This window comes from Hyaena hyaena, unplaced genomic scaffold (genome assembly GCF_003009895.1).
Source record: "Hyaena hyaena isolate Hyena2069 unplaced genomic scaffold, ASM300989v1 scaffold_1287, whole genome shotgun sequence".
Taxonomy (NCBI): Eukaryota; Metazoa; Chordata; class Mammalia; order Carnivora; family Hyaenidae; genus Hyaena; species Hyaena hyaena.
In genome coordinates, this window is record NW_024081921.1 from 83,684 (window position 1) to 227,862 (window position 144,179).

Consider the following 144,179-nt stretch of genomic DNA (forward strand, 5'->3'; position numbering starts at 1 on the left):
ATAAATGAGAAAGCATTAAGCAACCTCTTTGACCTCAGCCGCAGCAATTTCTTTCTCGACGGGTCTCTGAAGGCAAAAGAAGTAAAAGCAAAAATGAACTATGGGGATCTCATAAAGATAAAAATCTTCTGCACTGCAAAGGAAATAATCAACAAAACTAAAAGGCAACTGATGTAATGGGAGAAGATATTTGCAAATGACATATATGATAAAGGGTTAGTATCCACAATCTATAAAAAAAAAAAAACTTACCAAACTCAACACCTGAAAAACAAAAAATCCAGTGAAGAAATGGGCAGAAGATATGAATAGATACTTTTCCAAATAAGACAACCAGATGGCTAACAGACACACAAAAAGATGCTCAACATCACTCATCATCAGGGAAATACAAATCAAAACCACATTGAGATACCACCTCACAGTGGTCAGAGTGTCTAAAATTAATAACTCAGGTAATAACAGATGCTGACAAGGATGCGGAGAAATGGGAACCCTCTTGCATTGTTCATGGGAATGCAAACTAGTGCAGCTGCTCTGGAAAACAGTGTGGAGGTTCCTCAAACAACTAAAAATACAACAACCCTATGACTCAGCAATAGCACTACTAGGAATTTATCCAAAGGATACAGGAATGATGATTCAGTCTACAGCCATACCACACTGCATACACCCGATCTCATCTGATCTCGGAAGCTAAGCAGGGTCAGGCCTGGTTTGTACTTGGATGGGAGGAGTGCTGATTCATAGGAGCACATGTACTCCAGTGTTTATAGCAGCACTTTCAACAATAGCCAAATTAAGGTAAAAGCTCAAATGTCCATCAACTGATGAATGGATAAAGAAGATGTGGTTTATATATACAATGGAATGCTACGTCACAATGAGAACGAATGAAATCCTGCCATTTGCAACAACGTGGATGGAACTGGAAGGTATAATGTAAATGATATAAGTCAGTCAGGGAAAGAGAAACATCCTATGTTTTCATTCATATGAGGAACTAGAGAAAGCTAACAGAAGACCATGGGGAAAGGGAAGGGGATAAAATAGTTTTAAACAGAGAGGGAGGCAGACCATAAGAGACTCTTAAATACAGAGAACAAACTGAGGACTGATGGGGGGGGGAGCATGGGAGAGGGGCAAATGGGTGATGGACTTTGAGGAGGGCACTTATTGGAATGAGCATTGGGTGTTGTATGTAAGTGATGAATCAGGGGAATCCACCCCCAAAACTAAGAGCACACTGTATACACTGTATGTTAGCTAACTTGACAATAAATAATCTATATTTTATAAATACATAAATAAAATTTAAATCTTCAATCCATTTGGGATTTATTCTGGTGTGCAGTGCAAGGAATGGACCCACTGCAACATTTTCCACATAGCAGCCCAGCCAACACAGCTCTATTTTTTTTAAATATCATCTTTTACCCACTGGTGTAACTTCTATTACATTTTCACATCCCATCAGATCTATTTCTGGGCCATGTAGTCTTTTCTATTGGTCAACTTTCCATTTATGTGATAATACCACACTGTTTTAATCATAGAGATTTAAAAATATATTTTAATATCTTGTAGCAGCTTTGTCCCTTGCCCCACCCAAAAGCTCCTATTTTTCAGTGATTTTTCTGATATTTCTCACATGTTTCTTTCTTCCCAATGAACTTTATAATTAGCATGCTTAACTCCAGAGAAAAACCTGATGGCATTTTATTGGGTTCATGTTAAAATTTTAAATTAACGTAGGGAGGATTAGTTTTTTATTTGAGGTTTTGTCTACCTAGCTAAAAAAATAGAATATCTTTCCCTTTGTTTCAATCTGCATTCGATTCTTTCAGGAGTGTTTGATAATTTTTGCCTTAGAGATTTCGGATATTTCATGTTAAGTTCATGCCATTGTCCTGTTAAAATGGTGTCTTTCTTACATCTTCTAAATTAGTTTGGTTTTATCATCAATTACTTTATTAAATTCTTAGTGCATATAGTAATTATGTAACTGATTCTTTGTGGTTTTTTCTATATATATAATCTTATCATCCACAAAAAGAAATAGGCAATTAGGCATAATTAATTATAAATAAGTAATTAGAGGCACAGGAATTGGAAGGGAATTCAGTACCTCTAATTGCTTTTTCTTGTCTAATTGCATTGGCAATTTACCCTGAGTAAGAATGCATTCATCCAACGATAATATTTGCTTCAGGTTTTTGTTGCTGTCTAAAAAACTACCCCAAAACTTAGTTGCTTAAGCATAACATATTATTATTATTATTTCTCACCATTCTGCAATCTGGTTGGGCTCAGCTGGAGCATTTTCCTGCTCCATGTGGTATGTGCTGGGACTGGAACATTCTGTGTGTTCTTCATTCACATGAGTGAAGCTGGGATGGTTACGGCAACTGGAGTCTGGCCAGACTTCTCTCTCTCACACACACACACGGACACGTGCACACATGCACACTCTTTGTCTCTCTGTCTCTCTCTCACACAGACACATACAGCATGCGCACACACTCTCTCTCTTTCTCTCTCCTTAAAACCTGGCTAGCTTGGGCTTCATTACAGCAACTGTTGTTAAGCTTCCTGGAATTCTTCTATTGTGACTGCCATCCAAGAGAGAGAAAGTAGAAGCTGAATATTTTTAAGGACTGATTTCTAATCTGGCAGTGTCACTTCCACTGCATTCTGTTGGTCAAGCAAGTCACAAAGTCAGCCCAGATTCAAGGACAGGGAAAGTAGATTCAACTTCTGGACATGTAAAGCAAAACGTACATGAAGGGGACAGAGGAATGCCTATGTCAGGATGGGCCATCAACTGCAAACCTATTCAAATTATGTTAAAGTGATCACATTCAATATGGAGATCTGCCTTAGGCTCTCTGAAACTGCAGAAAGACTGCCTCCACATTCCAAATGACTCAAATCCAGTTCAGTTCAAAAGCCTGTCATAAACACCACCTTATGTTTAACCTCCTTCCATGCTAGCCCCCTAGCATCCATCCTTACCCCAGCCTCCAGGTCTGCTGACTTTCTTCCCATCACTGTGCTGCTCCCTCAGGACACTGGAAGCCTGGAGTTCCACATGCCTTTCAGCTGCTTCCTATGACCTCTCCTGCAACTGGTCTGGGGAAAAAAAAACCTATCACGTCTTCTTGGAATCCCACACAGATTTATGATTAGTGGCAGGTACATTTGAGGGCTCATTCCCAGCTATAAGTGCTAATTCCCTGTTCTACGCTTCTACCCTCACCTCAGGAAAGCACTCATTTTGCCTTCATCTTAAAGTGAACTTAGTCTTCTTTTGTGTTTTATGTTCTCCTCTAGTCATGCGAAGAGACGGTCATGGAGTTCTGATGTGCTCAGATGCATCAGCCTTATCTTTGTTAGAATATGAAACTCTTGGGGCACTGGGTGGCTCAGTCAGTTGGGTGTCCAACTCTTGATTTCAGCTCAGGTCATGATCTCACCTTTCTTGAGATCAAGCCCCACGTCAGGCTCAGCACTGCCAGCACAGAGCTTGCTTGGGATTCTCTCTTTCCCTCTCTCTCTCTCTCTTCCCATCCCTGGCTCATGCTCTCACTCAAAATAAATAAATAAACTTAAGAAAAAATAATATGAGACTTTTAAGGGAAGCCAATATCAAGGCTTAACCAACGTGCTTTCTAAGCAAAGCTCTTTTGGACCAGTGTGGTCTCAGGATCCTTATTAAATGGTTTTAGTTGTTCTATCAAAGAAACAGTGAGGCCCTTAATTATATGTTATGTTTTGAAGCTTTCTATAGTAATGAATCGGTACCCAAAACCTTGGTGAATTTAGACTTTAAATTTATTTAATCTCTGTCAATAAATTATTGCCTTATGTAAATAGTGTGAGAGAGCTACTATTTTTTTCTTTTTCCAGAGTTAATAAGTTAGTCATAAGAAAGGCTTAAGTTTATGTCTTAAGGTTACACTTTCAGAGGTTAGTCTTACAAGATGAAAAAGAAAAAAAAAAAAAGTTGAGAAATTGAGTGCTAATATTCTTTACAGGAAATTCCTGTAAAGGAAACAGGCTTACTCATTCTTTGAAATAAACTTAACCACAAACCTTATCTAGTTGGGGAGGTGGGTCTGAGAAGAGTTTCAGATGTTTCATCTTCAGGACATTTCTTTCTACTGATACAGGTAGCTAATTTGATTTTTCTCTGTATGATCATAGATTTGTCAAAGACACTGGTCATTTGAAAACTAATAAAAGCTTTCTTTTTTTTCCTCCAGGTGTAACTTATTATTTCCAAACATGCGTGAGCTAAATGACTATTGTGTCTTCTCCAGGTATTTCTCTGACTAGAAAGAGATAATAGTAGAGTTCTTTGAAAATGGATATTCTTACATGATCTTCAGATACAAAAGCCAGCAGTTACTGACATAAGGACTTGAAGTTCCTTCCTCTTTTTTTTTTTTTTTTTTTTTTTATGTCTCAAGGACAGGAAACAAAGGTAAGAATTAGTACACTTTTTTTCACTAGATTTCCTAACCAGAAAATATAAGTTGAGAAAAGAAATCATTTTCAAAGTGAATTTCTAACACAATTCCTTTTCATGAGATTTTTAAATAACAGATTACCATCTATGAAAATTTACATCGCCCTATATATGGAGTCTTCACTTTGTAGAAACATGATGGTTATCAAATAAACCTATGTATCGTGATTTGAGCATTTTGTGGGACAGGTTAAGAGTAAAGGGACTCAAGATGTTTGCCAAATTCTAATCCTTATCTTGACTTGATCATAAGATCATAAGATCAAGTGACTAAGAATAGACATTACACACTGGATTTTCTCTAATTCTCAGCCAATCAGGTATAAAGCTAACATGGACCATGTGAAAATCATAATAGCATTAGTAGAATTAAACAGCTACTATTGCCTGAGGCCAGATTTCTATGTGCACCTGTGTCCTCAGCGTGTAGTCACTGCTGATTCTATGGGCAATTATAAAGTACTTTGTTTATCTTTGGCAGTAAGATTTTCCTTCCTAAAGCTCTGTTGACACTTGCCTTCTCTAGCATTTTCCTCTCTTTCACCTTATCCCATCAAAAACTTCGGCCAGCAAAAATTTTAGTTCATTGTCAACCAAAGATAGTTGAAGGTATAGCTTTGACCAATGGAGGAGAAGGAATCTTCAACCTGTGACAAAAGAATTGTGGCTCTCAAAAAAGCATGTATTAAAATGCTTTGGAGAATAGACGTGTCAGATGCTTGAAGATGCCCTTTTGGCCTCCTGTCTTCTTCTGTAAGGGGATAGCATGTGGTGATGGGAAAATCAGAGGCTTTGAGACCTCTGAATATGAATTCTTCTTCTAATACTTACCAGATATATGCTTGTCATTAACGATGGGGACTTCTATTTCAAGCAATGTGAGCTTTGGTGATCCATCAGTAAAATGTGAAGGACGGTCATCTTCCCATCTGTGACCAGAAAATAAATGAGAGCAGTGCACTATATTCAGTGACATCTGTCCATGGTTTTAACTCCCACCAACAGCGATTCTACAGAGGGTTTTAGATTAAGCTGCCCTTGCTCAATAAAGCATTTACTCTGGATCTTGTAAGATTCCTTATGATTCATGAAAATTTTTTGGTGAATGAGAGTCATCACATGGATGTTAAACAGTCTTAAAAGTAGACATTGACAAACAAGCCACATAGCATGTTAACCCACATAAATGGGGTTTCCAGAAGAGGCTTGTCTTTGTGTTGTTCAGTTGCCACCAGTGCTGACAACAGCTGTTTTAACTCCGCTCGGACCCACCTCCCTAAGCTCTATTATTTCTTGAGCGGGGCTTCCCAAGGATGCTTCCTGGACCATAGTGATGGCCCTGACACTTGTTTATAATGTAGATTCCAACGTCCTCCTGTAGAATCTGATTTCATATGATTTGGAGAATCCAGAAATCTGCATTTGTAATCAGTTGTTCCAGGTGACTTTTGAAATCAAGAAAATTTGAGAAACGATGACCCAGAGACAGAGCTGTAGCATGGGAAGAGCTTCAGGCAGCCTGAAGTCCTAGACCAGCAGGTGAGTGCATCACAGAGAGAGCTTCTGTTGGCTCAGGTTGGGATGGAAATTCCTGAGGTCTGGAGACTGATGGGTGTGGTAATCAACTTGCTCTAGGCTTTGGACATTCAAACATGGAATCACAGAAATATTTGAGCTGAGATGATATTAGCAATCATGTTCTCATGGTTCCCAAGCCAAGGAGCTTAAAATCAATATACATTTCCTAGCTTAGACCCCAGAAGTTCTGATTCCCTAGCTCTAAGGTGAAGGAACTACTGACACAGTCCAAATAATTCATTTTGCAGATAAGAAACTAAGTACAGAGAGAGGCTAGGTATTAACTGAAGTCACACAGCAAGTTAATGGTCAAACCTACATTGATATGCATTTGTTCTGACTCCTGAAGTATTCTGCATTTATCTGGATGACAGAACTGATCATGACTTATACATAAAGCTCTGTCCAAAGATTTGGAGATAAAATTTCTGAAACAGGATCCCTGTTCTTAAGGAGCTCCCAGTCTAGTGGGAGAAAACAGTATATGAAATAACAGTGATAGTATGGTGTTGATAATTTACAAACAAGGAGTTACTAAGGCACTGTTGTTGGCCAGACACTATTCCTGAAGAGAGCATGTAGGCTGGCGAAGGCAGACTCAGTTCCCACTGGCACATTGTTTCAATTCTAGTTGAGGAAGAACTTTTTCTTTAAGTTTATTAATTTTGGGAAGGAGAAAGAGAGAGTGCATGCATGAGCAGGAAAGAAGCAGAAAGAGAGGGAGAGACCGAAAATCCCTACACGGAGCTCAAATGCTGAACTGTGAGATCATGACCTGAGCCAAAATCAAGAATTAAACACTTAATCAACCAAGCCACCCAGGTGCCCTAGAAAGAAGGTTTTTTTTTTTTTTTTTTTAATTTTTAATGTTTTATTTATTTCTGAGAGAGGGAGAGAGACAGCGTGAACAAGGGAGGGTCAAAGAGAGGGGGAGACACAGAATGTGAAACAGGCTTCAGGTTCTGAGCTAGGTGTCAGCACAGAGCCCGATGCAGGGCTTGAACCCACGAACTGTGAGATCACGACCTGAGCTGAAGCTGGCCGCTTAGCCGACTGAGCCACCCAGGCACCCCAAGAAGTTTTTAAAACAACATATTGTGAGACAGTAACATGAACTAAGACAAATATAAAATGAGTAACAAGAGGTGGTGGCTGGCTAGCACAGTGGTGAGGAGGGAAGGATGGGCTTATTATGCCAATGGCCAGAGATGGTCTCTCTGGAGAAGAAATGCAATATAAGACATGAGAGAACCAAATCAAGTCCCATGGGGTTTTGTAAATGGTGGCTGGGATGACTTCTTTGTCTCATGTACAGTGGAGCTGGTGAAGTCTGTAGCACAGAAATGACATACCCAGATTTGCTTTTTAGGAAGATGGCTCTAGAAGTTGGAGATGGAGAGATTATTCTATGAGGCAAAGGAACGAAAGGTGAAGGGGAGACCACATCTTAAAATGCAGTTGCTGATCTTGCCTTTTTCCTTGACCACAGTCTTTATAAGAAGGGCCACCAGTTGTCACCAATGGGGATAAACAAGGCAGCGACTCTAGTCCTCATGCATGGATCTCTTCAAGGTGCTCCAGCATCTCATGAAGCCTCTTGCCCTCTGAGCACGCTCTCCTCTCAGCAGGTCAGTGACCAGGTGGAAACATCCTTTCCCCACATGGGCAAACTGGTCTGGATGGACTTTCCTAGCATGCATGGCCTCCAGTCTACGCCTGATCTCTCCATGGTTTTAGGGATTCTACCTCTTCCTAAATCCTCAGTCTGACTCTACTTAACCTGCTACCCTGCACACTCATTCCCCTCACAGCCAACTGCAGTATAAGCTCTGGCCTTGTCCCCCAAGTGCTCTAACACGCCCTCTGGCTTCTCTGCCCAGGCAGCCTGTGGACTGCACGGCTTGTTCTTGCCCCACACGTTTCTCCTGCTACTTCCTCTTCTTGTCCTGCTCTCTGTCAACTCACCCCTGGCCCCTGCACAAGCTGACCTGATCTACTGGAGCCAAACCCAGAGGACGCTTCTCAGTCTATTTCATGCCTACTCTGTTGCTCCTGACACTAACATCCCATCTTCCCTGCAGACACTCTCTGTGCTTCGTATCAGGATAGTCTCTGTGTTCTGTTTCTTCTCTTCCTTTTGGGTTTATCCTTTCTCACTTCATCTTTAGCCCTGACCCACCCTTTCCAGGATGGTGTTCTTTAGGGAAATCTGTCTGCCCTCTCCTGGCAGCTTACAGATGTTCCTGGCTTGAATGTTTCCCTATTCTGCTGACCCCCAGAAGCATTTTTTTTAAGTTTACTTATTTATTTTGAGGGGGGAGGAGGGACAGAAAGAGAATTCCAAGCAGGTTCCACACAGTCAGTGCAGAGCTGGATGTGGGGCTTGAACTCATGAACCATGAGATCTTGACCTGAGTCAAGGTAGGACGCTTAGCCACTTAGCCACCCAGGTGCCCCACAGACGCATTTCTGAGTCCCGCCCAGCTGTCTTTGCAATGCTCCAACTGGATCCCCAAAGGCACCTCAAGCTCACTATTTCTGTTAGAAGAACGCTAAGTATTAATAAAGATATTATAGATATTAAAGTTACTTTCTCCTCCTGCATCTGAAGATGTTGGAGATTTGGCGCGCGTGCGCGCGGTGTGTGTGTGTGTTGGAAACTGGTTAGAAATGAAGAATTTTATAAGATGAGGAAAGCCAAGCATTTATTTATGAGAAAAGGTGGGAATACCTGGAAAGAAAGGTCCTGGGAAAGTTGGGGAGTGGAGGCAGTGGTCGCAGATGGGCAGCAAGTCAGCAAAGGCGAGGGAGGGGGTTGCGAAGAGAGGAACTTGCTTGGCTGGTTAGATGTCAAAAGACAAAGAGATTGATTTTGTCAGCTTCCTGAAGAATATGGATATTGTGGGGAGACTTTTAAAGGGCCAAGTGACATTTATGTAACCTTTCTTTCCCTTCTCTTCCTTCCTCCTTCCCTCCCTCCCTCCCTCCTTCCTCCCTTCCTTCTTTCTCTCCTCTCCCTCTCTCTCTCCCTCCTTCCCTCTTTCTTTCTTTCTTTCTTTCTTTCTTTCTTTCTTTCTTTCTTTCTTTCTTTCTTTCTTTCCTTCTTTTCTTCCTTCCCTCTTTATTTTTCTTTTCTGTCATTATTGTATTTATTTCTGTAATGCATTCTTCTGTATTGCTTATTTGCAATTTTATGTTGACAAAGGCAGTCTTCTCTTCCTTTTTTAACTGTATGTTTATTTGAGAGAGAGAGAGAGAGAGAGAACATGAGTAGGGGAAGGGCAGAGAGAGAGAAGAAGATAGAGAATTTAAAGCAGGCTCTGCACTGTCAGCACAGAGCCCGACTCAGGACTCGAACCCACTCATGAACCGTGAGATCATGACCTGAGCTGAAGTTGGATGCTTAACTGACTGAGCCACATGGGCATCTTGATAAAGACTCTCTCCTTGACCAAACTTTAGTCGGGCTTCTCTGAGACCTCTTCTCCAGTAGGCCTCCACCCTGGCTCCAGTCATATGTTTGGTCTGCCCAGCCCAGTCTTAGCAAAGTGTCCTGCGAAATCATTCTCCTACACTTGATACCTGATCAAGGTCGTCTTCTCCCACCCTTGGTATCTAAGCCCTTGACTCTCCTTGAGCAAGAACTCTGTTAGATCAGTTTAGTAAGAATCTCTCTGCCCTTGATATCTCTTTAGTTAACTTTCCATCCCCTGATGCCCTCACCTTGCTCTTTGACTATAAATTCTCCCTTGTCCTTGCTGTGTTCTGAGTTGAGCTTGATTTCTCTCCCCTATTACAATAGTTTTGAATAAAAGTATTTTTTACTGTTTCAGTGTCAGAACAACTTTTTATTTAACATCGTTCTCACAAAAAACATGTTTAAATGATGTGAAATAAATGTCTCAATGTAATTTTAAAAATAAAGCAAAGAATTCAAAATTAAAAAAGAGTTTCTCATGTTAGGACAAAACCTTGAGGACGGGGACTTTTCTGTTTATTTTGTCCACTCCCGTCAACATTAAAGAGCCTAAGACAGTGTGGGAGTGTTTAAGGAGGGATTCTGACAGAATACCCGGGTAAGTTTTCTTATACCTACCACTTCAAAAGTAACACACAGAGTAGTGCAGAGTAATTTTTATATTAGTGATAATAGTTCAGGACTCTAAAAGGACAGACAAAATAGCCATATAACAAAAGTACTTTTATTTTTTGCTCGAAACAACATTAAACAAAATCAAATATTACACACGATTCTGGTCTGAATGTGTTCTTCCCCACATTCATACGGTGAAATTTTAACCTCTAAAGATGAGGCCACTAATGATAAGTATTAGGAGTCAGGGCCTTTGGAAGATGCTTTGGAAGTCATAAGGTGGCGCCTTCATAAATAGGATGAGTGTTTTATAAAAGAGACTCCAGAGAGATTGCTAGGACCTTTTACCATCTGAGGCCACAGTGAAAAGGCACTACGAACTAGGTAGAGGGCCTTCAGGAGAATACAGCCATGCTGGTGACTTGATCTTGGACTTCCCAGCCCCCAGAACTGTGAGCGATCAATTCCCATTGTTTATACGCCACCCACGATGTGGTATTCTGTGACAGTGGCCACTGGACTAAGACACCCACCCAGTATCCTTCTCTCTCATCTCTTATAACCCAATGGCCACCCTACAAACAAGGGAGACAAAAGTGCCATCAACACAGGGCAGGGCTCTCATTCTCTATCTTGAGATGACCTGCTCCTTCACCGTTTCTATCTGAGGATTATTTTGTTCCCCACCCCACCTTCACTTAATTTTTTTATGTTTAGTACTTTTTTTTACTTTTCAATTAATTTTTAAATATAATTTATTGTCAAGTTAGCTAAAACACAGTATATACAGTGTGTTCTTGGCTTTGAGAGTAGATTCCCGTGATTCATCACTTACATTCCAAGTGCTCTCCTCAAAGCTCATCACCTTTCCCCATCCCTTCAACCCCCGCCTTCAGCTTTTAAAGTTTCTTTTTAACTTTTATTTATTTTGAGACAGAGAGAGATAGAATGTGGATGGGGGAGGGGTAGAGAGAGAGGGAGACACAGAATCCGAAGCAGGCTCCAGGCTCTGAGCTGTCAGCACAGAGCCCGATGTGGGGCTTGAACTCACGAGCCGTGAGGTCTTGAACTGAGCCAAAGTTGGACACTTAACTGACTGAGTCACCCAGGTGCCCAAAGCAGTAGGGGAATGTTTTCCCCTACTTTCCCTTTAAAGAGCCCAAGACAGTAGGGGAATGTTTTAGGGCAAATTTTCAGGCAAAGTTCAGGAGAATGTTTCCTTATTCTAACAACCCCAGAGAGTAATACACAGAGTAAGACAGTAGTATTGCTATCCAGTGACAACTTTTCCCTTCCTATTTGGGGAGAAAAGAGTCTATTCTTTAACAGTTATTACAACTACTAATAAAAATAAATAAAATGGGCCTGTGGACATCCTTAAATTTTATACAGATGAGCTATAGTATAGGCTTTCTAACTGTGGGGAACCTGATATTTTCAATCAATTTGGGCCCCCTTTTCCAGAAAAGTTTCACTTAAATTTTTCCAAAGTACTCATGGAAATAAATATGCATGAAGGTGATAACAGAAGAAGGAGGAGGAGGAGAAGGAGGAGGAGAAAAGGAAGAGGAGGGGGAGAGAGAAGGAAGAAGAAGAGGGAAGGGAAAAGGCAAGGGAAGGGGAGGCGAAGAAGGAGATTTCCATGAAGAAATGGCACCAAAAGGACCCACGGTATGGTGCAGAGTTCCAAGTGGTTGCCATGAGTATGAGACGCTGCTCTCCCTCCTTTAGATGTACAAGAAATGACACATTCAACGAGACTGCCCCACACCATTGTGGGCAAGGGAAGGCTCACTTGGGTAGGACCTGCCCTTTCAAAGCTTCCTGTGTGACTTGCATTTTGATCACTGGTTCTGATTTCTCCATTTTTCATTTCTTGACTTACAGAAATGAAGAGGATCCTCAGGGAAGAGCTCTGAAACACAATGTACCACAGCTTGGCAACGGGACAAATTCATTCAAGTGATGACAGCACCCAGGGAGAATGATGCTTTATTTGGTCTGGATATTTCTCTGGCTTGTCACAGGAGAGAGAACTAAAGGACTGAATACTTCAGGTAGGGATTTCACTTTTCATGTTAACACTATGAGTCTTGTGGTCAAAGTATAAAGTGACAGATACTCTGATATATCAGCAGCTTGACCTGTTAATACAGAGCATTTCCTTCTTACTGTTAAGATGAGCGCAGGAGGTGAGAAATTACTGGGGTGAACAGCTTTCAGCTGATACCAAGCATCAGTGAGGAACCCAGTTATGGTAGGTGGGTATTCAGTGGGAGCAGCTGAAGAGGAATGAGGGGCAGCTCAGCCTTCTATAACAGGAAACTGCTATGGCTACCGGCCAGCTCAAGTCCACAAAGTGCGAGTTAGAACATGAACTTCTAAGTGGAGACAGTGAAGAAGACAGACACACAAGAGAGCTTAATCCGTTGTTAAATCCAGCACTGTTTGTAAATGTAAGTTAGAGTTTGATCTTTTATTCCTCCAGTTTTGTTGAGATATAAGTGATAGATAGCACTGCATATATTTAAGATATATAGCAAAATAACTTCATTTAAATATACTGTGAAATGATTACCACGGCAAATTTAGTTAATATCCATGATCTCATATAGCTACAAAAAAAGAAAAATAAAATTTCTTGTTCTCCTTCTCCTTTTCCTCCTCCTCCTCCTCCTCCTCCTCCTCCTCCTCCTTCTTTCTGAGAGAGAGAGAGAGAGAGAGCATGTGAGGGGGGGAGAGGGGGAAGAGAGAGAGAGAATACCAACCTGGATCCACACTCAGCATGGAGCTGACATGGGGCTCAATCCCACAACCCTGGAATTATGACCTGAGCTGAATTCAAGAGTCAGGCACTTAACTGACTGAGCCATCCAGGCACCCCTCAGAATCCATTTTCTTAACAACTTTCAGATATATCATACAGAAGTGTTAACTACAGTCACTGTGTTCTCCAATACGTTCCCACCACTCATGTGTCTTATAACTAGAAGTTTGTACCTTCTGGCTACCTCATCTAATTCCCCCACTCCTCACCCCAGCCTCAGTTAACCACAAATCTGATCTCTTTTTTTATGAGCTTGGTTTTGTTTTGTTTTTGTTTTTAGTCTCCGCGTATAAGTTACATCATATGGTATTTGTCTCTCTGTCTGACTTATTTCATTTAGCAGAATGCCCTCAAGGTCCATCCATGTTGTTACAAATGACAAGATTTCCTTCTTTTTTTTTGGCTGAATGGTATTCTATTGTGTACGTGTGTGTGCATGACTTCTGTATCCATTCATTTGATGAACATTTAGGTTTTTCCATATCTTGATGATCATGAATAATGCTGCTATGAACACAGGGGTGCAGAATATCTCCCAACAGAGCATTTTCATTTCCTTCAGCTATATTACCAGAAATGAAATTTATGAGTCATATTGTTGTTCTATTTTTTACGTTTTGAGGAACCCCCATACTGTTTTCCACAGTGGGTATAGCAATTTATAATCCCAACAGTGCATAAGGGTTCCATTTTCTCTGTCTCCTCGTGAGCATTTCTTATCTCTTGTCTTTTTGTTGATAAGCCATCCTACCAGATGTGAGACGATATTTCACTATGATAGTGATCGTTGTGTCAAGACCATTCCCCTGTTGATTAGTGACGTTGAACACCTTTTCATGTACCTGTTGGCCAATTGTATACGTTCTTGGGCAAATGCTTATTCAGATTCATTGCCCATTTTTAAGTGGCGTATTTGGATTTTTATTGTTTGTTTGCTCTTGTTGGTTTTGCTTTTGAGTTGTATGCATTCTTTGTGTGCTTTGGATGTTAATTAGATACTTCTTACTAGATATATTTTTCCTATTCCATAGGTTATCTTTTCATTTCATTGATCATGAACTAAAAGCAGAAGGTTTTAGTTTGATATAGTTCTACTTGTTTATTTTTTCTCCTCTTGCATGTGCTTTAGATGTCACATCCAAAAAAATCATTGCCAAGGAAGAATTTCATCTTCTAACACATCTCTTTGTTGCTTTGTTCCTTGTCGTTTTCAGACTGCATCACCAAAAAACTTCTTTGGGAATACTCTTCAGGGAGTGAGAAGTTTGTCTTATTTTGTGACTTAACAGAGTCACGGAAATCCCGTTCTTATCACAGAAGTCAACTCTCACCGGCCCAAGGCTCTGAAAACTTGCCCTGCAGTGGTAGTAAGGATCTATCTGACGTCCAGTGGTACCTACAACCTCAAGATGGAAATCCATTAGGGGAAATAACTAACAACTCTCGTCACATCATCCAGGACAAGGGTGTCCTACACTTTTTGACCACAGGAATGGATAATGCTGGGTCATATATCTGTAGACCCAGGATTAGGTATGTCCCAAATGCATTCTTATAAGAAAACATTCCCAAATCTCATAGTACCTGGATATAACATCTGTGTTTACACGACCTTGTTAACTCTCCTAGGAGCCCTCAGGGTGAGGCCTGCTGTGTCAAGATCATCTTAGAAGTTAAGCCTAAGACCAATGTATCATGTATACCAAAGAACTTTGTATCACATGAGCAACAACTTCTTATTGGTAGCACTGCCTATATTAATTGCCCCAGCTTCAACTGCCAAAGTGATGCCCAAAGTTCAGAGGTTACCTGGTACAAGGTAAGAATGACTCCTCCTAAACCAATGTGAGAATATGGCTTTTATGGTAACATCTCCATAGGTACTGCATAAAAATGTGAGTTTGAGAACCTGAGGTCTAGAGCTTTGCGAATATTGACTTTGTGCCTACAGAGAAGGCCGGAGCCTCTAAAGTGGTCATTCTCATAGGTAGCCACAGAGTCTGACCTTATAGTTCTGAGAACCCTCTTTTTGATCAGTGCCAGTAAAATCAGTGTATTACCCATGAGGTGAGACATAAACGTATGACCATCTGCTAATACAGAAGGCCAAGTAAGCTCATTTGTACTGTCTTTGGAAAGAAAGCAATGGGCATTCCTGGGGGGAAGGGAGACCCCAACGAGTGAATCCTGGAGGGTTTCTGAATGAAATAGGAGACTGGAATACTTTCCAAAGAAAGCATATCTGGGCAGGAGGCAGTTACAGCAAACACAGGTGGTCCAGGTAACAGATATCTTCTGCAGGTGATATGGGGGAGGGGGGCGAGGAGTGCAGTGTGAAAATGAAGAGGGAGGAGGGGAAGAAAGAGGCAAGGTTCCTAATCATCTTGAGTTATGAACCACATGTGAGTAAGCTTCATAACAAAAACACTTCACATTATCATTACGTCTTACAGTTTTTCCAAGCACTAACAAATATATACCTGCTGCATAAGTGTCTCCTTCAGTTTTGGTAGCTGACCCTTCAGTGGTGGAAACAAAGAACATACTTTTAATTTCCTCCTCTGCTTGCAATAATTGTTGGAAGTCCAAAACTTTACCTTAAAAAAAATCATGCAAAGCTTTAAATTCGACTTCAAAATTTATATGTTAATATAAAAATATCATGTAAAGTCGATATCAAGTTTAGTCTTGGAGGTTCTTCACTGAGATATTAAGTGACCAAGAAGTCAGAATTAAGGCAAATTATCTGTTATTTATTCAAAGAACATTTTCGGTATTTTGCTAATTTCTAAAAATACAATAAAAAATAGCCTACCCAGACCTTATCGTAAATAAACGATTATGACATTTAGTGAGAGGGCAAGGAAATCTTTACCTTCTCCAGCCAAGGAAATCTGTGATGTGGGCAAATTTATAACAGGGCAGTGGGAGAGGTCCTTCTGCAATGGCATTGAGATACAAGTGTCATCAGGGACACCACTGGGGCCTCTTGTCAGTTCGACTTGTGCCTTGAGTAACCTTTCCATCAGTGGTTTAAGACAATCTCACTCATATGCCACATTCACTCGCCACAATGATGACGAGGCCGCTGCATCGTCTCTGAGCTGGGCGTTTCATGGAATGTGCGCACCCAGACCTGCCACTTCTCTTTCCCGTTTCCTTTTGGCCTAGTTTTCTCAGAGTCACTAGTGCTGCCTGGCATTCTGTGAACCCAGTGACACAAAGAACTGGTGAGTATTTGAGATTGGCTGAACCGAAGATCAATGTGATTCCAAGTAGGAAAGAGGGAAAGATCATTTCGATTTGATCTTTGAACAGTATTCTCAAGGTCCCTGTATTGGCCCATTTTGTTGTTTGCGCTGTGGTATTTCAGGATGCTCAAAATCCTGCACAACTTCCTCACATCTGTTCAGTGCTGTAGCCTGCATGTTGCCTAAGCAATAGTGAAAACAGAGAAACGACTTTCTTCCTCATTTTGAACCGGGTATCAATGTGGGGTCTAGACTGCATTAGCCTTAGGACAGCTCCATTGTGCGGTTGATTCATTCTTAGTTGGCAGGTAGGTTTTTTTCGTTTTGTCTTGTTTCTTTCACAAGAACCGCGATCATGCCAATTCAATTTTGTGCCGAGTAGAATGTGTAACTCATCTTCGTGATTTCACATTTATTCCTGTTAAACCCTAATTTGTTGGGTTTAGCTCATCATTCTACATATCAAGAGGGTAGAATTCTGAGTTTGAAAGCCACCATAGGAGTCATCACTCCCAGATTTGCGTGACTTGTAGATGAGATGCAGGCATGATAGGTCTTAGCAGAAATACTGAACAGACTGGCCCTGAACAGCCATTCAACTCAGCTGTGGACTCAAGCATGATCATTTTAGTTATATACAGTCCCTCAATCCACAACTTGGGAGGTATTGCAGCTCAATTAACTAACAAAAGGCAACTAGATGTTGACTCATTCAGCCCTTGTGTATATATTTTACATAACAAAGGCATCGTCAAAGTATTTTCCAAATGAGTCACTACCGTGAAGACAGCATCTAGTATAGTCCTGTAATTCTTTGAACCTCTGACCTACTCATTTTAGCATGGAAGGAAATGACAAGACGACATGCAATGGCCTGAATGTTGGTAATGAGTGCATGCTGGCTGATATTAACCAACTTTTCCTTTTGAAGGGCTCATAAGGTATCCGTTCAAATCATCCTTTCAAGACTTTGGCTAAGAGATTAATATGTAGCTCATCAGTCTGTAGTTTTTCTAATGTACTCTTTTCCGATTAAGAGAGAAGCTCTAGTACAAAATTTATGTCTGAGTAGAATGCTGTTAGTTGATGACTGGGGCAGGAGCCTGTGAAGCTACAGGAATAGGCAGATGGGCAATGGAAAACAGAAACACGAAGGGAACATTCTGTGAATGGTGAGTGGCTCAACATGGTGGGAGCAGAGAGTTCCTGAGAGGTGTAGTTAGGGTTAGAGATGGAAACAAAGTCTATAGGTTGGTTATGTAGTATGGTTACTGGGGGTCCCTGTTAGTGTGATTGAACTTTATAAGTGTGAATCCTGACCCAGGGAACTAGCACTGGGAACAGAAATAAGGTGGTGGATGCTAGTGATATGTTTGGTATTAAATATAAGATTAACTATCTAGGCAGACCTAAAGGAGACGACTCATATTTTGGGCCTTTCTGGCTCAAATATATTCACAGCATTTAGGAAGTTGACAACATAGAAGTAAATTCAGTGAGGGGTGAGAAGAGGTCACATGCACAGATCTGGACATAATGAGTCATTAAAACAGACATGAAAACAACGTCAAGTCCATCAGGGAGAGTAGGGCTCAAGATGTCCATGCTGAGAGTCCTTCCAGACTAGGTAGTGAAAGCCCCCGTAGGAGCTCCACTATGTCACCCAATTCCAGGCAGCACCATATGCATTTTACTCCCTGGAGTGGCTGCACTACTCAGTAGTATTAGAGCTTGGTGATATTACAGGGTAAAATTCCAACAGTAGTCCTACCAGAATACATTTCCTTTGTTTTTCTGGCTTCACACATACCTTTAAAAGTCCTGTTTTCATGTGTCCATCTTTTCTGCACACTTCAGTTCTGTCTAGGACTGAGCAAAACAGCCTATTAGCATATCTCTTTTCTACTGGAATCCTTTGTGATCGTCTTATTAGAATGGGCTTCCCATCATTTTTGACACAAATGGCCTCTCCTTTATCTGTTTTCTTTGATGTTTGCTTTTAGTTCCAGCTTATTAAGTCTTTTTTTTTTTTAAGTTTAGTTATTTATTTTGAGAGAGAGAAAGAATACAAGTGGGGGAGGGGCAGAGAGAGAGGGAGACAGAGAGAATCCCAAGCAGGCTCCACACTGACACTACGGAGCCCAACGCAGGGCTCAAACTCACGTACTGTCAGATCATGACCTGAGACGGAATCAAGAGTTAGACGATTAACTGACTGAGCCACACCCCATTTATTAAGCCTTAATGATGCATATGAACCCATACTTTTTTTTTAATGAAAAAAAATCAGGTCGACTTTGTTTTGACCCACCCTCCCTATGGCTTACCTGGGGTCTCGGTCATGACTCTGCATCCTCTCCCCATTACTTTCTCATGTGATTCATGACACACCCCCACTCCAGTTTCTGCTCTTTGTATGTGTGTCATCCAGGGTTTTAGCTCTGAATTTTGTCCCATGTTCTGACCCTTCCTTTAAAAGGGTCCTTGACCCCTGAGGTCAGCTGATTGATATCTAACCTTGTCTGCCACGCTTCTTTGCTTTCTTTTACTTCCTGTAGCCTGCAGCTGCCCCTCTATGACCAGTTCTGTCTGCCCCCCAACTCCTCCCCACCATAGTCTTCCTGCCAATCTACTGGAAGTTCCTTCTTGGGCCATAGGAACCACACCAGAGACTTGAAGTGGGGAAACCCTGCTCCTATGGGTCAGCAGGTGAAGTGGAAGGGAAATTCCTCAATGAGAACTTGAAACTCAGAGTCAGAAAAATTCAGATGGATTCTCAGCCCTCTTACTTGCCAGCACTGTGACAAAGCCACACACAAATCCAGAGCCTGTTTCCTCAAAAAGCCCATGCAACCCAAGTCAGAGAGTCCTTTGAATGAGTCACATGAGATAATACATGAGAAAGAATTTTATAATCTGCATAGATACTAGGTACTTATTATTTTATTATTTTGTTGTGTATGTCTTTGCTTTGGACTGCTTTGGTAGGAGATACACTCCAGGTACTGTTTGTTGGAGATTGGAAGGCCATGGCTACACGAAGGTTAGGGGCTACAGAATTATTGACACAGTAATACTCAGCCATCCAACAAATATTTCTTGAGCCCCTGCTATGTCCTAGCCCCTACTGATATACAATGGTGATCACATGACTCTTATGCTTCAAAACATTTCAATTATACATACTTTATTCACTCATCATTTACAAAGAGCTTACTATTCCTGGCCTGCTTTTCACATACTGTAGACACAAAGACCAAATCCATCTATGTGCATCAGCCTCTTCACTTCGGCCCTATTTCCTGTATACATTCTCATTTCTAAGAAGGCACTTACCCTGAAGGAGTGATTCCTACATATTCCTCAAGGCTCTGATTAGCCTAGAGGAAGCATCCTTGCTTCCTGTGAGCTGAGGCAAGATCACCCAAGTGCATCACACTCTGGCTTATTGCTTGGGGCGCCTGCCTTCTTAGACTGAGCGTTCTCTGCAAGGAGAGATCAAGGAGAGATCTGTGTTTACTCCTGCCAGTGTGTGCAGGAGCAGTTATATGTCTTGGCACAAAGGCTGGTCCCCACAGCTATGGAGAAGGAGGTGACTATGCACATCATTATGATCAGAGGACTACGCACAATCATGGAAGTCTGGGAGTACGAAGGGACTGATTCCATTCAGGGAGTGTCTGGTCACTCTCTTCTCTCCATGAGAGTCATCTTTTGAGTTGGAGTTAAAGACTGAGCTGCAGCCTACCCAAGGGAAGAGAGTGGTGGGAGAGAAGAGATGTACAAATGTGTGGATGATGAAGGAATATGGTTATTCAGGGAATGGAGGGGCAGTAGCAGGAAATGAGACAAGGAAGAAATGGCAAGCTCAGCCAGGGGAGAACTTCAGACCTTAGAAGAGCATCCCTGAAGGATATGCTAAGTAAGGGAGAGAAATGTTCATAACTGCATTTTAGTTCTCACTTGACTTTGGGTCCGCCATTGTTCATTGTGTCTCACTCACCAGTCATTCTTTGTCATATTTCTGTACGCCTGTTTAGTTATTTACTTAATATTTTTAGTTTAAACTTCACCTTTAAAAAACTAAATTACACCTGTTTTTAGAGTGAAATTTACTTGTTTTTTTTTTTTTTTTTTTTGTTAGAGAGAGGGGGCACAAGTGAGAGAGGGGAAGAGAAAGAGAGAGAAGCGGGGCTTCCCCAAAGTAGGGCTCGTGCCCACCCAGAGCGTGGCTTGAGCTCACCCAATGTGGGGCTCGAACCCATGAACTGTGAGTTCATGAGCCAAAGTCAGGTGCTTAACCAACTGAGCTGCCCAGGTGCCCCAAGAGTGAAATTTATTTAAAGAGGAAACTTTATATTAGCCCCCCCCCCACACACACACAATGTCAATTTCCATAAGCATATATATGCATGTTTTCAAAAATTCATTGAGGTGTCAGTAATTTAGAGTACTATAAGTTTTCTAGAATATTCTCAAGGGCCTGAGTCATGTGCTGGGAAATACTAGGCTAACTCTTGGTGGATTAGTCAGATTTGGTGCCTTGATTTTAAACGATAAGGTAATTGTATTTGAAAATGCTTCTCATTAACAAATAAGACTCTTACAAATGCAGTTTTTGAACAGAAGCCCCTCATTGCTTGGGTGATGCCCTTATTTATGAAGTTTTCCTATAGGTTTGACTAATATCATTAACAATTCTTTGGTTAAAGAAAGTTATTCCTTTTTTGTCCCTTGGCTCAGAATGGAAAACTACTCTCTGAAGAAAGGGGCAACTCAATGCTAGTGGATGAAGTTTATGACTACCACCAGGGCATATACGTATGTGATTATATTGCTTCAGATAACACAAGTTCATGGACAGTCAGAGCTGTTGTTCAAGTGACAACCATTGGTAAGTGACATTTCCATTTCAAGATTTGGGATTTGAACCCCTTTTACCCAATTAAAGTTATCTTCCTTTGGGTTGATAATGGTTTCCTTTTTGGGAAAAAATAATCATATACTGGTAGTCATGTGAAGCCTTAAATGTGGGAAAACATTAATTTCCCCATAAGTCTAGATTCCATCCCCCAAGGAAGGCCTCATTCTGGATGATATTCATGTTGTCACAAGTTGGGTTTTCCACACATTGATCAATCCCTGCTAAGTTTTTGTAATAAGTTAAAAAATTATATTAAATATTTCACATTTCGTGAGTGACACCACGAACCTATCAGCTTTAATACATGTCAATGTTTTTCTTCACACTTAGAATCTTGATTTCTCTTTAAAGAAATGAAATATTGCAGAGACAGCTTGAGGCCTATGCTCTTATCCCTTTCTGCTCCTTCTCTTCCCAGCTGTAGTCCAATCTTGAACCCTATATTCTTTCCATTTATGTCTTTATGCTTTTATACAAAAGTATATATCCATTAATAAAATACAATATTTGGGGCACCTGGGTGGCTCTGTCAGTTAAGTGTCCTACTCTTGCTTTTGGTTTAGGTCATGATCTCGTGGTTTCATGGGTTCAAATCCTTCATTGGGCTCTGCTGGCAGCATGGAGGTTGCTTGGGATTATCTCTCTCTTTCCCTCTCTCCATGTCCTTTCCCTACTCATGCTGTCTCTGTCTTTCTCAAATAAATAAACTTAAAAAAATAAAGTAAATATTGTATAAAATGTGTCTTGTGTTAAAAACACGTGATACTATTCTAAGGTATCATTTTGCCAGTTATACTGGCAAAGAACAGATTCCCATTATTACCAAATAATGTTTGATGTTTACAGACTTTTTGATTGGTGTCAAGAGGGATCTCTCCCCACTCCCTTTTTTTAACGACCCAATTTATGTTTCCCTGAGTACTAATGAAGTTTAATATCTTGTTACATATATGGTGGTCTGTTGGCTTTATTCTTTTTGCTCTATTTTTGGCCCAGATTTTCCACTGAGTCATTCTTACTAGATTGATAAGTACCCAGATGAATAAATTATATGATGTAATTAATTTAAACATGGCTCTTGTCAAAACACAACAGGGCCATTCATCCATGCTTTGTATTAAAGAGCTACAGAATGGTTGACTCAGCTCTTAGTAAATATATTAATTATTTTTACTTCCTCTTCTTTTAGTGTAGGATACAAATTACATTAAGCACCCTGAGGCCAAGTTAAGCACTTCTGCCTACTTCCTGGATTTCAGCAATGGACATTTACATTAGACTGTTCCTTGGAGAAGTTAGAACACAAGGACCCCATTTGCACCATTAGCCCCTTTCAAGGGATGTGTGATTGCCCTTCCCTCGGACATGACAACTCAGCCCATCAAATTTTCAGGGGCGGAGTCTCCTTTTTTTCACTCCCCCAAGGGATGCCCTGCAACATCTGTGGTGTCTCTTTCAACCAAGGCTTCTCTGTCATCATTCTTGTCTTCCTCACTCACTCATTCACTTTTTCACGTATTCATTTTCACACAAATATTTGTGGAACATCTAATATGTATCAGGCATTTAGCTTGGTGCTAAGGCTGTAAGAATGAATACCTGGACACCTTCTCAGTGGTCACCCAGAACGGCCCACTTTGTGGGGCACACAGGCTGTCATCATACAGTGTGTTGGGTGGGGAGGAAGGCAGGTTTAATGTACATTGTTAAGAGATATCTCTGATTGTTCATTGCACAGACTTAGCAAAGGTGGTAAGGAATGGCTTTGTTTGTGCATTAACAGAACTTGATGATGGATTTGGTGTGTAAAGAGGGAAATCAGGGGTGTTTTTGTTTTCTGGCCTGGATAAGCTGGTAAATGGTGACGCCATTTCATGAAACAGAAAACACTGAAAAAGAAGAGGGTCTAAGGAAGAAAATCTGAAAGGACTTTCGGTTATCCAAATCACAGTGACAAGGAGGAATGTGGACAAACCAGTCTGGAGATGATAGGGCCAGAGGTGTAAATGTGAAGGTGGTCAACATGAAATTTAAAGCAAAAAGACTGAACGAGGTCATCTAGGGAGTGAGTATAGTGAGAAGAAGGCTTGGATCCGAGGCCTGAAACATTGCAACACTTGGAGAGGTTGGGGGAAGGCAAGGGATCCCCAAAGTGGGTGGAGCAAGGGTGTGAGAACAGAAGGAAACTGTCCCAGAGCACAGTGACTAAAGTATCTCCGGGCAGAGGGAGTGATTCTCTGCCTCAGAGATGAGGTCTGAGAACTCATCACTGGGTTTGGGAAGACAGAGATCATTATTTACATAAGTTGGTGAGTACCAGTAGAAGAGTGGGGATGAGAGTTGTAAAGGAAGTGAAATTGATGATGTAGAAGAGAGATCATTTCAAGATTCAAGACCTTTAGTAGGGAAGAGGTCTAGAGAATGAACAGCACCACCCAGGGAGAGTAGAGAGAACGACCACTAGCAGAGTACGAGGGAGAGAACTGATGTTCACACAAACACCCAGGGAAGTGAGCAGAGAGGCAGAAGGTAAATAGGAAAGTAGGGAAGAAGGGAAAGAAAAACAAGAGTATTCTGAGAGGCCATGCCCAACAGTGTCCAGTGCTGCTAAGAAATAAAGCAGAAGAGAAACTCAGTTGTGCCCAGTGGATTTAGGTGCAAGGACGTCATTGGGGACTTAAGCCAAATCAGATTCTGTTGAGTGATGGGGGCAGGAATTGAACTCCAAGGGAAGTGAGAGCATGGAGGATATGAGTACATATCGCTTCTTCAAGAATTTGGCCCAGAGAGAGAGAGAGAGATACAGAGAAAAGATGGAGTCATTAAGGGAAGGAGGTCCCTGAGAAGTGAGAGGACAATGCCCAGAGCAGAGGTGATGAATTTTCCTTGATCAGGAGATGAGGCATATTCAGGAGAAAGTCTGACCATAGAGCCCTATTTGACAGTTCATGACAGGAAATTGAGACATAAATGAGTAATGGAGGGTTGGGCTCACCTTTATTTTGAAATAAACCATGAACATAAGAATGGAAGAGGTGGACTCCAGTCTGGTGGACGTAGGCATTTTCTCAGGTACATTCTTCTTCCAGATTACTCAGCCAAATGGTGTCAAAAAGCAATGTTGTAGAAGACAGAAATGGGAGATCAGGTCTGCAGTCATTCAGCAGGGCCGGTGCAGAGGAAAATGCACCCAGGTGGATAAGATTTTTTCAGGGACTAATGTTTTGCTAGCACCTGCAACCTGACGTCACACTCATCTTTGGAGGGTTGCTTTTCACATAGAAACCTGAGCTCCTACTAACCTTATAGAATATGAACCAAAATTGAAGAGGCAGCACCAAAGCATTTAGATCAAAGTGCTACTTTGCACACATCTTGAGCAAGCAGACCTTCAGATTTCCCAATGCGAATAACAATGACTATTTTCATCTTTTAGTGAAAGACACTATTTTCAAGCCGGATATTCTGGATCCCATCAAGGACACACTGGAAGTAGAACTTGGTAAGGTGGGTTGTATTATCACTATTGAACGACATTGTGCTTCTGGGAGCAGGTCTACGTGTGATAAAAGGAAAAGAGTATGGGGATTTTTTTTTTAAGAGTATGGGGATTTTAAGTCAAACAGAAATGAGTGTGAATCTTGATGCAGCCACTGGCTAGTTTTATGACCTTATAGATTTATTTAATCGTGCTAAGCCTCAGGTTTTAAATCCGTAAATAGGCAAAAGAAAACTGGCTGGTTTCAGTGAGAAATGTAGGATGATGTATGTTACGTGGCCGGTGAGTTGGTCATGATCAATAGATTTTAGATTCCTCCTTACTCATCCCAGAAACAGGTGGTTACACATATTTAATCCATTGACTAAATCTGCAAATGTTACCAATTTACCAACTTGAATAGCATTAATCTTTATAAACATGGTGTTCAGTATGAGCTTTAAGATAATTATAGAAGAACACTACATCCCCTGCTCAAGTAATTTGCATTCCCAAGTGGTATCTTCTTTGGGTAGAGGGCCAAAGTGATTTTCCTCTGGTCCCCTTTTATTTGATCCACTTCAATGTCATCTACATTTCCCCACACAGCCAAATAAGATATTCTTTATTTAAAACCAAGTGCTGGTTGTTCCATAAAATAATTTTTTTTAATGCTAAAGGATTTATAGTTATACAAATAAACGTCAAAATAGATATTATGGTAAAAGAACGCTAGGTGGCGGTATCAGAGTATAGCATTAGCAATACAGGCAGCATCACAAGAATGTAAAGAAGGAGCAAAGAGAGCGAAATAAGTCAGGCAGAGAAGGACAAATACCATATGTTTGCACGTATAGGAGGATTAGGAGGAACTTGAGGGAGGACCAAGGGGGAGAAGAAGGGCGGAAATGGTGGGGGAAAGGGAGAGAGGCAAACCATGAGAGACTCTTGAATGCTGACAAAAACTGAGGACTGATGGATGTGGGGGGGNGGGCACGTGGGGGATGAGCAAAGAGGGTGATGGAAAAAATAATTTGACAATAAACTATTTGTAAAAAAAAAAAAAAAAAAAAAAAAAAGACAAATATAAAAAAAATAAAAAAAATAAAAAAAAAAAAGAAGGAGCAAAGAAAAAATCATTAATAAATTCAAAGATAGCCAAGTTACCTGTGGCTTCAATAATTTTAAGGTCCTACAGGGCAGAGGGACATTATTAAGGTGCAAAGATGATTTTTAATAGAGTCCTTAACCATTTCAGGGTGAAAATATTGAGTTTGAGCCAGTGTATCTGGATACCTTTTGTAGAAAAAAAATGGGTAGAAAGAGGGTAGTGTCATAACGTGCATGCTCATCATAGTCCATTGTTCAGGAAACTGCTGAATATCTAAATAATTTCTTCTTTAAACTACATTACAGTAACCTCACAGTCTTAATTTAATACGCAACTGTTGATTAGTAGTAAAATGTTCTTTATTGACACACTATGTACTCAATAGCAGCATTAGAAGACCAGGCTGGTCACTCAGGGGACTCCTCATTTTCCTGGTATCTATCCTCAAACCACATCAGGATTCTTAGTGCTGTGACCAAATAGTCACAAGTTTGAGATGTAAGTGTTGCTCATTGGAGAGAAACATACCTGGGCTTATTTGCTTCTGAATAGGAGACAGGTAGACGTTTGGTTAATATTTTTGGTTATATTCTGGCAGACGTTTGGTTATTAACCTGCAAGCATGACTGCAATAGTGAACGGTGTTCGGATGGAGTCTTCCTCCTGCACAGGACAAAGTGTCCTCAGGGACTTCCTTCCTATTTCTGTGTCTCTCTCATTTTCAGGAAAGCCTTTAACTCTGAACTGCACGGCACGGTTTGGCTACCAAAGAGATTTTAAACCTGTAATAAAATGGTACATTAAGGATTCTGATCGGGAGTGGGAAGTTCCAACACCTGAGCAGAAAAGGTAAGAAGGAAGTTAGCAGATCATATTCTTTGCAACTTACACTAAACACTTTTCTAAACACCTTTGGAAACCTCTAAAATACACACACCGAGGCGAACAAACGCGCTGTTGATGGTGTGGCCACTAGCGCCAACTAGTGGTGAATAGAAAAGGACTGAAATCTAAAGTGCAGGGTCCTTTTAAACACAGATCAGAAGCAGTTTCTCATAGGGCCATAAAATGAAATATTTAAACTGTTTTAAAGCTCATTTTTAAAAAATGCTCACTTATTTATCCTTAGGGAGGAAGGAGGTAGGGAAGAGAGAGGGAGAGAGAATTCCAAGTATGCTCCATGCTGTCAACACGAGCCCCAAGTGGTGCTCCATCCCACGAACCATCCCACCAACCGAGAGATCATGACCTGAGCAGAAATCAAAAGTTGGACACTTGACCAACTGAGCCACCCAGGTGCCCCTAGAGATGAGTTTATAGCAACAGTTTGATGTTTAAACATCAAACTGACAAGAAGACAGACGTACCAACCCAGGATGGCCAAACAGAAGTAGCCCGACCAACCAATGGGGAAGAATGCTGCCCTCGCCCCACTCCTTATGTTTCCCAGTGCTGTTCATTTAGAGTAATGGTGAGTTCAGGGATCCAAATATGCAGAGTTATGAACAGTCTGGAAAGTATGCAGAGGAAAACACACAACAACAAGGAGTCTGAACAAAAATATGAGAAGTGATGAATAGTTGAAGAAATCCAACCTGGAAATGAAGATTCAGAGGTGGGATATCTGTCTTGAAGTGCTTGGAAGCCATAGTTTTATGGAAACGAGGCTTCGTTTGTTGGCCCCCTGGGGGGCTCAGTTGGTTAAGCATCTGACTCTTGATTTCAGCTCAGGTCATGATCTCACAGTTCATGGTATCAAGCCCTGCATCTGGCTCCATGCTGCAAGCGAAGCCTATTGGGATTCTGTCTGTCTGTCTCTCTCTCTGCCCCTCCCCTACCTACTCTCTATCTCTCTTTCACAATAAATGAGTAAACATTTTAAAAAGAATGAGATGGGGGACCTGGGTGGCTCAGTTGCCTAAGCGTCCAACTTCAGCTCAGGTCATGATCTCACAGCTCACGCGTTTGAGCCCTGCGTTGGGCTCTGTGCTGACAGCTTGGAGCCTGGAGCCTGTTTCAGATTCTGTGTTTCCCTCTCTCTCTGCCCCTCCCCCACACGATTTTCTCTCTCTCTCTCTCTCTCAAAAATAAATAAATGAACAGTTAAAAAAAAAAAAGAGTGAGCACAGATACATGGTGAGCCCTCAGTGCAAGTGAGGCACGTTCAATATTATTCTTAAATTATTGTTATAGTCTGTTTTCAAGGAGAATGCTTAGAGGAATGGAGGTCAGATGAGGCTCAGAGTAAAATTAAATTGTGGTGTAAATGCATAAAACGATGCCTAGCAGAGTCAATAATCAAAAATGAACCCCCTCTGACCATCTTACAGTCTTCTGGCATCTCCTTCTCTTCTTTGATCTGATAGCTCTTTTGAAGGCCACACTGTTGGCAGCTAGTAAGAAATCCAAATACTGCAAAAGTGGTCAATTTATGCTGCTGAACGAGTGGGGTGTTTCCCCTTCTTTCCTAGAGTTAAATCCACCAAAAAAGATGACGTTATAGAGCGTGTTGTCCACTTGAAGGAAGTTACTCAGAGGGATCTTCACCGGATGTTTATTTGCTTTGCCCAGAACTCCATCGGAAACACTACCCAGTCCATCCAGCTGAAAGAAAAGAAAGGAGGTAAGCGTGGAAGGTGGCTGCAGAATGCACACAACTGCTTTTATCTAAGAGGAGAGGAATTTTCCTAGAGAAATGTGATGGTGGTGGTGATGAGGATATGATGAAGATAGCAATTAACATTTGTGAGATGCCAGACATTATGCACTTTTCCATTTCGCACTTTGACCAGGGACACATCACTAGTAATCACAGTCACATCACAGTGATCCAGAGCTGGTCCTCTTGACTAATATTCTCTGTAAGGGGACTGCGTCCGAAAAGCCTGTCATTCATTCATTCACCCATCTGTTATTTTACAAATACCTAAAGGGCTTGTCTTGTGTAACACGTATTATGCTAGGACCTAGCTCCATTTTAGGGTTTTCTTTTCCTGGCTTCGGAATCCAGAGACCATGATGGCAGGGTCCTGGGGAGCAGAGGGGAGAAGAGCCATCTTGCTCAGGGCTCAGAGCAGTATGTGTATATCACAGACCACAGCCACTGACAGCTGGAGGGGAAATTCCTGACAAAGAATAGCTTTGACATTCCTTTAAGAAGGTACTCCGTGATGGAGTGAATATCATTTATTCATCCAGTTAAGAACTGATTACAGAACAAGCAAGTTTTGAATGCTAGTGGGCCTTAGATAAGACAAAACGTGTACTTGGCATTGTGGATACCCTGTAACGGGACTCCGGTCAGGAGAGGTGTGTGGAAGTTCTCGCATGTTAGGTATCAGGGAGGGTATGAAACTGAGCCACACGTGGCTCCTGGCCTTAGGGAGTTTGGACTTTAGTAGGGAGGATAATGCATGAAAATAATTTATAATACGCAATGAGAGGGATGCAAATGGGTTGTGTGGAGGTTTATGGGGGAAGAATAACGAAAAGTGGCCAGGATTAGTTTTCCCGTCCACCCTGTTCAGGAACATGCCATTCCCGTGGGTCCTCTCCAGTTCATTGTAAGACAGTTCCCTCAAGATGTGATTTTAAATGTTTCCAGAGTCAAGAGGAATGTTCCCAAGAGCAATGATTTTGAGAAGGTACTAGAGCCTGAGAAGGCGCTGGGCGGGCCTACCGCATTGGCCCAAATGTGGTCTTGCAGAGACATTTGTTCATGGCTGCCATGTCTCCCCCAGTGGTGTTCATCTACGTCCTACTTGGCACCGTCATGAGCCTGGCAGGCGTGCTGACTGCAGGTGCTCTGCTCTACATGTACTGGATTGAAATAGTGCTGCTGTACCGAACCTACCAGAACAAGGATGAGACACTTGGGGGTAAGGGGACCCCAGCTTGCCCCTGACTTTGCTTAGACTTAGAGGGAACAGCTCAAGAAATGGACGTGCCCCTCAGGCTTTGAAACCTTCTTCCAGGTCTGGTGGCTTCACACCTGGGTGAACTGGGAGCGGGCGGGGAAGCCATTTCTTTTCATTCCAGCTGCCAGGAATCTTGCTGATCGGCGATGCTATTGCAGAGCATGTTGGGTTCGAAAATAGTCTCTCCGCTGGCCATATCTCCTAATGCAATACGCCAGATGAGCGAACATCTCCATGACTTAGTTTCCTCTTCTGGAAAAAGAGATTATAATCACAACCACAATGAAATCTACGAGGTCTCAGTGAGCGAGGAAACAGTAATCATTTGGAACAGCACCTAGCACAGAGCAAATACTCAGTACACGCCAGTCAGGTGTATTAGCTACTTTACCTGTCACTTCAGTCCTGCATCAGGCAGAGAGACATGAAGTCATGTTCCCAAAACTGAACTGTAAGATGGTGTTAGAACTCAGGATTCGGACTCAGGTGATTTGGCTCAGAGCGCTCATTAGCTATTACTTCAGTTAGCCTCATCTGTAAAATGGGGGCCTTGAAGATGGTGGCAATGCACAAAAAGTGTGAACCTCTGTAAAATGCAAATACCATTACAATTATTGGAGTTATCTGTGCATTTCCCCAGGAGACAGAAGAATAGTGCTTATTAATGATTGCTTCTTTAGAATAGAAGAGCTGCTTGCGTGTTTTTCTAGCCCTGGGGGTCTCTAAGATTAGTTTTTACTGGATGGTTCTCTCACTTGCCTTCCTTCTGCTGGGTTCTGGGGATAATTACTTACCTGCCTAGGATAATTAACTCCCATGCTGGTGCTCACCCCACACCGGGAATGCAGTGAAGAGCTACCAGATCTGGGAAAAGAAGTCAAGAGATGCATCAATCATACCTTCCTCTTGACTAGTTATTGAGACTTCACGCTAGAATTCTTTCAACCAAGAGTGTTTTCTGAGATTTATTTTTTAAACTAGCTTTTTAGCTTTTCCGAATTGAAGAAGGTATTTAACCAACAACTTAATCATTCCCTCAGATGATCTATACTTCCTTTACTGATATGCTATTTGTCTTAAGATTCTAGAGCTTGTACAAAAGAGCCAATCAACTGTGAAAGTTTTAAATCTGTCCTTTCTCTTTTTACTTTGCACAAGACTGTAACCTGATGAAGAGGCCGAACCCAGGTTTCAAGCATGGTGATTCAGTGCCCTCTGTAGCCAATCTAGTGTTTTTACAGCAAAATGGCCTTGTCCATTGAAGTTAGTGCTGAATATCCAAAATTTTAGAGAGATGTAGAACGTCAGAGCTGCAAAGGACCTAAGACAGTTCCAACACTCCTGTCTGCTAATTTTCTTACTAAAGAAATGTAAATATCTCCAGATGATAGAAAAATCCAAGTCTGTTGGAGTTTCACAGGGATGTGGAAGGACTCTGAGGTGACTATGGTGTGTCACACATTTAAACTGCACAGCACTTCCCTGGAGGCCATGCCCCACATGCCTCCTCCTTCCCACCTGGGCAATGAGATGCTGCGCAGCTGAACCTCCTGTGTCTCTTTCTTGTCTCTTGGACCTCCTCTACTCCCTCTTCTTTTTCTCTTGCTGGCACTTCCACCCACCAAGGCCTCTTCTTAGGTCCACGTTAAGCAAGCGTTCTGCCAACCGCATCAGTCACCAGTGCTATTGTTTGCTATTTTGTAACACTGCTCTCTACCAGCCATTGTGCAAAGTACTGGTACACGAAACCGAATGGGTATGTCCAGATCCCAAAGCCCATGAGCTAACTTTTGAGATTTCCTGCCTCTCTCAGAGTTCTGTAGCACATCCCAGTAATCAGTGTGCATTTGTACTAATCTATCCAACAGAGGCACAGGGGATTTTATAAATATCCTAAAACAAGTTCCATAAATATAGTTTCCCACCTGACAGGCAGCGGGGAATGGATATTTATCTTGTGCCCTGCTGGGAGCCGGACACCACACACTCTATACACATTATATCATGCGGACCTGAAGACAGTCCACCAGGGAGTTACTATAACCTCGTTTTACACGCGGGGATTCTAATGTAGGTACGTGTGCAGTCAGCTCTCTCATTCACATGACAGGTGCTGGGTCTTGGTGGTGCTTTGCTTGCTGGATATTATCATGCTCTGATGGAACAGACTCTTCTTTGATGTGTAACTCATGAGACAGCAGCACCGCAGTGTGAAAAATCTCAGAGGAACCCCTGAGTAATGTGATTTAATCACAGAAGCCGCAACTGTTTGATCTGACCTCAGTGAAAATGCAGGACCGCGTCATAAATCAGAATTCGAATCTGGTTGGGCCATCGATACCGCTCAGCGGTGTGATTCTGAGTTGGACGCAGCTGTTGCTTTTTGTTGTTGTTGTTGTTAAATCAATTCAGTAAGGAGCCCGACACTTAATTCTTGCCCATTTGCCATATTAGTCAAGCACATGTAGATATACCACGATAGTGAGAAAAACGTAAATGGCTGACGTTTTTTCTGACATTTCTCTTCCTCAGATAAAAAGGTATTCGATGCTTTCATATCCTACGCAAAATGGAGCTCTTGGGAGAGTGAGGCCACTTCATCTTTGCGTGAGGAATACTTGGCCCTGAATCTATTCCCTGAAGTTTTGGAAAACAAATATGGATACAACTTGTGTTTGCTTGAAAGAGATGTGGCCCCTGGAGGAGGTAGGTCTTATAAGCCAAGAGAAGATATAGAACAAAAAGAACAGTTGGATGCAAGCACTCTGTGGGCTTTCCTGGTATTCCTTCTGTTGGGGTAGGCTTCCTCTGGAATGTTTCATGAGCTTAGAATGTGCTGGGCCACAGCACAGAAAACACATGGGTTGTAGTGATGTGCTCCATCGTCCAAGAATAACCCATCTTCAGAAAAAAAAGTTACGGGACCTAGGGATGCCTTCCAGAACAAAGATATTGTCCCGGGCTCCTCTGTAGGAAGTCATCTCTGTCATCCTGAACAAGTGATCCCCCTGCTTTGTAGGACTCTGCTGACCACTCATGTCTACATGGGGTGAGGTGGGGCCCAGTCCTTACCACTCCCCAGATGTGCAGACCTCATTCCTTCCCCCCACTTCTTCTACCTCAGAGCCCCCCACCAGGGAGCCTGGGACACCCCATGCCCCTCTGCTACCCCAGCCTGACTGGTGCCAACAAGCTCTCCTAGAGGGATTAACAGTTTAAAGAGACAGAACACAAAGAGAGGGATGTAAAGTACAGTCACTGGATACTCGAGTGTATCTTCAACTGTCCATAGAGTTGAGATGGCAAAAGTGACATAGCAAACCAAGCTTCCTTTCCTCCTTCCCCAAGAGCTTTGCAGGGAACCCTCTGGGTAGATCTGGGAGATTGGGGGTTATTGAGGCCCCAAGTTCAGCAATACAATAGCAAATGATTAAATTCCTTGTTTCCAGCATATGCAGAAGACATCGTGAACATTATTAAGAAAAGTAGAAGAGGAATATTTATCTTGAGCCCCAACTATGTCAATGGACCCAGTGTCTTTGAACTACAAGCAGCAGTGAATCTTGCCTTGGATGATCAAACACTGAAACTCATCTTAATTAAGTTCTGTTCCTTCCAAGAGCCAGAGTCACTACCTCATCTCGTGAAAAAAGCTCTCCGGGTTTTGCCTACAGTCACTTGGAGAGGCTTAAAATCTGTCCCTCCCAACTCCAGGTTCTGGACTCAGATGCGCTACCACATGCCGGTGAAAAACTCCGAAGGATTCAGGTGGAATCATCTCAGAATTATGCCTGAAGTTTTTCACTGGAAATGACTCAGTAAAACAGAAGCCACTGGGAGGAGCTCCCAGCCTGCGGAATAGTAAAGCGGACCCTGAACCACCTCCCCTCAGTCCTCCGCGAGCCGAGACTTTGATGGACAGAACACAGAGCATGGATCGGGCTGATATAAGATGGACAGTGTTTTGTCGGCCGCAAGCCAGCCTGACAGGCACAGCAATGGCCCTAAAGCTGCAGTTAGAGCTTCTGACTTCCTCTGGACAGAGGGAGAATAAATTCTCCAGACACATGCACACATTCAGCACACAATGCTCTTAAGATTTGCCAAGCGGTCTGAGCAGAATTGGCAGATAACGGCCACTTTTGCATTGGGCTATTGGTTATCATGTCTCCTACGTATTGTACATTTATATTATATATATTTGCAAGTAAATAAATATTATTTTATTAGAAGTGACTGATTTAAACATTACCTAAAGCTCCTCTGTAAAAAAAAAAAATACCCCAATGTTTACTCCATGTTCACCCATTAACTCTGGAGCACAGAAAGCGAGGAGGAAAGGCAGAAATCAAGGGGAACAAGGGGCAGACAGGGCCACAGTCAGTCTCTTCTCTGTCCCTGCCGGAAGTGCCTCCTGTAAGCAGATGAAATAGAGGAAGGAGCCCCTTCCGGTGGGCAATGCAGCCCTGTGTCAGAAACAAGGCTTGGGGAGCCTTGTAGAGCTGGTTTCAGCATCTCCTCATCCCTTTGACCTTGGTACAGGGCAGAGGTCTACAACCTTACCCTGGGCCCCTGAAAGTAGGAATCAACCAGACCAAAGTGATCAGGCCAACAAGGAGACAAGGAATGGCCCCAGCACTTACTTACAAAGTAGAAAGACAGTGACAAGAGTTAGCAGCTAAGTTAAGAGTCTGGTAAGTAAATGTATAAACCGGTTAAAAGGCAGAAAATACGAGGCTTGAAGAGAGCTTTAGTCTGAGCCATTCACGTATCAAGGCTGGCACTTCTTGTGCGTGCTTCCTGACTGATCTTAGTTGAGTCCTAAGTAACAAGGCAACACTCTGAAACACCCAGGAGTAGTTCTTGATGGACAAGGTGGATTTTACTCTCACAGTTTGTTTTCCTTGTGAGGCTTCCAGCTATAGTTCAAACAGTGTTCTTGCCCTACAGGAATATGAAAACTTCATGCTCGGTCATCCTCGCCTGAGTGGAATGATTCACTGAGCATAAAGACTGGCAACTTCTGGCCTCATTCAGATGTAATGTGTCACAGTCGCTGGCATGAACGCGATCCAAGCTCAGAGTGGCTAAAAGTCATTGTCATCTGGCCACCACTTGGAGACTGTGTGAAACGGCCTTGAGCTCTTTTTCCGCAAAGGCTCCCACATCATAAAAACCACTGCGGCTTTGGCACCAAGCAACATCCTTGTTGGGAATTTCAGTGATAAAGTTAAAGATGAGTTAAAAGGTATAAATTATTCCTGGAGGAAGTTTCTGTGGGAAGGCTCATTGTAGGGTCTCATTGGGAAGAGTCCACACTGTCATTGTGCCTCTGTGCTATGGTGACGGCCAGGGTCCCTGGTTTCCCTGCCAGCCGCTCTCTGAGATCTAAGACTCAGAAACCTCTTCGGGCCAGTTTATCCGGGTTTATTTTATTCTAAAATAAATTTTGCTGTAAGTGATCTATCTGCTAGTCCAGAATTTTGTTGTAAGCTTAACAGAGACTCAAACTGAGCCTCAGGTGTGTACATACTCAAAATAAGAGAGAGGCGGAAGAGGGGAGGGAGAGAGAGAAAAGAACTTACATAGGCCTCACATCTACAGAATATACTCTTTCCAGGTTAGTAGATCCAGTGAAGATGCCAAGTTAGCATTTAGGACAAAAGTTTAGTTATATTTCTTACATGAAAATCCATCAAAACAAAGTGGGCCACACATACACATTTTCTATACCGAGGAGACTGATGGTAATTAAACAATTGGGCTCAGTGGAATACCATGCGAAAAGAGTATAATTTTCCCTCTACATTTTCTAGATAAGGTGACCACATGTTCTGGTGTCTGGTTTATATATGTGGTCCAACTACAATATCTCACTGTGAAAACATGTCCTCGTTTGAATGATGGTCACCTGACCTCTGATACACACTGGAGAGTCCTCCTTCCTAACCCTGGATGATTCCTCAGGCAGATCTCACAGCCGTCCTGGTCTCTCCTGGGTTTTATTTATTTATTTATTTATTTATTTATTTATTTATTTTTTAAATTTTTAGTGTTTTATTTATTTCTAGGAGAGAGAGAGAGAGAGAAAGAGACAGCGTGAGCAGGGGAGGGTCAGAGAGAGAGGGAGACACAGAATCTGAAGCAGGCTCCAGGCTCTGAGCTAAGCAGTCAGCACAGAGCCCGACGCGGGGCCTGAACCCACGAACCGCGAGATCATGACCTGAGCGAAAGTCGGACGCTTAACCGACTAAGCCACCCAGGCGCCCCTCTCCTGGGTTTTAATATCTGCATTTTCTATTTATCTTATTTCCAGATCACAGTTCCAGCTAGCTGGAGTTAGTGGATGCCACCCTCCCTCTCCCACTCATTGCAGCTATAAAACCTGAATAAAATGCTTGGGAAATCAGTTTGAGGATGTCCAAAGGCAAATCAAAGCAGAATGACAAGACAAGGAATCAAAGTGCCATGATTTTATTTTCCTCCAGTATCCCCTGGCTTGGACCCAGTGCAGTCTGAAACCTACAAGTGGACATTAGTAATGACAGAGAGTTCCAGAAGAAGCGCTCTTGCTCCACCTTGAAGGCTGAGAAGGGAGTTTCCTAATATTCTCATATTTTTTTCCTCTCTATCTTCTTAGTGGCACCAGCAGAGACAGAGGAAAGGCAGCCCTTGAGAGCCTACATCTCTGTGGAAGGGGAACTGTCCACTTTGATACCAAGAGAGTGTGGCAAATCCGTTTTGATTTTCAGTTTTTGGTTCTCTTACCATTTAGGTGTGGAGACGGAAGCAGTTGGGAAAGTGTAGTGCAGAGTAGGCTACATACACACCAACACTCTAGAACCAGAAAGTACCATGGGGATTGCAGACAGAAAGGAGGTCCAGAAAGCAAACCCATGAAGTTGTCTGCAAACTTCTGGGCTCATCCCTATGTGGCAAATGCATGCATCTGACCAAAAATAGAATACCATAAACTCTGAGAATTGAACTATAGGATAGACTCCTTCTTGAGCCCCAGCCTGACCATTGAAAGGTGTATATATGGAATAAGCATAAATAGAGCTGAAAGACAGTGAAATAGAACAGGCATTGAAACCACAAGACTGGTTAGAATTTGGGGCTTGAGTCCAACTGGGTCAATTGCTTGCTAAACAAAAATAGCATTCTACATAGGATTTCAACAGGATCCAAAGTTGCATGACATAATATTTAAAATGTTCAGGATACAATCCATCAAAAGCAAAAAATCACAGCTTCTGATCGGGTTTTCGATGTAAGTTGAGGGAATATATAACTTAACTACAACATATAGGGGAGAGGGTGAGGGAGCTTATATCGCGGTAAGGTATCTACATATCTCTTGAAGGGTAAAATATTGATTCTAAACTGAAAGTGAAAACAAAAGTATGTTATATTTTAATGCCTTGGCAACCACTAAAACAGACAAAGAAAAAACAAATTTAAATTAGAATAATGAAATTATTGGGGCACCTGGGTAGCTCAGTCAGTTAAGAAGTCTAACTTCAGCTCAGGTCATGATGTCACAGTTCATGAGTTCAAGCCCCACATCGGGCTCTGTGCTGGCAGCTCAGACCCCGGAGCCTGTTTCAGATTCTGTTTCTCCCTCTCTTTCTGCCCTTACCCCATTCGTACTCTGTCTCTCTCTCAAAAACAAATAAACATTAAACAATTTTAGAATAATGCAATTGTTTGAATAACCCAAATGCAGGAAGAAAAAGGAAAACAAAGGAACAAAAACTAAGGAAGCAAACAGAAATCAAGTAATAAAATGGTAGACATAAATCTAAACATATCAATAATTATATTAAATGTAAAATGTATAGACATAGCGATTAAAAGACCAAGGCTATTGAAACACATTTTTGGTTTTTTGTTTTTTTTTTAATGACTCACCTACATTGCCTCTACAATAAATACTTTTCAAATATAATGATATAGGTATGCTGAAAGTAAAAGTTAGATAAAAATGTACTGTACAATCATGAATTAAAGGAAAGCTAGAGAGCTTTGTCAACATCAGCTTAAGTAGACTTCAGTAGCTTCTTCAGCAAAGAAAATTACTAGGATTAAGACAATATCATGCGATGATGAAGAGAATATATCTACCAAAAAGATATAACAATCTTCAATGGGTATGCACCTAACAATGAAGCTTCAAACTCCACAGAGAAAAAACTGACAACTGAAAGATGAAATGGACAAATCCATTCTGGTACATGGAGACTTTAATATTCTCCTTTCAGGTATTCATAAAACTAGTAACCAGAACTTCAGTAAGGAGAGAGAAGAACTAAACAACACCATTTCATGGGTAATGTCTAGATCTATTTAACAATTATAGCAGACACCCAACAATAGCAGAATACGTATTACTTTGATGTACACATAGGACATTTTCCAAGAGAAACCGTATCCTAAGCTGTAAACATAAAGCAAACATTAACAAAAATAAAAGAAGTATACAAAGTGTATTCTGAATCATGGTTGTTTTTTTTTAATATTTTTATTTATTTCTAGGAGAGAGAGAGAGAGAGACAGCGCGAGCAGGGGAGGGCCGGAGAGAGAGGGAGACATAGACTCCGAAACAGGCTCCAGGCTCCGAGCTGGCAGTCAGCACAGAGCCCGACGCGGGGCTCGAACCCACGAACCGCGAGATCACGACCTAAGCGAAAGTCGGACGCTTAACCGACTAAGCCACCCAGGCGCCCCTCTATCATGGTTTTAAACTAGAAATTAAGAACAGAATGTGACAGGAAAATTTCAAAACACTTGGAAATTAAACGACCCATGTCTAAATAATCCCTGGCTAAAACAGGAAGTCTCAAGGGAAATTAAAGAATATTTTGAATTAAATGAAAATGCAACATATCAAATTTGCAGGATGAGGCTCAAGGTTTGCTTAGGAGAAAATTTAAAGTGGTTAAGTGCTAGGGCACCTGGGTGGCTCAGTCGGTTGAGCGTCAGACTTTCGGCTCAGGTCATGATCTCACGTTCTTGGGTTTGAGCCCTGCGTTGTGCTCTGTGCTGACAGCTCAGATCCTGGACCTTGGTTCAGATTCTCTCTCTTTCTGCCCCTCCCTCTGTCAAAAATAAATAAACATTTTAAAAAAATAAGTGTTAAGTGCTTACTTTAGAAAAGGAAAATACGTCAAACTGATAAGCTAAATTTCCACTTTAGCAAGAGAAAGGAAATAATAAAGATAAGGGTATAAATCGACTACATTCATTATATTGAATACAACAAAACAATAGAGAAAATTAACAACAACAGTAGAGAAATCTTTGAAAAGATCAATAAAGTTGATAAATCCCTAGCAACACTGACCAAGGAAAAAAGAGAGAAGACACAGAATACCAGTATCAGGAATGAAATAAATGGTAACTCTACAGATTTTGCACCTCCCAAGGAGGTGAGAAGGGAATATTATGGATAACTATATGGACAATAGACACGTATTTGCCAACCTAAATTAAGTGAACAAATCTTCAAAAAAACCCCACAAATTACCAAAATACATCCAAGATTATAAACTGAATTTCATATAACTATTAAATAAATTGAATTTGCAGTTTAAAATTTCCAAAAGCAAAATCTCCAGGACCAGATGTTTTCACTGCCTAATTCTGCCAAACATTTAAAAAGGAGAAGAAAAAAAAAAACCCACACCAATTTTACACAATTTCTTCCAGAAAACAGAGAATGAGGGAACATTTCCAAAGTCATTTTATGTGGCCAGAATTTTCCTAATACCAAAACCAAACAAGGTATTAGAAAACTACCAAACTACCAGAGTACTTTATGAACATGGACACAAAAGTATTCAAGAAAATACTAGCAAATTGAATCCAGCAATATATAACTATACCAATATGCCATAGCCAAATAAAGTTTATCCTAGGTGTACAAAACTGGTTTATTCAAAAATCTTTCAATATAACCCTCCATGTTAACAATCTGAAGAAGAAACTCCACATAATCATATCAACCAATTCCAAAAAAACATCTGACAAAATTTACCACCCATTCATCATAAAATCTCTCAACAAACTTTCTCACTATGATAAAGGACTCTACAAAAATAAAATAAAATAAAATAAAATAAAATAAAATAAAATAAAAACAAAAAACCAAAACTATAGTAAGATCATTATTGATGGTGACACACTGTTTGCTTTCTCCATAACATTGGAGGGGAAAGCAAGGATGTTTGCCATCACAATCTACTCAAGTTTGTACTGTAAGTCCTCACCAGTGCAAGAAAAAGAAATAAGATGTATGCAATTGGAAAGGAAGAGATAAAACTGTCCTTATTCCTGACACAGGAATTTTTGTGCAGGAAGAAATTTACAAAAAAAGAAAAATCCTAGGACTAATGGGTGACTTTAGCAAGATCTCAAGATATAAGATGAACATGGAGAAATCAAATATATTTCTTTTATTGTTATTATTTTTATTTTTTATTATTATTTTTGAGAGAGAGTGAGCTGGGGAGGGCAGAGAGAAGAAAGAGAATCTGAAGCAGGCTCCAGGCTCCAAGGTGTCAACACAGAGCCAGAGGCAGGGCTCAAACCCATGAACCATGAGATCATGACCTGAGCCAAAGTTGGACCTCAACCAACTGAGCCACTCAGGTGCCCCAAATCAAATATATGTCTGTCTTTAGCAACAAACCATTCAAACCCAAAAGTTAAAAAGCATTATTGTTACTACATTTCCCTTCAAAAAGAATTACTTAAGAGTTAAATCAACAGAACATGTGGATGTTCTGTACACTGAAAATTACAAAATACTTGTGAAAGAAATCAAAGAACAATTAAATAAATGGAGAGGCATAGCATGTGCATTGACATAAAAACTCAACATAGTCTCAAATCAGCCATTGTCCCCAAATTGATTTAGAAGTTAGATACAATTTCAATCAATATCCAAGCAAGATTTTTTTATAGATACAGGCAAACTGATTATAAAATTATATGGAAAGGCAAATCATCTGGAATAACAAAAGCAATTTGAAGAAGAAAAGTGGAAGAGTTACATTACTCAATTTTATGAATTAATATACAATTACAGTGATGAAGGCAGTGTGATATTGGCACAGTGATAGATAAATGAAACAGAGTCAAAAGTGTAAAAATACACCCACACAAATATGGTTTGTTGATTTTGTTTCATCTTTTGATAAGTTTCAAAGGTAATTCAATGATGAAAGACAGAGTTTTAAACAAATGGTGTTGGATAATTTGACATAGATATGCGATAAGATGAACTTCATACCTTATGCAAACATTAACTCAAAATAGACCATATATCTAAATGTAAAACCTAGGGGCGCCTGGGTGGCTCAGTCGGTTAAGCGTCCGACTTTCGCTTAGGTCATGATCTCGCGGTTCGTGGGTTCGAGCCCCGCATCGGGCTCTGTGCTGGCTGCCAGCTCAGAGCCTGGAGCCTGCTTCTGATTCTGTGTCTCCCTCTCTCTCTGACCCTCCCCTGCTCACACTGTCTCTCTCAGAAATAAATAAAACATTTAAAAAAATTTTTTAAATGTAAAACCTAAACCTATAAAATGTTTAGAAGAAAACAACCTGAGATTAGGCAAAGAGTTCTTAGATATGTCACCAAAAGATGATCTATAAGAAAAAGATTGATAAAATTAGACTTTGACAAAATTAAAAACTTTTATTTTTAGGAAAATGCTATTAAATGAATGAGAACACAAGCTTTGAACTGGCATAAAATATTTGAAAAATCACACATCCAACAAAGGACTTGGATCTAGAATATATAAAGCGCTCCCTAAATTCAATAATATAAAGCAAACCACTTAATTAAAAAGGAGCAAAAAACCTAGACAGTTTATTTAAAAAGATATACAAATGGCAAAAAAAACACATGAAAAAAAATCATATATTAAGAAAATGCAAATTAAAATGACAAACTAAAATGTCTCCCCTACCCCCAAAAAGAGAGGAGGAAAGGACAAGACAAAGACAGAAAAGAAATCTGACAATCCCAAATGCAGGTGGTGATATGGAACAACTGGAACTCCCATGCACTCCTGGTGGGAATGAAAAATGGTGAAGACACCCTGCAAAAAGCTTAACAATTCCTTATAAAGTGAAAATCCACTTAACTATACATCCCAGAAATCCCATTCCTAGATAATCTACCCCAGAAAATAAAAACTTATGTTCACACACACAAAAACCTGTATGTGGATGTTTATAGTAGTTCTATTCATCATCATTAATATCTGGAAAAAACTCAATGACCTTCAACTAGTGTATCAGTTTGCATCCAATCAGAAGACAGAAACTACACAGTAATTTTAAAAGGGAAATTTTAATATAAAGAATTATTTGGCTATATGAGAGTAATTAAAAAACGTGAATAGAACTCCAGACTATCTTAGGGCCAAAAGAAACTTGGAAGACAGACTTAGAATGGGGCCTTCCTCCAATCTGGGGTTCAGATGTTGTTAGAGAAGATGTGGTGTCGTCCATCCAATGGCAAAGTTCTCTCGGTTGCCAGAGCTGGTCTACAGTTGTCGGAAGGCAGCAAGGTGACCATTGGGACATGACAAACCATGGCTGGTGGACGGACCTGAGGCATGGATCAGGACATGGCTGGGGGAATGAGGTCTGGAATACACACTGTCCACATTGAGGGAGCTTCGGAGAACAAAGAAGAGCTGCCGCTGGTGTGGGGGTGCACAGGGGCATGTGGAGCATGCGGGTATGAAGAATCGGAGTGTAGTGTCGATGTCAGGAGACTTAGGCCAGGAGAGACTGCTTCCGCTGAGTGCATGGACTGGGTAGGGCCCCACGGATGTCTTACACACTCATGCTGCCGACTCACCACTGACCGCACAGCTCAAGCAAGAAAAACACAGCATTAGGCTCCTGGACCCACGAAGACCCTCTTTAGAGGTCCCTCCAGCCCCCTCTACTGGCAGAGCTCAACATGGCGCTCGCTGTAATGGATAAATACTCCCAAACGCTATCTAGCCCATTATGCAGAGCTGACACTGAATGGTGAATCTGGGGCTGACAGGTAATAAAGTGATAGCTGACACAGGCCAAATCAATAATATCTGTTATATACAAAAAAAATTAAATACTTCTCGGAAGTAAAAAAGAGTTCACTACTGAGATACAATAACTTGGATGGATCATAAAGCTTCACGCGGAGTTGAAAAACCTAATTCCAAAAGATTACATTTTTTTTTCATGGATCTGACATGTTCAAAGAGGCAAAACCGTGGCAGGGGAGAGATCTGTGGTTTCCAGGGGTTGGAAGTGAAAAAGGATGTGACAAAGGGACACATGAAGGGGGAGACCCTGCTTATCTTGGTGATTATGTCAACCTACACGTGTGTTAACACTCACATGGCTGTACTTTATAATATTTTGTCTTTATTTGATTGTATTCTATTATGTTAATTTTATTATACTTCATTTTAAAATAAAACGTTTAAAAGTCTAGTCTAACCTAATATCAAAACTTTAGTTTTGAATCCAGCTCAAACTTCTCCCTTTCCCCCAGTTTAGACCCAACCTGTGAGTCTGTAGGCGGGCGGTGGGACAGAAGAATGAAGTCTACTTTTCTCTCCTTTTTCTGTGTCCTCCTGTCAGCTTCTGCCTTTTTCCTCATTGGGTTTAGAGGGAGGAGGAAGTTGAGGAGGAGGAAAAATGTGAACTCAGATCGTGTTCTCTGAAATGCTCTCAGAGCGGTGGAATGCTCCTTCTTCTACCTGATGCCAAACTGCTGGCTCCTTCTGCGTGAGATATTCTGGTGAATTGTTTGGATAACCTCCCCTCCCCCGTGGCCCCACCAGGACCTCCAAGGCTTGTGGTGCACCTGCCACAGGTGATGCCTTCTTGGGATCCCCTTCATCTCCTGCCCTGTGCAGTGAAGCCCCAGATGGCCAATGCTTTCAGTGTGATTCACCTGATTCGGGAGGAATTGGCCACCCACTTTCCCCACCATCGTGGTTATTTCACCTGATCTCCCACTGCCAGTGATGTTCTTCTGGGGGTCAGGCAACCGGCTGATCTTTGAATCCCAAAGGAGAAATGTCACATTCTCCCAAGATTGTTTTCACCTCTTCTACATCCAAACCCCAAGGATGCTGCAGGAATGATAATTCCTCAGCTCTGCACACCTTCAGCTAGGGGTGGGGAGGAGTGAACCGCCAGATGTCAGTCTTCCACCTCTGATTTTCTCTTAGAGGTTCTCTCCCTGGCGATAGTGAAGAGGAAAACAAAGGCAAGAGAAATGGAGCTTAAATTAAATCTCCTTACAGTTTGTAGCCCTATGAAAGACACCTGAAACATGCAGAGTGTGACCTTGTTCAAAGAAGTCATGGCTGCCTTAGTGCCTTAATGTTTATGTTTTCTTACAGACTAAAAGTAACCTAATCATAACAGCAGATAGCCCCTCAAGGTCCTGAAAGCCTTGCTTCCAAATTCCTTAGAGACCTATGCTATCTCTAATCTCCACTAACTTAAACGTATATAATCAGTCACTCCTCCCAACCGCAGTGCAGCTCTTTCTGCCCATGGGTCCTGTCTCTGTGCTTCAATAAAATCACCTATTTGCACCAAAGAATTCTCAAGAATTCTTTCTTAGCCATTTGCTCAAGAACCCCATCAGTGAGGTTCCCCTTCTGTGGGTGGCTGGGGGTTATGATTCGGCAATTCAGCTGCCCTCAGCATGTCCCGTAGGGGACTTGCTGACACCTTTGTCTAACACTTCTGTGTGGGCCAGGAGGGCACCTGTTACTCACAGTCCTTAAATTTGTGAAGTCTGCCAAATTCAAAGTCCAGTGGAAAAGCCCCACTAACATCTCATTGTACCTCACCCCCGGTAAGTTTCTGTGCCCTGTTTAAAAACACCTATGGGGAACCTGGGTGGCTCAGTCGGTTGAGCATCCAACTCTTGATATCGGCTTAGGTGGTGATCTTGTGGTCTTAAAATTGATCCCTGAGTTGGGTTCTGTGCTGACAGAGTGGAGCCTGCTTGGGACTCTCTCTCTCTCTCTGCCCCTCCCCTCCTCATTCTCTCTCAAAGTAAATAAGTAAACATAAACAAACAGAAAACTGACAATACAAAAGCAAGTTTGTGACCACAGCACATTTAAATACCTCATACTGGCTATTCTGACCTTTCAGATCTGGCTCATTTCATGTCTGGAAGTTTTTCACAACCTCTCCCACTGTAAGTGGATTATTGAACAGGTTGAATTTACTAAGATATCTGCAGGAAATGGCTTTATTCTTCTCCCACCGCTGCCTGACCACACTCCCTCAAGTCTCCTTCACTTTCCCTGCTCACATCCCACAGGAAGGTATTTACAAATCACCATTCAGTTGTGGGTGGATGATCACTTACATAATTGCACCTTTTGTCTAATTAGAGCTACTGCAAGGGTGTAGTAGATGCTGTTACGTGTTCACCAAGATTGTTTTGTCTTTTTGAACATATGGGATGGTCACTTTTCAGAGCCTCCTTTGCAGTTGGATGAGGCCACACGACAGGTTTTTTTTTTTTTCAGAAGGTGAGTGGAAATGGTATGCGGTCTCTAGACTGAGGCAAATAAGTGCAGGTATCGTGTTTCCATATCCTCGCCCCTGCCATTGTGACCTTGGAGTTCACAGCCTCAAATAGCATTTCCTTGTGATAAAAAAAGGCTTCCCAGGGTGCCTTGGTGGCTTGGTTACTTAAGCACCTGACTCTTGATTTCGATGTTAAGTCATGATCTCACGGTTGTGAAATCGAGCCCCGAGTCAGGTTCTGTCAACGTGGAGCCTGCTTGGGATTCTCTCTCTCCCTCTCTCTCTGCCCCTTCACCCCCCCTCAAAATAAATAAATGAACTTACAAAAAAAGAAGGGCTTCCCAACCCACATTGGACTGCAATATGAGTGGGGACATAGGTTGCGGTGTTGAGCCCCTGAAGTTCCAAGATTATTTACTACCGCAGCAGAGCCTAAATTGTCCTGACTAACATAAGAGAAAGATACTTCTGTTTGCCTTCTTAATATCTCAGAGAACTAGCCCTAGGGTTTGCCATTTGTAACTGTCGTGGTCTTCAGCGTTAAAGAAAATAATATGGAACAGTTCTATTTTGGTGGGGAGGATCATCATGCCCCTCCACATCATTTCTCCTCTGTGACTTCTTCCTTTTCCTTTCTTGTTCTGGACAATGTGCCTGTGACAGGGTAGTTCAGTCAGTAATTCATTGAATCGAATTGAGCTCTGGGGTTCCACTTCGTGCACCGCTAATGAATAAATCCATTGCCCCCTCAGCCCCAGAGACATTTACAACTTATTCTGAGAGGAGCTCTTTTCCTCCTTTTAAAATGAACTAGATGGCTCTTCTCTTTTGCTGGGTAGGCAGAATGTAGACGTTTCTCAGAGGGACCCAAATACATCTGAATCACATCAATTAGCATATTTCTCAGTACAATAGAATCCGGTAGGACTGTGTGCATATAGATGCTCCATTGCAAGTGGGTTTAATTGGTGGGAAAAGATCACATCTCCAGTCTTTTTCTTTTGCAACACACACACACACACACACACACACACACACACACACAGTGTACATACACAGGAACACTGAACTCAATGGAATGAAGTTGGTTGCCCCAGGAGGAGCAGATGCAGCATAAAACGTGGCTGATTTCCCCAGCTTCTTAGCTTTCTATCGATCCCAAGGAGCCAGTCACTTCCTTCATCCAGTGAGATTCCTGGCAGAGTAGACAAAAGAGCACCGTGCTTGGTACCCTGCTAGCCTTAGTCCTCAGAGCTTACATCACTTATTCCACATGAAACTGCACTAACGGTTCATAACTTCTCTTAAAGGGAATTGTAACCCTTATGTGTCCTTAGCTCTCAAACCAAATTCAACATTGGTGAGGCCACATCCGTGAGTGGAGATGAGGTGGAGATAATGCCCCGACCCTTGAATTTACCTCGTATCTGCTCTCTTGTGTCCCAGATGTCATTGTCTCTCACAGAGAACATCCTGACTCTGAGTAAATTCTCTCTTCCCTGGGTGGTTCTGAAATGACTTCGTACTAAGAATCATGTGTACAAATTCATTTGCCTACAATAAAGACATGATCCCAAATGGATTAAAGACATGATCATAAAAATTGACACCATAAAACTGTGTTTCTTTCTAGAAGAAAACATAGGTGGTAAGCTCCTTGACATCAGTCTCAGCGATGATATTTTGGATTTGACACCATCAGGAAAGGCAACAAAAGCAAAAATAAATAGGCAGGATTATACCAAAATAAAAATCTTCCATACAGCAAAGGAAACCATGACCAAAATGAAAAAACAACCCACTGAATACGAGAAAATATTTGCAAAGCATCTATCTGACAAGGGTTAATATCCAAAATATAGAGAGAACTCATGCAACTCAATAGCAAAACAAAACAAGACAAAACAAAAACAAAAAAAAGCAAAAAGCACTTAAACAATGCAGAAGATCTTCTTGGGCAGAAGATCCAAACAGAAACTTTTCCAACGAAGACATGCAGATGACCAACAGGAACATGAAAATATGTTTTAAATCACTAATCACTGGGAAAATGCAAATCAAAACTACATTGAAATATTACCTCACACCTATTAGAATGGTTATTGTCAGAAAGACAAGAACTCACAAGTGTTGGTGGGAATGTGGAGAACAAAGAACTGCTGTGTGCTGGTGACGGGACTATAAATTGGTGCAACTGCTACAGAAAACAGTACAGAGATTCCTTTAAAAATTTAAAATAGGGGCACCTGGGTGGCTTAGTCAGTTAAGAGTCCAACTCCGACTCAGGTCATGATCTCACGTTTTGTGAGTTCAAGCCCCGCATGGGGCTCTGTGCTGACAGCTAGCTCGGAGCCTGGAGCCCGCTTTGGATTCTGTATCTCCCTCTCTCTCTGACCCTCCCCTGCTCACGCTGTCTCTATCTCTCTCTCAAAAAATTAATAAAAACATTAAAAAAATTAAAAATCAATTAAAAATAAAACTACCATAGGATCCAGCAATTCCATTTCTGGGTATTTATCTGAAATAAATGAAAATACTAACTAAAAAAGTATATATGCACCCTAATTGATTGCAACATTATTTGTAATAGCTAATACACGGAAGAAGCCTAAGTGCCCATCAACACACGGATGGATAAATGTAGTGTGTTCACACACACACAGACACACACACACACACATACACACACAGAGGAATGTTATTCAGCCATAAGAAAGACGTAAATCCTGTTATTTGTGACAATATAGATGAATGTTGAGGACATTATGCCAAGTGAAATAACTTAAACAGAGAAAGATAAATACCACGTAATCTCACTTATATATAAAATCTAAAATAAAAACATGAATTCATAGGCACAGAGAATAGATTGGGATTGCCAGGGCAAAGGGGCGTGGACTGAGCAAAAGAGTAAAGATGGTCAAAAGGTATAAACTTCCAGTTATAAGATAAATAAGTCCTAGGGTTGTGATGTAGGGCACAGCGACTACAGTTAATAACACTGTGTTATATATGTGAAACTTGCTAAAAGAGTAAATCTTAAAAGTTATCATCACAAGAAAAAAATTTCCAACTATATGTGTGGATGGATACTAACTAGACATTGTGGCGATCATTTTGCAATATATACAAATATCGATCATTACATTGCACACCTGAAACAATATGATGTTAAATTAATTGCACATTAATTATATCTCAGTAAAAAATAAAAGTTTTAAAAAGACATAACCCCATTTAAAATGCTTCAATCATCAAAAAGCTGTGAGAGCCTGTAAGAGCCTTTCTGTTAAAGCTGAGCCAAGAATTTCATAAATATCCCAGCAACAGGGTCTGTCTTATAGCTTTCAAGACGGAATCGTGTTTGGGAATCTCCCAGAGTTGATTATCCCGTTCAGCAGCCCCCTCTGTCTCTCTGAGCAGTAGTAGGTCGACTTTGGGGAGCAGAGAAAGAGCTCAGCTCTCTTGTCCTGAAAGCAGGGTCAAAGCTCTTGACTTCACTCCAGTATGGGAAGCAGGCTTTCAATTTAGGGGTATGAAACGCCAGAACTCCAGCCAAGGCCATCCAGCTTAATTGCTAGCTAGGGGTTTGGAAAGAAAATCATGTTTCTGGACAGCACTGATCCGTTGCCTATCACTGCCTTCTTCTTCTTTAAAAAACAAAACAAAATACAAAGTTTAGCCATAAGAAAGTAACAGGAGCTCAGGGGCAAGCAGCATATCCTTCAGTCCCAAAAGTGCTGCACAAATACTTTCTGGTGGAGTCAATTACCACCAGACACTATGGGAAGGAAGAAGAGATGTGCTGATCATTTTGTTTAACACCGTTCTTGGAGAGAAAGGATTTTCTAACTCATTATGTGCAGGCATGGAATACGGCAACCACTTTACCCTGTTTCTTTTGGATCTTCTCCTAAAACAAAGGTTGCCTTGGGGAAAGTGAGGGTGAAAAGAGAAGACAACACTCCCCAAACTCTACTTCCAGCTGCACACAGCTGGAGCTCTGAGTGAAGGGCAACCCCTCGGCTGGGTGCGCCACCTTTAATTAGTCCCATGGATGGGCTGGATATGGTCACTTAAATTATAAGGGATCCACTGGGGAGAGGACATCAGGTCATTCCTTCCCCACCACCGGACCATATGAGTAGATGGGTTTCCAAGAGCAGATGACAAGGATCACAGGGATTCTTGGGACCTGGCACCAAAGGTCAGAGCAGGCCACATTTCTACCACCAATCCAGTTATCTGGATAATTGGGCCAAAGGCATCAGATAATTCACTAGCTTGCTGCTGACCTAAAATTCCAGAAGAAGTCCCTACATTCTCTGTCTTGCAAGTAAAAGCTGGTCTTTTTCTCTTTCCCTTTAAAATCTCTCTTTCTCTGTACAACTGTGGATGGATAGGAGTCCAGCACCCTACAGGGCCCTGAGCCTTCTCAATGGATCTTTCTCAAGGAATTAAATTAGCTGATCATTATCATGTGGAACTTATTACAAAGACACCTAAAGAAGAATCTGTTTCAACTAAACAATGAGGATCTAACTAAAAGCCTCCTTCTGATCAATTGCCTGGACCCTTCCTAACTGACTGCATCCTCTTGGTTCAAGTCAGGAAAACCTGCAGAATGCAATATGTGTTCTTGAACCATCACGTATTCTCTTCCCAAAGCAGTGTCTTTTCCCTCCTGTTATCCTCAGGACATATGAGAGTAAATTCATCATGTTTGTTTAATGGAGGAAAGCCCTCCTCCCTCTTCCCTCTTCCTCCCCTTTTCTTAAGCAAAGCTTACTTCGTGTTTCTTCTGTGCCAGGCACTGTGCTAAGCACTTTATGGCTATCAACCCACATAATGCTCAAACACTCTTTTTTAAGTTTTTTTATTTATTTTGAGAGAGAGAGAGAGAACGAGCAGCCGAGGGGCAGAAAGAAGAAGAAAGAGAATTCCAAACAAGCTCTGTGCTGAAGGCACAGACGCAGAGCTCAAAGTCATGAACCGTGAGATCATGACCTGCGCCGAAACCAAGGGTGTGACACCTAACCAACTGAGCCACCCAGATGCCTCAATACTCAAACACTTTTATGTTTAGGGGCACCTGGGTGACCCAGTTGGTTAAGCGTAGGACTCTTGGTTTTGGCTCAGGTCATGATCTCACAGTTCATAAGTTCTGAAAGTGCAGAGACTGCTTGGGATTCTCTCTCTTCCTCTGCCCCTTCCCTGTTCTCTCTCTCTCTCTCTCTCTCTCCCAAAACAAATAAACAAACTAAAAAAACACACAAGAAAACACTGTTATGTTTATTATTCCCCTTACATTACAGATGAGGAAACCAAATCACACAAAAGTTTAAGTAACTTTACAAGGTCACATTTCCAAGCCAGTAAATAGGAGAGCTGGGATTTGAAACCAAATCTTCTAGCTCTAGAAACTGTGTTCTTAACCATCCATGGTCCTGCTTCACTAAGAAGCTTGCTCAACGTGCAGCTTTCCCCAGAAGGCCTCTTAGTATTGTCTTCCTTAGTTTTGACTTTTAGAAGGAAATGAGTTTGCTCTGAAACCTTGAAGGTAGAGTTTAGTGTTTCCTTATTGAGAAAATCAGAGTGTGGGATAACTGAGGTTAGTGGGGGAAACTTTTCATTTCTACCTGGATTTCAACATCTGTCAATAAAGCACAGCCCCTTTGTGCCCGACAAGGCTCTGGGCACTGCAACCTCTCGAAGATAAACATGGCAGTACTTGCTCTGAGGAGCTCACCATCCAGCGGGAAGATGGTGCCAAGAGAAACCCTCTTCCAGAGTAGAAGGAAGTGAGATGCGCCTGGCTTGAATCCTAAAGGTCATGAATCATTCAGATTAAGGACAGTGATGGGATGTGGAACTGAGGTGTCCCAAAGGGCATTTGCGCTTATGCAGGTTTGAAAGGCAAGGATAGGGCTTTGTCTCCAAGGAGCTGTGAGAAATTCCGGCAAGTGGAGCTGGAGATGTCCTCAGGGGTTCGAACCTGCAAGCCACTTGCATCATGCTAAGGATGGATCGATCAGAGAGTCTTTTTTTTTTTTTTAACCAGACGCAGTTTATGTCCCACCACCTCTCCCCCCTCCTTCCCCATGCCCACACTCCCCCAGGATTTCCATGGCTCCATTAGTAGTAGTTTCCACTACTTGCTCTGTATGCAACAACCTCATTTGCTCACCCTGTCCCGCATCAGATTGGTCCTCTGGGGTGGATGCCCTTGAGTCAGTGCCTGAGCGGTTACTAATGGAACGGTTGCTTCTCCCCAGCAGATGGATCATAGTCTCAGGAAGCTAGAATCCTTGAAACTTTTCTATGTGCTTTGAGGTCAGCTTTCACAATCAGGGATGAGTTCTTACGGCGACCTGCAGCTCATGCTCCAGACCTCGCTCCATGGGCTGCACTGAAGCCATCAGATTCCCCAGCAATCTGGCTCTGGCATGCAGGTGGGGTGGAAATACTAAGATGTTTGGCAGCTTCTCTTCTGTCTTCTGCTGCAACAGTATCAATGGCTCCCGCAGGCAGGCTTAAGCCTTCCGTGGTCTCGGCCTGTCTGAATGCAAGGAGGCTATGGCTCCTCTTCCTGTTTCAGGCCAATATGAAGCCTCACAGTATAAAGTGCATTGTCTGGCTTTCCCACACGTGCTCGGTAATACATCCTAAAGTATAAGGAATTAATACCCAGTGGGGCAAGTGTGGACCAATGAGAAATAAGGGATAAAAAGAACACTCCAGATCAACCCTTCCTTATTTCCCCCCTGTCCCATAAGTCTTTTCCACAGCGTGGTGATTCCACAAGCTTTCTGGAAGATATCTCATGTGACCTAGCAACCGATTAGGTTTTCTTGTGAAGCTATAGCTGCTGAGTAATAACAAATGAGCTCCCTGCCCTGTCTCATTTCCTAGATTTTGAAACAGCTTTTTTGAGATGTAATTTGCATTTTATACAATTTACCCATATAAAGTGCACAGTTTGGGTGGTTCAGTCAGTTAGGTATCCGACTCCTGATTTCAGCTCAGGTCATGATCCCATGGTTTGCAGGCTCGAGCCCCATATCCAGCTAAGTGCTGGCTCTGCATCCAAAAGCTTTGTCTATCTTGGACACATGCTATAAACAGAGTCTTGTGATAGGTGGTCTTTTGTGACTGGCTTCTCTCACTTAGCATCATATTCCACATTTCACTTATCCATTCAAACAATTGATAGACATTTGGGTTGTTGCTACTTATTGGCTCTTGTGAGAGATGCTGCTAAAAATATTCATGGACAAGTTTTTGAATGGGTATATATTTTCATTTCTAGGGCATATATCCATAAGTGGAATTGCTGAGTTGTGTGGTAACTCTGTGTTTAACATTTTGAGAAACAGCAAAATGGCCCCATTTTTTATTTCCATTAGCATTTTGCATTCCCACCACATCCTTGCCATCTTTGGCAACATTGGTTATTACATGTATTATTAATTATTATTATTATTTAGACATTCTAGCATTCTAGTGAGTATGAAATTATGGTTTTGATTTGTATCTTTCTTTGGATTAATAGTATTGGGACTCTTTTCATGTGCTCGTTGCCCATTTACATTATTATTATTATTTATTTTTTGGAGAAATGTCTTTTCAGATCCCTCTGCCCATTTTTAAATTGGATTATTTATCTTTTTACTATTCAGTTGTAAGAGCTCTTTATATACTCAGGATACAAGTACCTTATCAGATATGAGATTTACAAGTATTTTTTCTATTCTGTGAATTGTCTTTTTCACTTCTTGATAGAATAGTTTGGAGTACAGGTTTTTATTTTGATGAGGTTTAATCTGATTTTTTTTTCTCTTGTTGGTTGTGGTTTTGGGGTATGTATACAGAACATTTTTGCCTAACTCAAGACCATCAAAATTTACTCCTGTGTTTTTGGTAAGTTTTGGGGTTTAGCTCTTATATTTAGTCCACACTCCATTTTGAGTTAACTTTTTTTAACGTTAATTTATTTTTGAAGGAGAGAGAAAGACAGAGTATGAGCAGGGATGGGGCAGAGAGAAGGGGAGACACAGAATCTGAAGCAGGCTCCAGGGTCTGAGCCGTCAGCACAGAGCCTGATGTGGGACTAGAACTCAGGAGCTGTGAGATCATGACCTGAGCTGAAGTCGGATGCTCAATCTACTGAGCCACCCAAGTGCCCCCATTTTGAATTAACTTTTATGTATAGTATAAGGATGGAGTACATTTTCATTCTTCTACATGTGTATATTCAGATTTTCTAGTGCCATGTGTTGAAATGGTTGTTTTTTACCTATTGAATTAATTGAGTTGGAACACTTGTCAGAAATCAATTGATGATAAATAGAAAGGTTTATTTCTGATTTCTCAATTCTGTTCTTTTTAACTATATGTCTATTCTGATGCCAGGATCACATTATTTTGATTACTGTTGCTTTTTAGTAAATTTTGAAATTGGGAAGTGTACATTTTCCAGCTTTGTTTCTCATTTCAAGATTTTTTTTGAGTGGGGCGCCTGGGTGGCTCAATCAGTTAAGTGTCTGACTCTTGATTTCTGCTCAGATTATGGTCTCAGAGGCTCAAAATCAAGCCCCACATCAGATTCTCTCTCTGTTTCTCTTTGCCCCTCCCTGACTTGCTCACACACCTACACACTTTCTCTCTCTCTCAAAAAAAAAAAATTTGTTTTTAAATCTGTGTTTGTTTTGCTTGTTTGTTTTTGGAGGGGGTTTTCTGGGAATATTCCATATAAATCTCAGGACTAGCTTGTCAATTTCTGAAAAGAAAAGACACTTAGGATTTTGATAGAGATTGTGTTGAATCTAGAGATCATTTGGGGGAAGTATTTCCATCTTAACAATATTAAGTCTTTTGATCTATGAATAGGGATATCTTTCCATTTATTTAAGTCTTCTTTAATGACTTTTAACATTGTGTTTTTCAGAATACAAGTTTTATACTGCTTTTGTTAAATTTATTCTTGAGAAATTTAGCTTTTGATGCTATTAATTTCATTTTGGTTGATTCGTTGTTACTGTAAAATACAATTTGTCATTGTATATTGATGTCATATCCTGCAAATTTGCTGAAATTATTTATTAGATCTAAAAGTATTTTATTCAATTACTTAGGATTTTCTATATCAAAGAACATGTCATGTGTACATAGAGATGGTTCTTTTCCCCTTCCAATCTTTGTATCTTTTATTCTATTTTTCTCGCCCATTGTCCTTACGAGAAACTCCAGTAGGAAGTTGAATGGAAATGGCAACAGTGAACATCCTTGTCTTGTTCCTGATCTTATGGAAATGCATTTAACCTTCGCCACTGGGCATGATGGTGGCTGTGGATCTTTTATAGATGGACGGGAAGTTCCCTTCCATTCCTACTCTGATGAGTGTTCTTAAAATGAAGGGGTATTACATTGTGTTAAATGTTTCTTCCCAGTGTACTGAAAAGATCATGTGGTTTTGTCCTTCATTCTTTTGATATGATGTTATAGATGGTTAGCTGGCCTTCTATTCCTGAAACAAATCCCACTTGGTATAGATAAGTGTATAATTATGTCTTCTTGATAAACTGGCCCTTTTATTTTTTATAAAATATCCCTTTTTCTCCCCAGTAAATTCTTTTGTCTTAACATCTATTCTGTTTTGATATTTGTGTAGCCACTCCAGCTTTCCTACCTCACTGCTGTATGATATATTTGTTCCTTCCCTTTACTTTCAATCTGCTTGTATCTTTGAATCTAAGGGTGGATCTTCTGGAGACAGCATAGGGTCTTACATTTTTTGTTGTTGTTAAAAACTAGGCATTTTAACATCTTGTAGTGATACTTGATACTGATTCAGGCCCCTCCCTCAACTTCAGGTGCTACTGTGGTTTGGTTTTCTGTTTATTTGTTTAGTGACTTGGCTGCACTATTTCAGTACAGCCTATTTCCCTATGCAGACCTTAATATCGCCCTTCAGCCCATAGGGTCTTGGGCACACTCATAATCCTCCTAACTTCTTCCTCTCTCACCCAGGATGACAGTGCCTCGAAGACAAAGGTGGTTCTCTCTGATTCTTTTGCTGATCTCCCTGTTCAGCTTTTAACTGGTCTGTTGTCCCTATTAACATTGAACCTAGCTGTTAGCCTCCTGTAATTGCTAACTGAGTGATCTATTGTGTTCAACATGCCTTAACTAGCTCCACAGTAGGATCCAATTGCTCCCTTTGCAGGGTTGTCTTTGAAGCCAGTCTTTGATACTTCTTTGACCTCATGAAGACCTTTGATCCCATGATGAGTCTTCTTATCTGTTTCTTTCCCTAGTTCTTCTGTTATCTTTTAAGTGGTCTGCCTTTCACTTGTTGATATCATGGAGCTACAAGCTCTTCTTAGTCCTGGCTATCTAAATCTCCATTGGTTTTGACAGTGTCCTTAGGCTTGAACTTCGCTACATTCTGTTCCAAGTAGTCAGTTCCCTTAGAGATACTTAACGAGTTCTTTGTTCGATGACCTGCCTATGCCTTTAATAGAACCTCTGCTCCAATACTGGGGGAAGGGATACAGAGACAGCAACCTGCTTCTCTTAGAGGGACACTGCTGCTTTATGAATGAGGTGCTGGACGGGGGCAGTAGCTCTTCGTCTTCTTGGCTTGTCTTCCCTGGTGTGGAAACTCAGCCTTCTGAGTAAGTAGGGATGACAGTGACTGGGAGCCAGTATTCCTGGCCTGCCTTGCTTGGGGTAGAATTTCAAACCTATCCGTGAGTGAGGCTGTATGGAAGAAGCAATCTCTCAGTCACGTTTGCCTGCAATACGGCCTGTGCAACACATTACTTGGGGCGTGGCAGTGGAGGTTGGAGACTGATGACAAATACTGACAGCCTGACTTTCTGAGTAGGAATTGTAGCCCTAGACTGGGAGCTGAGATTAGAGGAAGCCCCAGCCTCTTGGCTGTGCCCACGCAGAGTAGAGTTTTCCTCACACTCAGCTGGGAGATGGGTGCTAGAGCCGAGTCATGCCACGGACTCTCCCAGGTTTCACCAATATTTAAAAGATTGTGTTTTTATGGTTTTTTAAAAATGTTTTATTTATTTCTGAGAGAGAGAGAGACAGACAGACAGACAGACAGCATGAGCAGGGGAGGGTCAGAGAGAGAGGGAGATACAGAATCTGAAGCAGGCTCCAAGCTCTGAGCTAGCTGTCAGCACAGAGCCCGATGCAGGGCTCGAACCCATGAACCATGAGATCATGAACTGAGCAGAAATCGGATGTTTAACCAACTGAGCCACCCAGGCACCCCAAGAAAATTATCTTTTTAAAAAAAAAATTTTTAATGTTTATTTATTTTTGAGAGACAGCGACAGAGCATGCACAGAAGAGGGGCAGAGAAAGAGAGACACAGAATCTGAAGGGGGCTCCAGGCTCTGGGCTAGCTGTCAGCACAGAGCCTGACACGGGACTTGAACCTATGAACCTTGAGATCATGACCTGAGCAGAAATCGGACGCTCAACTGACTGAGCCACCCAGGTACCCCTAGAAGATTGTCTTCAATTGCTGTAGGCCCACAGCCCAATTTCCACAGACTGAATAGCTGTTTTTTTTTTTATGTTTATTTATTTTGAGAAAGAGAGAGAGAGAGAGACAATGCACACATGAGCAGCAGAGGGGCAGAGAGGGAGGGAGAGAGGGAGAGAGGGAATCCCAAGCAGGGTCCTTTCTGTCAGTGCAGCCTTCAACGGGGGTTGCTTCATCTCACAAACCACGAGCTCTTGACCTGAGCCACCATCAAGAGTTGGATGCTTAACCTGTTGAGCCACCCAGACATCCCTGAATGGCTGTTTTATTTTCAAAAGTTCTTCCCAGTTATGGTTGTCTCCCTGCCACTAGGGAGAGGGTCTTAGAGCCCCCCACACTGCCATTCTGGAATGTTTGTCTCTTGTTTCCTCTTTTCTCTCACTTTTGCTGCCTTTGGTTTGCATCACTCATGTCAGCTTTGTCTCAAAGTTTTATAGACAGGCGGGATTAAGAGGGCACTTTAGAAAGAATATTCAGGAGGCTGTGTGAAAGCGCTATTGCATGGGTGGAAGTGGTGCCAAGGGTTGACAAGGCAGACTGCAAACCTTGCCCTGGAAGACAAAGCGGTCAGCTGCTCTAGAACTCAAGATTTCCCCTCACTATCTCCTACCTTGGCCTCACTTCTCTGACTGTGCATGTGCTCTCAGCTACTAGTTCAATGTGAGGCTAAACAGGTTGTAATATATTCACAAAGACATGAAATTTTAGAGCAGGGAAAGATACCTGGTATGGACAGCATCTTCATTTATTATTTTAATTTTTAAAACTATTTATTTATTTAATTTGAGACAGAGACAGAACTCAAGTGGGGGAGGAGCAGGGAGAGAGAAAGAGAGAGAGAGAGAGTCCAAAGGAGGCTCTGTACTGTCAGCGCAGAGCCCCATATGGGGTTTGAACTCAAAACACTCTGAGATCATGACCTGAGCCCAAACCAAGAGCTGGACACTTAACCGACTGAGCCACCCAGGTCCCCCGTGCATCTTCGTTTTATAGATGAAAAAACTGAGGCTCAAATAGGTAAAGTGACTTTCCTAGAGTGAAGCAGGTAATTAATGCCTAAGAACAGAGGTTTTCTGATTCTTAGTTTCCATCTTGGCAGGAAGCCTCATGGGGAATCCTCTCCCATTTCTTTGTAGAAAGCAAAAGTAAAAGTGTGAATAAAAAGATAGGTATCTATTCTAAGGAAGTTGTCCATTATCAGGCTATGCACGCCATCTTTTCTGAAAAAAATATTGACCCAATATGGCGACCTGCTTGTTGTCCACATGATGGACTCAGTTTAGTGACTAAATCTGATCTATTTTGGAGCCAAACTGCAAAGAGAAAAGGGAAAAAATACACATGTGAGCTCTTAACCCTTGTCTTACTAAGAAGTTGTGTCCAAATGCCAGGCTTCCTCAACATGTCCTATCTCCGTTTTCCAGCAATCTTTGCTGAGCATAGGGTGAAGGATGGGAGGTATCTACATTCATTAACATGAACCAAAAATATATATAAATCATCCTGCAGTTTGATACAGAAGAGGCATTGAGATCGTTTATGAATAATAATTCTCATTTTCTATTGAATGCTATTTCTCACTGCAACAGAGTTCATATTTTCATATAGAATAAGAAATGTGTTCAAAAATAATAAAACCAACATTTATTAAGTGCCAGTAATATGCCGGATACTTTGTTTGCTCTCTCCCGTTAATGCTTCTAGCCAATCGACGAGGTAGATATTATTATTATCCTCCCCCTTTTCAGATAAGGATGCTTTGAAAGGTAACTAATTTGGTTAAGATCCCCTGGCCAGATAGAGAAGAATCAGAAGTAGAGTCATGGAATCCATTTCAAATTCTTCCATAAACAGCCTGCTGTATCCCACCCCCTTTTTTGTTTTTAACAAGTGGGCCATAATAAAAAAAAATCCTTTAAAATGAAAAATGTGAATGTGCCATGGAGTTTTTTTTAAAAAACTAGGTTTTAGGTGTATTTCATGAAACTTGCTCTTCTGCTCTTTTTTTTTTCCTGCATAAAATTCATGGAAAAACTGGAACTTCGTTCTTTTTTTGAATTACTGCTCAGGAATTACTGTTCAGGAATGTGTATGTTGCCTTCTCCTCCTCCTCATTCCTAATTTATAGAGATCATACAACTCCAGGACAATCATGGCTGACGTCTATGGTCTGGTATAATTATTAATAGCCCTTCTTTATGCTCTCAAAAATGTCCTGATGTGGATGACAATTCCACCACCACCTTAGTGGGTCAACGTTATACATGCCGAGGTGTCATATTGCAGCTGTCCACTAGGTGTCAGCAGTGTAACCCCCGGAAAACACTCCAGGAAAGCATTTCATTACAAAAGTCCTATCAGAGCAAATAATTAAGTGTAGTGCAGGAGCTACCTGCAACCTTGTCTATTCAAAACAAGAGAGAGAGCTGGGGGAGGAGAGCAGGAGCAGGTGCAGGGCAGACAGGTAGCTCCTTACTGGGATCCGGTGGAGAAGGAAGAACACCTTTCTTAGCCAAAGGACTCCAGTGATACCTGGAATGGACACCCTGGTGTCTTTCTTAATTTTCACTCACAAGATGAAGCCAGTGTGCAGTGACGTGAAGAAACAGTTTTGAATGAAGACTTATTTTTCCCCTTCCTAAGCTGCTCTTCAGATCATGATCGGATGAAGGTCACACAGGTGATCTGGGCTTTAAGGAGTCTACTGAATGACTGACGCGTTTGAGCCAGAAGCTGAGTTATCTGAACACACATCCTTTAAGGGACTCAGAAGTCAATACCATTCTCGGACTCTTCTTGGAATGACTCACGGACTGTACGTATATTATCCTTGACCCAGGTGGATGCCTCTGCTCTCTAGAAACCCTCCTCCCTTCAGATGTGTGGCACACCATGACATACAGGGTTGGAGAAGCCCACAGCATGGGTTTTCCGATGTTTGTGCCTTTCAGTTCTTGGAAGTGGCTGCTATTGCTGGTGGCCCTCGAGTGTTCTGAAGCATCTTCTGACTTGAACGAATCCACAAATTCCACTGCCCAGCATGAAACTAATGTTCGATTTGCTGCTGCCAGCTCAGAGCCAGATGAGAAGATATCTGTTTTTGCACTGGATTATGACTATGTGCAAATTCCTTATGAGGTCACCCTCTGGATACTTCTAGCATCCCTTGCAAAAATAGGTAAGTCTCCAAACACCTGGTTGTGAGAGTTGTTCTACACATGAGATAATGTATGTGAAAATGCTGTGCAGATGGTGAACTACGTGGGTTTTAGCTGTTATTGCTATTGCACCAAAAAAATCTGTTCCTTTGAGTCAAGGAGAAGTCATAACTGCTTTGTGTAAAGCCATTTAATACTTCAGGATTCTGCTTTGAAATTTGAGCAGACTTCTGGGTTCCGAGTTGTTTTGATTTCTTCTTGTTTCAAGGTGACAGCCATGTGACATTATTTGGCACATAAAAATCTCAAGTTCTGTGCATTAAAAAAATAGAGTAAAGCACATACGTCTCGGAATGATGCCCATTAGAAATTTTAGGAGCACATAATGATTCTTCTGTAAAATATTCTTCCTTCATTCTTGGCCATGTAACTGTGGGCTTCATCAATGAATCCCATTGTTTATTCTTTAAAAGTGACATGTGCTCCTTGCAGATTGACAGAAAGCAAGGAACAAGACAACCACACTCAGTGGTGGGATATGTGGGCATAGGAGATGATATGTCAGTAAGATATGAGCCAAATGGAGCCAGCGGGGCACCTCTGGTTTCCTTTGTGAAATACAGGGAATTCAAAATCATGAACTAAATTCTAATCAGGGTTATTTGTGTCAAAAGCCAAAGTGCTGTTTTACTGCTCTCTGACCTTTTAATCTTTAACTCCACCCCCTTGCCTCCTTAATACCGGCTTATTCCATAGTGGAAAACTGATACAGTTATCTCACTTATTAAGCCTAACATCTCCTTTGCCTCAGTTATGAGCTTTGTTATATGGGTAGATAAGTGGTCCTATTGGAATAGAATCCATGAAACACTGTGATGCTTATTTATCATTTTCCTCTAGCATGGGTATGAAATATAGGTTGAGCCAATGGATCAGGCAGTTAACTCCCTGGGATCAGGACTCTGGGTTCCATCTATTCATCTAACTTCCTCCCTGAGGATGACAGGGCTACTGGTGTATTCACTAGATGCTCCTTCACCTTTTCATTATGAGCTACTAAAGTCTGAAGAGTAAATGGAAATTGTTAGTGTTAAGAACTCTTGTATGATTTGTCAAATCATTAACTTACACAAAGGGTTCATGTTATTTCTAAAAAGTGCTCAAGTAAAAATGGCTTTCTAACAGGGTAACATTCTCAGTTCAGAGCTAGGGTTCTAGCACCTTTCATGCAACTACATGGGCACCGAGATCATTCAAAGTGATCTTATGCGGATCTTGAGTTTTCCTTTGAGAACAATGCTATAGATTCTGCCCCCACTCCCACCCCCAACTCACTTCCTCTTCACAGTAATGGGTGAAGTTGGTCTGGGAATCAAGGAATGACAGCTGCCACTGACTAGCTAGTCACCTTGACTTTTTAGGTCTCCATGTGCCCAGCTTTGAGATTATTTCTAAGACCTCTTTAGGTGCAAATAAGAATTTTCTAATGGCAAAGAGGCTTACATTCTCTATCAGTAAACAGGGCAATGTAGAACGGATATATTTGATCTGAGGTTTATGTTGTCATAAATTGTAGACTGTTTTTTAGGATACTTCATGTGCCCATACTCACTATGTCTAGAAGTTCAGAGGATGGTAAGACATTATTGTTCATAGGACTACTGGATTAAATGATCTTGATTTTCATGTTGATGGAATGCAATATACTTTAGAAAAAAAATAACTTCGGTAGGTTGTCAGTTGGATCATGCTTATTCAAGTTCAATGTCAAATTTGGCTAGTCTTAGGGATTCAGACTATTTCTATGTTGTACAAGAAAAGAAGGCCACATATATTGATTATTATTTCTTATGTGTCAAGTACTGGACTTGGATTTACATATGATGTCTCATTTGTCTGGGGCAAAAAAAAATATGACATAGAATTTTAACATGCAAGGAATCTATATAGACTTTTTTTAGATTCTATATTACAAAACTTGAATCAAAATATAATTAATAATCATTGTATTTATCATTCATTCTTTCACTCAGTCATTCTATCAAGTCACATTTATTAAATGCCCATACCATATGTGGAAATGAGGTGGTTCCTGGCCTCAAGGGACTAGTTGAATGAGGAAAACAGATGAATTTAGCACTGCCTGGTAGGCACTCTGACAGAAGAATATCACAACTCTCCCCCAGTCCTTTTTAAAACATACAACTATGGGGGCACCTGGGTGGCTCAGTCAGTTAAACGTCTGACTTCAGCTCGGGTCATGATCTCACAGTTCGTGGGTTCAAGCCCCGCATCGGGTTCTGTGCCGGCAGCTCAGAGCCTGGAGCCCATTTCAGATTCTGTGTCTCCCTCTTTCTCTCTGCCCCTCCTCTGCTTATGCTCTGTCTCAAAAAAAAAAAAAAAATTAAAAAAATAAATAAATAAAACATACAACTATGTTATAAAACAATCTTCTATAACAAAGATAATACGGAGTCATCTTGGACTTTTTTCTTTGTATTTTATTTTAGATCTACTTCTTGGAACATTATAGAAGCGTGTTACTTGAGTCATTGGGAAGAATGGAATTGTAGGGCCATCTTTGACTTTCAGGCAGGACTTTGTTATTTGTGGCCATTTAAATTTCGGGCACTGGAGCTGTAAACTCTCTCAAAGTGACTGACTCTATTATCCATCATAAAAGGGGAGGAGTGTGAAATGCACATGATGTTTCTCTCTACAATGCCCTACTTTACAGTGCATGGCACCGCTTCCTGCTACCAGTGCATAGGTGTAGCTTAAGGCAGTTGCACATTGGATCCATTTCAGGAAACTCAATTCTTAGAAGCAAGACCAAACTGGGAAGACACAGGGACTCAGAAAATCACACTATAGGCTCTTCCACTTCTTTTACATATTAAAAAGTTCAGTGTAGTTAAAATAAGCACTAACTGGAGAAGAAGAAGAGGAAAAAGACGAAGATGAAGATGAAGACGAAGGAGATGAAGGAGACGAAGGAGAAGAAGAAGAAGAAGAAGAAGAAGAAGAAGAAGAAGAAGAAGAAGGAGAAGAAGAAGGAGAAGGAGAAGGAGAAGGAGAAGGAGAAGGAGAAGGAGAAGGAGAAGGAAGAAGAAGAAGAAGAAGAAGAAGAAGAAGAAGAAGAAGAAGAAGAAGAAGGAGGAGGAGGAGGAGGAGGAGGAGGAGGAAGAGAAGAAGAAGAATAGATGAAAGAGGAAAGAGGAGGGAAAGAGAGGAGAGGGAGGATGAGGAAGGTGGGAGGGAGGAAGAGAAAGCTGTCATTAGGAAATGGAGAGAGCAGGACTCTCAAACTCTGGAAGAAGGCCTGAAAGCCTACTTCAAGCCACTGGCTTAAAGGCAGTGGGTAGGCTTGTGGTTTTGGATTGTCCCTTGATAGTAATTATATTCTATAATAATAACCTACCTGTTGATAATAAATGAAATTCAAAACTCTGATCAAGGAAACCCACATGCTCTTTGGATGGCTGGACTTAAAATTCCTAAGGAGACATTCAATGGTTTTCTGTTGCCTATGGGAGAAATCTACACTCTTTAGCCTTAAACTCAAGACCCCCTCTTAAATGGCTCAAAATCATCTTCCAACTCTTCTTCCAATATTCATCCTAATTCATAATTTGTTCCAGCCAGGTGGATCTCCTTGATAACTGTCAGACCTATTTGGGCCATTTCTGTCTCTTTTCTTTTTCTGTTGGAATTCTTGCCTCTTAAAATCTCTTCCATTCTGTTGTCCAATTATGTAAGTCCTTGTCATACCCCAACAGCCTGTTTAACCTCACCTTCCCATATAAAAGCTTCTCTGGTGAACATTTAACCTGATCAATCATTCCTTTACACACTTATAGATTCTTTCAGCAAATAGACCAGCTGTCGTGGGCAAAACATCTTGCTAAGCACCTTGGGAAGATATAGAGATGTATGTCATTCTGTATGATTTGGAAGAGTCTGGAGGTTAGTAGGGGAGATGAGTCATGCACACAAAAAAGATAGAGAACATTGTTGTTAGACAGATACTGATAAAAATAATACAGTGATTCAGAGGAAGACATATGAGTTCCTCGGGAAGTGGTTGGGAAAGGTTTCATTCTGAAGATTGAGACGGACCTAAATAGGTTGAAGAAAAGACAACTCAGGCAGCACTAATGGTAAATGAAAACTACAAAGGGGAACCACAGGGAAAAGGTGTGTAGTTGGCTGTGATGTAGAATCCATATATTATGATAGTGTTGTTTGGGAGGGATATTGACCTGGAGAGAAGCCCAGAGGGGCCTGCTGTGCTCTGATCTCTTCTTATATTTGTGGAAATTATCAATGTATACTTCACTGTGTACATATACATTGCCTCTTTTTTGTCTTCGTATTTGTTAATGTCTTATTAACAAAATTCTAACAGCTGGAATTGTAACAAACATGTTTGGTTCTCCACCTTAAACACAGTGCTTTCCAGTGGGTTGGTCTTGGTCCAAGGATGCTTCACAAATACCCTCAGTTTAAAGTCTGTGAGTTGCTTTATGTACCTTCAGAGACTTAGATGGAAACTGAGTTGATCAGATACACGTGGTTTGGAAAAGTCATCAGGAAGCAGGAGGTGCACTGGACTGGGGAATTGAGGGTGAGAGGAGATCAGGAAGCTAAAGCAGGAGTCAGGATGGGAAATGGGGAGACTTCAAAGAAAGGCGGTGGCTGTACAAACGGGGAGGTGGAGCTGATTTAGGGGCAGAGCTGAGAGACACAGCTGATGAAAGAGGGAACCGGTTCTAGGAGCAGCAAAGGTGACAGGACTTCAGGGACTGTGACTTGATTTCCTACTTGAGTGACTGACTGGATGGCAGTGTCGTTGGTTAAACAAGGAAAATAAAATAAAGGACTGAAGTTTTGTTTCTTGGTTTGGTAATGGGAGGCTTGGAAGAAGCTGGTGTTTAGGTAACTGGGATTGACTACTTGAGCCTCAAAGGTGGGTTTTACAGGAACGCAAAGGAACTCTACCCTCTTCCCTCCTCTTCCCCCACTGCCCTCCCAGCTCCTGTAAGGAGGGGAATCAGGGAAGAGTGAGGGAGGGGGCGGCCGGCTGAGGACCGAGCGGGGACCTGCTCAGGACTGGCATTTAAGTACTGGATTTGTTTAAAGCCCCCGCAGCACTTCCGGTCCCTGCTATGTATGGGGTTCTGAGGCTCAGGGATGCACACCTGCCTACCCAAGGTCCCCACTGCTTGGTTTTAGAAGGCATCTTGTATACCAGTCTCCTGGTATCTTAGTGGCCAGAGCCACTTTATTTGCAAACATCTAAATGTGGTTCTCTGCTCTTCCCTAGGCTTCCATCTTTACCACAGACTGCCAGGCCTCATGCCAGAAAGCTGCCTCCTCATCATCGTTGGGGCTCTGGTGGGCGCCATCATCTTTGGCACCGACCATAAATCTCCTCCTGTCATGGATTCAAGCATCTACTTCCTGTATCTCCTCCCTCCCATTGTCCTGGAGGGCGGTTACTTCATGCCCACCCGGCCCTTCTTCGAGAACATTGGGTCCATCTTGTGGTGGGCAGGCTTGGGGGCCCTGATCAACGCTTTTGGCATTGGCCTCTCCCTCTACCTCATCTGCCAGATCAAAGCCTTTGGCCTCAGCGATGTCAACCTGCTTCAGAACCTGCTGTTTGGAAGCCTGATCTCGGCTGTCGACCCTGTGGCCGTGCTGGCTGTGTTCGAGGAGGCGCGTGTGAACGAGCCACTATACATGATGATCTTTGGAGAGGCCCTTCTCAACGATGGCATTAGCGTGGTGAGCTGTCAAAGCATGTCCCCAGGGAGAGGAGGAGTCAGGTGGAGCTGTAGACAGCAGTCCATCCTCGGGGCAAATGGAGAAAGCTGAGCAGGACTGGGTCAGGGCAGGACAGGGACAGGCTTTGGTCAATGGAGTGTAGCCAAGTTCTGGTAACTTCTCTTAGGATCTGCCTCGAATACATAATTGCTCACTAACATTGCTTGTCATCCAGTAGCCAAATAGCTTCTTTAAACAGAGAAAAGGGAGAGGACAGGTCATTTTTTTAGTTAAAATCAGGTTTTCAGTTAGTAGAAACTGTTGTCAAAGGCAATTTTGGTTTTCTCACTAGGATAAACGGTACTTCACCATTTTTCTTTTCTCTCATTCACTGGACCTCAGCCTCATTCCCTTTATATGCTTTTTGTTTGTTTTGTGTTTAACATGTTGCATGCAGTAATGAATTTAAAGAAAAGATGAGGTAGGAAGGGAGTCGAAAAGGCTTTGCAGAAGAAATGGCGTTAGCTGGCGTATCAGCCTTGATGGCATGACTCCTACCAAATATGCGAATGAGGCATTTTTGCTAAGGACTCTTTCTGGGGAGAAGCTGAGAAAAACTTGACAGGCTGTCAACACAGGGCACTGAGGCCCAGATGATGTTTTTGGTGCTGGAATATTCAGGCACGTCATTCCCATTGCTCAGTTTTATTATATTACCTCAAACCTTCACCAGTTGTTAGACTGTGAAACTTTTATATATAGTTTGATTTGCTTTTCTTATCTTTTTTAAAAACTTATTTTAGGGATAGAGCATGAGTGGGGAGAGGGGTGGAGGGCAAGAAAGAATCTTAAACAGGCTTCAACACTAATCTGGGGCTCAATCCCCACATGTCCTGAGTGGATATCAAGAGTTGGAAGCTCAACTGATTGAGCCACCCAGGTGCCCCTACTTTTGTTATCTTTAACCTTATATCACACCACATATATGATACTGGAATGCATTTATATTGTAGAAGCTTCAAACAGTACAAAATTACACAGCATAAAACCACAAAAGCTTCCACTTGCCCCTCTCCTCACCCTCTAAGCAACCCCTTTGATCAGTCTGGCATTTTCCTTCCCTGTCTTTTTTTTTTTTTAATGTTTACTTTTCATTTTGAGAGAAAAAGCACACACGATGCAGGGTGGGGGGGAGGGGCAGGGAGAGAAGGAGAGAGAGAATCCCAAGGAGGTTCCATGCTGCCAGCGCAGAGCCCAATGCCAGGCTCACTCTCCTGAATGGTGAGATAATGACCTGAGCTGAAATCAAGAGTCACATGCTTAACTAACTAAGCCACCCAGGCACTGGGCCCGTGTCTTTATTATGTGTGTGTGTGTGTGTGTGTATGTGTGTGTGTGTGTGTGTGTGTGTGTGTGTGTGTAGCTGTGTATTATTTTGCATAAACTGGGAAAGGTTATATGTATTCCTTAAATATAACAAATCTTGGATTTCATTCTATGTCATTTGTTATGTAGTATTTCACAGATTACACCAATGATAATTTATTTAACCATTTCCTGATGTGGGTATTCAGGTTGCTACCAATTTTTCACTTTTGAAAAATACCACACTGCAATGACTATTCTTGTTTCTGTATGAGTATTTTTATAGGGTACATTCCTGGAAGTGAAATTTCTGGGTTAAAAAGTGGGTAACTGTAAATTTTAAAAGATGCTGCTCATCTAGTTGGTGAGGAAAGGATTCTTCCCCAGGGATAAGGATTGACACCCAACAATAAACAGATGACAACAGTTAGATACATATACTCACAGCCCAGAGGAGGACATTGCACACCACGCAAGGCCACGTGGGTGCTGCACTTGGGAACAGAGAGAACAATCAGGGGTATGGGAGTAACGGTTTATGGTAACAAGAAGAGAGGTGTGTCCTGGTTCCCATAGGATGATGTGATTGACTTGTTTCAAATCATTCCATAGGCTGTCAGGAGACTGACACCTGATACTCAGGAATGAGCAGGTATAGTGCCTGGTCCCATTGATAGAAAAGCTATTTGGTCAGCGAGCCATCAGACTAGGGAGGAGAACTTGGAGTTATGCCATTCAGACGCTCCTCGTTTTACCAAATGTCAAGGTAGTACATAATACTGGACCTTAATTTTGGTTCTTATACCATAGCTGCTAGAATTTTCTAGAAACTCTTAGTGGTCTTACATTTCCATAGACAGTATATTAAATGCATGTTTTCTTCTATCAATGTCCACGAGAGATATTTCTTCTTAATGTTTTCTAATTGAATGAGCACAAAAGGGTTAATCATGTTTGTTTTAATTTGTATGATGATAGTAAGCATCTTTGCAATGATCTTTGATCATTAGTGTTTCTCATTCTGTAAACTGGAAGTTCATATGCTCTTAGGGTGGCCAGACTTTTAAAAAAATGCAGGACACTCAGGTAAACTGAAATTTCTTATAAACAATGAATTTTTTATAAGTATGTCCTAATTATTGTACGCAAGTATCATATCTTGTCCATTTTTCTGTGCTGTTTTTTTAATTTTTAAATGATTTGTAGAAATTCATTGAATTATCTAAGTTTTAAACTTTCAAGTATTACATACAAATCAAAAATTTCTCTCACTGTGTCACTTAAATGTTTTTAGGGGTGCCTGGGTGGCTCAGTGGGTTAAGCATTCAACTTCAGCCCAGGTCATGATATCACAGTGTGTGGGTTCAAGCCCCGCGTTGGGCTATCTGCTGTCAGTTGGGAGCCAGCTTCAAAACCTCTGTCCCCCCTCTCTCTGTCTCTCCTCCATTCATTCTCTCTCTCTTTCTCAAAATAAATAAACTTAAAAAAAGTTTTTTCTTAGATTATGGTATCTTTTTTTAAAATTTTAAAAAATGTTTTATTTATTTCTGAGGGAAAGACAGCATAAGCAGGGGAGGGTCAGAGAGAGAGCGAGATACAAAAAGTGAAGCAGGCTCCAGGCTCTGAGCTAGCTGTCAGCACAGAGCCAGATGTGGGGCTCGAACCCACGAACCATGAGATCATGACCTGAGCCAACGTCGAACACTTAACCGACTGAGCCACCCAGGTGCCCCAGATTATGGTATCTTTTATCCTATAAAAAGTTTTAAATCTTTAAGAGCTTGAACCTAATGTATTCTTTTATTGACTCTGGGTTTCATATATCTTGCTTTCAGAGATTATGTCCAACCAGAAATCATGCAAATATTATGTTTTTTTCCCTTTCCTGATTAGTTATTTAATTCATCTGCCACACAATATTTTATTGTGAGGGCTTCATGCAAAAACAGACAGTGCAGGGACTGAAAGGCTTCTAAAAAGCAATCCAAGATATCTAGGACTGATTCACCAAATGAAGGAGAAAAAAAAACACATGAAGTCAGAAGTCAATTAATTTGTTCAGCAAGATGCTAGACTCATCAGGGCTACCCAGTCTCTCCTTCTGGACAAGTCCCCAAGGAAGCCAAGTTGTCTGAAGCTGGGAGGGGAGACTGGGACTGCCCATGGGACTGACCTCCTGCCATGTGTCTCAGAGTCACCTTGGTGGACTGATGAACACTCCGATGTCCAAACCCCACCCCCGACTCTCTGGGAATGGAGCCTGGGAATCTGGACTTTAACAGACACCTCAGATGATTGCCAATATTTGAGAACTAATGGTTTCTCCCTTTTAGGTTGAGGACAGCTGATGTATCTTGACCTAAAACAATTAGACGTTTAGAACAGGGTGGTTCTCTCCTCGGACTGGGCTATATTCAGCTCTGAGATCCCTTTTCCCCATCCATTCAGTCTTTAGATATTTTCACACCTCTGGTTTTGTTATAATGGAGCACGTGGCCCTATTCCACTACTAGGTGGCCCCTCTGAACCATGATGTGTTCATTTCACATTTCATCTCCCAAAGAGAATCTGATTTCATTTAAATCTAAGTTATTTGCTATTACTTGCTTACTGTGCCCCCCATCACTGGCTGAGCTACTGAGAGTGCTTATCTGTGATAATATCAAAGCCACCCCTTGACAGTCCATTCCGAGGTAATTCTTCAAACTTTCCTCCACAAATGACTTTCCAGATACCACCTCTTGTCATTTTCACAGGACACCCGATTTCTAACATTAGACTCCATATCCCCTTTGGGGTTGCCCTGATCTTGAGAATCTGACTTCACTCTGAAATTTCTCTAGAATTTATATCTAGAGCCAATCACAGCTCGGTTTCTGGTTGAGGTTTCTTGGCTCACGATAGTTGTTTGATTTTCCCAAAGTTTAAGTTTTTCCACTTGGACCTTTTTTTTAAGATGATCATTTCAAAATAAAATTATAATTTTCAACCGGCCACAGTGTCTGCTGAGGACACTGCTGTGACCTCCAGGGGGCGAAGCTGCTGTTGTGTAGCCCCAGAGGGCTTGCCTACACATCACTCCTGGGTCACTCTGTGGTCACCCACAGCACAGTGAGTATTAAGTGTGTGCTGGGGCCCTTCTGTGCCCCCACGTGAAACCGGAGAAGTCCCAGGGCCAGATTTAGAAAGCAGTTTGAAAGCAACTGGCATTTAATGCAGTCCATTTGTATTTTGAGCTAAGGGCCTCGAACTCACCCTTTCATTGAGTGAAGGGGCCTTCCTGAGGGCAGCAGTCACAAGCATGCTCTTTCAGCAGAAAGTCTGAGTCATCTGGAAAGCGATCTGTGATTTGTGGGTTACATATGACAACCCTACAGATCTTTATCCACTAAAGAATTGCTTTCTTACTAAAAAGAGCTGTTCCAGAACTGTCGAAATACCAGTGAATCTGATTCTCCATGTCTCTTGCCCCATGTATTTCTCCCTCTTGCGGAATATTTCGCCAGAGCATACCCTTCATGATAGGCAAAGGGAGCAAAGCCAAAACCCAAATAGCTTTAAAATGATAACTAGTATCTCCAGTTGAATCTCAGCACCAAAGTCATAGCAGGAAGAGACGGACAGCTACTATATCCAGGCCCACACCTTCAGGGAGCACCTGTCCATGCTGGGGCTGTCTGGGCAGTGGGCATGAGAAGATGAACGGTGGGCCTTTGACCCTGAGGGCAATCACTCTATGGAAGAGGGACAGCCATTGGCTTTGCTGGTTGTGAGGACAAGATGGCAAGTTTAAACCAAACTAGGACAGTAGTGAGCAGCTTGTCAGAGGAAACTGCATTGGATCTGGGAGAAAACATTCATGTGGGGGTGAATTTTCCTTCATGATTCTCTCTTGTTTATGACTTTCCTCCATTAAAGGGGTTCTCGCTCCAATAATGTCCTTCAAGAGGCACTGAAGTGTGGCCAAGAGCATGAACAGCAAAGCCATATCCCTTAGTGCAATTGCTGGCTGCACAGCTTGCATTCGGTGTGACTTTCGGTGAATTACTTAACTCCTCTGGGCCTCAGTTTCCTTTCTGTAAAGTGGAGATTAGGTTGTGTGGGAATTCAAGTGAGTTGATACACCTAAGCATTAAAATGGTGTCTGGCACAGAATATGGAATGTTTGGTGCTTATGATATTGTGATTTATGATAAATATATATTTGGACTTCATCCCCACTCAGAGCACAGAGTTCATAAAACTCTTGGAATTTCCAGTGATGACACTTGCAACAAGGTGTCTCTTTTTTTGTTAAACAGTTAATTTTGGAAAGCTCCTAGGTCATCTAATGTTAGGGGCTGGTTGCTGGGGGAGCCAACCATGTGATTAGAGACTTGAAACTTTCATTCCCCACCCCAGACCTCCAGGGAGCAGAGAGGGGCTGGAAATTGAGTTCAATCCCCAATGGCTAATGATTCAATCAAGAATGCCTGTGTGATGAAGCCTCGATGGAAAACCAAAAGGGCTGGGGCACCTGGGTGGCCCAGTAGGTTGAGCATCAGACTCTTGGTTTTGGCTCAGGTCATGATCGCATGGTCGTAAGATTAAGTCCCATGTCAGGCTTGAACTGAGCATGGAGCCTGCTTGGGATTCTTTTTCTCTGCCCCTCCCCCATGTGTGTGCACCTGTGTGTGCTTGGTCTCTCTCTCTCTCTCTCTCTCTCTCTCTCTGTATCTCTCAAAATAAATTTTAAAAATTTTAAAATGAAACAAAACACCAAAAGGACTGGGTTTGGAGAATTTTCTGGATTCAAGGATAGTGGTTCATCTGGAGAGAGCATGGACGCTTCATATTCTGTCCCCGTATCTCACCCTATTCATCTCTTCCATCTGGCTATTCCTGAGTTATATCCTTCTATAACAAACTGGTAATCTAGTCAGTAAAATGTTCTGAGCCACTCTAGCAAATTATAGAATCTGAGGAGAGAGCATTGGAACCTCTGATCTATAGCCTATTGGTGGGAGGCAGAGGTGACTGCCAGGACTTGCAGTTGGCATCTGAAGTGAGGGTGGGGAGGACATTGCTGCGGACTGAGTCCTTAACCTATGGGATCTTATACTATCTCCAGTTGAGTTAATCGCTCAGTGTTGGATAAATCACACACATTGAAATTGGTGTCCGAGTCGGGTGTTATTAATAGAAGTCCATGTACATGAGGGCTCTGAGCCACAGAACTCTCTTCACATCCTCAGTGATGCCACACTGTGCAGTCCATTGGGCTGACTTTGTAGTCTCAGCTTTCCCCAGAGAACTGCTGCACACAAACTTGAACAGACTCTTTGGGGAGGGGCAGGAGGGTGATAGGCAAATTTTTCTTATCCTCTTTTGAGGTCCTCATTTCCTTTCATTTTATTCAGGTTCCCAGGATAGGAGGTGAGAGGCTCCAGATACAAGTAGACAGTTTCCTCTGGCCAAGAAGGTAGGGAGCTCAGTGCACGAGGAGGAGATGAGCCTTACAAGTTATACAATTTTGAGCAAGTGACTCAATCCATCTGTGCCTCCATTTTCCCATGTGTAAAATGGGATGATTAATCTGACCTCAGAGAGTGGTTTTGAGGAGGAAGTGAAAAAAATACACACAGATGTCTGGCACTTAGTGGGTGATGCGTAAATGTCCTGTTGCCCTTCCTGTATTTAAGAGGATGTTCCACACAAGAAAGGCAACCTGTTCAGCATCTGTTGGCGTAGAAATGGGGATAAGCCCTAAATACCAGACAAACTGGGCTGGTCGGCTCTAGTTGCCAGAGGAGTGAACTTCACTCCCCACAGTAGCTCAGCAAGTGCACCTGAGCTAGGAGGCACCTCTCCCAGAACTACTTCTAATCTACCTTAGGGGGAAGGCAGGTGTCTGCCACTCACCCGGCCCAGGACTCAGGCACTTTCCCTCAGATGTGTGCTCCCAACAAAACATTTGCAGGTTAGCCCACGGCTGCCATTGGCAATGAAACATGATGCTGGCTCTGGGGGCCTTTCAGGGTGCACATGTGTGCACGTGTGATTATGTGATGCAACCACACAGAGAGCTGGGGATAATGTTTGACCAGGATGGAAAGATGGAAAAAGCAGGGAAAAAAGAAGGGCAGAGGACACTCCAATGCAAACAAGATGTTGCAGAGGTCAGAGATTCACCAACCTGAAAGAGGCAAATCTGACTCCTAAATTTCCCCCAATGGATGATAATACCTCTACCTCCCCCATGTCTGACCAGGGTCTAAGCTGTAGACTCCTGTTAACTGGAAGCCTGAAAGATCTGTTCCCTGAGGGTACCCGGGTTAAGTGTCCAACTCCTGGTTTTGGCTCAGGTCACCATCTCATGGTTTCGTGAGTTTGAGCCCCACATCGGGCTCTGTGCTGGCAGTGCAGAGCCTGGTTGGGATTCTCTCTCTTTCCTTCTCTCTCTGCACTCACTCATGCTGTCTCTGTCTCTCTCAAAAATAAATGTAAGAAAAATCTATTCCCTGGACCCATGTGTTAATTCAGTAGCTTAAGCAGGACAAGGTCAGAGAGGGACACTTCAGCATTATTCATTGGAGTTCCTCAAATCTGATGCATAAACACTTGTTTAGTTCCTTTTCTTTGGGTTGAAGAAACAACGATTGATGTTTGAATTGTATAAATCGATTTTCAACCAGCCGACGCCGGGTGCCACTTATGGGTGGTTAGAAATCCCTGCAGTTCACAAGTGCAAGAACGAAAGAACAAAGCCTCACTGGTTATCAAGTTGTCTTTCGTTTGTCAGGAGCTGGGTTGAGAAGCTGTGGAAATGGATTTGGAAAAGAACCACTTAGGGGGAGGAGCAAACTCTCTTTAAGTCTTTAGAGAACAATCAGAATGATCACAGAAAAGCGTGTGGAAGCAGTTCTTTCAAACAACCACGCACTGCACACCAACTGTGCTAAGTGCCAGGAATGCAGAAGCACATGAGCATTGTCCCTGCCTTTGAAGAGCCACAAGCTGTCAACATTGGCCTTATTTCTTTGTGTGTGTAAGTTATTCTTCTTACCCTACAACCACGGACCTGCCTCTCCTTCTGTATTTTCTTATTGTCCTTTCAAGCCACAGAGATGTCTTAGGCGATTACATAATACATTAATAGAAATCACTGACTTGGGAGAAAAGCTTAGAATTACAAAGAGCCAAGAGGGTTTCCTAGTTCCGTGGGTTTCAATAGATCCCAGCCTCCTCAACAGCAGGCATGCATTCTCAAGGGCGAGTTGGGTGTGTTGGGCTGTGGTATGGAAAAAATATGCCTAGTATCATGTGAAAAGCCCCATGAGTTGGCAGACAAATAGTTTCCCTATAGCTTCCTCAATGATTATGTAAAGTGAACAGGATCCAGCAGAACCTGTTGTACAGGCCTCCTCTGTAACGTTATATCCAGGCAATGGGTTGGAGAGAGGAGGTCAGGAATTCTGGCTCTGGGCGAAGGTTATCCAGATTTTACCTCTTAACCATCCAGGATCAGCTTTGGTCCTTAGCGGGTAGGAGACTAAGAGCCTGAGAATAAATAGAGAGATTAAAAAGAAACATCCAGCTCTTTTACTTTAAAGATATAGGTTCAGTCTTATTTGATTGACCCAGAGTTCCCCTAAATCCGAATCATTCATTTATTCATCATTCATTCATTCATAAAAAAATATTATTGAGCAACCATTTTTCAGTTTCTGAAAAGTTCAGTTTCTCCAAGCTAGTCTTCAGTGAATTTATGTCTACTGGGCCAGGTTGATGTTTGCTTTTATAGTCAAAAAAAGTTTTGAGGTTAAATAGCCTTTCAATGACTTTTCCTGCCATGCTGGTGAAAGAAAGTCCTGTGGGCATTTGCTGTAAGTTGATGGGAGGGTGAGAGGGACCAAGATGACATAGACTCAGGGGTGACAGGCTGGGGCTTTCCTTCGATGGTATTATGGGTGAGGAGCAGGTATTGCTGGGGCCTGAGTAATTACTGTTAACTTGGTTTTGAGCTTCTGAATTTGAGATACATAGAAACCATTGAAAATAATTTTTTAATAGTTTTCGAAATAGGAGTCTTGAACTTGAAGCAAGGATCTAACAGTGGTGCACTCTTGGAAGCCATGAGCAGGTAGGTGGTAATGGTAATTGTAGCTTTGGAATCAGGTAGTCCTCTCTTTTATGATTTTCAAGCCTTTTTAATGGAAGATGAGTTTCTTAAAGAAACTTCTTTGCTGTACCCTAAATCAATAAAATCCTGCCACTTGTACTTCTCTTTATTAAATTTTCTAACGTCTGTTCAGGTCATCTTCGGGGTCTCTGTTCTCTGAGGTTCTAAGCAACAAATATTCAGGGACAATGAATTGGTAAATCTCATGTTAAATCTCCTGGCCTGGGTTGCAGATTCTCTTTCTTTTCTTCAGGAGTGAGGTTAAAGCTTCCTCCTTTCTGTCTTTTATATCATTATGCAGTGCCTGCTAGGTAATTGCTGGTTTTCTTAGTTGATTTCCTTTGCCAGTCAGAGCAAGTGGTTGTCAAGGAAATGCTCTATGATAGAGTTTAATGTGCCCGTGGCCCTTCAAACAAAATAGAAAATTCACTGGATTTGTTATTTAATTTCCTGTAAGGTCGATGGAAACATTTCCTTATGATATTCTCCCCAGCTTTCCAGTAGATGACCTATAGTAAGGATCATTTTTACTGTACTGCGTTGCAGTTCTGAACGTTCTGTGCTTTTTACATGTGTATAAAGTCAGTGATTAGTAAGGCTTTTTGTTTTTAAGAAACTGAGTTTGCAGTAAGCTCAAATAATGAGGATGAATTAAAAAGACACACAACGCAATCAGGAAGACATGGATCCCATATTCGTCCAGTAGGACTGCCATAACAAATAGCACTAACTGGGAGACTTAAACAACAGAAATGTATTTCCTTACAGTTCTGGAGAAGTCCGGGGTCAAGGTGCAGCAGGGCTAGTTTGTGGTGAGACCTCTCCTCCTGTCTAGCAGCTGGCCGCCATATTGCTGTCTTCGGTGGTCTTTCCTCTGTGCACCCTCTTGGTGTCCCTTCCTCTCCTTATAAGGACAGCAGTCCTACTGGATTAGAACCCCACCCTTAAGATCTCATTTTAACTTAATTAGCTCATTACAGACCCTATCTCCTATCTAGTCACATTCTGCAGTATGGAAGTTAAGACTTCAACATATAAATTTGGTTGCTTTGCAACCAGGTCTCATAAAAGCCAAAAAAAACCCCAAGTTGATTTCAAGGATTTCAGGAGCATGAAAAGTTGAGGGAAAAATCAGAAGTCAAACCAAAGGATAGCTGAAGTAACAATTAGTAAAGTCATATTGTGCATAGACCCAAAAAGACAGTTCACAAACCAGGAGCACTCAAACCAAACCATGGAATGAAGATCATAAGTATATTGTTAGAAAGCAGCTTATATAGAGTAAAGGCTGAGACTGTTCTTTATAGTGATTGGTTACAGTATTAGAATTTTCTTAAATGAAAGGAAATTGATTAGTGGTTACTTCATATCAATTTTAGGGAATTATTTAAATTTTGCTAATGATTTTCAGAGGCATAGACAAAACAGGGCTCAGGTCGGGCTAGCCGGGCTTGTCTTATAAAATAAGCTAAATTAAGTGTTGCTTGTACGACTGACTGGTTTTGTCTGCTTGGGGAATTTTCAAGTCTGGTTTCCATTTGTGTTTCATTTTAACAGAAGCAAGAGTTCATAGATCTTCTCTGGTAGTCAGGAAGGGCCAGGTTATGCTGTGGTACTAAGCATCCTTCTAAACCTCTGTTGGCCTAAAACAACAGAGGTATTTCCGGTTTATGCTACATCTCTCTCACTGGCGGGCAGAAGGCTCTGTGCATCATGGTTACTCAAGACCCTGGGCTTATGGAGCAAGCACCATATTGAGCATTGCCGGTCACTGCACCAGAGGGTAAAAAGATTTATGGAATCTCATCTCGACAAGCAAGTGCCCCATCTCATAAAGGATATAAATCACTTCTTCCCCCAACTCATTCAGACTCAAAACTTGGCCAGGCAAAGACACATTGAATGGGGAGTCCCATGCTGAAAGTCTCATGAAGCTACCCCTTCCTCAGGTGCAATGTGGTAGAAGTTACCCTTACAAGGAGCCATAAGCATGGTGGGGAATATGGCTCTCTTGTCCAAGATGGTTCATAGCCACAAAATATGCAATAACTGGTCATTAAGGCCTCAGCTATCAGCATCAGAGGAATCTGGAGATTTATTGTGGAAACAAATAGCTTTCTCACTTTCTTTTTCAAGGATGGTTAGAAGTCAGGACATTTAATAGACTTACATGGTATAAGATTTCTGTATTTTATGTGAAGTGGTATAATGTTAACGCAAAGCATCCTGTAAAAATGTGAAAAATTTATATTGTAGTGTCCCAGTAAACATAATGCAAAGAGGTATGGACAATAAGAAAACTAAAATAGAATTCTAGAAAATATTCAAATAATCAAAATGAATGCAGGAAAGGGGAAACACAGGAAGAAAGGAGAAAATAAGTAATAAAGTGGTTGATTTAAATATAAGCATAACAATAGTGGATGCAAAATGAATGAATCTTTTAGAATCTCTAAAAGAAAGAGAATTTTATTTGAGCCCAAGTTAGGACAGCTGCTCAGGAAGCACGCTCTTCACAGGGAAGAAAATATTCTGGATAATGAACCGTTTTGGCAGGGTTATGTACTTTTTTACATCTTGTAAAAGCTCAAAAGATTACAGATTAACATGAAAGTGGGAATTACACATTTTATCATAAAGGAATGCAGGGAGTAAGAGCATTGACTGATATCTCAAGACAAGATGATTTTCCTTTAGGCTACTCATTCACAAAGCAAGTATACAGTGCAGGTATGGCCAGCCATAAATCAGGCTTTTGGTTTGAGCAAAGTTTATGCACAGTCATGTTTACATGAATTAGAAAGAACTCTAACATGGCCTCCTTTGTATATCAGGCTTTTAGAGAGTTTTTCCTCTCATCACAATAATTACATTAAATATTAATGGACCAATGCACCAGTTAAAAAACAAGATTACCAGAATTCATTATAAAGCAAGATTCAAATATATTCTATTTATAAGAAACACAACATAATTATAAAGATGCAAAGAAGTTGAAAGTAGATGAATGAAAGATGTGCCACACGAATAGTAAGCAGAAGAATGTTGGTGTGGTTATATTAATATCAGCTAAAATAGATATCACAAGGAGTGATCACTTCCTAACTCACATTGTGAGACCACCTGTACCCTAATACCAAAACCAGGCAAAGATAATGCAGAGAAAGAAAACTGCACACCAATATCCATCATGAATATAGTTCAAAAATACTTAAGGAAAACATTAGCAAATCAAATTCAGCAATATATTAACAAGAATAATAAATCCAGACAACAAAATACACCAGACGAGAAATGCAATTTTAATATTGGAAAAAAGTCTACCAATGTAATCCACACTGTAGACAGGATTAGTGATTCTATCATTAGATGCAGAAAACCACTGAAAAAAATTTCAATACCCATTTATGATAAGAAACTCCTAGCAAGATAGAAAGGGTAAGTAACTTCTTCAATCTGACAAAGAATTCTTATGAAAAACCAGAGCCAACATCATACTTAAGGGTAGTCACTCTCAACACTTAGGCAACAAATAAAAAGCATTAAGACAAATCACCAAGGAAGTAGTACTTGTGGAATACTACTATTCCTCTATTTGTGGAAGACATGCTGGCTTATGTAGAAAATCTTCAAAATGAAAGCAACTACTAGAACTAATAGGTAAATTTAGCAAAGTCATAGGACATAGCACTAATGTACAAAAGTCAAAGCGCTTTAGTATAGTAGTGGCAAATGACTTTAAATGATAGTAGCAAAAGGAAATTTCAAAATCCCATTTATGAGTACTGTCAAAATGAAAATTCTTAAAAGCAAATTCAACAAAGATGTGCAAGACAAGAAATTTTCACTGAATATTATAGAACATTGTTGACATGATTTAGAAAACCTAAATAATATCATATTGGTTAATGGAATATTCAATATTGTTAGGGAGGACAGCTTTCTCTTAATTAACCTGTAAATTCAACAAAATCCCAATCAAAATCCCAGAATTTTTTTGTAGAAATTGATAAGCTGCTCTTAAAATCTGACTGAAAGTTCAAATGATAGTAAATGCACAAAGCAATCTTTAAAAAAGAATAAAGACAAAAAACTTATTTGAAGATTTACTATAATGCCACAATAATAATAAAGCAATAAAATCACAATATTGAGCAAACGATAAATATGACATCATTGAGGAAAATAGAGAGTCCAGAAATAGACCTGCACATATATGGTCAACTGACTTTTGGCAAAGGAACCAGTGGAAAGGAAAGACATTGTGCTGATACTATGGGCATCCATGTGGAAAAATATGAAAAGTACCCTGTACCTCAAACTGAATTCAAAAATTAGCACAAATTGTATCATAGACTAAATGCAAAAGTTGAAATTATAAATGTCCTGGAAGAAAAAAAATCTTCATAATCTTGGAGTAGACATAGAAAAACCAGAAGTAACAGAAGAGAAAAGGTCATAAATTGGATTTTCTCAAAAGAAAAAAAATTGCTATGCAAAATACACAGTTCAGTAAACAAAAAAGTAAGCCACAGAATAGAAGACAGTGTTCACTATGCACATATCTCAGAAAAGACTTACATCCAGGATAGAAAATTTTATAACTCAATAATAAGAATCTAAATGACTTGAAAATGGTAAAAGATTTGAAAAAAATATATCATAAAATATGAACTATAAGTGGTCAGTAAGTACATGAAAATTTGTTCAACATCTTTCATAACCAGAAAAATGCAAATTAAAATCACAATGAAATGCTACTACACATCCCTTAGAGCGTCTAGAATTATAAAGACTGACAGTATCGAGTGTTGACAAGCATATGGGAAAACTGGAAATCTCATACATTTCTGGTGGGAATGGTAAATCATCCAATGACTTTGAAAGAGAATTTGGCAGTTGCTCTAGACCGAATGTTCATTCCCCTCACCACATTCCTATGTTGAAATCGAATTCTCCATTTGATAGTATTAGGAAGTGGGACCTTTGGAAACTGATAAGGTCATGAGTGTGGAGTTCTCATGAATGGGGTTAATGCCCTTTAACAAGAGACAACAGAGAGCTGGGGCGCCTGGGTGGCTCAGTCGGTTAAGCGTCCGACTTTCGCTTAGGTCATGATCTCGCGGTTCGTGGGTTTGGGCCCCGCGTCGGGCTCTGTGCTGACTGCCAGCTCAGAGCCTGGAGCCTGTTTCAGTCTGTGACTCCCTCTCTCTCTGACCCTCCCTTGCTCACGCTGTCTCCTCCCCCCCCCTCTCTCCTAGAAATAAATAAAAAACATTAAAAAAAATTTATTAAAAAAAAAAGAGAGACAGCAGAGAGCTAACTTGCCCTTTCTGCCATGTGAGGACACAGAGGGGAAAAAACTGTGTAAGAACTAGGAAACGGGCTCTTGCAAGATACCAGGGCCTTGATCTTGGACTCATCAGTTTCTCCAGAACTGTGAGAAACAAATTTCTATTGTTTATAAGCCACCCGGGTTATGATATTCTGTTATAGCAGGCTGTGTGGACTAAGTAGTTTCTTAAAATTGTAACTGGCATGGACCACACTACCTAGTCATTCCATTCCTAGGTATGTATCCAAGAGAAATGAAAACGTAAGTCAACACAAAAGACTTGTATGTAAATGTTCATAGCAGCAATATATATTCCAATAGTAGGAACTAGTGGCGGTAGAAGGGGGGAACAAATGTCCTTCAACAGGTGAATGGACAAACAAAATGTATTGTAACCATATAATGGAATACTTTTCAGTACTAAGAAGGAATGAGCCCCCGAAACTGTAACATGGGTAACTCCCCAAAATATTTTACTGAGTTAAAGAAGCCAGTCACACAAGAGACCATACTTTATTTTTCAATTTATATAAAATACAAATTAATCTATAATGGCAATAATATATCAGTGGTTTCAGGTCAGGGATAGAAGGAGGGATGGCCTTTAAAAGAGTAATAAAGAACCTCTCTGGGTTCGTGGAATTGCTCCCATTTCTTCACTGCAGTGGTGATTTTATAGGCATATGTAGTGGTCAGGATTCATTCATTTTAGATGAAACTTACCATACACAGATTATTCCTCATTAAATTTGACAAAGAGAAAAAAACATTAGCACATTTGATAATAGTTCTCCATCTCTGCTAAGCCTTGGTTGGTGGGCTCATGCCTTTAGCCATTATTTTGTATGTTGAAAGGGTTTTGCAAATTTTTGAAGTGATATTTGTTAAAGGGTTGTCATAATTATGGCCTTGGGAGGGTTGGTGAACTCCTTAAAGGTAACACAAAAGGACTATTTCCTGAGCCACCATTTCTGAACTGTTTCATTTTACAACATCATTTCTGACACCAAATGTATGGGTGCATTTCCCTATTCTAGCCAATGCTCCAAGTCTCCAGACACCAACCTGGTTTTCTACAATTTAATTCAATTCTGACACTAATTCTGAATTAACACAGACCCTACAGATTAAGGGCTCAGTCCCATATAACAGCCCCCTAATTGATGTCTGTCCCCATTATAGACATCAATTACAAGTCTGCGCCACCCATCCTTCTGATTGACTGGCTGTAAAATTGGGGGTTCCCGCAACCCTCCCCTCAGGTTTGGTAATTTTCTAGAATAGCTCACAGAACTCAGGAAAACAGTTTACTTTTGGTTACCAGTTAATTATAAAGGCTGTAAGTCAGGGAGAGTCATAGAGAGGCAGAGAAGGAGAGGAAGAGAGGCATAAAGCATGGGGGGAGGGGTGCAGAGTTGCCATGTCCTCCCCAGGCATGCCACCCTCCCAGTACCAACCTGGATGTTTTGTGACCCTGGCTGTTTAGGGTTTTCCTGGAGGCTCCGTTACATAGGCATGATTGATTCGATCATTGGCCATTGGTTATTGAACTTCATCACCAGCCCCTCTCCTCTCCCTGTAGGTCATGGGGTAGAGATGAAAGGTACAGCTTTCAAACACTTGGCTGTTTCTTCTGGCAACTAGGCCACCTCCAGAACCTATCAGACCCAGGCAAGAGTTACTTCATTAGCATAAACTCAGGTGTGGTTGAAAATGGTCCACTATGAATAACAAAGGATGTTCAGCTCACTCAGAAAATGGCAAGATTTTTTAGGAAGTCTGTGCCAGGTATTGGGGACAAAAACTATATATATAAATATATTTCTATTCCTGTTATATCACAATATTGCATCTCCACCCTGAGTGAAGAGGGTAAATCTAATCTTGTTTCCATGAAGGCCATGGGCATGTTCAAGATTTAGCATTGGCTGAAACTTCCTCTCCAATATGTGAAAAATACACACACGATTGTGACTGAAATGAGTCCAAAGAAAATCTTTTACAACTGTAATGACATCCAGAGCCGTGTAATTTGAAAGATAAGAATTGTTTTTCATGTAGTCATATGGATCGTGTCTGTAAATGTAGTCTTCGTAAATTATATGTACTACTTTAGCTTCTGAAACTACCGTGGCATCTTTCTGGCTGGCATCCTGGTATCCAGAGACAGGGCTGGTCCAACTGACTTTCCCGGGCCCTTGCAACAGACATGGTAGCTACTTATAACCTGGAGAGCTCTGCAGAGGAGTTTTGTTTGTGGCAACAACATGCAAATCTTCGAGTCTTAATCTATCCCCCGTGTTTCCTCTGGATTTGAGAGTCAAATCAACTCGCAAGTCCCACTAACACTCATTCAAACCTGCCTCTTTGGGGCCTTGCGGATTGTCTGCCTTCTCATCTTGGCTTCCCTTCGTGGGACGTGAGCCCATCTCCCAAGTGTAGCATGCAGAGCTTCTAGGACCTGCACGTGGGTTGCTCCAAGTTCAAACGGAAGGTAAAATTGGACTAAATAAACCCACTGAGTTGGGATACAACCACTAAGCTTCTTTTGCATTCATTTTAAGAATTTAAGTCCCAATTTTCTTTCACTCAGCCAAGATTGTTCTTGGAACCGGGCTTTACTTTGCTTAAATGGAGACCAATGTTATAACTGTTTTTGTAAAAATATGGTTGTTACACAAACAGATCACTAGATATTGTCCAGGTCAGCCATGTCCCAGACATTCAAAGGGCATTAGATGCATGAAAGATTTATAGGGGAAACTCCTATAAGAGAAGATGGGGAGGGAGCTTGGAGAAATGAGGAGCCTCAGACCACTGTTCAGAGTGACCCTGGGACACTGGATGGGAATGTCCAGCTGTATTTCTGAGAGAGTTTATCAAGCCCGGTGGGAGTCTTCAGGGCTAAGAACACCCATCAGAGAAATCTTGCACCTCCCAAGATTAGGTCTGCCTCAGTGCCCTGCCACACGCCACACCAGGTCCTTGGCTAAGGGCAATGGTGGGAATCAAGATACAGTGGCTGGTTGCTCAGTTTCATTCCCTGCAGTCGGAGACCTGAGGGGTCCTGACTGCCAAAGATAGGGAGGTAGATGGTAGATGTCAGGCAGATAGATGGAGGATGGATGGATGGATGGATGGATGGATGGATGGATGAGTGGGTAGATGGACTGATGGATGGTTGGGTGGATAGATTAGATAGATAGATAGATAGATAGATAGATAGATAGATAGATAGATAGATGATAGATAGATAGACAGACAACTAGACAAGCAGGATTAGATAGGATATATATGTGTGTGTGTATAATATTTACACACTTACATATGTATTTATATATATATTTACATAAATATTTACATATATACTACAATATCTATATATAATATTTAGAGTGACTTTCTCTGGGGAGGACTCAGTTTGTGCAGGTTTTCCTCTGAATTTTTATATTTTCTAAAATTTTTGCACATCAGCATGCTTATTCTTTTTTTTAAGTTTATTTATTTATCTTGAGACACAGAGAGAGAGTGAATGTATACAAGCAGGGGAGGGACAGAGAGAAGGAGAGACAGAATCCCAAGCAGGCTCTGCACCATCAGTGACCTGAGCTGAGATCAAGAGTCAGATGCTTAACTGACTGCACTACCCAGGTGCCCCAGAAGCATGTATATTCTTAAGCAAATCTGGTCTGAAATTTGAGCAATCCTCTCCTTCTCTCTTTTTAAGGCAATTGCTTCCCTTATTGCAGAAATGTACAGCACTCATAGTGGGTGTGTGGGTGTGAGTGTGGATGTGTGTGTCCTCGCTTTAGCCAATTTACACCAAGATTTTTGTTTCTTCTTTTTCGCCTCCCCCATCTTCTCTTTCTACCACATGATGCACTAGAAACATCTCTTGGGGAGAGGAAGCAAACCTGTTTACAATCTTCTGTCCACATGTCCTTATCAAAGCAAGCTTGTTACTTGCTTAGTTACTAGCTACTAATTACGTTAAAAGGCAGGAACTAATCCAGACCCTGAAAATGTGTGTCCTAATCTCTCTAAAGAAATAGAGTGGATCTGTTTAGAGGACAATCCACGGATTAGGACTTTATGAAATTCAAAATGAAGTTGTACCCTGAGAGACTTAAAATGAAAAATCTGCTAGTCCATAATACAAGTTAATTTCACGATAAGGTCATTTTGCTTATAGAAGCTGTACTGGATTGAATTGTGTCCCCCCAAAATTCATGTCCCATCCAGAACCTCAGGATGGGATTCTATTTGGAAATGGTTCTTTGCAGATATAATCAGTTAGGATGAGCTCACACTGGAGTAAGTTGGGCTCTAAGTCCAATGACTCCTTACAAGTCTCCTTGTAAGAAGGCAAGGTGAAGGCATGGAAGAGGAGGGAAGGCCATAGAGAGAAAACGGCAGGGACCAGAATGATGTGTCCACATGTCAAGGAACACCAAGGCTTGCCAACAGCCCACCAGAAACCAAGAAGAAGCAAAGAAACATCCTCTCCTAGAGCCCTGTCAACACCTTGATTGCAGACTTTCGGCCTCCAGGACAGTTAATCTTATTCAACAGAATAAGTTTCTGTTGATGTAAGCCACCCAAGTTTGTGGTATTCTAGTATAGCCACTCTAGGAAACTCTTACTGAGGGGGATGTGTCAAAGCTGTACCCGGGAGGGGAGGTATCTGTGAGCCTATGAGCAGAGTGGCCACTGCACACCCTCCTCATGTCCTTTCTCTCCATTCAACAAGGTCCGTTAGTGCTATATCCAGAACCCTATATGAGGATTAGTGACCACGGAGCTACTTTAAGGACTGTTCTTTCTGCCCACTCACAAAGCCAAAAGCCATTCTGTACTGGATAAGATTGCTTTCTTCTTGAAATTCTCCTTATTAAAGGTATTATTGTTTCCAGGGCTAGAGGATGTCGAGGCTGAAATTTCTATTTAAAGGTAAGTGCTCACAGCTGTGAGGGCCACGAAGGAGCAGGAAACCACACAACACATTGTCATTTCCGTAACATCAGGGCAGTATAAAAGAGTCAAAAAAAAAAAAAAAAAGTCCAAAAGGACCTTTAAGGGAAGATTAAATGGAACAAAATTGGAGGCTGTAAAATGGCATACTGTAAATGCATGAGAATTCCTTATACACAGAAGTAACATCATATTTTAAGACCCATTATTAGGAAAACTCCAAAACAACAAATGACATTCAGCTCTCAACTAACAAATTTACAGAAAAACAGAGAAACACTTGCGGGTTTTCCCCATTTATTATCTTTTGAATTGAATTTTTCTGTTTAACTCTCCTTCTTCATAACTTAATATACAAATGCTAAACGTGAAAAGTCACCACTCCTGCAATATCTTGTAGCAAATCCCCCTTCTCTTAAAGAAGGTAATATACAGTGTGTGATTGGGAAAGGAAATTCAAGTCCAGAGATTCTGTAGGGAAAAAGTAGAGCCAGGCAAGAGCATTTTCCCAGTGAGCAGCTATATTTGGGACCCAAGGATCCAAACCAGATTAAGAAAGAATAGAATGGATTTCTAAGAGAAGTAGGCAGGAAGCCAGATCCAAGGTATCATTGTGGGAAGGAATTTCTCCACGCTTGACCGTAAGAGGTGCACCTGCGTGGTGGTGGTGGGGGGGCTGAAAGGGGGGAGGGTGGGCAGGATTCAGAGAACGGTATTTAAGTGCTGGTTATAGCATAAGCAGATTGTGTGGTGTTCTGTGGAGGCCCAAAGTTACAACAGTAATCAGCTAAATATATAAAACTTGAAAGAATGGAATAATTAAATTCTTCTTAGAGAACACCAATTCATCATTTGAGATGTAGGACAATGGTGCATTTTATAGACACGCAGGAAAGGACATGATAGGGGCACAAGGACCCACCCTGCCCCAGGGGTCACTGGTTCCTATCCCAGCCCCTACCTCCTATCTCAGAAAATAGACTTAAGTATAAAAGTAGGAGAAATTACTTATTAGCAACTGGACTCTGGAGAAGAATTCTGTCTACACACCACACACTTTTTTAAAAATGTTTGTTTATTTTGAGAGAGAGCGAGCATGCGTGGGAACAAGGAGGATGCGTGGGAACAGAGGAGGGGTTTAGCAGTTTATGCGGTGACTCTAGGGTACCCGTGGACAGAGATACTCGTTGTAGTTCAGCTGCTTGTTCTGCTGCTGCTGCTGGAGAAGGACCTCACCCCAACCAATGTGAGGCACTCTTTAGAAAAAAATGCAAGTAAGATGAAACGGGGCTTTGCTTTAAATGTACCTTGATGGCTTATGATTGTGACCCTAACAAGAACCCAGCCTAGACTTCTTTATTGCCCATCTCTGTCAGAAAACAATAATCTTTTATCATAAAGGTGATGTCATGGTGGGGGCGGGCAGAGAGCCCCTGCACAGAGCAGACCTGGAAGGGTCCGGACTGGGAAAAGGGCTGGGCAAGGTTGAAGACCACGGGCAAGGGCTCAGCGTGTACACAAAGCAGCCAGTAGTTCTGGTAAGCCCCGTGGGTGAAGCCAAAGCCAGTGTCCAAACGCTGTCCAGGAACCCTGAAGAACACAGAGTGTTTCAGCAAGGACAGACGAATTGGGGATGGACAAGTCAGAGTCAAGAGGGAGGCTCAGGCCTGGGCAAGTCTTGCAGGTTGCAGAGTCGGGGATCATTCCAGAGGTAAGGCGAGAACAGAGTGTGAACAGAAACGAATAGGATAGAGACCTAACTCTTCTGGAGGGTTTGCTCCCTCCTGTGATTCTGCACATAGAATGTAATCACTGACCCTATTTCCTTGAGTTATATCTTCTGCTCCTGCTATATATAAATATATATATATATATATATATATATATATATATATATATATTTCCCCCTTAGTATAGGTATGTGCTGTGGGTTATCAGGACTTTTCAGGGCCTGATATTCTCAAAGGACTTCATTTTCTTCAGTGACCTTACTTTACCTCTTTTGTGTGTCTCATTCACTGTGTGGCAGCTGCCACTTTTCAGAAGCTCGGTCTCACTTCTGGGCTGTCAGGTACATGAAATGGTGATTCTTAGGTCACTGTAATTTCAAATAAATGTTGAAACGAGAAATAGCAGGCAAATTGGGAGCATGTATCACAGGGGCTCAAATCCTGTGGAGGATTCAATGGAGATGCCGTGTATGGAAAGTGGAGCAGGTGAGGTCTGACTGAGAAATAAAAACCGCACAGTAGGTTAAACAGAGACATTTTAATATCAAACTGTTAACTCTAATAAAGGAATAGCTGTAAGATATAAGAGAACACGCCCTGGTGTGCTAGGACTGAGGGATGCGGCCCCTAAAGGACAGATGTGGAAGGGCGTTCAGGTCTCACTAGAGAAGGTGTGGACGGGCCACTGGCAGAGAGAAGCTGGCTGGTGTAGCCAGAGGAGGTGGTATGGAGCTGCTGGGCAAGCAATGTGTCACTGTCAGGAGGGCAGGCAGGGAACAGGCATCAGCAGCTGGGGGCACCGGGCATGCAGTGGGAACTGTGCTCAGGAGGTGGCACAGGGACATTAGAGGAGCAGGCTCTATGGGCAGGGGACACAGAGGGGGGTTACAGATAGAAGGCTGCTCAGGTGGACCCCTGACCACAGGCACGTTGCAGGAGGGCCAGCGGGGTAAGGTCACATAAGAACCACTTCCGTGTCCTTTGGCCCCAGCAGGACCCACCGGAAGTCCTTCCAGTCACATGACTGTCTCTTGCCCCTCCCACCGGAAGTTACTGGAAGCTCCTTCCTCCCGCAGTGTCCCTTCAGCACCCTCTCTGAAATACCTGTGATACGGTGCTCTCTTGAAAGCAGAAAGAAATTTTGCTGAAGGAACTTGGTTGTTTGTAATAGAGTCCATATGGAAAGGTGCATTCGGAGCCAGGAGGAAATAAGCTGGTAATTAACACAGAGTGTTTAGCGAAGAGACTGGCACAGAGTGGGTGCTCAGTGATTGGAAGCTGTATTAGACAATTACCCAATGTAACCGAATACATTTAAATTATTTGGAATATATTTAAAAGTTAGGTATTAGCCCTGTTAATATTCATGGTCGTGTAACTCATTGCTGTGTGTTCTTTAACTAGACACGAAGTTAAGAATCTGTGTCAAGTATTTCTCATTTCTAATTTGTTTCTTTAATTTTCTTTTTGTCTAGGTCTTATACAATATATTAATTGCCTTCACAAAGATGCATAAATTTGAAGACATAGAGCCTGTCGACATTTTGGCTGGATGTGCCCGATTCGTTATTGTGGGAGTTGGGGGAGTGTTTTTTGGCGTCATTTTTGGGTTCATTTCTGCATTTATCACACGTTTCACTCAGAATATCTCTGCAATAGAACCACTCATCGTCTTCATGTTCAGCTATCTGTCTTACTTAGCCGCTGAGACACTCTACCTCTCTGGCATCCTGGCGTGAGTATGAACCGAGGATCAACTCTCAGAGCAATAAAAGAGAATTAATTAAGGATCACATTGTGTGGATTCAGGCTCTTTTTAACTTTTGTAAAATCTGATTCAGGTCCTTTGCCAAATATGTTCTCTCAGCATTTGTACTTGCTCTTTTCCTGAATTCCCTGAGCAGAGCAGAGCAGTTATAAGGTCAATTTAAAAGGCTCAGAAGAGCTGATGCAGGAAAGAACTAGAAGTTCAAGGTTAAAGTCTCATTATAATAATTCCCCCCCACCCTTGAAAAATCCATTATTTTAAAGGGTCAAGAGAAGCATGCCATGAAGGACTGTCATTCCTGAGCTCTGCCTTCCGCTTCCCCTTCAGTCACACCATGGCTCCAGGACTTATCAGTGTGGAATGAAACTAGGTAGATGGGATAAGACCAGAAGTCCAGATTTCGTTTTTCCTAATGGAAACATTTGTAAATGTTTATCTTTCCATAGATCTTGGAATGAGCCTTCTTAACTTAGCTTGCTATATCTGGTCATGTTGTTTCCTCTATGGCATTATCCTCATACCCAGCTACTCAGGCAAAAATACTGAATTTTATTGTATAGAAATATGTATTTTAATTAAATATAATAGTGTAAAATCTAGATACCCACTATTGCCCCACCTTAAAAGTGATCAAAACTACTTCGATGAGGCAATGTTCATTCTTCTCTCCTGTCCCCCAACTGCTGCCCACCCTAGACTTGCTAGTGGCTCTCGAACAAAAGCATTTTAATGAACCATTTCTCATTAAATTATTGTAAGAAACCTTGCTCAGGAAAAGGAAATGAGAGTCTTGCTGGACTATTCTTTCCAGAACCAGTTCTGCTTTGGGTTGGTACATGCTTGATGCTGTTTTCTTGTGAGGACATCATGCCATGTCCACCTTCCCCAACACATTTGAACAACCCCTTGGGGAGAGAGAAGAGTAAGAAAGACAACCTTGTGGGGGAAAATACACCCAGAGAGGGGAATGGAGAAGATGCTCTCTCTCCCTCTGGATAAAAACAGGGAGTGTATCTCTGGCATTACCAGTAGGGAGTTTTTTGTGGAGGGCAAAAATCTTGGGGCTGCTGCTGAGACTCTTCTTCTTCTGCAGGATCACTGCCTGTGCGGTAACAATGAAAAAGTATGTAGAGGAAAATGTGTCCCAGACGTCCTACACGACCATCAAGTATTTCATGAAGATGCTGAGCAGCGTCAGTGAGACCCTGATCTTCATCTTCATGGGCGTGTCCACCATTGGAAAGAACCATGAGTGGAACTGGGCCTTCATCTGTTTCACCCTGGTCTTCTGCCAGATCTGGAGAGCCATTAGTAAGAGACAATAGGGCCCCCAAGGGGTGCCTGCCTGCTATTTTATTTTTCTTATTCCTTTCTGCAGTGTAATAGCCTAAGTAGTGAGGTGAAGCGAACTGGTTTTACTTGTTAGGGGAGTATAGGCACCTTGTAGTGACCAGGAATGCTGTCTGTTTGCTCCCTCAATCAGTTCAGAGCAATTAGCGGCTGATAAGGTTGTGCACTGAAGCAAGGCTGGAGCAAGGAATTTGTTTCCTTGCTTATTTGAGGAGAGAACTTTCTCATCTACACATTTAAATATAACCCAATGAATGTATCCTTTGCTCTTCACTTCTTTGTCGATTTTTACCCTCTTGCACCTTAAATCAGATACAGATTATAAACTGTGAGCATTTGCACTTTTATTACAGGAAAAGTGAGATCTCACTGAGTGTATTCTATGTAAGGCAGATACTGTTAAGAAACATTCCCTAAATAATACAGGTGGTTTGGGTTGGAGGTTGTGTTTGACGTATAGAAAACCAAGGACCAGGAAAAAATCTTTATTTTTAAATGTGCTTATTATTAACTAATGAAGGCAACTCTATCATGTAACTGGCATCACCCCTATGAAATATGCTTCATTTTAAAAAACAAGGTATCTTTTTTAAAGTTTATTTATTTATTTTGAAAGAGAGAAAGCACGAGAGGAGAAGAGGCAGAGAGAGAGGGGGAGAGAGAATCCCAAGAAGGCTCTGGGCTGTCAGTTTGGAGCCTGATCTGGGGCTTGAACTCATCAACCATGAGATCATGACCTGAGCCAAAGTCAGATGCTTAACTGACTGAGCCACCCAGGTGTCCCCCAAAATGAGATATCTTGACTAATGGCCACTTATTTTCTTGTACATTTATGTTTCTGGGGGTAGTGAGAACATTAAGTACTCAATCACATTATATGTGCTGCCTTTTGATTAGAAACAGTTTTATTTTAAAATGATTTTGACCAGGATTAGAAGCACTTTCTTAATTGACGTTGACCATATTTTCAAACAAATTATAATGAAGTATAAATTAAGGGAAATGACTGAGATCTTACCTTCAACATACCAATTTTAAATTAATTCCAGGTGGGTTTTAGAATCTAGAAAATAACAGGAATGCAGAAATATTAAAATATTCATAAAACTTACTCTGAATATATGTGCCTGTTAGGTTTCCAGGGGAGAAAGAATTAAGGAAGCTATGTTATTTAATTATATATTTGTAATTTCAAATCAAATCATGGCACTGTTACTAACTAGCTATTTGACTTTGGAAAGGCATTTAACTGCTCAAAATCTTCTTCCTCAACCACAAAATGGTAGGCATGAGCAAATTTCTTAGGTTCCCTTCAGTTCTAATACTCTAACATTCTCTAATGTCAAGAGAAGTAACATCACCAAGCTTCAGCCCAGCCAACAGGAATGTAAACCATCTAAGAGAGTACTGATATTTTGGAGACCTGAACATTGTTGGCCTTTGGTGACAATCCAAACCAATTCCTTCATGTTCTCGCTGATGGAAGAGTCACTGAGAGAATGGCTGATTTGACCAGGTCACAGTGAGGGACAGAGCCAGCGGTCAGAACCCAGTTCTCCCTCCCAGCACCTCAGCCTGACTCATTGTGGCTAATAGTAGTTCACACTCATGAAGGCCTAGAACATTGTTAAGTCCCTGTTTTCTGTTGTTTATAGATAGTAATTGTATCTAAACCTTCCATCTACCTTCTGAGATGAATACTACCATTAGCTCCATTGAGCAGCTAAAGAGACCAAGCACATGAAAAGCTAAGAGCCTTAGTCAAGGAAACATGACTAGTAAGTATGTGGAGGAGCAAGGGCAAACAAAACACAATGAAAAATGTTAAATTTTACTCTCTCGCACACTGTCCATGTGCTGGTCATCGGTTCCTTGCTGTGGGGCACCTGGGTGGCTCAGTTGGTTAAGCATCTGACTCTCAGTTTTAGCTCTGGTCATGATCTCAGGGTGCATGAAATTGAGTCCCTGTCAGGCTCCTTGCTGACAACAAGGATGCTGCTTTGGGTTCTCTCTCTGTCTCTCTCTCCCCCTTTGTCCCTCCCCTGTTCATGTTCTCTCTAACTCAAATAATAAATAATATTTTTTAATTTTAAAAAGTTTTTCCTGATGTGAGGCATGTGTGATTAGAAGTCATAGGAGATACTGAGGGCTTTATTCTGCAGTAAAACCTCCTCTTAGCCAGAGCTTTAATGAAGGGACCTTTCCCACCAGGGAGCACTGAGTTAGTGGTAAGCTAGGTCATGTGGACCACGAGGGGATGGAAAAATCAGTGTGGTAGAAAACACCTCTGTGTTTGAAACACGCACTGCTACCCTCCACCTTCCACTTAATGACAGTGAGAACCCCCCTTTGAGCCTTTGCCAACTTTCTTGTTTGCACTGAACCTCAAGAAGAACCAAACCAACCACAAAAGTTTTGCTTACCCAGCAGAGACCACAATCACTAAGAGAGTCCTCTTATGTTTAAAATTATACACCTCCTTTGGTTACTCATTGAAAACATGAGATGATAAAAATGTTTCTATCCCCAAAGCAATACCCTGGCTTTACCTAGTTTTGAAAGGCAGAGCAGAAGCTATGAGTTTTGATTAGAAAATATATGACATTTCTTATATCAGAGAGTATCAAGATTTTATTTCTTTAAACACACGCATTCAGGCTAGGAAGATCACAATCCAAAGCACTATTGTTCACAACTACTCAAAAAGTGGAAACTTTTTAGTAAGATATTCTGTTTAGGATAGACAGCATTGGGTGTGATGGAATTAGGTTGCCTTGTTTTGTGGGCGCATGCACAAGACTTGGGTTCACTGGTACTGAATACCGACTCATTCATAACCTTCTTCTCTAATATATATTTCCCCCTTTCTAGGCGTATTTGCTCTCTTCTATGTCAGTAACCAGTTTCGGACTTTCCCCTTCTCCATCAAGGACCAGTGCATAATTTTCTACAGTGGTGTCCGAGGAGCTGGAAGTTTTTCACTTGCATTTTTGCTTCCTCTGTCTCTTTTTCCTAGGAAGAAAATGTTTGTCACTGCTACTCTTGTAGTTATATATTTTACTGTATTTATTCAGGTTGGTAGATTTCTTTCATATTTGAAACAAGTAGATTCTCTTAGGATTGTGTATTAAATTAGTATTAATAGTATTAGTAATAATATTACTAGTAGTAATTACTATTAGTAACAGTATAGTGCCCCACAAAAGGGACACTCTATCTAATTTTTTGACATGTACTCAATCACTGAAATTAAGTTCCTAAATATTTCTAGATCATGTTTGTGTTCATCCTTTAACCTCTAAAATATGTCACTTTTTAATCAATAAGACATATTAATCAAAATAGTCCTGGGTAACAGGGAAATGATAGTTACTACTGTGTTTTGCAAGATTCCAACCAGGACTAGATAGTACAAGTTTTTACTTTAGGTGGAGTTATCTCTGAGTAAACTAGTGAGAGGTTGTTTTAAGTGATGTCACTAAATTTCCATTTTAAAGCAATGTCCTTTTTCATTGCAGAATTTGAAAGAATTAAATCAGAACTAAATAAGAATTAAAGTAATGCGGGAGAAGAAGGGGAAAAATAGTTGGGAAGAAGGAGGGAGGCAAACCATGAGAGACTCTTGAATGCTGAGAACAAACTGAGGGCTGATGGGAGTGAGGGAGAGGGGAAGAGGGGTGATGGGCATGGGGGAGGGCACTTGTTGGGATGAGCACTGGGTGTTATATGTAAAGCAACTTGACAATAAACTGTTTAAGGAAAAAAAAATTAAACAGTAGAGAATTTATCTAGACAAGGGTATGAAAATTAGAAGCTCTAATAGTTTTGCTAATAGATTTGTTCTCTATAATGAGAAACTTCACTACAATAAAATTATTTATTTTGCCATTTGCAATCTAGGGAATCACAATTGGTCCACTGGTCAGGTACCTGGATGTTAAAAAGACCAATAAAAAAGAATCCATTAATGAAGAGCTTCATATTCGTGTAAGTTTTTTATCATGATTAACAATGTAATAGGATGCTCTCTATTTGCCACTGGTAGGAGTAATCTAGACCTTTGATGAGGTGTTGTGTACATGTCACTGAACATAGTCTCTTTCCTTGATTGGACTAGTTTGTGATTGGTAGGAAATTACCACAAATTTAGTGGCTTAAAAAAACACAGTTATTATCTTATAGTTCTGGAGATCACAAGTTCAAAATGTGTCTCAGTAGGCTAAAATCAAGATGCTGCAGGGCTGCATGTCTTTCTGGAGGTTCTAGGGAAGAATCTGTTTTCTTGCATCTTCCAGCTTCTAGAAGCTTCTAGCATTCCTTGTCTAGTGGACCCCTTTGATCTTCAAAGCTAGCAATGGGAGGTCAGGTCTTTCTCATGCTGCATCACTCTGATACTGACTTTTCTGCCTTCCACTTCCACATTAAAGACTTTTGTGATTATATTAGTCCCATGTGGATAATTTAGGATATTCTTTCTATCTTAAGGTTGCAACCCTAAGTCCACTTACTATCTTAATTTTTCTTTGCATATAAACTAACATATTCACGGTTCTGGGGATTAGAAAATGACATCTTTGGGGATCATTATTCTGCCTATCATGTCTGCTCCCTGGCCCTCAAAGATTCACATCTATTCCACGTGCAAAATACATTAACTCCATCCTGATATCTCCAGAGTCTCAACCCATTATAGTGCCAGCTCAAAGACCAAAATCTCATCTAAATTTTATCAGCTCAAAAGCCCCAAATCTCATGAGTGATCCTCTGAGTATAATCCATCCTGAAATACACCTCCTCTCTAATGCTGAACCTGTGGAACTCAAGAAACAAGTTATCTGCTCCCAAAATACACTAGTAGAGCACTCACAGGGTAATGGCTATAGATATTCCTTTTCAAAAAAGGGGAAAATAGAAGGGGAAAAGGAGTCATATTCAAATTTTCAAGTCCACCTGGGGAAGTGACTTGGTTTCAAGGCCTGGGAACAATCTGTGTTCCACCAGATTTGAAGTCCAATCGGAGTTCCAACCTCTGGGTTCTCAGCTCCATCCTCTGAGTCATCCTTCATTTTTTATAAAAGATAGCCTGTGTTTTCTGCTTATCCCTTTGATTGGCTTGTTTCTTGCCTGCAGAATCTTGGGGTCCAACTACCCCCCTTTCATTTTGTCTTTTGTTTCTCCCTTTGGGTCCAAGCTAAGCAGTGTTTCTGTTTGGGTTCAACAGGGAAGCAGAACCAATAGGAGATAGATAGATAGATAGATAGATAGATAGATAGATAGATAGAGATAGAGATAGATATTAAGAACTTTGTTGTAAGGAATTGGCTTACTTATTGTGAAGACTCACTAGGTAAGTCCAGAATCTGCAGGACAAGCCTTCATGGAGGGTAGACCAGAACTCTCAGGCATGAGCCACAACTGCTTTGCATGAATGGAATATTCTTCACCAGGAAAGCTTCACTTCTACTCTTCGGGCCTTTGAACTGATCAAATTAGGCCCACTCAGATCTAGGATAGTCTTCCTCACTCCAATACAACTGATTTATGGACTTTAATCATATCTACTAAATACCATTACACCAACATCTATATTACTGTTAATAATACTTGAGGATAAGCCTTGCCAATGAGACACCTCAAAAAACTATCATTATGACTAATATTCTGAATTGTCCTATTTACTTCTGAAATCCTTGTTCCAGTGGAACATGGGGTCCTCTGCTCTTTCTGAAGTTTTAATTAGGAAGGGGTACAGGCTTCCGTTACTTCTGCAAGAACAGCCTAGTGGCAGTTTTCAGTGAAAACATTCAGCCCTGACAAAGATGAAAACAAAGTTGAACATGGTTTCTACCTGTTGGTTTAAGTTCAACACACTATTGGAGGGATGCCATTTTGTATGGCTCCAGGGAATAGAATGGAGGGCGACTACATGGAAGACAGAAGGAAAGAGACTTCAGCTCAGTTAATGAAGAGCATTCTGGCAGTAGCTTCTCCTACGGCCTAAACCCAAGGGGAAATGGATGTGTGCAGACAATGACTGGGAGCCTTTGGCATAGCTGCTGTACAGGAGGTAGGGCTTTGAGGGAGTTATTGGCCCCGATAATTTTTAGGTTTCCTTTATCCCTGAAAGTTCATGGTTCTAATGCTGGAGAAACTGATGAAGTCTTTCAAAATCAGCCCTGAATTTTAGGGCCAAAATCATCCAAATCTAAACGCAAAATTTTCAAGACCATTTGAAAATATTCAACAAAGGGGTAGGAGTGAGTGTTTTAAAGTAAGAAATGCTTTAACTTGATAAAGTAAGAAATGCTTTAACTTGATTGAAGACTTTTGTTTCTGTCTTTATCCCCTCTGTTCATTATTTTTAGAAATTAAATAACATACCTAATACAAGAGAACATAGATATGTCACTCCTTTCTTATTTATTTTTTCTCAAATAAAGTCATAATTATTGGTAGAAAGTATGTCAGTTAAGTACTTCAGAATTAGTTAAGTGTTTTAATCTACTTTGTAAAATAAATTTTAGAATTCAGCATAAAGTTCATTGATTACAATTTCAATTATGAAGACTAATTCATAAATTTTGAAGAGATTATGCTTTTTATGAAATTTCTGTAAGCAATTTGGGTAAAGCAAATTTAGCACAATTGGCTCGCATGGTGAAATATAAATACTGAGAAAAAATAATCAGATAAGAATTGAGGCAGATGGATAAATTTTGTTGTTATATATTATTATTATAGGATATCTGTAGAATTATATTCCAGAAACTATAAATTAGATACTGACGATGTTTGTGGTGAAATTGAAAGGAACAATTAGTCATTATATTCATGTGATTTCAGTAATGAGACATTTTCTAAATCATTCTAGAAAATTATTATTCAAAGCAAATGGCAGATATCCTGTTTTCACTGAAAGCTATGCACATTATTAAGGAGTTTACAGATGGGATCTGTGAATCATGAAACTCAGTTGACTTACTATGGAAGCCACTACAAGTTTCAGCTACATGGAGTGATAGAAAAGAGGCTATGCTCCAGGAAATTAAAGCCTCCTTTGTTTTCCAAAGTCTATTAGCTTTCCTTGTGTGTCTTTTAGAGTTAACGTTTCACTAGCAATCATTTTCCTGTATTTGGTTTGGCAGCTGATGGATCACCTGAAAGCTGGAATTGAAGATGTGTGTGGGCAATGGAGCCACTATCAAGTGAGAGACAAGTAAGGAGGCCAACAGGAAGAATTATTTGTGGCATGGGGAGATTCAAAATATTCCACTGAACACCGAGCAGAATCCAGAGGAATGGGACCAGGAATATAAAGGGCCTGGGAGCCATGGCACAGAAGAGGCAGGAGGAAGCCCTGGAAATGCCCAGCTGGCAAACTGGAAAACTCTCAGGGCCATAGATTTAGCCTAGGTTGTGTCAGAGAGAACTAGTACAACTTTCAGATTGAAATGAGACAAGTTGAATCTAAGTTTAAAACAAGGAGAAGTGCCCCAATGAGAAGAGAAGCTCAGTCAAGGAATGACTGGCTTCTGAAGGCTACAAAGGGAGTTTGGTGAATCATCAGGATCCTGGGGAGGAGAGTCCTCCCCTGGGGAGGGAGGTTGCAGTGGAAGACCTTCAAGGGTCCTTTCTACATATGAGTCTGTGAGAATGTCAGAGTTCCTCTTCTCTGCCACCATCTCACATTTCAGAACACATTCTCTCCCTGGATTTCGTCTACAGCATATTTCTTATGTGGGTTTGAGGAGAGTTTCACTCAGGATAAGGAAGATAAGAGTTGGGAAGTTAAAATAGATATTTAACAAATATAGGAGCTAGCAGTAGTTGAATTAACTGAATGGTAGATGTTTTCTCTCTAGGGATTGCCAACATATTGATGTTGGTGATGCCAAGAGAAACTAGATCTGGAAAAGTCTGGCTGTCAAGGAGTAGTGGTACCTAAATGAGAGACTGGGAGCTTTGGGGCGGGCTTTTTAAATTTTATTTTATTTTTTATTTATTTTGTGTGTGTGTAGTTAATCTATTTTTAAATTTTAATTCCAGTTAGTTAACATACAGTGTTATTATTGGTTTCAGGTGTACAATATAGTGATTCAACACTTCCATAGAGCACCTTGTGCTCATCACAAGTGTCCTCTTTAATGACTGTCACCAATTTCACCCATTTCCCCACCTCCCCTCTGGTAACCATCTGTTTGTTCTTTGTAGTTAAGAGTCTGTGTCTTGGTTTGTCTCTCTTTCTCTTTTTATTTCTTTGCTCACTTGTTTTGTTTCTTAAATTCCACATATGAGTGAAATCATAGGATATTTGTCTTACTCTTTTTTATTTTACTTAGCATTATACTCTCTGGCTCCATCCATGTTGTTCAAATGGAAGGATTTCTTTTCTTTTTTATGGCTTAGCAATATCCATCTCTCTCTCTCTCTCTCTCTCTCTATCTGTCTCTCACACACACACACACACCGCATTTTCTTTATCCATTCAATCGATAGACACTTGGGCTGTCTCTATAGTTTGACCATTCTACATAATACTGCTATAAACTGAGGTGCATGTATCCCTTTGAATTAATATTCTTGTATTTTGAGTTAAATTAGTGTAACTATTGGATCATAGGATAGTTCTATTTTTAACTTTTACAGGAACCTCTGTACTGTTTTCCACAGTGGCTGCACCATTTCCATTCTGAGTGGGCTTTTTAATAAGATAAAAAGTATAGTTTTAGCAGTCTTCATAGTGTTAAAATAGAACTTAAATTATGTAAATGTTCACCAATCTAGAACCTAGGTCATGGATTTTTTAAGTCTAAATCCTATAGTTCTTCCAGTGAAAAATCACTTAATACTATTCCGTTTAGCCAAATCTATACCAAATTTTCTAGACACTAAGGCAGATATCAAGGGCAGTAAGATACACCCAATGTACTCCAGGTTCTCACAATATAGTAGACAAGCTACTATATTGTGAACAATATACACAAAGAGAGAAACAAAGAGAGAACAAAAGAGAGAAAGAGCTTTAACAAATGCTGATGATCTATGTAAGAAATGTTGTAACAGAGTTAAATGCACAGAACTGCAATAATACAGAAACAAAAGTGCATTTTGAAAATAAATGAGGTGTTCTCCAGGCTAAGAAGAATGGAAGACATGCCAAGCAGTGGCAGTAGCAGCAGGGTATTTCAAGATGGAAAGGCGACAAAGAGCACAGCATGGTTTGCACATGGTCAGGGAGAGGGACACGGTAAGGCAAGAGATGGAAAGAACACGGTAAGGCAAGAGATGGAAAGACAAGGATACCCTGCTAGAGCACAATGCTAAGGAGTTCTCAACAGCCATTAATGCTATAAAATTCTATTTGGCCTTTAATACACAGATCAAAAGGCTTTTAAATACGAAAGTAGCATGACCATGCTTGGCTTTTGGAAGGCAAACAGCCAACAGCGATATGGAAGCTGGATTTGAAACAGGTACTGTGGGGAGGGAGACCTGTAAGGGATGTTCACATGGATGTAAGAGTTTCATCTTGTAAGCATAGGATAAGCCTCAGGTGCTGTGCTATCTGTTTCATAAATTGTGTCTTACACAATATCCTGAATCTCCTGTGTTAGCTATTTTTCTCTTTGAAGATCAAGAAACTAACTCCAAGCGATCAACTAACCTATTCTACAGTGGAACCTTGATTGAATTCAGGTCTGGCTTTAGAACCTCTTCTGTTTTCAATGAACCACAGAGTTTTCAGAATCATAAGGATGAGGATCTAGAAGAAGGAGCACTGAAATATTTCTGAGGTGGAAACAGTGACTGTCTATAGACATAGCCAGGAGGTCTAGGAAAAGGCAGTAAGAATGACTTTCACATTTCCAGATAGCAAGTCTAGGGGACTAACAATGCTATAGTCAAATGCACATGCAATAGAAGAATGTTTCATTAAATAATAGCTAGGTGACATAACTACATGGGTGTGAAGAGAGGAAGCTGACTGAGCACAGGACTCTGAGAAGTTTCCATACCTCTGGGGCAGGTAAGGAAGAGGAAGAGATTTGGAAGAAGTCTTTAGGGAGGCTGGAAGGGAAGCATGTGTGAATCAGGACATGGACCGCACAGAGGAAATGACCAGTAGCACATCAGGAGAAGCCATGTGGCAAGTAGGGCAAGGGCAATGGCACTGACTGACGTTGAACAGTAAAGGTCAAGGTGAGCTCAGTTGTGAAGAATGTCAGAAAGGTCCTGATGGGTGGGGAGCAATGGCAGTAGCTTGAGCAATAAATAGGAACAACAGCCTCTTAGGAAGATAGGCAGAAAACAAGAAGGCTGAGGGTTTGACTCATTGGGGGCAAGAGCGGGCATGAGCCAAACACAGATCATAAGGTATCACAGCCTGCTAACCCCGGAGAAGACTTGAGTGATAAAGCGTCCATCTGCCTCACAGACCAGGAAACCAATCACCAGATAATAAGCCAGCAGCTCAGGGAGTTATGTTCCCCTCCAGCAAATAAAGCAGGCAGACAAATTACTCTTTGAATGTAAAATGATTGGAAGTGTTGACAATGTCTACTCCAAACAAATGGCCAACTCTGAAGGCACCATACGCATACGCGCAGCTCAGTCTAATGGGTCAGCCAGAGGTTTGCCACAATAGTCGGCGGCCATCAGCGTCTAGCCTATTCAGATTCTCCATCATTCAGACTGTCAGGATTAGATGTGGGGTCTCCCCTCAGCCCCTCCTTAATTGTCAGGATTCAAAATGATCTGCAGCATAATGGGCAAAACTACTGTAACTACTGGGCCATTTAAATTTATTGGGTTCTGGTTGAATAGGCCAGTATTACTGTAAGAGCAGCTGCCACTGTTAGGAGGTTATTAGAATGAAACATTTGTTCAAAAGCCTCAACCCCTCATTTCTTCTCTTACAATTGGAGCTGGGCTGGGCTGGGCCTCCCCCGCTCCCCACTTATGCATAGTTTCTGCCCTGATTGCAGCTTGTCCCCTCCTTTTGTTTAGTTGATTTTCAATGTATTCAGGCCAGTGGCCTATTCTTTATTTATTTTTAAAAAAGATATATAGATATAGATATGATATATAGGTAGATAGATAAATTCTATGATTTTTTTTTTAATGTGTTCAAAGACTGAATTCTCAGCACTGTCCTCGGAATAAAGTAAAGTAGTAGTCTGTTTTAAGAATAATATATACTTCCATAACACATACAGATATCAAAGATTTTCAAAATGTTGGTTTTTGCTTTTAGGTTTAAGAAGTTTGATCATAGATATTTACGGAAAGTCTTAATCCGAAAGAACCAGCCCAAATCAAGTATTGTCTCTTTGTACAAGAAGCTGGAAATGAAGCAAGCTATTGAGATGGTAGAAACTGGGATCCTCAGTACCACAGCCTTTTCCATACCCCACCAGTAAGTCCTATGTGCCTTTTGATCTGGACTTTACATGTCAGAATCCCAAGGGCACACTCTCATTGTTCAGTATAGAGATAATACTAGGAACAAAGAGGCAGAAATTTGAAGAAAAGAATTGTGAAAAAAGGATGACCTGAGTCTTGGCATCTTGTTGTTTGGCCCATGCTCAACCTATTTCGCCTAGTTTCTGAAAAGTACTTTCTAGCAAAAGTTGCATGTGATAGTTACATGACACCTTTGGGAAGGAGGGGCAGGTGAATTTACATGATTATGGCATGGTTTACAAGACTTTGTCTTTCTCTTTTTGATGGATTGCTACCCTTTAACTGCTGTTCTTTTAACTGCTGCTAATCCTACAGTAAAAGTAATATACATTTCTCCCATAAGTCATTTCTCTTCCACCCTTGATGAGGAGAGACCTGGTCAGCATCCTGTGACACTAGCTGGCATTCGGTGATGAGTGGTGGTAACAGGATGTGTGGTGGTTGGTGGGCTACTTAAATTTACCACCCTCCTCCACCCCCCCAAGGATGTCCAGGTTTTCTTCCAAGAAGCAGTTTATGAATTGAGCAAATTACTCACAACATATTTAAGATAAGGAACGCCCCCATCCTGCCATCTTCTGTAAGTAAAGACACTTGATCACGAGCTTCAGTTGGATCTTCATGTTTGAAAAGCAGCTTAGGAACACATAGCAATAACATTTTCACTCATGCCTGAGTGTTATCTCGCATCCCTTACTTGCTAATGAATCAGGAACACTCTCACCTTTCTTGCATGGCCTGGAAAAAACCTAAAGGAGCATCCCGGAGGGCATATTGGTATAAACAGAAAGCCTTCTGCCTTATTTCTTAGTGAGACTCATTTTGTGGTTGGTTGGTTGGTTGGTTTTGGTGCTGCCCACTTGCTTTAAGGAAACATCTGATACTAAAACGGCAATGAGCTAATAAATATTTATTGGCGATGCCATACAGAGACATATTAGAGCCTAAGGCAGAAACAAAAACCAGCAATATTGATTTTGTCTTTATTTTAAATGCCAATATTTTATTCATTGTGTTTTATTTTCTTTTTTGCATTGACCTTTGTTTTCTAAAATATTGCATTTGAATCCTGCTTAACATGACTGAGCATTTTTGGCATTACCTTGGGCCCAAACCCGTTCCTTGGGCATTTATTATGTGCCAGCAACTGTAAAACAAACACAGTCCCTGACATCATGGAGCTCATACCCTGGCAGGGTCATGGCTTTAAGAAAAAAAGGTCTGGGCCACCTGGGTAGCTCAGTTTGTTAAGCGTCCCAGGTCATGATTTCACAGTTCATGACATCTCTTAGCAGTCTGCTTAGAATTCTCTCTCTGTCTCTCTCTGTGTCCCTCCCCCACTCACACTTGCTTTCTCTCAAAGTAAATAAATAAACATTAAAATTAAAAAAAAAAAAAAAAAGACTTTACAGGGGCACCTGGGTGGCTCAGTTGATTGAGTGACCGTCTTCAGCTCAAGTCATGATCTCACGGTTCATGGGTTCGAGCCCCGTCTAAGGCCTGTGCTGACGGCTCAGAGCTTGAAGCCTGCTTCAGATTCTGTGTCTCCCTCTCTCTCTGCCCCTCCCCCACTCGTGCTCTGTCTCTTTCTCTCTCAGAAATAAACAAACATTAAAATTTAAGAATAAATAAATAAAAATAAAAAAGGTCTTACAAACACAGAATCATAAAGTCTAAGAAGCTATGAGAGTGTAAGAGGTGACTCTGGTCTCCAGGCATTTGACTGGCTCAAATGAGAGTTAATTAAGTGGGAGTTAATGCATTGCAGAAGGGCCAAATAAGTTCAGGCACTTTAGACCATTAGGAACTTCCTCAGTTGGTTGGCTTAGCAGTTATGTGAGCTCTTTGTCTAAGAATGTAGGGGCACTTATCTCAAATGCGGTCCATCATGTGTTAAACCATATTTTGAATGTCCGTATTACATTGCATTGGTCACAAGCAATTGCCCCCATTTCTAACCTCAAGATAGTTTTCAAGCCAGTTTTATTGGGAGGAATCCTGTCTGTTGAGTCACTTTTGTAGACACTGATTCAAGATTAGTAAGAGAGCCTTATAAGTCAGAGACTTTTTTTTCCTCCTAGAGCCCAAACTAGTTAGTAAATGAGGGTAGGAGAGAAGATTCTTTTAACTGATATTTAATACAAGTTAAACTGTATTTAAATTGCATTTATTTGATCTCATCAGAAATCTGGACGACATCAAGCAAAAGGAATTCCTCTCCTAAGATCAAAGCAGCCAGTTTCTTAAAAACAAACCTTTGTACAATAATAGGAAAAAGAAGTGTGTACTCAGCTCACTTTTTATTATTCTGTATGAGATGATAACAACAAAATGCAGATATATTTTTTTCTTTAGAAGTTGAAGCAATTGTTCTACAAGGGGGTTAGCTTTGCAAGCTCTTCAGGAGAACACTGGCACCAGAAGCTGTCGATAGCACAGTGCATATGGGGTTGATTCTATGGAATTCCCTTACTTTTACATACATTACGTTATTTGACCCTCAGAACAACCCCACAGAATAGGTAGAGAATGTACTTGGATTATTTGTTTAAATACAAGGCACTTCGTTTCATCAAGGAGTAGTAAGCTTTTAGAAATATCAGACGATAAAGGCTCAAACTGCTTAGAGTGTCAAAGCTTGCAAAAATATTTGGTTCATATTAAAGAGGTATTAAAGTATGTATAAATGTATAGGCATAACAAACTACAACTGTACAGTTTCAAAGTATCATACCTAAAAAGTGCCAAATCATTTTAACATGTCATTTATAAAAAAGCACAAATTAATTTATTGTAGTGCAAGAATTTTTTTAACTGATCACACGTTGACAGGTATAGGTTTACATTTATGCATTCTTACACCGAAGATTCTGGGTTAAAGATAATGGTGCCATTTTCACTTCCATAATGGAACGTGGTGTTGTGCAGAGCTGGGGCCTCTTCTGTGCCCCACTTCCCTCATTCTAAACGTTGGTCATCTTGGTGACCTTTCTGAAAAGACACAAGGAACCCACCCATAGAGCAGAGTAGTTGGGTTCCATTAGTTGATCAGTGGGCACATTTTTCAGTCACCTTAGCATACGTTTCTCATGGATCTCATGTGTAAAGCCATCACAAAAGAAAGGGTTCTTACAAATGAATCAGGGTATATTTGACCTTTTAGGAATTCATATTATGGCATGAATAAGAGCATCTACTAGAGTTCATGTTTATATTGTTGTGTTTATTTTTTTTAATGTTTTTTATTTATTTCTGAGAGAGAGAGACAGCGTGAGCAGGGGAGGGTCAGAGAGAGGGAGATACAGAATCTGAAGCAGGCTCCAGGCCCTGAGCTAGCTGTCAGCACAGAGGCCGACATGGGGCTCGAACCCACGAACCATGAGCAGAAGTTGGAGGCTTAACCGACTGAGCCACCCAGGAGCCCCAATATTGCTGTGTTCAGAACTGAGGCCTCTTTTTACATTATTATAGCATATGATTTAAAAAGGCAAAAGAAGGGCACCTGGGTGGCTCAACCGGTTAAGTGTCCAACTTTTGATTTTGTCTCAGGTCATAATCTCACGGTCATTGGATTTAGCAGCACCGTGTCAGGCTCCCAGCTGAGTGTGACGCCCACTTGGGATTCTCGCTCTCCCTTTCTCTCTGCCCCTCCTCTGCATAACACACATTGTCTCTCTCAAAATAAATTAAAAAACTTAAAAAGAAAAGTTAAGAGAATATGAGGCTTTTATTTAAATACATTTAGATTCAGATTTTCTCAGTTTATTTCAACAGCTGTGAAATTGTCACAGGACTTTCATTTAAGGTGATGCAAAGTTCTTTTATGGATAATGAATGAATGTTCCAATGACAAGTCTTTCAGCTTATAATTTAACTTTTTTGACCTAGAGGTGATTAACATTCTGTTTTTCTAAGGATTGTACCTTTCCTATACTCAATATGATCATTTCAGGGATGATTTTGCTAATGAAGTGGCATGTTGAAAACTCTGGGTATCATGTGGCCTAAATTAATAATTTTTCTGTATAATTTCATATCTGTAGCTCCTCAGTGTGGGTCAGTGAGAGATACTGCCTTTGAGATACCTGTGTTACACATGCAGCCAACAAACTGAATGGACCTTAATTAAGTCTAGTCTTTCTCAAGTGGTCAATTACAGATGGGGAGGGGGAGAGTGCCAAGTTAGACCCTCTGCTATCTCAAATTTAACTTGACCATTATCTTAGGTTTTTTCCTACTTGGCTGTGAATATCATTATGAACATAGGAATGTAACTTTTTGATTAGCTGATGTTTCTGCTTGGCAAGAGATTGCTTCCACCATAATAAAAGAATGTGTTCAGATTGTGGGAATGTGTAGGTGTATCTCAATCAGAATAAATTTTATTTCAAGGACTTTTAAACAGTTAAGTTGAAATGCCCTGATAATAATGTTTAGATCACCAAGGGTGGTAACTGAATATCAGTAATGTTGACATTTGCAGCTCTGAGATATGGAAACTCTGATCTCAAGGATTTTGTAGAAAGGGCATTAGTCAGTCTACAAATAGTATTGCTAAATACTGGCATACTGTGCTATCTGGTATCCAAGTCCTTAAAAATATTTTACCAATTGTGCTTATAAAATGTACTTAACAAAATGTACTTACAAAATGTACAAAAATACTTACTTGCAAAATGTCCTTGCTATTTATGGCTCTATTGCTACTAATGTTTGGGAAAAAATACTTTAAAAGTGGCCTGTATTAAAACCAATAGCTACTTATCTTTGTGATCAATTTTCCTAAAACCTTTGCTTGCTGATAGTAGCATCTCAGTGCCCTTATGCATTGAGAAGAGCACCAAAGAAAGAAACAAAATTAACAATCTGTAAGATTTTATGCCAAGATATTAATGGACGTGATAGTATTAAAAGATGGATTTAATTTTCTTTAGTTTTCTCTTTTTTTGTTCTCACTTTCTATAGTGAACATATATTATTTATACACTGAGACACTTTTTAGAAATTCCTGCCAGTGGATTGTAATGATTGAAATCAAATATATCTGTCACATGAGAATTCCGCACATAGCGATGTCATGACTTTGAAATCCTCAGAGGACAATTGTGCATTGACTGATAACCTGGACATGACTTGATTTTTAAATCCTTTCGGGGTGCGGCAGGGGGAGGGTTCATGGTGAATGAAGCCCTGGAGAGCTGGTCATGCGGAGGCAGGGAGCAGTCAACTGCTTCTAGAATCTCACAGAGTGTCCAGTGTCTCAGAGCTGAGCTGGCTTTCAGAACATAAATGATCCAAATGTCCTTGTAAAATATGATTTTAGTTTCTTACAATTATTCTTGAGCCAAATATAAAAATCTCTGAAGGGACAATTCCAGAATTCTAATACCCCCTTAGACCAGAGCTATCCAAACCGTGGTGTGCAGATGATGTTGTCCTCGAGCTGTTTGTCACCTGTCCAAAATGAGAGAAGTACAGACCTTCACTGAGTAATCTTATTACCGTGGACTCTAACAGTAAAACATTTGATTTTAATTTTATAGTATCTTTTTAAAAATTTATTTTCTCACAATTGGTTGCTGTTGTATTTTACCAACATATCTGTTTGTAACAGATATGGAGGAAAAAATAACTGGTTTGTAACCACCTTAAACCCCTTTTTAAAAAAATGGGGTTAGAATAATTCCCACATAACAGCTAGAGAGAGGAAACCATATCTTCAAAATGTAAGTCATGACACATGTACTGACACTTCACACGAATTTACTAAAACAATAGAAAAAAATGATGTAAAAATAGGGGTTCGGGAACTTAGAACACCCATACGTATGTTGATACTTTTGTGATGCTCTTGCCAAGATGCAAGAATAATGCTTGGCTTCCCTCCAATGATGTTTACAGGGCCCAGAGGATACACAGAATCAAAAGGCTTTCCCCTGAAGACGTGGAGTCCATGAGGGACATTCTGACACGCAATATGTACCAAGTTCGACAAAGGGTGTGTATAAGCTATCTGACCTGTTCCCTGGCCTGTCTTTGGAACCAGTCATTCAGGAATCAGTTCTTATTCCCATTCTCTCCTCTGCAGAGGCCTTCTTGCTAAACGACTCCTTTCTGCTTAATTGTGAGAATAGAAAGTTCATTGTTACCTTTCTGCTAAAAAAAAAAAAAAATTGGCACACATATGATGTAAAAAGGAATGCAAATCCAGTTGCTGGCCCTAGGGGTCAGGCTGCACTAGCCCTGCAGCTGGTACTTTCTAGAACCAGCAGGGCTCCCTCTCCCTCCGGAGATGAACAAGTGGTGGAGCTCATTCACCGCACCACAGAAAAAGATGGCAGACGGATGCCAATGAGTCAAGTTGTCTTGATCTGATGGACTGTAACAGAGCTAAGAAAATTGGGATGGTTATCGCATCTACAATTGAAAGCCTGTATCAAAGGTGATGTACTAGGCATATTGTTTTTCAATTTTGGAAAAGGGTATGGAGTCTATACTACCATTTGGGAACCGGTGCAAAGTGTATATAGTAAGAACGTTCCTGGGGGCCATGGTGAGTCCTTCTGAAATTTCGATTTAGTCAAATGACATTTAAGCCTGTGAACTCTAATTAGGCATTGTTGTTTTTTGTTTTGTTTTGTTCTGTTTTTAAGTTTGAACATCCCATTCTTGAGTATAATATAATTATAAGTAAATTCATTGTGACGGCCTTGGTTATAGATCATAGTCTTGATGAGGCCCAAAAATCCATCAGGTTAAAGCCTCTCGGTTTCAAGTAGAAGATGCTGAGGTTAGGGGAATTGTTTATCTGACCTGTTCAAGGTCACACACACACACAAATCCAAGTTAAGAACCCAGATCTTTCAACTGTCTACACCATGCTCTTTCCATGACTCCAGACTTATGTGATCCAGTTAAAGTGCATGTTTTCTGGCTCCCTGTTTTGGAAAGGTCAGTGATTAAGGGAAATGTGTCAGCAAAAGGCTGTGCACCTGCTGAAGGAATATAGGTCAGTATCAATCATAGCAATCTTAGAGTAAATTTAAGAGCTTTTAAATGATTCCAAGTGAAACTGTTCGGTAAGACTATCAGATTCTGATACATAGTTAGATAAATTGTTAAGAATGTCCTGGTTTGAAGAATGTTGGCTAGCTTAGTGAGGGCCAGAGCTTGCTGGAGGCTGCCTAAAGCATAGCCTTTTCCCCATGTTTATGAATGTTGAATTTAAGGAAAGGCCCAGATATGAAGACGGAGGTCCTGGGACTCCAACCAGGTCTAAAATGAGGTTAAATACCCATTCTCTCATTTTCCCTTTTATGCAGGTTCCCAGGTAGCCACCTTTCTTCTTTTATAAGGATGCTTATTCAGTCTGTCTTCCAGGCTTCTCCCTTCTAAGCTACGTGACATCTTCCTTTCTTGTTGCTCCCAAAAAAGCAGATAGGTCATGGAAGTCACATGAAGAGAACATAAATAATAAACGGAAGGGAGTTTCAAGCTCCTGAGATGGCTTTTGCCTCCACTTTTGTTACTTTGAGAGAGTGAAACTCACCAGTCCTTCCCTTTCCTGTCTCCTTTCTTCATCATCTTTTGCATAGGTCATGTGACTTTCTCCCACCCCCCCATGGTCCTCCTGTCCCCTTGCAGGAAAAACTACTCTAGAGCTGCAATGCAGCACAGCTGTCTGTGTCCTTTGCTTCTAGTGGGCAATCTACAGTTTTGAGGATTGTCACAAAAAGTGACAACTATTATCTAGCATGGGTGATAGGTCAGTGGGCCTCACGTGGTGTGGGGCTGGTGGCTGGAGCATTTCCCACAGTCCGCATCTCAAAAGAGGCCATCTTGGGAGTCAGGAGTCCCTTCAGAGCAAGGCTGGAGTGACTGCACGGTTTGACTCTGGGGGACCCTGATATATAGTTGACCTGAAACTGAGCTGGTCCTGCCTGGTTTATTGCACCTGGGAGGGCTCCGGTCAGTCCTGCTTGAAGCCACTCCCCTCTGCAGATTGCCACTGGTGGACAAGCTGAAGAGCTAGCTTCCAGAGGTTTCCAGTAACACAGCCCTCTGGGACACAGAGCTCTCTGGAACACAATGGGGATGGGAAATGAGAAACACTTTCTTTAAACCTTCAAGGGAAGAGACTGACCTCAGCTCAGACTCTAAGGATAACTTAGAGATTGTTGGGAAGTCCCCTGATGTGGCCTAAATGATCAGGTCACACTCAGAATTCCCACACACTTTCAAAGGAGGAAAATGGTTTATTCAACTTGAGTTCCCTCTCGAAAATATTTAATCCACTTCTAGCACTTTGTCCCATAAAGCTCAAGGTTTAGGGGAAGTAGAGTCTTTAAACAATCACCGACTCCTTCATTAAAGGGCTAAAATGGGAGAAACAGAGGGAAGAAACTTGTATATACATTATATGCATAGGACCAACGACACTTCCTGCAGATAGGCAAGAATAAGGACATGGGCGATGTGATATGAGACAAAATAGAACAAAAAGTGTCCAAATGTTCCTTAAAGTAGAGCCCTCAAGTCAAGGTGTTGGAAATTCCTCATAGCAACATACACATATACATATGTATGTACAGATACACATATACGAGTATGTGTATACAAACATATGCGCACCCCAAATTCACTTTTGCGAATGAGGTTAAAATTGATGAAAAACTATAAAAGTCTGTCTGGTGTTCTAGATGCTTAATTTTAAACTATTTTTCTTGGTAGTGTCGTATGTTGTTCTTTAATATCTCCATGTGTAAATAGCACTTAAGTTGAGGTTCATCCTTAGTGCTGGTGGATAAGAGTCCATATTTCAAACTGTCTTCAAAACTTAATTTTTTAAGCCAAGTTTTCATCAGATTGGTTAGTTTGTCAGGAGTGGCTGGTAAAGATCTCTCAGGGGATGGTGAGGGGCACGTGGGTGGCTCAGGCTGGCTTCAGCCAAAGCGTCCAACTTCAGCTCAGGTCATGATCTCAGCATTGGCAGGTTGGAGCTCCATGTCGGGCTCTGTGCTTTCAGCCGGCTTCAGATTCTGTGTCTCCCTCTGTCTCTCTGCCCCTTCCTTGTGCTCTGTCTCTCTCTGTCTCTCAAAAATAAATAAAAAGTATTAAAAAAATCTTTTTAAAAAGGGGACAGTGAAAGCTGGCTTTGCTGATGCCTCGTTGTTCCCTTGGCCTCCAAACTATGCCTCCTGTTTTGTAAGGATTCGTTAGTAGATGATGAAAGCCATAAATCGACCTCACTGGCTGTCTGCACTTTAAACCACAACAAATAAACTAAAAGCTAGTGAACCAATGAGGACGCTGTTGTCAATTCCTCCTTGTCATAAACGCCCACTTCCGTTCTGACAGGAAAGTGGATCCTCTCGTATATTCCGCAAGCAAGGGTCTATTATAAATCTGCATGTTAAGTACTAATAAAGCTTAATTTCTTTTGTATTTTTATAAAGATGAACGGAAACATAAGTATTAGTATTTTATTTTATGTTTTGCTCACACTGGGGATCATCTTGTTGCACGTCTTGGAGCGTATGCACCCCACCTACGGGACCCTTGGCTCCTAGAGGACGGAATCTCCGTCCTTATACCCTAGCCCTTTCCTGTACCTCTGTCTCATTTCTCACCACACTCTGAGTAAAATACTAAATTCTCCTGAGGTAGCAAATGAATTCCCAGCTCTGTCCCAGTAGGTCCCCCTACCTCTCCCATCACAAATTTTTTACAGCTATGTCTTATCTCACGTGTTGCCTCTTCTTGGGCGGAACATCCACTCATCTTTCAAGACTCAGCTCAGTACAAAGCACCTTTCCCACCCACGACTGGACAAGTGTCCTTTGCCCTTTGCCTATACTCTGCAAGTCCCTGCAGACACCCACATCCTCTCACTTCCTGAGCACAAAACAGTATACGCTTGTTGGACTCCCCAAGTAGACCATGAGCCTTTTGAAGGCCATAATTCAAATCTATCCAGTTTTTAAATCCTGTGCCTACTGTGGCACCTGGCACGTAGAGCATTTGCTGTTTTGCTATTGAATTGAAAATCCTTATTACCACATCCATTAACCAGGAGTGATAATGCCTGTGGCCCTGACCCTGTTACCCAGTGGGACCCACTGACCCAGAGGAAACAGCATATTCACCGTTGCACTTTGACTGAAAAGAAAGGAGAGAAGAAGCTCCAGTTAAGCACTTTGTAAACATCTGAGGACCAAGGTTGGTCTGTGGTTCAAGACAGGTTATCAGTGGCCTGATAAGAATAAAGAAGATGGGGCTCCTGGGTGGCTCAGTCAGTTAAGCATCAGATTTGGGCTCAGGTCACGATCTCATGGTTCATGAGTTCAAGCCCCGCCATGAGCTTTGGATGAGCTTGTGCCTCTGCTTTGGGGGAGCTCTTGCCCCACTTGGGGTGAGGTTGACAAGCCCCACTTCAGTTGAACATGGGCCTTGCTTTGGTTAAAAACAGGAGCCCTCCTTCGGACGAGGCCTGCTTCTCTCTCTTTCTCTCTCTCTCTGCCTCTCCTTCACTTGTGCCCTCTCTTTCTTTCTCAAAAAGAAAATAAGGGAGAAAATTTTTATAAAGATAATTGATTCAATGTGAAGGACTGCTCTTTTATTAGAGATTATGGATTATGTCCTACCTACATTTTGGTGAAAAGACCTCTTCCTTTCTGAACTGGTAATGGTGATAGTCATTGGTTGACATTTTGAATGTATCTCTCGTTGGCAAAATTTAAGAACAGCAGCCTTAATGAAATTTCCAATGGAGTTTTGACATTTTTCTGATCTATTCGATCCAAACACTCAGAAACCACTGTCCGAGCATAAAAAACACAACCTGCCGAAGAGCATGGGTGTGGAGCAGCCAAAGTCCATGAGCACATCAGGGCAGGACCCTTGCAAGGACACCAGAGGGACTCTGCGAGCTGGGAAAGCTGCACACCCATGCAGCTCTGTCCTGAGAGAGGTGGCCTCGGTCACAGACCTTTCTTCTTGGGGGCCACTGCTCGCTCCTCTGTACTTGAGGCAGACGCTTATTTTTTGGCTCATCTTAGTCTGTGATATTTCCATGGCCCTCTGAAGCTGAAGGTTGTATGCAGATGTGCTTATGCAGTTGACATGCTATTCTTTCCGCAGACCTTGTCCTACAACAAATACAACCTCAAGCCCCAAACAAGCGAGAAGCAGGCCAAAGAGATTCTAATCCGCCGCCAGAATACCTTAAGGGAGAGCATGAGGAAAGGCCACAGCCTGCCGTGGGGAAAACCGGTAAGGAGGGGTCTGTAGAATCAGCCAGGAGCTGGGCCAACCCCTCCCAGGGCCTCCCCCACTCGGGTGACTGCCAGCAGCATCAAGACAAAACCCCCGCCTTGTTGGAATACAAAAGTAAGAGGGTTTCGGATGCTAGACAACCTGCCTCTGGGTCCAGAGCCTTAGGGGCCGTCGGTCAGGATGAACCTCCAGGATGGGTCAGTGACTGGAACATGCTCACTGCACTGTGAGTCTAGACCAGATGCCTTGGTGACCTAACCAGTACTGGTCAGGTACTGACCAGTCCAGAGAAACCTCCATGGACTGGGGCGCCGGCTCTAGGAAGCCTACTTCTCTCCCAGGAAGACATAGGGAAGAATTTGCTGTTGCCCAGACTCATGGGCCTCACCTTCACATCACCCACTGCGCATCTGAACTATTCTTTTTGAGGCCATATTGCACCCATCACACTGGAACTTCTGGATGAAGGTTAGGTCTGGAGTAGATTCTAATTTCTACCCTAACCTCAGGAGCTAAAATGTAATAATAACAATACCAATAGTAGTAACAGTAACTAACTACCTGAGGAGAGGGTTAAGGGACACTGTTCAAACATTTTAATTGTGCTATTTGTTATTTTCAAAATAAAATCCAACTAAATATTCAACCTGTGATCTTGTAGTAAAGCCTGCCTTAAGCACACATCTGACTGGGTAACATTGAAAGGTACCTGTAAAATTATTAACAGTATCATGACAAAGCGTTCATATTGTGTTTTCAAAGAATGGAAGTAGGCTCTAGTGTATTACCCTATCCTCAAACTATTCCCATGAACAGTGCAGTGCAAGCCTTTTATCCCCCAATAAAACTCACACAGAGAGGCTAATTGGCTTATCCCACTTAATTATAATTATCCCTGTTCTCAATGAATAGAACGCAGGTCTCCTGACCATGGGCTAATACTCTTTTTTTTTTTCCTGTAAAAATATATATGTCAACAATCCATAATTCTGTTTTCCTTATTAAAAAACAAATGCTCAAGGGCCTCGGTAGCTCCGTCATTTAAGCGTCTGGCTTTTGATTTTGGCTCAGGTCATGATATCATGGTCTGTGGGTTTAAGCCCCACATCGAGCTTTGCACTCATAGTGTAGAGCTTGCTTGGGATTCTCTCTCTCCCTCTCTCTGCTCGCTCTCTCTCCCTCTCTCTCTCTCTCTCTCTCGTTCTCAAATATATAACCAAAATAAAAAAAAAGGAAAAATAAATAACAAATGCTTTTCCCAAAACAAAGTCACTTTGAGAGGTTCATAATGGTCTCTTTTATCATGAGGGGGAAGGAAATGCCTATTGAAGGCTGCAGCATTCTGCGTTCTTTAAAGCTCAGTAATAGTAGGAAGACAAAAAGTAATCCAGACGGGGTGCCCGGTGTGAGTCTGCACCTGTCACTTTGTTTGCCACCTGATCCTCGGGACCACAGCCCTAATTCTGCTTTTTCTTTTGTGCTTGCTGCCCACAGGCCGGGACCAAAAACATCCGTTACCTCTCCTTTCCCTATGGCCGCCCTGAGCCGGCAGGAAGAGACCCATGGGTTGCTGAGCTCCCAGGTAATCTGGCTGCCTGGCAGGTTTTCTTCTTTTCCTGGAAAGGGCCAGAGGGCAGATATTTGGGGGCTGGTGAGCCCAAAGAATATTATGAGCCCCCAAGTATCTTAAATGACAAGAAAAAGGAAAAAATAACAACATTTTTATTAAATCTAATTCAGAGCTTCATTTATGAACACTGAAATTTGAACTTCATGTAATTTTTCCCTGACCTAAAATATTCTTTTAATTTTTTTCCATCCATTTAAAACTGTAGCAGGTGTTCTTAGCTGACAGGCCATAGGAAGAAGCAACAGGCTGGGTATAGCTGAGGGGTCATAACTTGCTGATGTCAAATGGGCACATTTTTTAAATATTTGGGGTTCATCCAAGGTTTAAAAGTTAGCAAGATTCTCCAAAATTGGTTAGATTTTACTAAAATGATGTCACCAAATTTACTGATTAAATGTTTCCAATTTAATCTCTATTTCTTAAGTAGAATTCTTAGAATTATTGAAACTATCTTTTATTCTAATAAAAGCCATTATTATTTTTCAAATGTATATACAAAATGATTTTCTATTAACAAAAGGTGATATGCAATACATAATGTGCCATATTATCTATTTTAATTTTTTCAAATTTTTAAGATTTAAAACCATTGGAAATTCAAATGAACTAAACTCATAGGATTTTAGATTTAAATCTTTGAAGAGTGAACATGATTATTCTTTAAAATGGAACTTTATTTTCTTCTGATTTGAAAATGTGCTTGATATAAAATAAAAATTAATCAGCAGGAAAAAAGCATAAAATAGGAAAGTTAAAAGCACTTGAAACCCCAACACCAAGATATAATCACTATAGAACATTTTGGTAAACATTCTTCTGTAATTCTCTCCACATCATCCTGATCCCTATCCCACCTGTATCTGATATAAGAAGAAAAAAAAACCAAAACAAAAGCCTTATCAAAATCATAGTATCATCATTGTTTTGGAATTTTTATAAATTGTTTAGTTCACTCGACCATCTACTATGGATGTATTTCCATGTCAATAAATATAAACTTAATAATCAATTTTATGATTGAGTAATAGCTAATTATATAAAATAATCCTAGTGTATTTAGCTAAATACTTATTAACAAATATTAAAGTATTTTGACTGTTTATAGAATGGAAGCGATGACATTTAATAAGCGCCTTGGCCCACTTGTGAATTGATTTTTGCACAAATAATCAGTTATTCTCTTAGTACGTTTTCTTGGAACCAAGATTAGGGGGTGAAAAATTAAATACATTGAAATTTCTCTCTCAATAGTCTGTGAGAAAGGTTGTTTTCAATCACTTTACCATCACTGGGCAATTGTCAAACTTTTGAGTAATCTATGATGGATAGGATAAAATTTGTATATCGTATTAATTTTATTCTGAGTCTGTTTGATTTTTAGTGAAGTTGAACATCTTTCCATACTTTTGGAAGCAACCATTCCTACTTGGGAAGTTTCTGCTTCTGCCTTTGGCCATTTTTTCCCCCTATTCCATTGTTTGTTTCTTTAAAATGAACTGGAAGAACACTGTATAACAAGGATATCATGCATTGTCTCATATTTTTTGCCAATGGTTTCTCTTCCAGTTTAACATTGATCTTTTAGTTTTTAGATATACTTGCCTTTCCAAAATTTTCATTTTAATTCATCAAATCTGCTCAGTCTTCCACAGAAAAATTAAAAACTGATTTACCCAATGTTTTTACCTAGAACTTTAATTATCCCCTTTAAATCTCAAACCCTCTGAGATTTATCTGTGCATAGCTTAAGACAGACACACACTTCAGGTTGTTTTCCAATGGCCATGTGCCCGTTCCAAACCCATCTTTTCCTCCAAGAGGAGATGCTACTTTTGCTGTGCTAAAGTCATTTATCTTGAGAGAGTTTTGAACCCTCAGTTGTGTTTCATTCATCTAGCCATCTATTCCTGGAGCACACTCTTGGATCTAGTGTCATCTTATATTATAAAAGAGCTAATCCACAAACAAAAGCAAACAAACAAACAAAAGAACACTGTTGTAGGGTTTATAATAATTCCTAAAAACCTTCCTGCTACAAGTAATCTGGTGCTGTTTACATTGTTTGAATGAATAGAAAATGTGAAATTCTCCTGGTCATTTCTTTTGATGGACATCAATATCACATGCTCCCGTAGCAGGAGATTACCACATAGCAACCTCACACGAGCACAGATGTGCAAATCTTAAACGAAGCATTATAAATAAAACATGGCAGAACATTAAAGAAATACTGCACCTTACAAAGTGGTATTTATTTCAGAAATGGGGGTTGTTTAACATTTGGAAATGTCTTTACATTATTCATCAGATGAATAGGTCAAATGATCCTGTTCTTCAGATAGATGCCTTAAAAGGCATCTCCCTCTTTTTTCTGTAAACATAATAAAATCCTAAGAAAACATTTATAGGACTTCTATGTTTTATGAAAAAGTAAAAGTCTACTTTTCCATTTCCTTTCTGTAAAGGGGTGAATATTGGTACCTCCCACCTGCAACAGTTTTACTTCAAGGTCAAGCCAGGCAATGCACGCAAAACTCTTAGAACAGTGCCTTGGAACCAAGTAAATATGCAAGAATTAGTAGCCATTAACAATTAATACTACTTTTTAAATTTATTTATGGTTACTTATTTTTGAGAGAGAGCGAGACAGACAGACTGTGAATGGGGGAGGAGCATAGAGAGGGAGGGAAAACAGAATCTGAACCAGGCTCCAGGCTCTGAGCTGTCATCACAGAGCCCGACGCAGGGTTCGAGCTCACTGGTTGCAAAACCATGACCTGAACCAAAGTCGGACGCCTAACTGGCTGAGCTACCCAAGCACCCTAACAATTAATAGTATTGAAGAACATCTAAGAAGACTTGACCTGGGTAGATGGAGGTGTTCTTGAAAAGAAAGACAACACTTCAGGAATGTTAGTTCTACATGAACTAAACTAGGCATGGAATGAAGTTCTCGTCCCAGTCTACTTTTTTTCTTTCAAATGTGCACAACTGGTTCAAAATTTTATTAGGTTATCAAAAATAGTCATTAACTTAGAAAGTAATGAAGTTGAACTTTTTTTTATTTTATAAGTTTTTAATTTTAATTCCAGTATAATTAACATACACTATTATATTAGTTTCAAGTATACGATGTAGTGATTCAACAAGATTACAGATGACTCAGTGCTCATTAGGATACGTGTGCTCTTAATCTTCTTCCCCTATTTCGCCCATTCCTCCACCCACCTCCCTTCTGGTAACCATCAGTTTGTTCTCTATAGCTAAGAGTCTGCTTCTTGGTTTCTCTCTGTCTTTTTTTCCTTTGTTAATTTGTTTCCTTTCTTAATTTCCATATGTGAGTGAAATCATAAGGCATTTGACTATTCCATTGTATATATATACCACATCTTCTTTATTCATTCATCAATCGATAGTCCTTTGGGCTGCTTCCATAGTGCTCTACCCTTCCTCTGCTCTGAGACAGCTTACAATCTATGTGGACTGGGAAAAATGAAAGTTCTAGAGACGGATGTTGATAATGGCTGCACAAATATGTGAATGTACTTAATGCCACAGAACTGTACACTTCAAAATGGTTATAGGGGTGGGGGGAGGTTAAAATGGTAAATTTTATCAGAATTAAAACAAAACCATGAGGAGAGGGAAGAGAGGGGTCATAAAGACCCCAAGTCTGGGTCTCTAAAGAGCACACATTGTATGAAGTCGTCCAGTGTCATCCCTGGGTATCAGGCTCTGCCTTGACCTATGCAGAAGCACTATCCTGTTTTTCCTTCACCTTGCCCCTGGGTGCCCAAGTCTAGAAGTTAAAATGCAAGATAGAAGAACAGATATTCAGATTTTGCTGCAAGGTCTCCATTGATCTCTCCCTGGAACTGCCTATCTGAATGCTGACCTGCAGGGGGTTGTACAGTTGGGGCAAAGCCCAGCCCCACTCTTCCTCCTTCCTCTTCTGCTTTCAGCTAGCCTCTTCTTTCCCTTTTGGACAGATCTACTGACTTGAGTTGAATGGAATCTTGCAAGTCACATGCTCAAGACTCTTCCAAGTGCCTGGAGCCCACTTGTCAATAAGCAGAGGTGGCCAGGAAACATGGGCTATGATCTTTGTGCTGAGGGGAGCATGCACTCAGAAGGAGAGGTCGGAAACCAGAAGGGGACAGAGGAGAGTGAGCCACAGGATTTCTCTGGGGGCAGAAGCATCCCAGTCATTGTTTTCTTAGGTAATATTCCAAGCAGCAAAGGATCAAGAGGAACTCTTGTTCCAGGCCAGATGGTAGAGCACAAATTAAAGGGAAGTAATAAAAAAATGGACAAATATACTTAGCTAATTTTTTTTTAATTCAAAGCAGTTGATTCCTGTCCCCTATTTCCCACAACTTCCAGGCTACCTTCTCAGGATAATTCGATCACATTTAGAAAAACATCATTGAATGGGTTATTTTAAATTTTTCTGATGATAAAACACCTTTTGTCATGTGTAAACCTGCACCATGGGGTTCTTATTTTGTGTTGTGTTTTGTTTTTTTTAGGAGTGAATAGAAAGTGGGAGAAAGAGCCCTGCTTTCAGACTTAAAGTTCTTAAAATACTTGGAGTCTCAGGAGAATATTTAAAGGGGAAATAAATATATAAGGCTAAAACTTGAGGAAATGAGAAGAAACAAAATTTATGAAAAATACTCCCTTGAAGATGTGTGCACAGTGAAGTAGGGAAAAGGCAGTGTCCTAGACATCGAGGAGGACTTCGGAAGGTCACCTGAGAGGGGATGTCACGTAGATACACAATGGCTTCATCCACTCTTGGTGCACCCTTCCGACCCGCACAAGGCATGTATCAGGGACCCAGGCACAGCCTGGCAGAGAGCAGATGCACAGTGGGACAGACTCTGCTCCCGCTGCAGTCCCATCTTCACTGTGTGATATTGAAAGTCATTTAACATCTTGAAACCTCAGCTTCCTTACCTATGAAATGAGGATGCTAATTCCACTCATCTCCGAGGATTGTTACAAGGACTAAATGGCACAGCAGTTGTAAAATGGTTAGCACAATGACAGGTGCATAGTGAGTTCTCAATCCGTGGACATTCCTACCACTATCCTTGCTGTCATGTGCCAGTGGGAATCTGTTCACGCTTTTACCTACCTTGAAAGGAGAACATCTAATCACTCTCGTTTTGCCACACACGGCTCTCTACTGTGTCTCTCTCCTACCCCTGTTTCTCCAGGATTGGCTATTTCAAGGTCAAAGGGATGAAACTCAGATCTCATGCTTTCTGGTAAGCACTGATTAAGAAACAAACCAACCATTTAGAGACTCATGGGTGGCTCAGTTGGTAAAGTGACCATCTCTTGGTTTGGGCTCGGGTCGTGATCTCATGGTTCATGACTTTGAGTCCCCATGCTAACAATGCAGAGACTGGTTGGGATTCTCTCTTTCTCCTTCTGTCTCTGCCCCTCCCCCTGCTCAATCTCTCACTCTCTATCTCTCAAAATAAACAAATAAACTTAAAAAGAAAACATTTTCATATCACTGTTAACCGTAAAACCTTCAGTTTACCACTGGTCTTTGACAACACAATGCATCTTTGTGCCTACTGGTGCAATGCCTATGGCCAGTTGATCTGGTTTTGTAAAAATCCCTTTCTTACTTACCTGAAGGAGGCTAGCCTGATACACAGATATCTAGGCATTTCTATCTATTTATAACATGGCACATATGCTTCTGTTGGGTGCCCCCCTTGGGTCAGAGAAAATCAGGCCTGCAAATATAAGAGCTAGAACCTCAGGAAGGACTTTCCTTCACTCTGAGTTCTTGCCATCAAGATATGAAGTCTTCTTTCTGTTCTTACATTGTGTTCTTTCCCCTTCTTGTCATTTTCCTAGACAATGACAGCAGCGATTCAGAACTCCCATCCATCATGTTCAAAGCACACTCTCGAACAGGGATACTTCAGGAAAGACGGCTGACGCAAGAGATAATCCCAATGAAGAGCTTACCCAGAGGAGGGAAACCATCTCACTTCAGTTATCAGAGAAACACAAGCCAAGAAGAGCATGATGGTAGAGGAAGAAGGGAGGTTCTACGGCCCAAACCGCTATTCCACGTGGTAGATGAGGAGTTTGAATCTGAAGAAGAGAGTGAGGAGGAGGCCTCAGCAAGCAGGTCCAGATGGTCAGGGGATCACAGACCAAATAGGCAACATCACAGGTCCCACAGTCCTTTGCTCCAAAGAAAATAGTTTCATCGTCCACACGGTTGTCTCCATGTATTTTAAGAGTCCATCTTCCTATTAGTATGGAAGAAGGAGTTTTGGAGTTATGAAGAGAGCTGCTGAGTTTATTTTTTGGAGGCTATTAGACATACAACTATGAGACGCATGGAGATATTTTTTTTCTTTTGGAGAAAAACTTGCAGGCTCTGTTCTATCCTTAGCTGGTGTACTTTGTAGGTGAATTCCCCAGGAGTGATAAATGTTAATCATCACAGGAATTATTACTAAAATTCCTAAGAGAGCATGATCCATGAAATGTATTATGATACAAGCATGATTGGTCAGTAATTCACCTTGACTGTATGCCTGTGCAGCTTATAATCAAGTTAGAACTGGGAAAGGCCTGGGAAATCATGGGGCCCAACCCTCTGTGTTTACAAATAAGGACATAAAGACACCTTTTCCAAGGTCATGCGGTGAGTTGCTGCTTTCACAGGGTGGTTGTCCTCCCTCCCAAGAGAATGCATTCAATTTTGATTTTGACATGCACTATGTGATAATTTTATCTCTGGGGAAAGTTGCCATAACGTTGCTATTTTTAATCAGTAGCAATAATGGACAGATGTGAAATATAGTAGTGGATTAATTTGTGAACAATGGGCTTGTAGTCTACTTTATAATTGGAATATTTATTTTAAAAACAGAATAGCCGTAAACAGGATTTAATAGCAATGACACGAACAACAGGTATTTATTAGATGTGCATTTGTAGGCTGTGATACTGTGCCCTAGGGTTTGAAACTATTTTCCAATTTAATTTTCCATCCACATCACCCCCAGACTTGATTTTGAAGCTCTCACACTCCAGCTCACTGACGTTGCTAGATGACTTTATCTTTCTTCCCTCCTTGCCCTCTCTTCCTCTTTTCTCTCTGGCGGCCACCTATAGATGAACACATACTGATTAAGTTCTATTTGTGCTGAATGGCTGATCTATAATAAACAATTAATCATAATATCCTTTATCATTACTATTTTTGACATCTCTAACCATCCCCAACTGATTCAATCCTGTGCATCTTTATAGGTTGCTTTCCAATGCACCTAGCCCCTTAGGGCTGCCTTGATCCCCTTAATCGGAAGCAATGAAGTGATCCCCTTCCTCCTGGGTGTGCCCACACCGTACTGGGTGTGTCACAGAATCTATCTGGGAATTACACTTATACAGGCATGTGTGTATCTACCATGGTCTGCAGGGCAGGGAGGATAATCTGTTCATTTTAAACTTTACCCATTCATCAGTTGTGTTTTTACCTCTTGGCCTTACCCTTTTTCAGTTTTTGGTTTTTGTTTTGTTTTGTTTTGTTTTAGCTTTAATCCATTTTTGGTCTTAGTTATTACAGTGCCTTGTACATGGTAGATCACCTATAAATGTTGGGGCAAGGGTGACCATTTTTACAGCTGCAAAGGAGGTTAGAGAAGATATTGTCAGACGTTCTTATTTTCTAGGTGACAAAACTGAGGTGTTGAGAAACTGCCTGGTGCCACTTCAGGGTTTTAAAGACCATGGGCTTATTCTCTAGTATAATCCATGGACACCGTTGACTGACAAAGGATATATGATCTTCCCTGGATTTATATTTTGTGAATGGCATTTACTGTCAATGGTCCCTGCTGCTGTGGTAGAAATGCCAGTCAAAAGACTCCACTTGTTTTTCTTCTTCAGACCGGAAATATAAGACTGCTTCTGAGTTGTCTAAATATTTTAAATTATATATTACCAAATAGTAGTAATCTGCCCAAAGGGATAGAAGTATATATAAAACTCAGGGATCTCTGGGTTTGGTGGGGTTTTTTTGCATTTTTGTTATTGTTTTTCCATTATTGTTTAAACAAACAAGCAGTCAAAGCAATAGAAAAAACTTTATGTACCATGAGAGGGAGTCAGTGAGTCATTAAGTCATTATCCTCAAACTATAGATGAAGATGTAGAGATGGGGGGGGGGGGGAGTGGGCATCAGAAATCACTTTTACAAAGCCATATGCAAAGCCAGTTCCTGAGGGGTGGAGAACACTGTATTCCTTGCTGGATTCTCCACATAACAGCAGAAATCCAAACTGTGAAGGCCTGTTCCCAGAGTAGACAGCAAAGTCTAAGGAGTAGTAGAATTTATCTGATTCTTCTGTTTTTCTCTGAGATGCTCGTGCCATTTGGGAGAGGGATGGTGGGATTTAGTGAATCGATGGGAACTTGCCTTTTTAATTGGTAGAAGCCAAAATGGAGTCATTCGTCCCAAGGCCTTTTGTTCATCTAGACACTGTCTGGTGCTGGCTGCCCGAGTCGACAAATTGGCCCTGGAACTGCTTCCTGAAAGGGATGAGGGCCCTTGTGGTCCTTGTGGCTCTGGTAGTTTGGAGAGCTCATGGTGGAAACGGTCTCTTTGCTTAGTCATCCAGATTGTTTCAGAACGCAGCATGATCTGATCTTTATTCCACTGGCAACAACCCACTCTGGGGATTGGCGGAGGGTGCGATGGATGTCCCAGGAGTGCTCTTGGGTATCGGTTTCACATCGTGAGTTTTTCCAACAGGCACCAAGCAGTGCAGCAGAGAAAGTTCCCTCTTGAGTGCTGAGGGAGCTCTGTTGCTTCTTCCTGACTAGACTCAGGGAGGGGTTGGAATCCCATAGTGGTGCTCTCCCGGGCCTGGCCGCTGGCCCACTGAGCAGCACGGTTTGCCCTTTTATCTTGAACCTCGGAAAAGCAAACACTCAACCCACAAAATCCTATTTTCCCTCCATAAGTTTTCTGTTTGTTCTGTTTTTTGCTTTTGTTTTTTGTTTTTGTTTTTACTTTCTCAAACCTGTGCCTATTGCTCTCCTCAGTGGTCTTAGGTTCTAATAACTTCTGAAATTGGGTAAAGTAGCACTTCCCTTTATTTATCCTATATGGCGGCTTTCTACCTTCAAGGTTTTCCACATGCTTGCTGGTGTTTGGGGTGTGATAAATACGTTTCCTCACGCTGCCCAAACCTGACGTGATGCCAGGGGACCTACCCGGTCTTTCATCAGGTTGCTAAGAGAGAAACCAACGTCGTCTGTGGATGGGAATGCACCATGACAACGTGGTGGTGACATTCCAGACACTTTATTGTGCTCCCCCCATGCTTTTCTCTCTCTCATGAAGACCATTTACTTTTGTGCTTCTCTTCTTAGAAAAAGTTAAAGGGTCATGGGAAATAGGGCTGGAAATGCCACTGGAATTCAGTGACAGAATTTTCATTCCTATGTGTAAGAGGTGCCTTCTACTGCTCAGATCTTTCATCGACTGGATTGGTGTCAGCCTGCAGGGAGGCTTCTAGAGCACTTCCTTGCCTATTTGGATGCCTGCCACTGAGATCATTTAGATTTTTAAATCAGTATAGTTAGTTCAGAGACCAGGCTCTGAAGTCAGACCACTTTTAGCTGTGAGACTGTGGGCAGCCTTGTTATCTTCCCTAAGCTGAAATTTACTGACTGATAAATAAGGTAATAATTTTATCTACCTCGGAGAATGGTCGTGAGGATTAAATAAGATAGCATTTGTAAAATTCTTAGCTTAGTGCTTGCTTCATAGGAAGATCTTGATCACTAACAGCTATATGTAGTCATGAGAGTGGACATACATTCATTTAAGTACATGAAGAGGTATAAATAATGGACCTCTGAGACTTTTCTGACAGGCGGTTTGAATGACGTACTAGAGGATATTTGGGGCTATCCATCGATCAAGAGCAAAACCAGAGATCAGATCTGGATCTGGATTCATGTTTTCCCAGCAAAACTTATTTAATTTTTTTGTCATTACCTCACAATTACTGTGTTTTCTTGTTTGGGGGATGGTTACCATGGGGTCTAATCCAAATCATGGTTTATTCTCAAGGAGACTGACTAAAGAAGACCTACCTCTGCTTATCATGACAGGCACCCCGTAAAGAAAGGGAAAATTTCTCTTCGTTGGGGAAACGTCCAATGGGGTTTAATTCCTCAGCTTGGAATATTTTCTATAAGAGATCTTCTCTCCAAAAGAGTGATTGCTTTGACTTACAAATATTAACTAGTTAAGTAAGTGTTTAAGGATTTTCAGCATGAAAAAAAGTAGTTTCTACTGATAACTTTATAAAATTAGGGACAATGTTTTTTTTTTTTATAAATAAAGTCAGTGAGTGTGTTGGTGTTACCTAGGGTTTTTGCAAATATATTTAATGTACGAGTAAGACAGGTGGTTTCTTGTAGTTAAAAAAATTTGTTTTTCCTGACTAAACTCTGTCAAGTATCCTATTTCTAACTCCTCCTGAGAAAACACAGTAGTGCAGAGAGAAAGCTTCCTTTTAGGACATTAGTCACTGCTAATTGTTAATTGGGCCATAAGCCGAGGGGAATAAAAGAGATGGCCTGTATCAGCGTTAGCCACTTCTGTAATTAGCAAGTGATATGTTGTTTCTCTGCGCACCATATTTGACTTAATAAATTATTTTTCTTTCTGAGACTCTAACAAGCTCCCAAGCCAAGCATGCTCAAAGTATGATGGGCTAGAAATCAAAATTTCCATTGCCCAGCCTTCTCCCAGGTAGGGCTTATTCAACAAAGTAATTGGAGCCATGTTGAAAACTGAAGCAAGAGGGTCACTACTCTGTTTCCAGACATAGTGATATAGATCTTGAGTTAAAATGAGTGGCCCTAAAATCAAGACATACACTCTGTGTTCTAAGAGATGAGTCTTGAATAGAACAGTAATAATAGCCAACATTCATAGAGTGCTTACTATATTTCAGGCAGCATTCAAAATGCTTTACCTACATAGATGCATCTTTAAAAAAAGGTTTAGAGAGATCAAGTAACAAGTCCAAGGTCTCCCTGCTTCCTTGGAAACCAGGTCTATTTGGTCTGTAACCATTGATCCAAAACCATTGATCCAAACTTTGTCCCTAAGGAGAATTAAGAATTTAACTTTTACTCACTGGGGAAAGATCCAATGGGAAGAAACAGAGGACCTTCATCCTACCAGAAAAGAACTTGGCTTTAAAATGGACAAATGAATACAGTGGAAGGTGATGTGATTTTGAAAATCTGTTTTTACAAACTTAATGGATGATTAGATCATAAGAAGAATTGATCATTTTTGGCATTAAGATTGTTTTTTGATGATAATTAAAATGTTTTGTGTCTGATTTTACATTGAGCTTTTTTGAATATCAATTATAAGTTGTTTCCAGAGAACTTCGCTCTTGATTCCCAAATGAGGTCCCAACCAAGCAATCTCCACATGCTGCTTACCCACGATGGAAATACAAACCAGCAACCCACTGAGAGGGTGGGAAGACGTTGGGAGAATGACTAACTACTGAAGCATTCATAGTAGTTAAAGAAGTACACATATGCTTGGTAAGCTCTGTACCATTGATTGGAAACATATTATGTGCTTGGCTTTTACTAGGAACTTTTCAAATACATTTTTAAAATTCAATTCTCATAACAGTCTTATGAAATAAGTGTTATGATTATGATCCCAATCTTACAGGTGAAGAAACTGAGTCTCAAAAGCTTTCATCAAAGGCACGCAGCTAGTCCAAGTGTTCGTCAAAGACACAAATAGCGTTTAGAGCTATCTAACTCCAAAGCCACTAACTAATTTTATCCACTAAGCTATAGTAGCACCTTCATAGCTTGCAACAGCACTGGGTAACCTAAAACATTGGGTAACCTAAAAAGTGAATTTGCTATTTACTACCATCATTTGAATTCTTGAGATCACTTCACTACATCAGGTAATAGTTCTGGTCTCTTTACGCACTGCTTCCACAACCTCGAGTTTCCTTTCTGTTTGGCTTGATGTTCAAGTGCTAATTGAAGCTAACAGTGCCTGGGGCCAAATCACTGCTTCCGGGAGTCTGTGTCTTAGATGAAGCATAATGACATGAGAACATGAATTATCCTTTAACTGATTTTTATAATTCCAATATTTTTATTCCTGTCGGGTTTTATCTTTGAACTAAAGAAAATAGTAGAAATCAAGCCAGAGAGAAACTTTCAAAATAAGGGGTCACCTAGCACCATGGCCCGGGACCAGTGGAAAAGGAAGGAAGGCCCCACAGTGGTTCATTTATTTTGTTTCCCTTACAGGAATTTCTCTGGGTAACTAAGAGCGGGTGAAACTCAGACTCTGGGTTTCACTGGTGTACTGTTTCACCGGTGAAGGCTGCCCTTGTTTGGAGTTTGTTCTTGTGCTGGACCTGGTTCAGGAGGCGGTCCCATTATCTAACTATGCCATCTTTCAAATGGGGTTGTGTGTATGGGCAGGGGGGGGGTTGGGGGGGGCGTCCCAGAGTTATAGATGCAGAAGTGAAAACACCAATCAGAAAAAGTAAAGGGAGGACACATGTTCTGTCCTCCAAAATAGCGATGTTCTTAAAACAGGAGGGCAGAGGACTGGTCCTCTCCAGGGCTGCACCCACACCCACGGGAAAGGCACACTGAGCAGGGCTGTCCAAACCAGCAGCCTAAGAGCATGGGGCTTAGCAAACAATGGTTGCTGTACTCCACCCACGCCCCTGGAGCTGAATTTCAAGTTCTGAATTTAGACAATACAGCTGGAATTTCTGCAGTGTCACTCTGTGACACATGGGGCTGCGGGCAGCTCTTGTTAAAAATATCTGGACAATATTGCAAGACCGAAAATGAATATTTGAAAAGGAAAATACACCTATGGTGAGCTGGAGGAAATTCTTCCAGGCAGGCTGAAGGAAAATAGCTATTTGAAGAGTGCCTTCAAGCAGGTTAGAAGTTTCATGATGGCTTGAAGAGGTAGGATGAATTCGTTGGAGGCAAAAAAGACAGGATTATGATTATATCACGTTAGATGCTTCCTCGTATTTAGAGCAGACTCAGGAAACTTTCATACCCAGAAAGAGAACTTTAAATTTGATAAATTATTTGCAAGGCGTGGTGTACCACCCACTGTTTCCTGCTAGACCATAAACTCTTTGAATGTCAGATATAAAGAAAGCCTTGGGAAATGTTGCTGCATTGATGCGTCCCTGATAAATGGTAAGATATAAAAATCTTAGAGCAGTGATCAAATGTTGGCTTAACACCACAGGATCAGTTCTTCCAGGGCTTCTGAACACTCTCCGAATTTTTACATTAAGATGGGTAATAATAAGTACCCAGAAGTCGACTCTCCTGCCGGGCATTACCACCTGCCTGAGGGCAACCTGACACCCTCCTCCTCAAACAGAGCAACATAGAATTCAGAATCTCAGAACTGGAAGGTTTGGATTGCTTCCCTCAGTACTTATGTGATGCTCATCAAGCCCTATAACTTCCAATTAGTTCCATATCACTAAATCGAGAGCAAGGACATCTACTCTACCTATCCCATGACAGTATGACTCTGGAATGAGGCCAACTCTGAAGTATCCATCCCGGCACCAGCCTTGAGCAAGCAGAAAATCGGGGGGGGGGGGGGGGGGGGGGGGGGGGGAGGCGGGTAATCAAAGAGCTTAAGGAGGAAGTCTAAGACAATGGTTAAGAGCTGGGGTGCAGGAGGGGCGCCTGGGTGGCTCAGTCAGTTGAGCATACGACTTCGGCTCAGGCCATAATCTCATGGTTTGTGAGTTCGAGCCCTGTGTTGGGCTCTGTGCTGACAGCTCAGAGCCTGGAGCCTGCTTTGGATTCTGTGACTCTCCCTCTGTCTGCCCCTCCCACGCTCATGCTCTGCCTCTCAATAATAAATAAGCGTTAAAAAAAATGAGAAGGAAAAAAATAAAGAGCTGGAGAACAGGAGTAAAACAGACCTGAATCTGAATCCTTTCCTGGGGTTTCCTGGAGCTTCACTTAGGCAATATGCTTATGCTCTCCAAGCTGTTAGTGGAGTTTGGATATGGTTAGTGCACTAAAAACTTAACCTTTTACCATAATGAAGGAGTTAGCATAGTTTTATGGTGAAAGATGTAGGCGCTGGAGTCAGATGACCTAGACCCTGAAAGGGGGCAAATCTTTTTTTAAGAGGTAACATCAGCACTCTCAGAAATAAAGTGCACACTTGTTAAAGATATATTTAACTCCTTAACTAATGAGGAAACCAATACAATGTCTCAAAGGGGAATTCCAAATACCACACATTTAAAAGACAGTCAAGAATGCAAAAATGAACCAATATAGATGCGAATTAACAATACAGAGGCTTTTAACATGGTGGGAAGAGAAATCAGTTATCTTTTCACCTGACAGAACCCACTTGCATGTCTACAGACAAGAATTATTTGCAAAGCTATCAGTTTTCTACAATTTTCAGAACTGAAATGAGCTGACAGACAACAAAATAATTCAGACAATGAAAGCCTAAAACCGTAGTGCTCGGAGCAGGCTAAGGTTAATATAGAAATGAGACAAAATGACATGGTTTTTTTGCACCTTAATATTGTGAACCTAAATTCCCATTCACTAAAAATTCATGGGAAATACTATAACCAAGAAAATTCCAGTTTCTCTGGCAAAGCGGATAAGCCTCATCGACATTACTGCCTACTGTTCAAATCTGCAACTAATCCAAATCTGACTCCTTTGTCTTATGCTCTCAATAGATTTGACACTTAAAGGATCCGTGTGGTATGGTATACTGATCGAGCTGGTCTTCATGAGTGTGAGATTAGCAGTGGCCTTCATGTGATTATTCCTGATGATGACAGCAAATCTCAGGCTATAGTTCGTCTTATTGTCAGTTCAAAACTCTTTCTTATCCCGTGAATTATCTCTATGTTTGTTTTTAAGCCACTCCCAACTTTTGCAAAACTGTCCTAACATTACAAAGTTTTCTCCTATTTCATTATTGGCTGGTCATTTCATTTGGTGTGTTGGAGAAAGCATTGGTTTAGGGTGTGATTAACGTGGTATCAAACTACAGCTATGTAACATTCAAACTGTGGAAACTTAGATAAGCTACCATAACTCTTTGAACCTTGGTTAGTGGTATACAAAATGGGAACAATAATATTTCCCATGATGTGAGAAATAAATAAATTAATGCATGTAAAGCCCCAGGCAAAGCATCTAGCAGGCCCTAATGAAAAAAAGAAAAGAAAGAAATGGTTACCCTATCCTCAATTTATCCAGGAAGAGTGTGTGTGTTATTTCATACTTCTACCATGATTTGGTGTCATTGGATATTTTTTTCCTTTAAAAACTAATTTAGCAAATTTCCATTTGCTAAAAATTCATGGGAAATACTATAAACAAGAAAATTTCCAGACCATTTGGGAGAAAATTACTAAATTGGGGGAGATATTAATAGAGAAACAATTAAGGTGAGAGGATAGATAGGAAGACGCAACATAATACAGTAATTCACCCTGAATATGTATTTAATAAAATTTAAATAAAAATATGAACGTGTTCTTATATGGAATTTATTAAGATTTAAAATTTTTAAATTTAAAAGAATATATAAAAATTTATATGAAAGCACAAAGTCTTAAGATAGACACGACAAAGAGGAAGAAGAAGAAGGAGCGCCTGGGTGGCCCAGTTGGTTAAGCATCCAACTCTTGGCTTCAGCTCAGGTCATGATCTCGTGGCTCATGAGTTCAGTGCATGGGGCTCTGCGCTGACACTGTGGAACCTCCTTGGGATTTCTTCTCTCCCCTCTCTCTGCTCCTATCCTACTTGCTCACTCTCTCTCTCTCAAAATAAATAAACTTAAAAAAAAAAACTTTTTTAAGGAGGAGGCTGAGAGAGAAGATTTGAAGGCCTAGTCAAATCAGATCTCAAATCTTTTTAAAATCTATAGCAATTAAGGGAATGTTAGTGAAGGGATAGAGACACTGACCACCAGGACAACACCAAACGACTCTAGAAATGAACTCACATACTTGGAAACGTACTACCCGTAAATGATCATGAGACAACTGGCTGCTCATCAGAAAAGAAATTGGAAAAAAAAACTGAAATATCATCTTTCATCATGCATAAAAGTGACTTTTCAAATACACCTGCTGTGCTCGCTCATTGAGGGAAGCCCAGGGTAAATATGGCCTGGTTTGAGCCTCTCATGGTTCATGGGTTCAAACTTCTCATCAGGCTCTGTGCTGACAGCTCAGAGCCTGGAGCCTGCTTCAGATTCTGTGTCTCTTTTCTCCCCTCTCCTTCTTGTGCTCTGTCTCTCTGTCTCTCTGTTTCTCTGTCTCTTTCTTTCTCCCTCAAAAATGAATAAACATTAAAAAAAATAGAGACAAAAACCAATCCCACTTCTATCTTTGATTCCTCGATCCCATGTATTCAAATCACAATGATCACAAAGTCACATACTGATGATTAGTTCAGCCTATGTACCACACAGTCTTCAGATTCTAACCCAAATTCACAAAGTGGCTTCTCCCGTCTGGCTCCATGACTGAGTCTTCAACTGGCTCTTCCACTATCCTACTTCTGGGCAGTGAGACATACGATAAAATTAGTGTATTCTGTTGGTTTCAGCATACCATATCATTTATTTTACTATAAAATATGAGTTTTGTCAGAACAGTGTTTTGTGAAATATTGTGATTATAAATAAGTATATTCCAGGACTGTAAATAAATAGTATGGCTTCTAGAAGGATGCAAATCAAGGTAAATAAATCCATTTCCAGAATAAGAGACTAGGGAATGGCAGAGGGAGGAGCTGCATAAATCTCTCCCTTCATAAAAAAAAAAAAAACAATGAAAATACTGGCAAAATTTATCAAAATTATCTTTGGAGCTCTGACAAATGGCTGAGATATTACAACAATCTGAAGAGCATTTGGTTATCCAAGAAAAACTACTAGTTCTCAGCAAGAATGGCAGATTTTGTGGTGTTTTATAAGGCTTACTCCCATTCTCAAAAAGCTCCAGGACCAGAGAACTGTGATTGTCTGACAGCTCCTCGGAAAAGTCCAATTCGTAGGGCTTGTGTTATTTGACCTGATTCAGAACTTGTTCGGTGAGAAACACTCTGTCTTCAATGTGTTTGTCAAAAACAATCAGCAAAAATTGTTCAATATCACAGCTGCCCACGGCTATGGGATACCAGCCACAGTAAACAATTAGTAGCCAAAAATTTAAAAGGAAAATCTGGGAAGTGAGATATCCACAGCAACTTTAAAAAGCTATGACATATACTTGAGGATTTACAAGTCCTTACACATGTGCAGAATAGACCAGAGATATTCCTGGTTACCTCCAGCTATCTTTAAATTCCTACACGAGCAGGAAATAAAGGCTAAGGCAGACTTACAAACTGCCTGAGCGTTGAAAGCCTGAGTCACCAAATACATAAATTACAACTACAAGGATTTTGGTTGTTTTGCCATCCCACAGGATATGTTGGTGATTACACTGATGACATACACCTAGCTGATAAGGCTAGGTGACCAGCAAATAGCAAGGAACATTGATGTCTTGTTAGGACATCCATGTGTAAGAGAATAGGTGACTCAAGCAATGAAAATTTAAGGGTCCTACAGGTCAGTGAGGTTTCTCAGGTCAGTAGTCTCAGGCAGGTTATTCTTTCTTGTATTCATCAGGGTTCTATCAAGAAACCATGAAATCCTCAAACATTGGTAAATAAGGATTTCTTAATGAGGAATCTGTTTAGAAAGGTGAAGACAAAGTTAGGAATATCAGCAAAGGATGGTGAAGTACCCTTGGGCTAGCAAAGGAAGGAAGTCTTCTCTATTGCTAGACTAAAGGCTTCTAGAGATGAAGGATCCATGCCACCTCCCTGTGCAGTTTGCTTGTGCTCTCTGGCCCTGTCATGCCTGATCCCAGATATACCAATCTGATATTTTGCTTGTTGCTTGGCTTACCTAAACTTCTGGTTCATGGGGTCAGAAAGAACCCAGCCTGTGATAGACAGTTTGGCAACATAGTCACTTGATGTCTTACAGTGAGAAGCTGTAAGATCCCAGAAGCATGCCAAAATTTTTAAAAGCTGTTTTTAAAATGATGTGTAATTTTGTGCTGCCCATGACAGAATGTGTGATTCTTCTACACAATCCTGCCATAAAACCTATATAGCATCTTTTATTGCTAGATGTCTCTCATGCCACAGGGTCTGCTGGAGCTCTGGAGGAGCGCTTCTGACCTGAGTTGTACTCAAAGCTGGCAAGTATCTTCTGTGTTACTTGATAACTGGATCAGAGAAACATTCCCAAGTGTGGAATATGCTGCCTCGGAAACCCGGAGAAGTCTACCAGGCCTTGGGGTTGCTTCTTAGAGATGAGAGGTACAAAGCAAAACATTCTGTCCTTTCCATTGGAAGGGATTGTCCCCGTATGCCCCAGATCTTTGGGGCATAAAAACATCACTCATGTGGCAGATCCCTGAATCTTCATATTGTTTTATCTCCCAACTTCTGCTGTCCATACATCTTATCAAGGCTTCCAAAAAAATATGCCACTTCTGCTCCTCCAGCCAATTAGAACAACATCATTATGATGTTATAAATAAAATCATAAGACCCAGTTATCTTAAGATTATGATGGAGGAATCAAGATAACACAGCCGTGGGGCAAGACCATATAGATATACAGATGTCCATTCCATGAGAATACAAACTGGTTTTTTGACTCTCCTTCTGGATAGGGTTGAAAATAAATACATCCAACAGTTGGATGGCTGCATACATTTTACCTGAGTTCATGTTATCAGTTTTAACAGATAGTAGCACATACAAGTAGCAACTGCCATTGGAGCAACTCATTGTGTAAATTTGCAAAAACCCACTATTATCCTCCAGTATTTATATGCTTTTTTATAGGAGCCAGATTGGCAAATTCAGTGGAAATATTATTGGGACTAAACTCACCATATCACTTATGTCTTTAAGGGTGGAACTAATCGACCATGTACCAAGGGTTTTTAATTTAATATCTTGGCCACAGCGAGGGTGTGTTAGAGGCTTCAGCTTGGCTTTCCAAGCTATGCTAGCATAGGTCAAGGAAAAAGTGTGGGGTTCTGCCCACTTCCAAACACATGTGCTTTAATTATATGTTTGGAGACTATGGAAATGACCATAAGGTGGGTCTTGGGAGACAATGGACCCATAGGAAGGTGAACATGGGTTAGGAATCAATTTATTACCTTGTTCCTGTATACACCCACTTTAACAAGTCAGTCATGATGATCCTTCAGATCTCTGGGTATCAAGGTCAAATCAGACCCTGTGTCCAGGAACAGTCCTTGAAATGTCTGGATAAGCTTCTTTTCCCAGCACACAGTTCCCTGAGTAAACGACTATAGGTCTCTTTACGGAAGGACTAGGAAATAATCCCATATATACTTGCTCCAGGGTTACAAAGTAATTGATTTGGGGGATCTGACCTCTACTTTAGTCCATAGGTTCTAGTTCTGAAATCTGGCTCAGTTTTGAAAACTAGCAAGTAATGGGCATGTTTATTTGGGTAGTGTGATGAACTGAGTAATGACTCCCAAAGGTATCCATATCCAAATCTCCAAAACCTGTGAATGTGTTATCTTCCATAGAAAAAGAGATTTTGCCAATGCAATCAAGTTAAGTATCTTGATACTGGGAGATTATCTTGGATTATTCAGGTGGACCTAATATAATCACAAGGTTCATTATAGAGGGAGGAAGGAGGGTCAGACTCAGAGGAAAAGCTGAGAGGCTGAACAGTCAAAATCAGAGAGAGATTTGAGGATGCTATGGTGCTGGCTTTGAAGAAGAAAGAAGGGACCTCAAGCCAAGGATGCAGATGGCCTCTAGAAATTGGAAAACACAAGGAAATTATTTTCCCTTAGAGCCTCCAGAGAGAGAACTAGCACTGCCAACACCTTGATTTTGACTCAGAAAAACCCATTTCAGACTTCTGACTTTCAGAATTAGGGGAGAATCAATTAACATTTGTTCAATCCATTAAATTGGCGGCAATTTGTTAGAGCAGCAATAAGAATCCAATCCAAGCAAGCAACTTCCATCGGACTCCTGAATCATTCATCCTTAATATTTGGTTGTAAATATTGAACAGTAACTTTGTTCATTGCCCCCTCATCAGACCCCAAAGCAAGATAGATTTCCTTTAAATGCCTTCTCTGTAGCTCCCTGCAGGTCAGACCCACAGCCTGCCACTCCAGTCTTCATCCTCATCACATTTCTTCCACCTTGTCTCTCCTGATTTGGGATCCTTTCCTCCTCATTGCCATCAGGGAGTCTTCTCTCCTTATCCTTTACAGGGAAGCCCTGAGCTTCTCAGTGGTGCTGCTGCCCTCTCAGCACTACATTCTTTATTGCTATAGAGTGTCTTGCAGAAGCTTCAACAGAGAACAAGTTGACTGGTGGTTGGTTTCTGGCTTTTCATGATAGATCCACTCAAACATTGCCAATTCTTTGAGCCTTTTGATCCTCCCTCCCCTTTTTATCATCTGCCATAGAAGTTTGGGCATTTTTACTTCACTCAATATGGAACATTGCTTTCTCTAGGATTTCAAGGGCTAACCTGCTAACGTGTTAGCACCATCTCCCAAAGTCTTGCTAGAGTGTTAAACCCTGAATCACAAGAGAGTGCTCCTATATTTACAAATCTCTTTGATCAAACTTTACGTGCCCACTACCACCCTGACACAGCCCCCTCAGGACCTGGTCCCATGCATACTTCTACAAGTGCATGAGGTCTGGGTCCTGCTGCTCACTTGGGGTGTGCTCACCTCCCCCCAGCACTTCCGCAGCTGGGCAGTGTTAACAACCAATGCTAGTTATTGGTCTAGTGGCCAAGAGGAGAGGTAAAGGTAGATCATGAGGGAGCACATGTAGTCTTGCAAAGCAGAGGCCTCAATACCATCTGCAACCAAAGGTGTGGGGGGGGGGGCGATGCTGGCATTTGGCAGAGAATAGTGGGCCATTCCAATAGGCTCAGAATTCAGACAATCTGCCACTCAAGATGTTCAGGTTCATTAACCCTGATCTTTCAGAGCCAACCTTTCCTTATCAGAACCCTGATCTTGGGGATTACTGGGATTGAGAGAGAATTCAACCTCTGTGGAGCTCTGCTACTTATATTATTAAGTTCTGGTCTGATTCTCATCTTTTTCTCCTCTCTAGCTGCAGGAGGTAAGAATGTCTTTATAGCCTTCCAAGGAGGCCTCTGGCTTCATATTTTGTATTAAATTGGTAATTAATCACCCTCAACATTTCACTACCTCTTCCTAATTCATGAATGGCATTCAGAAATTGCCATCTAATCTCATTTTCCTTATAATTACTACTTCCCTATGCACCTGAAATACCTGAACTATTGCAACTGCCTGTGTGTCTCCTTCCACTGGTGTACAATCCCAGCACATGACCATTGAAAGTTTTAATAACTACACAATAACAGCATGCCAAGGGCTATGCTGCCATCATGCATGAGGTCTTTATTGCCAACTGATGGGTGATACAGCTCCAAAATCTCAATTTGAGTCTGATTCTTGGGACCAATCCTGGCACCAACTGTCATATGTCTGGTTCCCTGGGAAACAGACTAGGAAAAGCAGATTTGCATATAGGAATTTTAATAGAGAATGTTCTCAGGAACATCTGTGAAAGAGTAAGAGGGGATAGGAATTGGGCTGAAGGAGAGATTTAACTGTGACAGAATTGCAACAAAGGCCTTTGCCAAAGTCACAAGGAATTCTTAAGTTGAGATAGCCCTTGAGAGATGACCTGAACTAAAGTAAGGGGGCCAGGCCTTTATACCTCCACGAAGACCCATCACTAGACATGGGCTGCCCTGGAAAGAGGTCATAACCTTGGAGGAGGCAACTTTCTTAACTAAGGGTGTTTTTAGGTAAGAAATAAATGCAAACCTTGAGCAGATGATAGCCATGCTTCAGTCCTAAAGGGGATTCTGAAGGGTGAACACAGCACCTACTATCTCCACAAATCTCTCAAACAGTCTAAAAAGACAAGTGAAACAGGGAAATGAAAGAAATCACCATCCTTGTATGTTTTAAGCTTTGAAAGTAGAACTAATATTTGTGATTTCCCCTAGGAATGTAGTATTAATATCAGTTGGCAATTTTGCACGGTGGGAGAAACCTCTATCATGCTCTTTCATAATGCAGCAGCCCCTGCTTGATGAATCAGGGAGTCAATTGTATTTTAGTTGTGCATTCAGGATCTGAAAAATTAACCAAAGATAGATCCATAGATCTAGCAGGTCATCGATAGTCGGAGTCAGACCAAAATTCCAAGTCTTCCTTTACCTCATAAGCTCCCATTTTGACTAGTTTTCCACTGTGCAGAAATGAAAGTTCAAGAAAGCTCAAGAGCTCATGTCCAATAATTCCCTAAATTTTTCTTTCTTTCAGACACAATCATAAGAAGAATATTTACAACTTTCTTTGGGAAATATTAGGTGGAAATCTAATGTGTGTGGTTTTGATTTATTGCAGGACACTCAAGTGTACTTGGTCTCCCCTTTATTCAAGGGGCTCTGGGTTTGTGAACTGAGTTAAGTCTGAAAATTAGTTAAGTGGCCATGAATCTACTGAGGTGATCTAAGTCAAATATTTGGTTGATAGTCCCAGAGTTTTAAGGAATTAAGAAGGAAATTAGCAGATTTCCCTGCTATTTCATCCTGGGAATCCAATCATAAGCAATGACTGCCAAAGACCTCTGAAGATTAGACCATTCTCATAACGACACCAACCAATCTTTTTTTTTTTTTTTAAATTTTTTAATGGTTTATTTATTTCTAGGAGAGAGAGAGAGAGAGAGACAGCGTGAGCAGGAGAGGGTCAGAGAGAGAAGGAGTCACAGACTGAAACAGGCTCCAGGCTCTGAGCTGGCTGTCAGCACAGAGCCCGACGCGGGGCTCGAACCCACGAACCGCGAGATCATGACCTAAGCGAAAGTCGGACACTTAACCAACTAAGCCACCCAGGCGCCCCTGACACCAACCAATCTGATGATTACAATAACAGCAACTACCTTGTGTGTGGTTAGTAAGCACTGCTATTTGGTCTCTGCCATTTCAAGAATTTATCATCCACTTTGACATCTGGAAGTCCATCTCAAAGCCAATATCTACCAAGTATATCTATGGCCTGTGGAAATGGCCACTGCACTGCTTTTCAAGGATGCTGGTGTTCCCTTCATCATGGTGAAGAAAGAACTTCAGAGTTTCTTTCAGGGTCAGAACTATGGGTGGGGCAAAAAGTAACACAGATATATCCACAACACTGACTGTGTCTTTGAATCCTTTCTGTATTTACCATGAATTTCTGGCCTCTGAACTTCATTCAGTATAGACCATGAATGAATTCAGATTTCAGCCAATGCAATGAGCAAATAGTGCTCAAGCAAAAGTACATTGAATCTAGAATCTTTGGTAAAGTGCATCTATATGAAAGTCATCTTGATCTAAAATTGTATTTCTTTCTCCCTAACCTGGAACCCTGTGAATTTATTGCCATGGAAAAAATAGTTTTCACATTTAATCAATATAAATTAGTATATATCTTGCAATTACTTAGGGAGGAAATCTCTTAAGATTGCCCCCCTGTGCCATACTGGGACATGATAAAAACCTGTGGTGATAAAGGTGACTCTATCTTGCAAGGTAGCTGCCCTAGTTAGGTCATTGTATGGTCTTCAAACATAGTAGGACTTTATCATGCAGAATGGAAGGAATTGTTTCTTCTGTCTAGGAGATTCAATGGAGTTTTTTAGTCGGGGCCATTTTGAATGACTCAAATATCCCTTACCATGCCCACTCAAATTTTCTGCTTCTCACTCTTTCCCAAGCAAAGTCTATGGTCTCACATAATAAAACTTGTGAGTTGTGAATTCAAGTGATGCATTCATTAAGCAATTCATATAGTTGTTAAAAATATGACAAGAGGCCCCAAGTAGAGTCACTCATGCTAAGCCCCACATCACTAAACTGAGACTTAGCTTAATTACCATTCCAGCTTAATTCCATTCCCAGAAGTGGAATCTTATACCACTTAACCAGCAATCCCCTGATTCAGCACTAATCAGGTCATCTGCCTGATAGACCCCTGTCATGTCCTAAAGGAAAGTAACCTTACTATAACCAATTTAATTTTTTGCCTAGTATAACTTCTTTGTTCCTGGTCCCTTCTGCCTATAAAAGTTTTCATTTGTACAGCTTCTTGGAACTCCTTTCTGTCAGCTCGACTGGATGACACTTGATTCATGAATCAATGAATAAAGCCAATAAGATTTCAAAAATTTACTCACTTGGATTTTGCATCCTATCATGGCCAAGGAGTCTGTATAATTTTCAGCTATGTTTACCGTGTAGGTCTTTAGGTCCAAGACATTTTCTTAGGACAGAATATGTTGTATTCAGAAAATTTTAAATGTTGAACCTAACCTTGTCTTCCTTTACATTCTCCAGCACAGTTGGAAGTAGCAGCCCACCTGTTATTGCATTCCTCAGGCCTTTCCCTCTGCCCCTTCTGCTCAGTGAGTTAAGCTGACTCAGGTCATGATCTCGTGGTTTGTGTGTTTTAACCCCGCATTGGGCTCTGTGCTGACAGCTTGGAGCCTGGATCCAGCTTTGGATTCTGTGTTTCTGTGTTTCTCTCTCTGCCCCTCACCTCTTCATTCTCTGTCTGTCTGTCTCTCTCTCTCTTTCAAAAATAAATAAACATTAAAAATTTTTTCTTAACAAATTTCTTCCAGCATTGCATGAAATGGACTACCAGAACTCCATCTTCTTATTCCAGTCAACTGTTTTTGTTTCAACCAGGCCAGAGAAGCGATATCAGGTTCCTATTTAAGCAAAGGTTTGTCTCGGCACCCACAGCTGGTAACAATTACTGAATAGGTGAAAGATCGCAGTGATAAGCAACAGAATCCACTGTCTAGTTTCCAGGGAATATATTAATTGATATTCAGCAGCTTGTAGTATCATTGGGAGAGAAGGAGAAATGGGTGTGGGATTAAATGTCCACATAGAATGCCTAAAATCACCACAGAGCTGGCCTGTTCCTACTTGCTGCCATCATGGACAGCGGCCCCGGACACCAGAACACCATTGTAATCCCCTGCTATTAGCCCTGTTATTGCGTCTGTATCAGGGACTGGACTCGACAATCCCTAAGACAGATGCCTTACCTCCACCCTGATTAGCAAAGAGGAGGGTCTGCAGAACCAATTTCCTTTGCTCCTTCCGGCTCAAATCCAATGGCAGTGCACCTATTTAGAGGAGCCCACATCACCTGTGTCACAACTATAAGAAGTGCAGATTGAATTGTATCTATGACACAGAAAGGAAGATACCATAAGAGGGGGATGTACTCCAATATACAAAGGATTCTCAAAGGATGATGTATGTCGTCAAGTATTAAAAAAACAAAAAGATCCGTTACATCTTTACAACATGAAAAGAATTACCGTATGGTGATAGTTATAGAAAAGCAGAGTGTACTATAAAAAGTCGGCTTCAATCATTTGTTTATTTATTGTTTGTTTCTTCTGTCTGTAGTGTAAACTTCTTGAGGCCTAAAACTTTTCCTGTTCGTGGATGTATGTGCTGGCTTGAGCTAGGACAAGAGTCTAAACCAGAATAAATAGTCAGTAAATAATTATTGAATGGATTAAGAAATAAATAGATATATTTATATCTAGTTAAGCTTCTCAATATACGGCCTGAATTGCACACCAATGAATACAAGGCTTACTATTGTTTTTTAGAGTCTAAAATGGTGTTTGAAATACAGTAGCCACTCCATTAACTGCATGTACTATTTTGAAGCTGAACAAATGCTATTGTTTGACTTTTAAGAAAATAACTTGCCCAAGACTCCCCAGTTAGTAGAGACACATGATTTTGGTGTTAAAAATGCAAATTCTGCTCCTGACACCTGGGTGACCTTCAGCGAGTTACTCTGTTTCTCTGGGCCTCAATTTCCTTATCTATGAAATGAGAGTAATAATAGTAATCAAATTCATAAGATTGTGGTGATTTTTAAAATGTTTTTAAACTTATCTCTTTTGCAAGGGAGGAGGGAGAGAATTTGAGTGAGGGAGGGGCAGAGAGAAAGGGAGACAGGATCCCAAGCAGGCGCTCAGAGCCCACTGTGGGGCTTGAACCCATGAACCATGAGATCATGACCTGAGCCCAAACCAAGAGTCAGATGCTTAACCAACTGAGACACCCAGGTGCCTCAAGATTGTGGTGATTTTTAAAAATTATACTAAAAAATAGTCTGTCATATAGTGGGCATTCAAAGGCTGTTTATTATTTTTCAAATAACCAATTCATTCAATCATCATATACAGAGATATTTCTGCAGCTGTAGGATCTCTGGATGTCAGGGATTTTCTTCTCTAGCATTTCTCTAAATCCACTGAATAAACAGAGGTCTGTTAACAAGTCTGCCACTGAATCATCTGCTTCTTGGGGGGCAATTATCAAATCTTATTCATTCATCTTCATTTCTCTAAAGCCTGGTATAGTATCTAACACACTTAGCAAAAATTATTTTCAGCTTTACCTTAAACATGCTCAAATAAAGGAGCCACACATATCATGTTCTTGCTTCAACAGTGCTGGTTACCTCTATGAATTTTGTAGGTTTTCTGAGAGAGTGTTTGGTTTGGTGTAAGATAAGGAAATGAGCATGAGTTTCTCTGAAACTCAGATATCTCATACAAAGGAGAATAAGGAAACCGAGAAATAGTAATGATAAACATGACTCAGAAAGAGAGGCAACAACCCACATTCAGAAAATATTCATCCCTGCACAGACCTGTAACAAGGAAAGCATATAGTTTGGGTTACAGGGTGGGGAAGTGTTTGTTAAAGGAGGTTAGAAAAAATGAGAATGGTGTTTCTAATATAGTGCAATGTCAAGAGAAAGTGTGCCTCAGTGTTTTGCAAATAGTCCAGTTACACACACCCTTTGTAGAGTGCAAATGCAGAATACATTTGGACAGAATCTTCTGAAAGCTGCCTCAGATACATGAACATTATGGCTGTTGGGGCTTCCGAAAGTGGTAGGCCATGTGGCAAATGTAACAGAAATTGCAGTGATCAAATGTAGGTAAAAAAGTCCCAAGAAAAGAAAGTGCCAAAGTGTTTGTTTGGGGGGTGGGGGAGAGGCGGTTACAAACTAGTGATTACAAGTATGAGCCCAACTACCTGGGTTTTTATATCAGCTTTTACATTGATTAGATTTATGGTGTTGGCAAGTGATCTTAATTTTCTCATCTCGAATATGATGACAATGGTCAAGCGAGCTCTTAGGACGTGGAAATAGACTTCTTGGAAAGTATTTAAAATACTTCTTGTCAATGGTAAGAGTTCAGCACCTGTTAACTGCTATGATTATTTCCAAGCAAAGTATGAAGCTCATTCAAACATCCTTTGGCCTTTCAATAATGCCAATAACGTACACTGTCATTTTAAAAAGTATTCTTCAATCTAAAGTGAAATGCAACGGACTCCTTTCATGTAGGAGAATGATAGAACCACTTTCAGTAAAGTGCAGTACATTTAGGTCAGAAAGTAGTTTTCTGTTGGGCAAATTCTAAAAACCCAGACTTTTCTTGGCTCCTTACCTTCTCTCTCCATCCCATGTAATGACATTGTTGCCTGTCACTTAAACATATTGTCCCACTTCCAAATGTCCAGTGCTCACAGTTTGGGTGTGGCTTCCATAACTCTGTAACTTTGAATTTCTAAGTCCAGCCTTTCAGATTCCACTTTGACCTCCTTGATCTTGATTAGGGAAATCACAAATCACTGACTAGATCTGTATGGCTCTATCCCTGGAACTTTCCTTCTGCTGCACTGAATTATCATCTATCCCTATTGCCAATATCACTGTCTTCATTTCCTGTCCTCTTGATTCCTTTATAAGGACCCAAGATTCCAGGTGACATCAGTTCCTCTCAACTTAAAGAACTTTTCATATTTCTATATAGTTAGGGTCTCTGAAGTCAAATTTTCTAATTTCAGTTTAACTGGGAAAAAAAGTCTTCATTTGCCTCCTTTCTGTAAAGACATTTTTGTTGAACAAAGAACTCTAGGTTGACATTGTTTTCAACACTTTAAAGACACAATTCAGTGGTTTTCTGGAGGTTTCTAATAAAAAGTCAGCCATACTTTTACTGTTGTTTCTTTCTATTTAATATGTCTTTTTTCCTGTATTCCCTTTTAAGAACTTCCTTTCACTATTGATTTTCAACTGTTTTACTATAGTTTATCTGCTATGTATGTTCCCCTTTATTTTTATGCTGCTTAGTTTCACTGAGAGTTTTGGACTTGTCTGTTCATTTTTTTTTACCCAAATTCAAGAAACTGTTAGCCATATTCCTTCAGATATTTTCTCTGCACTTCCCACAGCCCCCTCTTCTTCAGGGTCTTCAATAACACATGTATTAGGCTACCTCATATTTTCCACTCGGTTATCGAGGGTCTGTTTTTGTGTGTGTGCCTCTTTTTTTCCCTTAAGGTTCAGTTTGCATGACTGTTGGCCTGTTTTAGAGCTTAATGATCCTTTCTCATACAGTGTCCTAACTCCCCTTAAGTCAATATTATAATGTTTTCCCTATTAGTGTATTTTTCACTTCTATAATTTCCACTTCTTTTTTTTATAAAAAAAAATTAATGTTTATTTATTTTTGAAGGAGAGAGAAAGACAGAGTGTGAGCAGGGGCGGGGCAGAGAGAGAGGGAGGCACAGAATCCAAAACAGGCTTCAGGCTCTGAGCCCGAGGTGAGGCTCCAACTCACGAACCCGCAAGATCCTGACCTGAGCCGAAGTCAGATGCTTAATGGACAGAGCCACCCAGGCTTATCCTTATTGGATACCTGTCTTTCAATGGTGAGAAGACTTAAAACTCCATGTAGGAAATATTTGTGAGATCTAATCTTTGGTACTGACATCTTTGAATTAAGGAATCTATACATGATTGATACTTTACGTACTTGTATTGTTTTAGATTTTCAACTGATAGAGATAAGATTAGCCTTATAAATGCAGTATAAAATGAATTTTTAAGCATTTGAAATAATCCCATGAGTTTTAAGTAGCCATCTTAGTAAGATTACAGATAACAATGGAATTATATAAGTCTGATTCGTCAAATGTGAACTGACCTTAAAAGTTTAG

At 41.0% G+C, this 144,179-nt stretch overlaps 2 protein-coding genes across 3 annotated transcripts; both read left to right on the top strand.

Moving 5' to 3' along the window:
- Window positions 1–7,598: 7,598 nt before the first annotated feature.
- On the top strand, window positions 7,599–33,936 carry LOC120224959 (interleukin 18 receptor accessory protein). 2 transcript variants are annotated; one of them, XM_039223197.1, is made up of 11 exons: window positions 7,599–7,737; window positions 12,090–12,259; window positions 14,244–14,562; window positions 14,659–14,848; window positions 21,024–21,174; window positions 24,641–24,706; window positions 26,519–26,642; window positions 28,265–28,416; window positions 29,534–29,671; window positions 32,243–32,416; window positions 33,160–33,936. In XM_039223197.1, the coding sequence occupies exons 2-11, from the start codon at window positions 12,187–12,189 to the stop codon at window positions 33,522–33,524; spliced, it is 1,752 nt and encodes a 583-aa protein (XP_039079128.1). In that variant the 5' UTR covers window positions 7,599–7,737; window positions 12,090–12,186; the 3' UTR covers window positions 33,525–33,936. The 2 variants fall into 2 exon arrangements, with proteins under 2 accessions (XP_039079128.1, XP_039079129.1); XM_039223198.1 differs by lacking the exon at window positions 7,599–7,737 and adding an exon at window positions 11,857–12,001.
- Window positions 33,937–59,774: 25,838 nt separating this feature from the next.
- SLC9A4 (solute carrier family 9 member A4) lies at window positions 59,775–121,507 on the top strand. The gene is made up of 12 exons (XM_039223196.1): window positions 59,775–60,030; window positions 65,337–65,800; window positions 88,817–89,076; window positions 90,203–90,420; window positions 93,331–93,533; window positions 94,360–94,446; window positions 97,605–97,675; window positions 101,714–101,875; window positions 107,824–107,920; window positions 113,062–113,193; window positions 114,691–114,778; window positions 120,707–121,507. Exons 1-12 carry the CDS (start codon window positions 59,775–59,777, stop codon window positions 121,060–121,062), a joined length of 2,394 nt encoding a protein of 797 aa, XP_039079127.1. The 3' UTR covers window positions 121,063–121,507.
- The last annotated feature ends 22,672 nt before the right edge of the window (window positions 121,508–144,179 follow it).

What these genes read in the sequence shown, in the direction of transcription:
- LOC120224959 (XM_039223197.1), top strand. Translation starts at nt 12,187, where the DNA reads ATGATGCTTTATTTGGTCTGGATATTTCTCTGGCTTGTCACAGGAGAG. An exon ending in TAAAGGACTGAATACTTCAG is followed by an intron (nt 12,260 to 14,243) that starts GTAGGGATTTCA and finishes TGTCGTTTTCAG; the next exon opens with ACTGCATCACCAAAAAACTT. An exon ending in CAAGGATGAGACACTTGGGG is followed by an intron (nt 29,672 to 32,242) that starts GTAAGGGGACCC and finishes TCTCTTCCTCAG; the next exon opens with ATAAAAAGGTATTCGATGCT.
- SLC9A4 (XM_039223196.1), top strand. Translation starts at nt 59,775, where the DNA reads ATGGGTTTTCCGATGTTTGTGCCTTTCAGTTCTTGGAAGTGGCTGCTA. An exon ending in AGCATCCCTTGCAAAAATAG is followed by an intron (nt 60,031 to 65,336) that starts GTAAGTCTCCAA and finishes GCTCTTCCCTAG; the next exon opens with GCTTCCATCTTTACCACAGA. An exon ending in GCCTGCCGTGGGGAAAACCG is followed by an intron (nt 113,194 to 114,690) that starts GTAAGGAGGGGT and finishes TGCTGCCCACAG; the next exon opens with GCCGGGACCAAAAACATCCG.